This window comes from Megalobrama amblycephala, linkage group LG14, assembly GCF_018812025.1.
Source record: "Megalobrama amblycephala isolate DHTTF-2021 linkage group LG14, ASM1881202v1, whole genome shotgun sequence".
NCBI lineage: Eukaryota > Metazoa > Chordata > Actinopteri > Cypriniformes > Xenocyprididae > Megalobrama > Megalobrama amblycephala.
In genome coordinates this window covers 14,532,963-14,646,294 of record NC_063057.1, presented here as the reverse complement: position 1 = coordinate 14,646,294, position 113,332 = coordinate 14,532,963, and the positions used below count along the sequence as shown (strand labels likewise).

Sequence of the window (113,332 nt, the reverse complement as noted above, 5' to 3'; positions counted from 1 at the left end):
ATAAATAATAATTAAACAATAGACATTTATTAAATAGCTTATTAATAAATGTTCACCTATTTATTATTATTGTTGCCTCTAGCAATTATGTGTCTGATTTTTGGGTTCATTTTAAGCCATCCATATAGTAATTTTTAAACAATAGTTGGGTTAAATAAAACTGCCCAGCACGTTGGGCAAACATTTAACCCAATCGCTGGGTTTAAACATTTTCAACCCAACTTGGGTTGTTTTTAACCCAGCATTTTTTAGAGTGTATATTTAAACTATTTGATTAATTGCATCTTACACTATTGTAATTATTTATGTATCTATCTATATTCATTTATCCAAATCGGGAATGTAATAAAACACTCTCTGAGCAAATAAAAAATAGTTTTTCATAGATAATCTGATGTATAATAATAATATTCTGTTCGTTTTGAAAACGCATTTGATATATGAAAAATATTTATTTATTTTTGCTGATGAATCATAACATTTAAAAGGTAGCCTACGGCTTACATCACTGCACGTTCCCTCTCTTATGGTCAAACATTTGAAAGGACTCGATTGGCTGAGTGTGATCAGCTGAAGCGGTGCGTCAGTGCGAGCAGGAGTGCGCGCTCGTGAAAGCAGCTACAACTCAGAGACACACAGCAGCAAACGCTCTTCAAACCAAATTATCACCATAGACTGCTTTCCTAAGCTTACTCTAAGAAATCATAGTTATTAGTGTTTGTTACAACCGCGCTTTGGTTCATTTCATTTGCCCGGGGACGCTGGATATGGAGCTGGTTGGGTCTGAATAACAAACGCACACAAAGCGGATCAGCTCGAGCCGAGATGAGCGCGACTATGAGCGGCTCTGGGTCAGCGCCCTGTCGCTTTGCACATTACTTCATCATATGCGGAATAGACAACGAAACGGGTCTAGAGCCCGATGCTTTGGCAGGTAAGACTGAGTTATTGTGTTTTATACATTGTAGCGTGATGGTAAACACTACAGCAGCGGGAAGGCGATAATAAACACGAGCTGACGTGCACTGATTTCTTATGAGCCCTGCTTGAATCACATTATAGCCTCCTGATATTAGACCATTAAAATACATGTAATGTTTTAATATGCTTGGCTGGGAATAGCAGACTTAAATTTGTCATGGGACCCTAAGAAATTGAGACAAAATTTAGTATAGGTATCAGTAAATTGTTTTTAGTGTAGGTTTTCACCTATATTTGGGTTCAATTTTCTCACAAAATTTGTTTCATTGCACTACTCAAGTCTCCATACCAAGATATAAAAATAATGTGGCAGACATTTCTATTAAAAAAGGTCAAATCTAGCATTTATTCCAGTGTATTGAGACTACAATTGAAATTTCAGCACATTCAGTCAGATGGGAGATATGGAGACTTGAGTAATAACCATATTTTTGCATATCACACATTTATTAAATGTAGTAGCCATTTTATATTTCTACTATAAAATCTTTTTATAATGAGGAAAAGTACCTTAAAAACATTATCTTTATGGTTTGTGTTTATGGAGTTGACTTATGATGGTTGTGAGAGAAAATGTGAGCACAATTACTTATAAATATGAATTTAACACAGCCTGCGACAAAAGCCTGTGTATTGATATAGATGAAATTGAATGATCTTAGATAAGTCAATTTAATACCTAATTACCTAAATTAAGTGAAATCAGTTACAGTGTTCCCAATCATCCAATGTGCTCTGAAACAAGCTGGATATGTTGAGTGTTGCAGGAGGCATTAGATCAATTCAATAATGGAACGGTGTCAGCATTGCGCCTTTACGCATACAATAAAAACAATCATCATCCTCCTCATATATTGATAGTCTGAATATATTTAGATGTAAATATATGGTAACTGATTATATCTGTTGTTACTGGCTTAATTATTGCCTTGTTGGCATCCTGGCAGAGCATCTAAGAGTGGTTTAGATGGATTAATAGATATATCTAACAGTGGTATATGTATATATTTGATGGTACAAGTCTTATTAAAGCGATTTAAAGTGTTTTTTTAGAGGTTGGTTGGTTTGATTGAGCTTATTATATTGGTCTTATTACAAACATTCATATTATTGGATACTGAACTTGAAGGGTTTCAAAAGATATCAAAAATATTGCAGGTCAAAGTGCCACCCCTTGAACTTGCATTGAGCAACAAATGGTCACGTGGCTTTCACTTCTGATCATTTTGATTTCATTCGCTCATACTGTGACTGGTATCAGGGGACAAATCTCAGATGACTTGATCTTTGTCACTATATCTGATGTTATGTAGCTTGTGCTGTGGTGTTTTTGACACTGCAAGCTTTTGTTTGTACTAACTGTCTCATATGCTATATGCACATTTCTTGTAACTTATTTTGAAAGCTCAAAAGCTTTTGCCAAGAGTACAAGTGTAATTGTCAGAGAAAACATGGCTTCTAAAAGCAACTACTGCTTGTAATCCCAGTTAGCCAGCCGGTCTACTCTAACCCTGTTTTTCTCCAATCTTTGTCTGGCCTTGTTTTAACAGATGTGGTGATTGCTCTACCTTTTTAAGGCCTGGCACAGTTTAACAGACTGCCGGTGAATTATGTGAAGAGCTAAGCTGCATGTGCGTGATGCTCTCGTGGATTAGATGTGTTGCTTTTAACCGAGAGCATACAGAGCAGGTCTTGTGGGATCACAAAAAACTGACGAATCTGCTTAGAGCTTTTATTTTAGCTTTCAACAGAGGTATTTACAAGTTTAGCTCTATGCTTGTAAAAATCAATAAATTAAGCCTGTGTAATTGTCTTGGGAAATGCAAGTTGATGCAAGTTCACAAAAGATAAATAATTATCAAAATTTTGGCTAATGTCGGTTTGCAAAAACAAAAATTTGTTAGAAATTCACATAATTGTATTAAAACTGATAAATATTTTCATGTTATAGTTGATAGATTAATGGGCTTCATTAAATTTCTATACTATTTTGTGCAAATAAAAAAATTACACTTAAAAACTAAAATGAAATGATTTAAATACTAAAATTAAACGATTATGTATAGTATGAAAAATAGATATACTTTTCGAGATTTGTTAAACATTCCAAGATTTATTGCTTTAATTGACGGCATATTAAATTTAAAAAGTATGCGTAATTAAAGACCCAAAATCAACCATTACCAATAAATAAAAAGAAATTGCATAGACATCGGAACTTAGTTATTTTAGTATACTATTGTTTATTTACATTTTTGAATTAGCTTTTATTTTTATATTTTCAATTTTCATTTTAATTTAAGTATTTTTGTTAGGTGATTTATTCTTTTTTTTATTAGTTTTTTTTTAAATATATTTTATAATTAGCTCTTTTTATTTCAGTTTTAGTTTTGAGTAATTTTAGTACTTAAACTAACTGAAAAATTTTGAAAAACGTAAAAGTTTTTCATATAATACTTATTTTATTTTCATTTTATTTCAATTGACAAAAACAAATTTTAATAGCTTTAATTTCAGGTAACAATAACAACACATGAATTGAAACCTTTCTAGAGACTTGAGACTTGGCAATGCCTTGGAAATCAACCACAGCCCCTTAACATCATAGCAGCACAACTCTAGAAAATCAAAAAATCTGCTTTGTAATGTTTGTACAGAGAGAACAGCCTTTTCCCTTTCAGCAGGTCTGACTTTCCACTGTGAGATTGGTCTGGTTCCCCAGATAAAGTTCATCATGATTAAACATTTTGAGCTTGATTAATTTACCACTGTGTGTGTGTCCAGTGTCATGAGGGCTTGGATTTTATCAGCTCCACCGGGATGCTCAGATAAGCTTCACACTGTGTATAGCATTGTGAGATGCTTCATTTGAGATATCCATGTACAGCATAACCTTTGTTGAAGATTATCCTGCTGTTCTTGTTTGATCAATATCGAGTGTTTTGAAAAAGCCCCCTCGCCCCACCCAATTGCACCTGTATTCTCTGGTGGCCTAGTTTCTGAAGGTTAGCTTTGGTTGCACCTCCTGTGAGAAGATGAGAACGCTCATTTGTAATTCAAACCACTTGAAGATGGAAAGAGTGAGAGATGGTTTTCCTGATATATTTTTGGCCCTGCTTCCTCAGTTCCATTGTTCAAAATGCACATTTCCTGCTGGGTACCTCAGCGTGTTTCTGCATGACTGAATGTGCGGCCGTCCAATCCCAGAGGGGCCCTGCACTCATACGACCAATCTCCCCTCTTTCCAGGGCTTTTCAGCATAATCATCACTGCGGGTCACCCTTTCACTGCTCTGTCTGTATACAATCTGTTTCTTGTAATGGAGGATTTCTATTTAAGTGGCTGTTTTTACTGCGTCAAGGTTAATTGAAGTGATCATTCATTATATAAACACTGGCCCCTCGATTGATGTTATTTTAAGTTGTTGTGCCTCCTTTATTTGATGGTAGAGGCTGGTTAATTGGACTTTTGTCCTCGGCTCTGATTACTGCAGTTGCCGTATTTCGAGCTTGTCACCCTCTGCTAGGCCAAAGTATAGAAGACCATTTCCACCTCATAGAATAAAAAAAAAAGGTAATTGCAACTTTTTATATTGCAAGGTGGTTTTTCTCGTAATTGCGTCTATTTCTTGTAATTGCGACAATATATTGCAATGCAACTTCTTGTAACTACAACTTTTTATCTTGCAAGGTAGTTTTGTTTCTTGTAATTGAGACTTTATATATTGCAACGGAACTTTCTAGTAATTGTGACTTTATTTCTCACAATGTGACTTTATAGCTCACAATAACTTTATCACGTAAGGCAAATTTGTTTCTTGTAATTGCAGTTTTATATCTTGTAATTGCAACGCCACTTTGTTTCTCGTAACTGCAACTTTTTTGTAAGTTGACTTATATGTATATTGCAATGCAACTTTCTTGAAAATGCAACTTTTTATCTCACAAGGCAGTTTTATTCTTTACAAGTGTGACTATCATGCAAGATGACTGTTTCTTGTAATTGCAACTTTATATAGTTACAATTACAAGATATATCACAAGGCAATTTTATCTCTTATTGCAACTTTATATCTTGTAATTGCAACAATATATTGCAATACAACTTCTTGTAACTACAACTTATCTTGCAAGGTAATTTTGTTTCTTGTAATTGCAACTTTATATCTTGTAATTGTAACTATATATTGCAATGCAACTTCTTGTAACTACAACTTATCTTGCATGGTAATTTTGTTTTTGTAATTGCAACTTTATATCTTGTAATTGTAACTATATATCGCAAAATGGAACTTTTTCTCACAATGTGACTATAGCGCACATTTGCGACTTTATATCTCACAGTGCAGCTTTCTATTTCATAATTGCGACTTTATATCTTCCAATAATTATCACGTAAGGCGAATTTGTTTCTTGTAATTGCAGCTCTATATCTTGTAATTACAACTATATATTGCAATGCCACTTTGTTTCTTGTAACTGCAACTTTTTTCGCGCAAGGTAATTTTATTTCTTATAATTGCAACTTTAGTCTATAACTCACAATGTGACTCGTGTAAGGCAGCCGTTTCTAGTAATTGCGACTTTATATCTCACAATGTTAATTTATATCACATAAGTTGACTTATATGTATATTGCAATGCATCTTTCTTGAAAATGCAACTTTATATTTCACAATGTGACTATCATGCAAGATGACTGTTTCTTGTAATTGCGACTTTATATAGTTACAATTACAAGATATATCACAAGGCAATTTTATTTCTTATTGCAACTTTATATCTTGTAATTGCAACAATATATTGCAGTGCAACTTCTTGTAACTACAACTTATCTTGCAAGGTAATTTTGTTTCTTGTAATTGCAACTTTATATCTTGTAATTGTAACTATATATTGCAATGCAACTTCTTGTAACTACAACTTATCTTGCATGGTAATTTTGTTTTTTGTAATTGCAACTTTATATCTTGTAATTGTAACTATATATCGCAAAATGGAACTTTTTCTCACAATGTGATTATAGCGCACATTTGCGACTTTATATCTCACAGTGCAGCTTTCTATTTCATAATTGCGACTTTATATCTTCCAATAATTATCACGTAAGGCGAATTTGTTTCTTGTAATTGCAGCTATATATTGCAACGCCACTTTGTTTCTTGTAACTGCAACTTTTTTCTCGCAAGGTTATTTTATTTCTTATAATTGCAACTTTAGTCTATAACTCACAATGTGACTCGTGTAAGGCAGCGTTTCCTGTAATTGCGACTTTATATCTCACAATGTTAATTTATATCACGTAAGTTGACTTATGTATATTGCAATGCAACTTTCTTGAAACTAACTTTTTATCTCACAAGGCAATTTTGTTCTTTGCAAGTGCAACTTTATAATTCACAATGTGACTATCATGCAAGTTTCTTGTAATTGCAACTGTATTTTGTAATTGCAACTACATATCGCAATGCAACTTTGTTTCTTGTAACTTCAACTTTTTATCTCGCAACTTAAAGCAATTTTATTTCTTATAATTGCAACTTTATATCTTGTAATTGCAACAATATATTGCAATGCAACTTCTTGTAACTACAACTTTTAATCTGGCAATGGAACTTTGTTTTTTGTAACTGCAACTTTTTATCTTGAAATGTAATTTTGTTTAGTAATTCTGTGGCTTTATCTTGTAATTGTAATATATATTACAGTGTGACTATTTTTCATAGTTTGCGTTTTTATCTTGCAATGTGAATGTTTTTCATAATTGCAACCTTTTTATCTCACAATGCAATTTCATATCTCACAATGTCTTATAAACGTTCTCAAAATTACTTCCATAACAAAGTGATTTGGGGTAAACAAGCTGCACTATTAGCCATCTTATCGTCATGTCTTTTCTCTGTTTATCTGTTTGTTTATTCTTCAGGCTCATTCTCATTAGTCAGTCTCTTTAGCTACCTCTCATATTCAACTTTGGATGTTGGTAGTTTCTTAGAAGGCCTTGCTGTCAAACATATTCTAGGCCTAAGGGTGTAGTATACGTCCTCTGAGTAGGATAAAAATAAAGACTATAAATAGGCCTCTTGTGCTTGACTCTATAAGAAGAGGATTGCTACATGTCAGAAAGAAATTGCTTTGCAAGCAGTCCCTTGGTATTTGTTGTGTCGTGATTGTGAACAGTAGTAATTGAAAATGAAAACATGAAACACAAATTTGAATCAGTCATGCACATGCACACATTGTTATGCTCTGGTGGTCCGCACTTTCTGTGTTATTTCAGTTCCCTACAAAACGTGCCGCACCCACAATCCTTTATCTCATCTCGTGTCTTACGGATGTGCCTGCCATGCATCAATAAAATGGCTTTTCCTGCTTTGGCAGAGGAACAATCTTTGATGTAGTCTGTCTCCATCGTTCACACCTCCACCTAAAGAGGGGAGTTGTCTCTTGAAATACCTTCATTTACTGAGGATTTGACACCTTGAACGATCATTAACCGTGAATCTACAATGTCTGGTCCCCTTCAGCTACCTGTTGATATGGAGTGGTGCCTTTTGAAGCAATTTATCTTCTCCATTTAACTTTTTATAGTGGTCCCTAAGCAGCTTGTAACAAGTACTTGGGCAAACAAGATGCTGCTGAGGGCTACATTTTACTCAGCCAGTAGTGTGCCTGCCATTAGTGGTTTGCTGTCTAGGCAGTGATGTGAGTCATACAAAAACTAAATGCATGTATTCAGAGCAGAGCACAATACTTAGCTACTTGTATATCTGACTTCCCCCTTTATGTTCTGCAGTTCAGTTTGATTCCTTGACATTTTGTATGCATCCCAAAAGAGAAAAAAATCCGAATTATCCCAAAAAGGTGCAGGATCAAAATGAAAGATATGAAAATAAATTAGGAAAATCTGCACTCTGTTTAACTATTGCCTTTTAATCAAAGTTTTTCTTAATCCTGATGATTTTTGTGTAAACAAATTAAAAATAAAACACTAAAAGATGCACCAATATTACAATTCTATTTCAGTTATTTGCATGTTGTGACTGATATCCATTAAATGCTGATATTAAAAGTTGTCCAAATAAAGATAAAACGCCAAAACATATAAACATTATAATGTACTGGATGAAAAAATGCATATTCATTGTGAGATTTGCTAAATATCACATTTAGTTATTGAATTTTTATTTTATAATTATGTATTTATTTTTGTTATGTTTAAAGATTATCTGTAAGTGAACATTAGACTATCGCAAAGGTAATAAAAATGTAAAAATTGTCTAAATAAAAAATTTAAATATTCAATATTGACCAATACCAGTAAATTAAATCTCTAATATAGGCTGATAACTGATATGCATTGCTATATTGTGCGTCGCTATTCTTAATGGTGCTCATCTTCCGTTTACAGCTCTCTATTTATTGTCCATCACATAAACACTGGGATTTCACTTCATAGTGCTACTTCAGACATACCTGCTGAAGCAACTTCTAATACTTCAGGCCAGATGAGATTTACAAATCTTAGGCGTCAAATGGTGCATTGTTACATTGTGACTGCATGACGTGTCTCCGTTCATTGTTTCTTAATGACGCTGGCCAGCTCGTATTGTGACTGGAGGCAGAGACGCAAGGCAGTAGTGGATGGCCATAAAGAGAACTAGTTCCTGGACCATCTGTCTCTAAACACCAGCCTGGACATGGGGACAATGGCTATGCTAATGTTGTCACACCTCCCCGGCTTCCCATTGACTTTTCCCTCAAATGGACCTGAATTGGTGAAAAAACAGGTCAAACCCCAATGCTCTGTAGCTGAGCCATTTCTCTTCAGTTCCTGTTTCCATACGTTGTCCACCCTAGGGTATTTTAACTTTAACATTTAATGATTTTTATATTCCTACTTTTTCAGTGTTTAATGTTTTACCTCTACAACCTTTAATCCTGCATTCATTTGAAAAATGAAACAAAGGTACAGCAGTTCAAAGTTGTGCTTTTACTCAGTACTTTCTAGACTGTGCTTATGAAGATCAGAGATGGTGGGAGGGGGTCTGTAAGCCTGTTAGCATAATCTACTCAGATTTAGTACAACTGTAATCTGCCTTCCTCTTCATTTCAAGTGAAGTGCAATGCCGCACAGTACTGTATCGCAAACATGGGACTCACATTTTTACAGCATGTACCATAGCAGTAATTATTCATCTCGTTAACTTTCTTTGTATTTATGTCATTTACTTTTACTTACACTGTAAAAACTTTTAAGACATATTATTATACATTTTTATAAGTTAATTTTTAGATGAACTGACAATTTTTTTTGTTTGGTTAATTTTGTGGATGGATGGATGGATGGCAAGGTCCATAAAGAAATTATTTACTAAATATGGCATAGAATAAAACCCCATTGAACCCCCAACTATGAGCCAGAACCCATCACACAACATGGGCCATGGGAGCAAATCCCTGAAAGCTGTTATGGCAGCAAAAGGAGGGATTAATATTTTTTGCTATGCTTTTGACATATGAAATGTTCAGCAAAACGAAAGAATCAGTGAGGTCAGACAGGCACTAATGTTGGGTAATGGCCTGCTGTCAGTTCATTCCAAATGTGTTCAATAGTGGTTCAAGTCTATGCAAGTTTTGTGTAGTCAGTAGGCCAGTCTTCAACATCAGATTTGGTAAAAGACCATCAGTATTGGAAAATGTACAAGAACAAATCTGTGTTAAGAGCTTGGGTCCCGCTTTATATTGGATGTCTACGTGCCTCAAAAAATGAATATATGTATTGTGTTCATGTTGTATTGCAAAACAGTTTGGTGTTGAAGTGTTTTGGGTTTAGGGTGGGTTAAAGCAGTTTCCCAAGCCTGTTCCTGGAGGCACACCAACAGTGCACAATTTGGATGTCTCCCTTATCTGACCCATATATTTCTGGGCTGCATCCAAAATCGCATACTTATTCCCTACTTATAGTAGACGGAAAAAAGAGTATGTGACAAAAGAAGTGTGTATGAATTCACAGTACTCATAAAAGAGTAGGCAAAAAGTACCCGGATGCCCTACTGCTTTCGGCTAGATTCTGAAGTGCGCGTACTATCCCGTGAGGCCATGGCAGGGGATTTGTTAATGGCAGTGAAGTGACGTAACTGATGCTGGTAGGTCACATGATAATGACAAAATGGTGAAAGTAGCAAGTCCGGATTACATTCATACTACACACACACATACTATATAGAACATAGTTTTTTTTACTGGCTGTGAAGTAATTATGTATAGGGCTGTCAAACGATTAATCACGATTAATCGCATACAAAATAAAAGTTTGAGTTTGCCTAATATATGTGGGTGTACTGTGTAATTATTATGTATATATAAATACAAACACATCCATGTATATATTTGAGAAATATTTACAAGTATATGTATTTATTTATATTTTTATATAATTTATATTATATATAAATACATTTTTTGTACATAAATAACATATTTCTCTTAAATATATATATATATATATATATATATATATATATATATATATATATATATATATATATATATATATATATATATATATTAATTTATGTGTATTTATATATACATATTAATTACACACATTACTCACACATATATTATACAAACTCAAACTTTTGTATGCGATTAATCGTTAGACAGCCCTAATTATGTATTCAAAATAAGTACTTGAGAGTATACGATTTCTGGTCTTGGAGTCTGCTAACAAGCTGATAAGTTGAATCAGGTGTGTTTGAATATGAAGAGTTTGAAAATATGTAGTGCTGGGACAGTGTTAACACTGGGTTAAAGGGTCAACATTTTGATTATCGATGCAAGTACAAATTTCTTTGTAAAAAAATTCTATATAGAAAACCATTGACCCTTTTTTTCTAAGAGTGTGGTGTCCATATATTTTAGGCCATATAGTGTGTATATGAGATGGTTATGTCAGTCCCGTTTGAAAGGCATCTAGGGGGAAAGTGTCTGCTTTGGGTGAATATGTCATAAGTATCCTCACTCTAGATGAGAGCCGTTCAGTGCTGTCGGAAGCTGGTGGCTGCCAAACGGACAATATTTGTCATAACATGCCGAGTTATGTCACAAGCTCATAAATCCAGTTGCATAACATCTTTACTACTCTGTGTGGTTCTCATCTAATATTACAACTGGCCATTCAGAGGCCTTCATCATATAAATTAGGGCTGTAACGATATGCGATATGAAACCGAAATCGCGATACGCAGGTCCACGAACCTGTATCGCGATGTGAGAAGGCAGAATCGCGACACACCCCTTCCAACTCCCAGAGTTATCCTTCCTGTCCAGATCCAATGCTACCACATTTTTAAATTACTATAAGTATTAGGGGTGTAACGATTTATCGTAGATGGTGTGTCTCAATCAGCTCTCTAGTTCAGTAAGTGTTTCGGGCACACATTGAATCTTGCAAGCAGGTTTAAACGTTTCTCGTGTCAGTCTCTTGCATGGTCGCGTGAGAAAAGTCGTGGCTTTCTTTCACCGCAGTGCACAGCAACAGCTGTGCTCACAGAAAAGCAAAAGACGCTTGCGATGCTTTGCTTTAAGTTAGGGGCCGTTCACATATTGCGTCTTTCCCGCGTGCAAGTCAGTTATTATTTTCAAATGGGATCAACGCGGTCGCGACGCGCATGCAATTCTCAACTTCTCAGAATGCCGCAAGCGCACCGCAGGTCGTGTGACAAGAATCAACCGATCAGCTATGGCCTTTCCATAACAAAACATCAAAAGCTCAGCCGAACAGCTGATCATAGCTGATCATAGCTGTTCATGGTGGTTTTTATATCTTATCTCCATCAATATATCTCGTAGTAAAACTAATGCAAGGGCTAGAAATCATTTATCCTTTGCAGAAACATCCTGATCCTCTTGGAGAGCTCAGTTCATGGTTGCATAGCAACGACCGACGCCACAGGAGCACAAGCGCTTTGGAAAGAAGAAGCGGTGCGGCCGCGCCTTCCACGCGTTTTTAGACGCGATATGTGAACGGCCCCTATTCATAATTCTAAGTTCATGTTAAATTTAACATTTTTTTTTTTCAGTGACAGACAGCCCTATTCAACTGTTAATTTGAATACAGAAGGTTTTTATTAAAATTTTATATTTATTTATTTTATTGAAATGTGATCTTGTATGTACAACAAGGAAAATTATTGAAATTTGTTCATGTTTTTTTAATAAATCTTGTTTGAATTTCAGTTTCATTTTGTTCAAAATATCGTGATACGTATCGTATCGTGAACTCTGTATCGAGATACGTACCGTATCGTGACCTGAGCGTATCGTTACACCCCTAATATAAATGTATGTTTGTTTGTTTTTTTTCATGCAAAATGGATAACACGTAAAATACATTGTTGAAAGTAAAAGCTTTTTAAATGTTTTATTTAAATAACAGTCAGACAGTAGATTAATGCAGCTCTGTTTTATTGGTTGTATTGGGCTTCTCAACCACAAAAGTATGGTTGCAACCAGTAAATGGTCCAATATGCTTGTCAACAAGTCAAAAGGGTTGTGCCATTGGATCTGCTCAGCCTTCACTATATCTGTGTATGTGTAAGGCTGAATGAGACCATGAACTGGTCATGTTGACTTTGTTCATTGACAAGTTCCAACTCATCGGTAACCTGTGTCCTCAGATAAGACTTATCAAACACCACGTGACTGTTTGTTTTCAGTAAGTGTGATTTAGCTTCTTTAACTTCGATTTATACCCATGCTGTTAAATATAAAGGCTCATTTGGGAGTTTATTTTTTGTGTAAATTTGGAAATTGTACTACTTTTGAATCTGTTTTGCCATCCCCATACACTGTGATTTGGAGGTTTAGTATACCCGATTGTAAAGTTGTGTCCCAAATGACGCACTATACATGATTCACTTAGTAGTGAATGATGTTGAATGACAAAATAACCTAATAAAATTCAGAGTCTAATCGTCCCTCCCCCTTCACTACGTAATTAAAGCCGCGATAGTTGAATGCATGGTGGTGTTTGTTTTGTCGATTCATTATGTGCGTCATGCATGTACTTAAAATGCACTTTTTCTTTTTGGAATTTGTGTGAACGCACAATTTTGTTACAAAATGGCATAGAATAGTGCATATGTGCGCACACCTTAAGTATTAGCATTTTTTTGTCTGTTATTCTCACTTCACCAAAACCAGACTAATACGATTTTAGTCTTTTAATGACTTTTTAAATTGAATTCAAACTTTTAAAGGGGATGTAAACACAACTAGTGTTTCATTCTCTGTAAAATTTGACCTGAATGTCTGCAACAGGCTGACATGATGAGTTACACGAAAATTATCTTTACAATCTTATGTGATTTGTCATGCTCTGAAAAAGACTGTTGTTTTGAACGATTGAGCTGGTGCTTTGAGGTTAACCATATTCTCTATGCTACAAGACTCTTTTCTTAATAAAACACTGGGTCCGTCTTTAAATATCTTAAATAAAGATGAAAAACTCTTGCTACTTGCTCTATCCCTCTGTTGGCTTTCAAAGTAACTCGTATCAAGCAAATTAAAGCCATTTGCCCTGTGGAATTTCAATACCAAACCATGTAAGTGAAGGATTTTCTGGCTTATCTCTGTGGTGTAGCAAGATAAAACTTGGAAGTTTAGACGGGCTGGGACTTGTTGTGGATTACAGCTTCAGCAGATGTGTCATGAGGCTGACAGCGGAGCTGTGCTGACTGTCCAAACCCTGCGAGAAGGAAAAGGACCCCAATGTTTTGTGCTCACAATGTGCCCAATCAGCACTTGAAACACACACGCACACACACATACATAGCAAGAGCTGAGTTACGTAACGCTGTTGAGGATGGACAAAGGCTCTGCAGGAGACATTGTGTTCCGTCTCTTGCTCTTTCCCAGTCTTCCATCAGCACTTTTAAAATGAATGGAGCTCAGAGCGAGGCCAGTGATTTTTGGTCTTTGAAGCTCAATATCACAAATCCATTACTCTGCTCCACTGCTAGGCTTTTGGATAAAGTTCTTATGATTAATGATTGGAGTACTGCAAAGAGTATCATGGTACAAAAAGCATGGTATGGTCCTTATATTGAGACTTAATAGAGTAGCTGACTTGCATTTAACATTCATCAGCTTTGAATACGTGATATGGGTTAATTGAGTGAGGAAGACTATGACAGAGTTTTAACAGATTGCAGAGGTAGTTATGTTCCCAGGTGAGTTCAAAGAGTAGTTGATTCTCATTTAGTCAGCAGTGACGTTTGTTCGTAACGCACAGGCTGAGTCATCCTGTAAGTACCGTTCATAACACTGCAGACACAGCAGTCGCTTCCTGTGTGGGTGAATCTCAATAACAGCACATCTGTCTTGTTTTTATAATTTTTTAAGAAAGAAACAAGTTTCAGCGCCTCACTTCCTAATAAATGATATCTATTCTTGGTATTTTATTTTTTTGCATTTTAACATTGTGCACATGACATTAAGTATATTTCATTACCGATCTGATGTTTTGCAATTTAGATGTTCATTTCCGTTATTCTCATGATGATTCTCATTAGATTCTTATTACTGTGTTATGGGTGCAATTATATATTTTTAACAGCATGAATTGAATTAGTACAGCAAATTGTTAAAGAGGACCTGTAATGCCCCTTTTACAAGATGTAATATAAGTCTGTGGTATCCCCAGAATATGTCTGTGAAGTTTCAGCTCAACACAGATCATTTATTATAGCTTGTCAAATTTACCCCTATTTGGGTGTGAGCAAAAACACACCGTTTTGTGTGTGTCCCTTTAAATGCAAATGAGCCGCTGCTCCCGGCCCCCTTTCCAGAAGAGGGCGGAGCTTTGGTTGCTCAACTACAACAAAGCTGGAGAATCTCACGCAGCCAAAATGATGATTGTCGGTAATGGTGTTCAGCCTTACAAAACATGGCCTCGTCCCCTTCGTTGCTTGGGGGCAGGCTTATGTAAATTTTAGGTTTAGTGATGTCACTAACCTGGAAAGAAGCTCGTTATAGTCCCTACCAGCCATTTGTTGTAGTCCTTAAACAGAAAATTCTTTAAAAGAAAATATCTAAACATATATACACTCTAAAAAATGCAGCAATTGGGGTTGTTTTGGGGTTGTTTTAACCCAGCGGTTGGGTTAAATGTTTGCCCAACCTGCTGGGTAGTTTTATTTAACTCAACTGTTGTTTAAAAATTACTGTATTGCTTGATTAAAATTAACCCAAAGTATGTTGGAAATGAACATTTATTAATGTTCAATGAATAATTATTAAACAATAAACATTTATTAAATTGTTTATTAATAAATTTATATTAATAAACTATTAAACTATTACATTTATATTAATAAAATATTAAAGCTTATTAATAAACGTTCACCTTTTGTCTATTATTGTTGCCTCTAATTGCATCTGGTTTTTAATTTCCCAACTATTTTGGGTTCATTTTAATCTTAATTTTTAAACAGTAGTTGGTTTAAATAAAACTACCCAGCAGGTTGGGCAAACATTTAACCCAACCGCTGGGTTAAAACAACCCAATTGCTGAGTTTGTCCATTTTCAACCCAACTTGGGTTGTTTTTAACCCAGCATTTTTTAGAGTGTAAACTTTTTTTATTTTATGAGATGAGATTAGATTTGTATCTTTTGATTCGTAAGTGAAATATGATCCAAGCATGTTTTTGACAGGGTTTTTCCCCAGTGCACATTGAATGTCTTGGGTGATATTTAATAAATGGCACATAACCAATTTTGATGAACCAAACTATTTGAGGCCAAATTGAAGATGACTTGTCAGCCAGGCATTGAAGACTGTGATTGAATGTGTGTGGGTTGCACATGTAGATATTCCTTACCTACCTACATATCTTGTAGCGTTCCTTTAACACCCACCATTAAGATATTCTGCGAGTGCTTGCTGGTCATGCACGACGTGATGTCTCCGTCCCAGCAGAGAGTGCAGCCTACAGTCAAGCTGTGCTCGCCAAACACGTCTCACTTCACCTCCATCACTGCTCAGCCTGCAAAATAACACACACGCTGTCTGTCTGCAGAGCCATTGCACTTTGAATTTAGTAGTCACGCATCATTTTGTTTGCTTTTCCATTTCTGTGTTTGGTTTGACATTTTTGCTTTTTGTTTGTCTGTTTGTGTGTTTGCCATCTCAGCTTTGTACCAATGGCTAGAGGCCGATCGACAGGGCAAGGACCCAGAGGCCTTGGCAGCAGGTAAACATCATCATCATTAACCTTCTCACTGCTAAGCTTCCCTAAATTTCTCCATTCTTATTTCCCATTCTCCGTTCCTTTGGCCCTGATTACATTTGGTATTAAAGGGATAGTTCCCCCAAATATGAAAATTATCCTGTGATTTACTCACCCTCAAGCCATCCTAGGTCTATATGACTATCTTCTTTAAGACGTACACAATTGGAGGTATACTATAAAATATGCTGGCTCTTTATAATAGTAGTGAATGGGGCCAAAAAAGTGCAGTATATCCACACGGATCCAGGCGGTTAATAAAGGCCTTCTGAAGCGCTGGGTTTTTGTAAGAACAATAACCATATTTAAATCTTTATAAACTAAAATAACTAGCTTCCGGCAGACGACCTACGCAAATCCGACTTGCGCCAAAAGAGTAATCTCGGACCTGACACGTTGACGAATGTGGTAGCGTTAATATAACTCCAAATGTGTTAGTCTGAAAGAAGATAGTTATATACACCTAGGATGGATTGAGGGTGAGTAAATCATGGAATCATTTTCATTTTTGGGTGAACTAACCTTTTAAGATTCTTGGATGATCCGATCTCAAGTGGTCAGCTTCCAGAATGTATCTCCTGTGTCCACTTCTATTCAGACTTTAAAGGGAGGGTTTTTGATTTTGTGACTAAAAACATTTCTTATTACACTGCGTTATTGCATAATGGATAAAGCACAAAAAATGAAAACCACAAACCACCCAACATTTCTCTCAAATTTTAATCTAACCACAAAATTTTGAAATGAATAACAGTTTTTCATACAGTACATTATAATATTGATTAAATTCACCTGTAGTATTTAAAATTAGTTTAGTATTCTATCTTGAAAATGATTTAAACACGGTTTGCATTTTAATATTTGAATTTTTAAATGATAGAATTTTAATATTATAGAATATTTAATTTTGTTTTAATATTTATTGGTTAAATATATAAATACAATTATTTGTATTTTATATTTTAAATGATTTGGATAAAAAGAATACAATTTTAATATTGAAATATTTTAGACTATTGTATATTTAATATTTTAACTTATCAGATAATAATAATAATAATAATAATAATAATAAATAAAAAATAAATAATAATAATAATAATAATAATAATAATAATAATAATAATAATAATAATAATAGTGTTTTATTTTTTAACTTAAGCAAAATATTAAAGAATTCAATTTATGTTGATATTTATTTTATATTTGTATTTTAATATTAATATTATATCAGAATGGAGCAAGACTGATTGTGAGTTTACCTGAATAGCTAGGCAAAAATAGCAAGTTATTATATTTTGATTAAAGATTATGAAATCAGACAGGTATTATTTGAAATTAATAGTTTATTTTGATTTAAAGGTGCCATCGAATTGAAAATTGAATTTACCTCAGCATAGTTGAATAACAAGAGTTCAGTACATGGAAATGACATACAGTGAGTCTCAAACACCATTGTTTCCCCCTTCTTATATAAATCTCATTTGTTTAAAAGACCTCCGAAGAACAGGCAAATCTCAACATAACACCGACTGTTATGTAACAGTCGGGATCATTAATATGTACGACCCCAATATTTGCATATGCCAGCTCATGTTCAAGGCATTAGACAAGGGCAGCCAGTATTAACGTCTGGATCTGTGCACAGCCGAATCATCAGACTAGGTAAGCAAGCAAGAACAATAGCGAAAAATGGCAGATGGAGCAATAATAACTGACATGATCCATGATATCATGATATTTTTAGTGATATTTGTAAATTGTCTTTCTAAATGTTTCGTTAGCATGTTGCTAATGTACTGTTAAATGTGGTTAAAGTTACCATTGTTTCTTACTGTATTCATGGGGAGAAGAGCCGTCGCTATTTTCATTTTTAAACACTTGCAGTCTGTATAATGCACAAACACAACTTCATTCTTTATAAATCTCTCCAACAGTGTTTAATGTTAGCTTTAGCCACGGAGCACTATCAAACTCATTCAGAATCAAATGTAAACATCCAAATAAATACCATACTTGCGCTATTAGACATGCTGCATGACGAACACTTTGTAAAGATCCATTTTGAGGGTTATATTAGCTGTGTAAACTTTATGCAGTCATATAGTCGGGAGCTCTAGGGGGGCGGAGAGCGCGAGCAATTAAAGGGGCTGCACATCGGCGCATTTCTAATTATGCCCCAAAATAGGCAGTTAAAAAAATTATTTAAAAAAAATCTATGGGGTATTTTGAGCTGAAACTTCAGACACATTCAGGGGACACCTTAGACTTATATTACATCTTGTAAAAAAAGTTTGATGGCACCTTTAATAGTAATATACATTATGAAGAAAGAAAAAACTTGACGTTGCTTTGACCATGTTGAATGCCAAGTGTAAACGGGGTCATTGTTGTCATTTTAGCTTTCGGTCCTCACTACTTCCTCCCTCTTTTCCTCTTGTTCTTTCTCAGTTTGCGATATGCAGCCTCATCATAGTTAAATGTGGGTCATTTGCCTCTGCTTGTTATTTTAAATCAGTTCCTGTTCTCTTGCAACACTGACTATCTCTTGCTCCCTCCCTGCCTTGTTTTTCTGCTGTTCTCCTGCTGTTCCTGCTATCACTTCATGGGGAGTTTGCATCAGTCTGTCTGTCTCTCTTTCTTTCTCACGTGTATGCCTGCGGCCTCAGACTCTCTCTGTTATAAAGGGCTTTAGTAGGCTTTAGTCTCCTCCTCCCTGTCCTTTCCTGTTAGTTAATGCCTAGGGCTGTCACATAGTCTTTCCTACAAAATCACCGCTAGTTCACCCCACAGTGCACAGATTCAGGTTGTAAATGATCTTCATACATGTCAAAATGGATTTGGTTTGAACTACATTGTTAATTAGACTCCATTTTAATTACCTCAACACACTCCGAGTGTCTGGATGCTGTTTTCAGCTCATCAACATGTGCCATCATCAGTTAGTTGTCTTGTTTATCTATTCATGCTAACTGCAATCTCTATCTTGTTTGCTTCACATCCATTCGATTTAAATCTGTCCTTTTTAACTCTCATCAGATCCAAATCCTGCATGACACACTGTCTGCTCCTGTAATCTGCGCTGTTGTGGCAATCATGGCACTTTTCCAATCTCTGTTCCCGCTTGCGTTTTGCTGTCAAAGCTATGCCGTTTTCATCTAACACCACAGGCGGCATGTGTCGGCCTGTTTGAGACGCACTAACATGCACTGAGCGTCAGTGTTTCGTGAAACTCTTTTCTTTTCTTTTCTTTTCTTTTCTTTTCTTTTCTTTTCTTTTCTTTTCTTTTCTTTTCTTTTCTTTTCTTTTCTTTTCTTTTCTTTTACTGTAGCTATAGTCAAATACAAGTAAACATTTCCTAGAAAGGTTTAGCACTACTACTAACACCATGTCTATCATGCCGCAACAGCTAGAAGCTGTCTACACTGGACGCGACAAAGCGATCATTGCAAATCCTTTTGTCCTTCCTATGAGAAGTATCGCGAGTGCTTGAAATATGTCGTAAATGGTACGAGGCATCAGTTTACTCTTTGTAAACACATTGTCAACAAATCACAACAAATTGTATTTTGTCACGCTGCTCGCGTCTGGTGTAGATGCGGTGTAAGTAGATGTAAAGCATGTAATCCTGTGTAACTTGTTCACATGGATGTCTCTCAGAAGGCCTCAAGTTTGCATTTTGGTGGTGAATTCATGAAAATTTTATTAGTTTAATGCAGTGAAACTGAGACTACTTCTTTATGACTGTTTAAGAATTCAGACACACTCATGCCATAGTTGCTTTTGCATTTTAAAGATTATGAATAATGTAAAAGATGTTTCCAGGCATCTACTTATCCTTCTTCCTTACAATTTCCTCTCTGCAGGGGAAAACTTTGATCAGAGCCCCCTCAAAAGGACCTTTAAATCCAAAGTTCTGGCCCACTACCCAGAGAACATAGAGTGCAACCCATTTGACCAGGATGCTGTTAACATGGTAAGTGACTTCAGTACTTTAAACTTTTACCTGTTTGGCCTTTTTTTTTTTTTTTTTTTCAGCATTTGGTTTGAACATTTAGTTTTATTTATTCATTTTAAATAATTAAAATTTTATTTCATTTTTATATATTTATAGTATTTTTATATTTTATTTTATTTATTTATTTTTTATATATATTTTTTTATTTTATTTGTTTGTGTTTTTGTTTTGTTTGTTTTGTTTTTGTTTTTTTTGTTTCGTGTTTTGTTTTGTTTTGTTTGTCTGTATCTGCATTGATTTGGAGTGTCATAACGTGTACACGCAGACTCTCGCTCATTCTGTGGTTGCATGCACAGATCAGCCGAGGGGTTTTTGTTACTGTCCCAGAACACGCAGAGGTAACGAAACCCTCTGACCTATCGTTCCCATGCTGCAAGGTCATTTTTTCCATCAGCAAACGTAAACGGAAGCTTGGCAGTAGTGACACCAGCATCAATTATTCAACCCAAGCTCTCTGCTTACGTCGGCATGGAAACGGCTCATTGTACGTGTTCTCGCTCTGTAAAAAACACCTGAAGTATACAGCACTGCCAGTCGTGATGCCGTCACATCATTTGAGCAAAAAATGGAATGACATTCCTGTTGAGTCATTTTTCAAGGCCAGGCTTTTCTCTGAGGAGGTTCACACATACATTGAAAGTGCTTTGAAAGACAGCTTGCAATCGCAGAACTCCATTTCAGTTTTCAATCCTTCAAGGCCTGGATAAAATTCCCCCAGTGATTACTTTCGTTTTTCAATTCCACCCTTGGCTAATCTTCTTTTCACTCCCGCATTCTTTTGTTCTCTTGCTGTCCTCTCACTCTCTCCTTCCTATTCTCAATCTTTTCAGTGCTTGCCGGTTTCAGACGGCACTTGAATGACACTATTTCGGTGCTCATATTAACAGGTTACAGTATTCGCACTGCATGTGCGTGCAGCATGGTGCGGTGTAAATAGGAGCGGCAAAGAAGTGTAGGTGCAAAAGCTTCCTATTTTTGCCCTGTGTAGTGCAGAAAACGTGCTTAAAATGTACTTTAAAACATCTTTATCATCAGAATGTTTTGCAATTTTTATAAGCTTTTATAACAATTTCTATTTTGCCGTAAATCAGACGATCGATGCATTCAGACGTCTGTTGGAAGCTAGTTATTTTACTTTTTAAAGTTTTAAATATGGCTATTTTTCTTACACAAATGCATCACTTCACTTCAGAAGATGCACTGGATGGATGGATGCACTTTTTTGGGCTTCAAAATCTCATCCTTTATTTACTGCCATTATAAAGCTTGTAAGAGCGAGGACATTATTTAATATAACTCCAATTGTATTCGTCTGAAAGAATATAGTCACATACACGTAGGATGGCTTGAGGGTCAGTAAATCATTGGGTAATTTTCATTTTTGGGTGAACTAACCCTTTAGGCTCAGGTTCACTGCATTTTATCTTGTTGCTGGAAATGTAAACGGTAGAAGCCCTGTGTATCAAATATCACAATAAAAGCAACATTACAAAATATGTAGTTACTAAAGCAATATTTTCTCTTTCTCCACAGCTCTGCATGCCCAAAGGTCTGTCATTCCGAACACAGCGTGACAGTCGCACTCCACAGTTCCACTCGTTCCTCATCACAAGAGAAGACGGATCTCGCACTTATGGTTTTGTTCACACCTTCTACGAGGAGGTGACCAGCCCTCAGATCTGCTCCGCCATGCAGACGTTACACCAGATGCACCAAGCAGAGCATAATGCATCGGCGCATAACTGCCCTTCATCGTCCTCTTCCTCCTCATCCTCATCCTCCTCTAGTATGGACTCTTTAGCCAGCAGTCTGGATGAAGTCGAGTCTCCCTCCTCAACTTCATCCTCACAAGGGGGCCGCAGGAATTGTGGCTGCTCTGGGGAAGGCTACGACTCCGTTCGTGACACTCTGTACGTGTCCAAAGCTATTTGTCTAATCACGCCCATGCCCTTCATGCACGCCTGTAAACGCTTCCTGTCCCAGATCCACCGGGCCGTCATCTCCCATCAGCCACCCCCACTCCCTTTGGAAAGCTACATCTACAACATCCTCTATGAAGTACCTTTGCCACCTCCCGGACGCTCTTTAAAGTTCCATGGAGTGTATGAACCTATCCTGTGCCAGAGGCCTGGTGTCGGGGAGCTACCATTGGCTGATTTCCCACTGGGTGAGGCCTTCCGGTTGTTGGGTGTGGAAAATCTGGTGCAGCTTTTCACTTGTGTCCTGCTGGAGATGCAGATCCTCCTCTACTCACAGGGTAAGAAATGTAGGATTGTAACTGTGTGGGTTGTTTTGTTTTGTTTTGTTTTGTTTTGTTTTGTTTTGTTTTGTTTTGTTTTGTTTTGTTTTGTTTTGTTTTGTTTTTTGTTTTTGGTTTTGTTTTTGTTTTTGTTTTTGTTTTTGTGTTTTATGGTTTTGTTTTGTTTTGTTTTATGGTTTTGTTTTATGGTTTTGTTTTGTTTTGTTTCATGGTTTTGTTTTTGTTTTGTTTCATGGTTTTTTTGTTTTGTTTTGTTTTGTGGTTTTGTTTTGTTTTGTTTTATGGTTTTGTTTTATGGTTTTGTTTTGTTTTGTTTTGTTTCATGGTTTTGTTTTGTTTTGTTTCATGGTTTTGTTTCGTTTCATGGTTTTGTTTTGTTTTGTTTCATGGTTTTGTTTTGTTTTGTTTTGTTTCATGGTTTTGTTTTGTTTCATGGTTTTGTTTTGTTTTGTTTCATGGTTTTGTTTCATGGTTTTGTTTTGTTTCATGGTTTTGTTTTGTTTCATGGTTTTGTTTTATTTTTATAATGTATTCTTAATTTTATCACAATAATACAATAAAATAAACATTAAAATGCATAATTTATACAATAACACTACAAATTTATTCATTTTATTTATTATTTATTTCAGTGATGCAGCGTTTCGAAACAATATATTGACTTTTTGTACTTCTGATTTACTGATCTGCAACAATTATTTAAAGTTATAAATTCTGTTAATTTGGAGGCTTTTCTCTGTAAATATGCATTAAACAAATTAAAGAAAAAATGTAATTAAATGTTTAATCTGTTGACAGTCCTACTTTTTACATCAACTTTACAGACTGTGGCTTAAGTTTTGACTGTATGCAGATCAATTTATCTCTTATTTAAGCATTTAAATTTAATTTCTGATGCTGGCAAATGCATCTTTGCAGGGCCTTTGATGTGGAGACTGAATGAATGTAGAGGAGTCTAATGAATATTACATTACCCTGCTGCAGCACATATGCTTTTCAGCAAACACAAGCTGATACACATGCTAATGAATTCCTCTGACTGTTCTCCATATAAACTAATGATAAGATTTTGCGAGAAACATCTATTAATAATCACACTGCCCTCTTTTAGTAAGTCTACCATACAGGTGCCTTTCATCAAATTTCAGTCAGATCCCAGGATCTAAAATGAACCATCGTCAAGTGCCAAATGCAAGTAGAAATGACTTTGATGGTTAAATCAAACGGATTTACTAGCCAGTTTTAGGAATTTTAACTTAATTCAGGGTTATGATAATCGGACCTTAGCTGATATGTCGCAGACATTTCTCTTTATGACTGATATGTCATAAAGAGGCTATTTGTGATACAAATATAGTAGGCAAAAACATTTAGATAACTAAATTTTTATACTGCCAAAAACAATTTGTTTATTATTTATATTGTTTTTTATTTATATTGTTTTATTTCTCTGTTCTTTATTTATTTGTTGTTTTTTTCATTTTATTATTAATTAATAATTTACTTTGCATAATGCAATATACAGTTTTGTTGCTAGTAAGACATATTTAAGTGCGGTACATTTTATTTTTGACTCCCTTTCAACAAACTTTAATTACAACTTATTACATATTGATTTACTTTTTAGTGTATAATATGATTTCTTAAATTTCTTTTGTGACTTGAACACTTTTTTTCTTTTCCTTTTCCCATATACGTCTAGACTACCAGAGGCTCATGGTGGTTGCGGAGGGAATCACAACGTTGCTGTTCCCGTTCCAGTGGCAGCATGTGTACGTGCCCATCCTTCCCGCTTCTCTGCTGCACTTCTTGGATGCCCCTGTGCCCTATCTCATGGGCCTGCAGTCCAAAGAGGGCACGGACCGCTCCAAACTAGAGCTGCCTCAAGAGGTAACCCGCACACACTAAGACCATGTTCACATCCACCAACCTGCAATACTCACACTTTAAAACACAAGTACACTCCTTATCATGGCACTGCCACTTAGGGACCTAGGACGTGGATGCATCTGTCAAGTGGGCTGTTTTTCTAAGAGGCTTTATAAGTTTGGAGCCGGATTGGCTTGTGACGATGGGTGATTTGCATATATGAGAACGCCCTCAGTGCCTTTAAAAAGCACCGGGGGCCTTTGCTGAAAATAGCCTAACAGTATGAGGCTTTTCTCTTACAGTCTTTATTTCTTAGTGGGATGCTGGAATGCAGAGCTTCCATGTTGACATGTGGCATTATCTTCAGAGCCTTTGTTTCTTTGTCACACTGTATCAGAATTCTTAGCTGAAGTTAATTATTCATGATTTGTCTGTCTGGGTGCTGCGAGGCTTCCCCACATCCTCATCCCTAAATCCCATTTTCCGTAAAACTCCACATCCAGATTCCCTGCTATGCATTCTCTTTGAAGTCGCTCTGACCCAGAAAAAAGACTGATGACAACAAGAGAGAGACTAAAGGGGAATGAGAGAGGAGATTGCTCATTTTGGAACAACAGCATGGGTTTCCGTTTTACTGCATGACTTCTGTGTTACTTTTTGCTGTATTTTATTATTAGTCAGAATTTGGAACAGCATTCGGAACCTGTTTCTATACACTACAGTTCAAAAGTTAGGGGTCGGTAAGATTTAGAAATATTTTTGAAAGAAGTCACTCACCAAGGCTGCATTTATTTGAACAGTTAAAAATCTGAACAGTAATACTGTGAAATATTACAATTTAAAATATCTGTTTTCTATTTATATATTTTAAAATGTAATTTATTCCTGTGATTCCAGCCATTACTCCTGTCTTCAGTGTCACATGATCCATCAGATTTTATTCCGATAATCTGATTTGGTGCTCAAAAAACATTTCTTATTATTATCAATGTTGAAAACCATTTTTTCCAGCATTCATTGATGAATAGACAGTTCATTTATTTGAAAATAAATGCATTTTTACTCTCACTTTTGATCAGTGTAATGCGTCCTTGCTGAATTCAAGTATTAATTTCTTTTTTTTTTTTTTTTTTTAAATCTAAAATTTAAAACCATAGTCTAAAAACTCTAGAAACTGATCATGACACAAATTAGGGTAAAGTATTAGTTGTCATTCTGAACCTGTAAGGCTTTCGTTCATCTTCAGAACACAAATTAAGATCTTTTTAGTGAAATCTTTCTGTCCCTCAATTGACAGCCTACACAACTACTACTTTCAAGCCCCAAAAAGGTAGTAAAGACATCATTAAAAGTAATCCATGTGACTCCATTGGTTTAGCCTCAATTGTATGAAACGACGGGAGTGATTTGTTTGCACAAAAAAAAAAAAAAAAAACATAATTTACCACTGTATTTACAAAATATTAATCTCCAACGCACTGGAGTCACATGGATTACTTTAATGATGCTTTTACTACCTTTCTGGGGCTTGAAAGTGGTAGTTGCATAGGCTGTCAATAGAGGGACAGAAAGCTTTCAGATTTCACTAAAAAGATCTTCATTTGTTCTGAAGATAAACAAAAGAATTACGGGTTTAGAATGACATGAAGGTGAGTAATTAATGACAGAATTTTCATTTTGGGGTGAACAGGACAGCAAACTGTTCAAAACCTGTTCTTGGCTTGATTCAAATTGTGTTTGCTGTTAGCATGTTGCTAAGTTAACAGTAAAATACTCTAATAAAAGCTTGTTTGAATGAACAGCACACAAATATTGGGTAAAATTCTAAATACAATAAAAAAAAATAATACTATTATTTACATTTTGCCTTGTCCGCCATCTTGGATTTTTCCACTGACCTTGTTGCAGTGCATTCTAGTCTTGCCATTTCCATAAAGTCATCTCTTGAGGCTGGATTCTGATAAAATGCTGCTCTTCTCACAATCTTTTCCTTGTCCTTGCTTCAAAACCACTTGAGGCTGATGTGTCCTTGTGTAATAGAAAAATAGGATGGCTCACAGTGACATTTAGTTCAGTTATTATGCTCCATTGCCTTTGCTCATAATAGAACGGGATTATATTCTGATCAGGACCAGTGTTGGATGTGTGTACAACACAAACAAACCTACATGTGCACAGACACATCTGACACACGTTTCAAATGATATACATTGATTTGAAGTAAAGACAGTCAAATTAGTGACCCTAAAGATGAACTCAAATCATAACCTTAATCTAAAACACTTTTTAATAGCAAAAATAGTTTAAATATACACATACTGGCCTAAATGCTTCTTTCTGACAGGCTGTCAGGATTGTGGCCTGACAGAGCGGACCGTTCTGCTTGACTGATTTATTTTTACAGCAACAAGGTCACGCTCACACACACTGACTTGAGGGCATTGCATCTGCATGAGCTGCATTGCATGTGACTAAACAGCACGCACAGTGAGATTTCTAATGATCCACTGGATTGATTTAACCTAATTCCAGATATTGGCTTTGGTTATTCTGTCAGTACAACTGATGATGTGCTATTGCAGCTTTGGGTCAGTGTGTGTTTGAATACTGTAATTCCCCATCAGGCATTTGTGTTTGTTTTGGATGTTGCTCTGTTTGGCACATCAAAATGAAGTTGGCGTATAAAATAATTGTGTTAATGTAGTGCTACGGTTATTTTGAATTACATTTTCAAAAAGACATCCAAATTCTCTGCCCTTAAAATCAAAATGCGCACAATGCGACTCAATTTTTGGTCATATATTTATGTTTATATATGCAAGTGCTGGTCATATAATTAGAATATCATCAAAAAGTTTATTTATTTTACTAATTCCATTCAAAAAGTGAAACTTGTATATTATATTCATTCATTACACACAGACTGATATATTGCAAATGTTTATTTATTTTAATTTTGATGACAATTTAAGTTTTTGATGATATTCTAATTATATGACCAGCACCTGTGTGTGTGTGTGTATGTGTATGTGTATGTGTGTGTGTGTGTGTATATGTATGTATGTATGTGTGTATATATATATATATATATATATATATATATATATATATATATATATATATATATATATATATATATATATATATATATATAATGTAATGTAATGTAATGTATATGTGTGTATATATATATATATATATATATATATATATATATATATATATATATATATAGTACAGTCCAAAAGTTTGGAACCACTAAGATTTTTAATGTTTTTAAAAAAAGTTTCGTCTGCTTACCAAGGCTACATTTATTTAATTAAAAATACAGTAAAAAACAGTAATATTGTGAAATATAAAATAACTTTGTACTATTTAAATATATTTGACAAAGTAATTTATTCCTGTGATGCAAAGCTGAATTTTCAGCATCGTTACTCCAGTCTTCAGTGTCACATGATCCTTCAGAAATCATTCTAATCTGCTGATTTGCTGCATATATATATATATATATATATATATATATATATATATATATATATATATATATATATATATAATATAATATAATATAATGTGTGTATATATATATATATATATATATATATATATATATATATATATATATATATATATATATATATATATATATATATATATATATATATATATTTGTTTGTCACAACACAATGAAGCTGAATTTCATTCTTTTTAAATAATTTTTGAACCAAGTTTTTGTTTTTTTGTTTTTTTGCTTCCGATCTTGAGTATTAAATTATATAATAAATATATTGGTCCACTAAATATATACATTAAAAAAACCCAGTTCATACATATAATATGAATATTTTCAGAAATGTTGAAATGTAATTCCACAAAAATCAGCCTGTTGGCATTTAATAAAAAAAAAAAGTTGTACGGCAGAACTCAAAGCTAAAATTACAGAGACTTAAATATGAGACTTGAAGCATATGTTAATTTGCACGTCTCCTTGCTCTCCTCAGGCGAACCTGTGTTTTGTTGACGTCGACAACCACTGCATCGAGCTGCCTGAAGACTTTCCTCAGTTCCCCAATAAGACCGAGTTCATCCAGGAACTCAGCGAGGTGTTGCTAAGTTATGGCCTGTCTCCCGAGGGGGGCAACACCTCCCCTGAGCCTGCCGTCACCACGCAGACCTCCATGCTGGAGAAGGAGCTGAAGAGCACGTCCTTGAGCGAGTTAGTGGACGACAGGAGGAATGGCAACCTCGGCGGGGAGGCGCTGGACATGCTGGAACTTCTTCAAGGCAACCCGACCCTGGAGCGTCTGCAGGCTCTGGCTAAAAGGACTGGGGTGAAAGTGGCCCGTCTAGAGACATTGGCAGCGGGACAGAAGGCCGTAAGGGATGAGAGCGTTGGAGGAAGGTCTCCTGTCGAGGAAGAAGAGCTGAGGAACGCAAAACTAAACGTGCAGCTGAGGGAGGTGTTCGCCGCGCGCTTCGCGACAATGTTTGCGGACTACGAGTCGTTTGTGATTCAGAACTCGCCAGATTTAGAGTCCTGGCTGACGAACAGAGAGCAAATGCACAACTTTGACAAGGTGACTTGCATGTTTCACACCCAAAGATGCACATCAAACACATTCTCAATACTATTTTTTCAGTCTAATTTGGTCTTGTACCAAAATTTTGTCAAAAGTTTCAGATGGTACTAAGTTCTTTCATTTAATTTCTCCACAGGCCTCATTCCTTTCAGACCAGCCGGAACCATACTTGCCCTTCTTGTCCCATTTCATCGAAACGCAAATGTTTGCCACCTTCATCGACAACAAGATCATGTCTCAGTGGGAGGAGAAAGAGCCCCTCCTACGAGTGTTTGACGGACGCATTGAGAAGGCCCGCCTCTACAATGTCCGTGCCCCCAGCTTGCGCTCATCTGTTTACCAGAAATGCACTTTCCTGAAGGAATCGGGTAAGAAACATGCAGAGTTAGTGGTCTGACATGAGATTTACTTCTCTTAATTGATTAAATGTCAAATTGATTCGATGTTAGATCTCAGTTTAAAGGGATATTTCACCCAAAAATTAAAATTCTTTTATCATTTACTCCCCCTCAAGTTGTTTCAAATCTGTATAAATGTCTTTGTTCTGCTGAACACAAAGAAAGATATTTGGAAGAATGTTAGTAACCAAACGGATCTCGCTCCCCCATTGATTAGCATAGTAGAGAAAAAAAAATACTATGGCAGTCAATGGGGGTTGAGATCTGCTTAGTTACAAACATTCTTCCAAATATCTTTCTTTGTGTACAGCAGAACAAAGACATTTATACAGGTTTGAAACAACTTGAGGGGGAGTAAATGATGACAAAATATCAGCTCTAAGGTTTGAGATATGAATTTATTTGATAAGTACAATAAAAACTCATGAACCTTCAGAAATCACTGTAATATGTTGATTTGCTGCTCAAGAAACATTTCTCATCATTATCAATGTTGAAAACATTTGTGCTGCTCAATATTTTGTGGAAACCATGATATATTTTTATGAATAAAGTTCAAAAGAACAGCATTTATTTGAAATAAGACATCTTTTGTAACATTATGTCTTTACTGACACATTCAATGTATTAAATGTGCCATCGAATTGAAAATTGAATTTACCTAGGCATAGTTGAATAGCAAGAGTTCAGTACATGGAAATGACATACAGTGAGGCTCAAACACCATTTCCTCCGTTTCCTCCTTCTTATATAAATCTCATTTGTTTAAAAGACCTCCGAAGAACAGGCGAATCTCAACATAACACTGGCTGTTACGTAATAGTCGGGATCATTAATATGTATGACCCCAATATTTGCATATGCCAGCCCATGTTCAAGGCATTAGACAAGGGCAGCCAGTATTAACGTCTGGATCTGTGCACAGCTGAATCATCAGACTAGGCAAGCAAGCAAGGACAATAGCGAAAAATGACAGATGGAGCAATAATAACTGACATGATCCATGATAACATGATACTTTTAGTGATATTTGTAAATTGTCTTTCTAAATGTTTCGTTAGCATGTTGCTAATGTTCTGTTAAATGTGGTTAAAGTTACCATTGTTTCTTACTGTATTCATGGAGACAAGAGCCGTCGTTATTTTCATTTTTAAACACTTGCAGTCTGTATAATGCATAAACACAACTTCATTCTTTATAAATCTCTCCAACAGTGTGTAATGTTAGCTTTAGCCACGCAGCATAGCCTCAAACTCATTCAGAATCAATGTAAACATCCAAATAAATACTATACTTACGCGTTTAGACATGCTGCTTGACGAACACTTTGTAAAGATCCATTTTGAGGGTTATATTAGCTGTGTGATCTTTGTTTATGCAGTGATAGAGTCAAGAGCTCTGGGGGGGGTGGAGAGCGCGAGCAATTAAAGGGGCCGCAGCCTGAATCAGTGCATTTCTAATTATGCCTCAAAATAGGCAGTTAAAAAAATTAATTAAAAAAAATCTATGGGGTATTTTGAGCTGCAACTTCAGACACATTCAGGGGACACCTTAGACTTATATTACATCTTGTAAAAAAACGTTCGATGGCACCTTTAAATTATTAATTTCTTTTAAAAAAAGAAAAAAAAAAGAGCATAAAATAAGCTTTTTGTAGTCTGTCACATTACAGAAGTAAAAATAGGAGTATGAATGCCCTTTCAGGTTGATTCAAGTCTTTTAAATTATTTACTGTTAGGTGGTTTATTGTGTTTGGTGCTATCTTTTTTGTATCTATAAACAGATGCGGATATTAATTTATTCTACTGCATTAAAAATTGTCTTCTAATTTTATGCCTTACTGAGTTTTGTGCAATCACGTCCTCCTCAGCAGAGCACCTTTTATGATTCTTTTTCTGAACGATGGTAATTCCCCCAGTCATTGCTCTGTCACTACAAATTGTGTATTTCAATTTTAATGAAGCTGTAGAAAAAAAATTGCTGCTGCTTATGTGCCCAGATGATTATAGAGAGTGACAGTTCAAGAGGGCGGCTGAGGGGCCGAGGAGACAGGAGGGAGAAAGAGAGAGAGAGAGCAGAAGTGCTTGAAAAATGAGGAGAGGAGCACAGAATGAAAGAACTGAAGAGCATGTTCTCAAATGAGTCATATGAATGGATCGCTTTTGAAAGACTGCCAAATGCTGAAAAGAAAAAAGCGGGCGCCTGGCGCAGTATTGTGCCATCTTGGGAAGCCTGCGCGTGTGTGTATGTGCGCTGTATATTGTTGAGTGTGCATCTGCTCGCTAAGCCCTCAGTACCATTGTTAGGTCAATAACCTCTTGTCACACTAAAGGTCACTGTTGGAAGATGGATGCTGCTGTTCTGGCTTGAAAAATGTGCTTCTGAAATGGCACACTGCCCACAGATGCGCTATGAAAGATGCCCAACATTTTCAGTGTATCTCGGAATGCATTATGAAAGTGATAATATTATGTATTATTTGTTGCATGCTTAAAAAGTTAGCATGTTAGTATGAAAACAAGGTTTGAATTTATTCCAGTTTATGCAAAATCGATGAAAATCTTTCTGATGCACTGCACTGCTACTATAGCTACTTTATTTTCCTTGTCAGACCAATAGTAGTAGTAGTTGTAGTAGTAATAATAATAATAATAATAATAATAATTATTATTATTATTATTATTATTATTATTATTATTCTTATTATTATTATAATAAATAATACAAATAAGAATAAAATTAATATTAATTATTCTAAGTTTATTATTTATAATTATTAGTTGATTTGTATTAATATTTTAATGTTAATGTGCCAATATTTCATTGAAGCACCTTATTTGGAAAATTAATATTAAATAATTGTTGTAATAATAATAATAATAATAATAATAATAATAATAATAAAAATAATAATTGTATAAATAATAAAATTAATATATCATTATTGTTGTTGTTCATTTTATTAGTTCTAAAATCAGTGCAATAATAATAATATTGTTTTATAAAATGATAATTATTGTTGTTAATTTTATTAGTTATAAAAATATAAAAATGCTATAATAATAGTAATAATAATAATAATTTATAATATAATTTACACCAATTAATAACATTTATTTAAAATTAATAATGATAGTTTATTATTTATAATTTTTTTTTATCTTACTCTGGTCATTATTTATAATTATTTATATATTTTTATAAATAATTATAAAATTATTGCTCATATTTCATTTTTGAAGCACCTTGTAAATTATTATTAATAATTTAAGTTTGATTATTATTATAATTTATATAATAGCAATAATAGCATGTTTTATGAATAATAAAATTAATCTTATTTTTTTATTATTATTAAATACAATAATAAAATTAATATAAATTATTCTTAGTTTATTTTTATATATTTTTATTTATATTAATCTGCCAATATTTCACTATTGAAGCACCTTATGTGTAAAATTATTATATTAATTATATTTAATAAAACATTGTAGTAATTGTAGTAATAATAATAATAATCATTTTATAAATAAGAAAATGAATAATTATTATATTATTATTGTTATTCATTTTATTAGTTCTAAAATCAGTCAATATTTTTTATTTTAGTATTTCATGATTGAAGCTTATTATGTGTTAAGTTGTTTTCTAAAATAACCCATGCAAAGTGCATCTTATTAAGAGTAGATTTGTGAATAAATTACTTTTTATTTTCAACTACTTTTATTTTACTGTTGCTGAAGTCAAGCCTCGAGCTCACAGTCTGTTATTGGTGAACATTCTGAAGTCACATGCCACTTCAACACTTCAAGTCTCAAGCTGTCACAATGCAACAGTTAACCCTTCTCACTCAAGCTGTGTTTCTTGTCTCCAGCCCAGGCCATAGAGCAACGGCTGAGAAAGATCGACCACATGGCCATCCATCCACATCTACTGGATATGAAGATTGGCCAAGGAAAATACCAGCAGGGCTTCTTTCCCAAACTACAGGCTGATGTGCTCGCCTCAGGGCCCACCAACAACAAGTGAGTCCGCTTCATGACACCATTATGAGACGTTGACCATTCAGTGTGGGGCATGTGGCGCTTCAGTGTTAATATTAGCTGAGCAACTCTTTAAAGCTTGTATCAATATGTGTGTGTGGGACGACTAATTGAAACCCTCTGTGATCAGGTGGTCCAATCGCACATGCTCGACTCAGCGCAGAGTGGACCGACACAGACAGCAGAACGAACATCTTGTGCTGGACAATGACCTCAAAGAGGTGAGACTGCAGCGGTTCTTCCTATTCAGCCTCTTTCTCTTTTTCTTTTCATCCTGTTCTGTGTGCAGCCTTTGATTACCACAGACTCCTTTCATGTACTTCCTCCCATCTTAAGTCTTTTTACTTCATATCTTTTTGACTGATACTTTCACAGGGACTCATTTGCCAGATGGTAGATAAAACTGATGATAAATAAAAGAAATGATAATTCTGGCATCATTTACTCATCCTCATGTTGTTCCAGTCTCCTTAGGCTCACTTTCTTCCGTGGAACACAAAAGGAGAAATTTTGAAGGCTGTAACTGTCGCTCTTTTCCGTGTTGTTGAAATAAATAAGAACGTAAGCTTCGAAAAGAATGCAAAAGAACCTTAAAAGTGACCCATAAGACTTGTTGTGTTTTGTGACGTCTTAATTTTAGTTGACAATAACAACAATGGTATCCGTCTGTTCCTCAAACAATTAAAAATAGTTTTTGGTAATTGAAATAAAGCTGAAATAAAATAAAACATAAATATTAGATGAAATGAGAATTAGAAATGTTGGTAAACGAGGTTTAAGTAGAAGTACTAAAATAAAAATAATTTAAGCTTTAAATACAAAAAATGGCAAAAACACATAATAAAATAACTACAATACTGACCAATATTAAAGCCCTTTACTGATAATCATCCCTATTAATTGAAAGCAATTATCCATAAATCACATAATTCCTGACGTCTGAATCACGTAAATGGTCTTTAAGTGATTTACCTGAAATTTGACTTGTAAATAGTTTTTGATGAATCATGCTTAGCCTCTTGGGCTTTTTTGTGAATCTGCCTGTTCTCATTTCTTCATTTGTCTCCTTTTTTTTCTTACTTTTAAGCTTGTATTTTCTCTTTCAAGTGTCTTAGTGTTTTCTCACTTGTCTTTTCTTGTCTGACTGCGTGGCATGCTGCTTTTTCTTTCCTTTTCTTTTGTTTCTTCATCGTTTCTGTGTGCGTGTGTCGTTTGGATGCTGTGGGGTGTGGGTCGTACCACCTCGCAACAGGTGGAGGGGTGTTTGCTCCTGCAGAACTCTATGGCTTTCTGGGAGTGGGATAAGGCGCCACCCCTGCCTATTAAACCACCTAAAAAGTCCTTCTCAGCCTGCTGTCTGGTATGTGGAGGCCTGTCGTTATATGACCGACTTAAAACATTCCTAACATGCCCTTAACAAACTCCTCCCTGACGGACAAATTCCTTGAAGCCCCTCCCCTCAGACACACAGTGACCTTTGAACTCCGCTGCACTCAAATCTGCTCCTGGATTTTCCTACACGCTCTAATAAACCAGAGTTTCAGTAGTGAGCGCTTAGTGAATCACTCAGCAATCACAAACCCCACAGGACCCCACAAAAAAGAAAACTCCTCTGCTTTATAATCACCCCCTGTTGTACCCCAAGTTATCTTGTTTTTAATACAAAGCAAAAATTTTCAAACTTTTCAACAGTTACTTGTGTGAGTGTGTTTGAACCTTTGTAAATGCGTTTGGTTTCTTCAATATCGGTGTCCTGATCTCTTTGTGTAGAAGTACATGCAGGAGGCCCGTAACCTGGGGAAGAACCTGAGACAACCCAAATTATCAGACCTCTCCCCTGCAGTCATCGCTCAGACCAACTGGAAGTTTGTGGAGGGTTTACTGAAAGAATGCAAGATGAAGGTTAGGATGAGTTTAATATGCATATATGAAGGTATTTGTGTGCGTTTTAACTGGGAATCCCACAGTTATGGAAAACTTAGAATTTTTATATCAGTCTGTTATCAAGCAATTTTAAAGGTGTTTGTATTGATCAATACTATATATTTGTACATGCATATTTCCTTTGTTGAAAGACTACCTTTGTTGTCATTTAATGCTCACTTAAAGGATTAGTTCACTTTAGAATTAAAATTTCGCTCAAGATCATGTTGTTCTTTCTTTAGTTGAAAAGAAATTAAGGTTTTTGAGGAAAACATTCCAGGATTTTTCTCCATATAGTGTACTTCAGCAGCTACCAATGTGTTGAAGGTCCAAATTGCAGTTTAAATGCACAATCTCTACACGATCCCAGACGAGGAATAAGGGTCTTGTCTAGCAAAACGATCGGTCATTTTCATACTTTTTAACATTCATTATATACTTTTTAACCACAAATGCTCATCTTGCACTAGCTCTGCAATGTGCCATGCCTGACGTAATCACGTTGGAAAGGTCACGCATGGCGTAGGCAAAAGTACCGAGGTAGGGCGAAAAAATCGCCCGACATCGTTGTTTTATCTTTTTTGTAAAGGCCGTTTGACTTAGTCTTTGCACGTTCACTTTGTAAACACTTGCTCGGTACTTCCGCCTACGTCACCCGTGACCTTCCCAACATGAGATATATAAAATATTCCTTGGCTGGGTTCGGTTAGAGCATTGAAACTGCAATTTGGACCTTCAAACCCTTGGTAACCGGTGAAGTCCACTAAATGGAGAAAAATCCTGGAATGTTTTCCTCAAAAACCTTAATTTCTTTTCGACCGAAGAAAGAAAGACATGAACGTCTTGGATGATATCGGGGTGAGCAAATTATCAGGAAATTTTAATTCTGAAGTGAACTAATCCTTTAAAGTTAATTTTTAAAAACGGTAATGATTTAATACACTGATAAACGTAATATTTAGCAAATCTCAATGAATATCCATTTTCCTATTGTGCGTTATAATGCAACAATTCCTGAATTTATTTGTAGCATTTAAAACACCAGATTTTTTTTTTTGTTGTTGTTCATTTATATTTTATTTATTTATATAAAATAATATAGAATTTTATATCAGCCATTGGTTGGTTACTGGCCATTACATAAAAAAAAATTAGGTTTATAATACAGCTTATCATATTAACAAGAATTTTAATGTTGGTCCATTCCTAATGGAAATATCAGGGAACTTTAAAATTATAATTTTATTATGCTTAAAAAAAATCACAGATATTACTTTCTTATTTGAATTTTAAAAGTAATCATTATTAATAAAAAAATAAAGGTTATACTTTATTTTAAGGTGTCCTTGTTATGGAGTAATTATACATTTAAGTACTGAATAGGGTTAAGATTAGGTTTAGGGTTAGTTTCATGTAATTTACTGTTATTACTACATGTAACATATGTAACAATTACACTAAAATAAAGTGTTACCAAAATAAATATAATGGTATTGTTTACATAATCGTTTCACTGCTCTAAAATATTTCAGTGGCTAGATATTGTACATGGTAGTGCAAAAGTTGGCGTAGGTCACTGTGATAGGCATTTGTCTGTCTATTAGGAGTTTTGTTGGAGACAGTTAAGTAAACTATTAAGTATAATTGCTTACATTTATTAATTCAAATGCTTAATACTTAACATACAAATTGAAATCTGCCCCAACAATCTCTGTGTAATGATTTTTAATAATATCCTTATCCAGTAATCATGAACCACTGGACAGGTCTTGTAGAAGTCATAGAAATGCATTGATGAAATTAAATGCATTATACAAGCATAATTACTAGTCTGACCTGCTTATCTGCTGCATTAAAGTCTTTAGACTGAATCAAGACTGAAATGTCTGGTATGATGTTTTGGTAATGATGTTTTTCAATGGATGTTCAGACCAAGCGTATGTTGGTGGAGAAAATGGGCAGAGAGGCTGTTGAACTGGGACATGGAGAGGCAAACATCACCGGTCTGGAGGAGAACACGCTCATAGCCAGTCTGTGTGACCTGCTGGAGAGAATATGGAGCCACGGCCTACAGGTCAAACAGGTGAGACGCAAACAAATGGAAATGAATTTCACATTATATTATAACACAGGCAGCCTAATGCTCAGAATCATTTGTGTGCTGTCATCCTGGTTCACAGGGAAAGTCTGCACTGTGGTCTCATTTATTGCACTACCAGGCAAGAGAAGAGAAAAACGAAATGCTGTCAGAGTCTCCAGGTAAAAAAAACTTTCCTCATAAATGCATAAGAGATTGTAAGACCAGAAACAACTCTACTCAAGTCACTCTGCAAATTATAGAATGACTTTCAGGGGTGTCGATTTCTGTAGGGTCGCATTTAGATTCGTCTTGCACAAAATAGTGTAAATATATTTGTACGTAAAACACTATATGCGTTTTTTTTTTAGACCCCAAGCTTTTGTTTTGCTGCCTTCTGGAAGTTCGAGACTTAGCTAAACATGTTTACAAGCTAATTAGCTTTAAACTTTAAATTGCTCAGTTTTTCTCCTAGAAAACCTGAAAGGGAGATGTATACTTGTGAATTTTTGATGTTAACAACTGCTAGTGCTTGCAAAACGTACTTGTGTTAGGTTTTAAATTGCTTTTTTGACATCAAGCTTTTGTAGCTAGAAGTCTTCAACATGCTAAGTATGCTAACAGGCTAAAAGCTCTGCATGAAGGGATTTATAGTCTCAATGGAACAGAAGTAGCGACAGATCTTCTGTATTGTGACGCACATTCAAGTGAAGCTGATTATCTAAAATAAAAAAATGTAGGACGGCATTCAATTCATCGGTTGTTGATTGGATGGTGGATCTGAATGCAATTTTGCAGTCGATTTGTATGAAAGGGAGAAATATTGGAAAAGTCTACGTCACATCTACGTCTAAGTCAGTCTTTTCACTGAAAGATCGAGTTATGATACTTTGATTTAATAATTTCAAGGTCAAAAAAATTGCATGTATGAAATGTTTACACTAAGATCAATAACATGCATTTAGAAAATAGGTGAATTTCCATTTCATTCCAACATTGAAAATCTGCTTTAAAAAACTTTCTTGCTCAACAGTGTCTAATGCTCAGGAAAGACGAAAGCCAGAGTCCAGTGTTGGTCTTCCTGCATTACGTGTCTCAGTCATACAGGATATGAGGTGTGTGTTTATCGCCCGAGGACAATTGTCGTATACGGTAATCCGTATTACATTGGTTTGGTTGTCTAATAATTCAGCTGGGTAATTTTTAAGTGACGTGATGTTTTTTTGATTTACACCTACAATCTTCCGTTGCTTGTGGCCATTTCAACCCACATACAATCAATTACACCATTGCTTTTGTTTTTCTCTTTCTCCGTCATCCTTTCTCTCTTTCAACTCAGACACATCCAGAACATGGGAGAGATTAAGACCGATGTAGGTCGAGCACGCGCCTGGATCCGTCTGTCTCTGGAGAAAAAACTACTTTCCCAGCATCTCAAACAGCTGCTGTCTAACCAGGCCTTAACCAAGTGCGTACCATACTTAACACACATCCAAACTCCCATCTACACTACATTTTTCAAATCGATGTTTATACCCACTGCTGAATATGCCAATCCATGATGACACACGTTTATAGGAGAACATTTGTCACTTTTTGTCAAAATCCATGTTTTAGAGATTTTAAAAACCTGATATAGTTTACCATAAACTTTTCTCACCAAGAAAATAGCCACAGAAGCTGGCGTGCCGTTAAAAAACAAACTACGCTCACACACACCTGCAGGCTTTGAGATTCCCACATATACACCAAAAAACATGCTCCTCACAAGAACTTCTGAGTGACGCAAACAAGTACTCGCACGCTGACCCGTTTCAAGTAGCTGCACCTGTTATTAAGCATGCGATGTTCCCACAGGAAGCTGTACAAGCGGTACGCCTTCTTGCGCTGCGAAGAGGAAAAAGAACAGTTTCTCTTTCATCTCCTGAGCCTGAATGCAGTGGACTACTTCTGCTTTACCAGCGTCTTCACCACCATAAGTACGTCCCAGAGACTGAGACACACACACACAGATGTACAGATGTGCAAACCAGGACTGCAACTACCGTCATTCAATGTGGATTAAAATTTTACATTTGTTCTTCACAAATCTTGAATATTTGGTTGCATATTTGATGCAAACGCTCATATAAAATGGCATCCATCATGTCAGGACATTGATTTGATGCTGCATTACAGTTCGATTGATGGACCAATCATGAAAAATTTATATTTATGATTTGTCATTGTCAACTTTTCTGTCTTTTTGTATAATGTTGTGTTTAGTTGCAAGCTGATTTATGTTCTTTTTGTGTCCTCAGTGATTCCGTACCGTGCCGTTATCATCCCTATCAAGAAGCTTAGTAACACCATGACGACGTCCAACCCTTGGCTGTGTGTGTCCGGCGAGCTGGGCGACTCCGGCATCCTGCAGATCACAAAGAATGTTCTGGAAATGACGTTTGATGTGAGTGTCGTGATGTCGCGCTCCAGCTGTTCTGCTCTGAAACTGATACAGCAGTTTATTTTGAGTGTGTTTCACAGTTTGTTTTCCTGTGGGACTGAAACAATCATCCATCCTCTCATCCGCAGAATTGAGTGTGCTTGCAGGTCTTTCGAACATCTGCTACATTGAAACTGTTTATGGAAATGACTGAACAAAAGTTTAGCTGAACAAAATATCTAAGAAATAAAATTGAAAATTAACAGGGCGAACCTCTTGATAACAGTGTCACGTTTCATCTTAAAAAAAGAGAAATTATTTTTAGGCCTTTTATTAGTTTTAGTAATATTTTTGTTTCTCTTACCATAACTCATCCTTTTACTCTTTATTCTTCTCAATGGAAAAAAATTACAAAATTTGTTCTTTTGCTTTGGCCTTTGAAAAAATTTTTTCACCAAAAGATTTTCTTGATGGTCCAGATTGTTTCTTTTTTCCCCAAACTGAGATGGTGATTCATGTATTAGTGATCAAAACCCCTCTATATATGCTTGAATCTATAAATTTGAGGAAGGAGGTGTTTTTCTTACATCCCACCTCATACAACCAATCACTGCCATTTGTCTTGCTGTCAATCATCCATCATGTTCTAACTCATTCTGTGTCCTCTCACAGTCTGCCTTTAGGCCTCACACGCACATCTCCATCGCCTTCAAGGTTAGGTGCACATCCCTCCATTTTATTCCTCCCTCTCTCTTCATTCATCCATCTCTCCATTTTTCTTCTTCTCCCCTTAGAGAAATCGCCTCTTTCTCCTTTGGGTTCCTCTCTAACTTAATTTTCCCAAAATTTGTACAACAACCGTTTTCAATTGTAGTGCACATACGGGGAAAAAAATCTAAAATTAAAGGGATAGTTCACCCAAAAATGAAAATGTTTATCATTTACTCACCCTCAAGTTGTTCCAAACCTGTATGAATTTTGTTCTTCTGCTAAACACAAAAAGAAGATACTTTGAAGAATATTGGTAACCAAACAGTTGATGGATCCCATTGACTTCCATAGTATGGAGAAAAAAAATACTATGGAAATCAATGGGGGATGGCAACTGTTTGGTTACCCATATTCTTCAAAATATCTTGTTTTGTGCTCATACAGGTTTGGAGCAACTTGTGTGCGAATAAATGGCTGAATGTTCATTTTTGGGTGAACTATCCCCTTAAACATGAAATTTATACTAGACTAGAAAATTAGGCTAACTGTAGAAACCATAAATGTTTCTATTATTATTTATTACTTGTACACAGGATCCAAAATGAACTGTTAGACACACAGAAAATGCCATATTTATAATACAAAATGACCATAAGTATTTTTTTCAAGCCATAAAACTGTAATAACCCTAACCTCAATATATATCATTATTTTTTTCCTCATATTTTTGTTTTGATGGCTCAGGCCAGTAACTTTTATTTACTCACCAAAGCCAGTTTTTTTTTTTTTGCTCTCATTTGAAGCTTTCAGAGTGTTCATTTTGGACCCTGTTTGTACACTTGCGTTTAGTTAAAGGATTAGTTCACTTTCAAATTAAATTTTCCTGATAACTTACTCACGCCCATGTCATCCAAGATGTTCATGTCTTTCTTTCTTCAGTCGAAAAGAAATTAATGTTTTTGATGAAAACATTCCAGGATTTTTCTCCATATAGTGTACTTCAATGGAGCCCAAACGGTATCCACATGATCCCAGACGAGGAATAAGGGTCTTATCTAGAGAAAGCATTGCTCATTTTCTTAATTAAAATAATATATATATATATATATATATATATATATATATATATATATACATATATAAGTTTTAACAATAAATGCTCATCTTGAACTAGCTCTCTTCTTCTTCTCTATTTGAATTCCAGCAGTGTAACTAATTGTTATATACTTGCACTAGCATATTGTAAATGACAATTTAGTTCAAACTTTGACCTGTGGAGGGCAGTAATACACTTAGCCGTGTCTACACTGCTGGAATTCAAATAGAGAAGAAGAGAGCTAGTTCAAGATGAGCATTTATGGTTACATTTTTTTTAGAAAATGAGCGATGGTTTCTCTAGATAAGACCCTTATTTCTCGTCTGGGATCGCTGTAAACTGTAATTTTGACCTTCAACTGTCTGGAGGCCATTGAAGTCCACTATATGGAGAAAAATCCTGGAATGTTTTCATCAAAAACCTTCATTTCTTTTCGACTGAAGAGAGAAAGACATGAACGTCTTGGATGACATGGGGGTGAGTAAATTATCAGGAAATTTTAATTTGAAAGTGAACTAATCCTTTAATTCCCTAACTATTTATTTAGAGCCATAGAAAATATTTACTGTGGTCTAAACCAGCAATAGTAAATTGTACACTTTCACTATCTTGATGTCCTTCCGTTGCTCACACCCTCAAACAGGTCAGTTATTCTCAGACAGCTGCTTAATGCCTCTGACATTTTCCCATTATCTGTTTTGTATATGTGTCTAACAGCGTCAGAACCTCGGGAAGTTGACAACAGTGCAGCTGGGTCATGATAATTCTGGCTTGCTTGCCAAGTGGCTGGTGGATTGTGTCATGGTCCGCAATGAGATCACTGGCCACACATACAAGTACGGCCTACTCTGTTCTCTTAGCATTCCCTATGTCTTGTTCCTTTTATGGCTTTCTTGTTATTCACTTGTTATCCTTTCCAGGTTCCCGTGTGGCAGGTGGCTGGGGAAGGGCGTGGATGATGGCAGTCTTGAGCGAGTTCTGATTGGTGAATTTGTAGTTCCGTGCAACGATGAAGATGGAGGCCGAGGGGCTAAGACTCCGCCCCTTCAGCGATCACCTTCCCAGATCCGACGAATTAGCATCACGTCACTTACAGGACGTGGAAACAGTACGTTTAGCTTGTATTTCAAAGGTGCTCTCAGTAATGTTTGATTGGTCGTGGTCTTGGACTTACACTGACACCTAGTGGTTTGAATATAGCATCACAAAAATGAAAATGCTTTCATTGACAAATGATATTATAGAAATGCTCTTAAAGGTGCCCTAGATTTTGTTTTTAAAAGATGTAATATAAGTCTAAGGTGTCCCCTGAATGTGTCTGTGAAGTTTCAGCTCAAAATACCCCATAGATTTTTTTTTTAATAAATTTTTTTAACTGCCTATTTTGGGGCATCATTATAAATGCGGCGATTTTATGCTGCGGCCCCTTTAAATCCCGTGCTATCCGCCCACAGAGCTCGCGCTTGCCTTAAACAGTGCCGTAACAAAGTTTACACAGCTAATATAACCCTCAAAATGGATCTTTACAAAGTGTTCGGCATGCATGCGTCGGATTATGTGAGTATTGTATACTGTTATATTGTTTACATTGATTCTGAATGAGTTTGAGGCTATGCTGCATGGCTAAAACAAACATTACACACTGTTGGAGAGATTTATAAAGAATGAAGTTGTGTTTATGAATTATACAGACTGCAAGTGTTTAAAAATGAAAATAGCGACGGCTCTCTTGTCTCCGTGAATACATTTAACAGTACATTAGCAACATGCTAACGAAACATTTAGAAAGACAATTTATAAATATCACTAAAAATATCATGTAATCATGGATCATGTCAGTTATTATTGCTCCATCTGCCATTTTTCGCCATTGTTCTCGCTTGCTTACCTAGTCTGTTGATTCAGCCATGCACATCCAGACGTTTTGCCCTTGTCTAATGCCTTTTATAATGATAATGTTGGGACCGTGGGCTGGCAAATGCAAATATTGGGGGCGTACACCTCGACTGTTACGTAACAGTCGGTGTTATGTTGAGATTCGCCTGTTCTTCGGAGGTCTTTTAAACAAATGAGATTTATATAAGAAGGAGGAAACAATGGAGTTTGAGACTCACTGCATGTCATTTCCATGTACTGAACTCTTGTTATTTAACTATGGCAAGATAAATTCAATTTTTAATTCGAGGGCACCTTTAACACTTTCCCCTCCAGCGCTTTATAAATAAGTTGCCAGCATTTTTGATCATTTTCACAGAACTTATTTAAAAAAATGATTTTATTGTATGAATATCTGAACATGCAAGAAAGAACAGAGCCTCTGCTTTAAAACAAAAAAAAAAATATTTTAGCTTCATGCATTTTTTTTTTTAATCAACACTGGAATGTGGGTAAGTTTATTTTTAAAAAAAGCAACATTTTGAACAAAATCGCTTTTTGTTTTTTGAAGACTACGATGTACATAAGAAATGCTTTTATCACTAGTTTCTGTTCCTTTTTTGCCTGTGTTTTGATCCAGAGATTCTCTATTCTTTCAGAAGATGAGTAATAGCGCCCCCTACTGTATAACAGTGGGAAACAAAATGGAAAGCTGGAAAATTCCATCAGTGGCAGGGAAAGTTTTAATAGTCAGCCATAATTTATTTCATGCATTAAAGTGTCAAATCATAGGGATTAGGGAAATGAAGTGATTGGTATTCGTGTGATCTAAAAATGGCCGCCTCCATGAAGCGACCCTCTCCTTGTAAAATAAATAATCTTTTATTAGTCTACTGATATGATTGTCTTCATCTAATATGAATGCACATGATTCTTAACTATTTTTAAAATGATAATAATGTGAAGTACTGTTATCGTATTTAAGTGTTAAACCTTTTTGAGCATCTTGTTAAATGCAATCCTTCTTTTTTTCAGAACCAACAACTGTTCAGATACAGGAATCCATCGGTGAAGCAGTCAACAATATTATAAAGCATTTCCACAAACCGGAGAAAGAGGTATGACACGCCCACTTAAGAATATTGTCACTTTATGCTTGCCTTGTCCCCTTTTTTTTTTGTTTTTAACCTAAACGGTGTCTGTCTGTGCTTTCAGAGGGGCAGTCTTACGGTTCTGCTGTGTGGTGAGGGTGGTCTGGTCTGGGCACTGGAGCAGTTCTTCCATCATGGATTCCGCTCAGCTCGAATCTTTCAGAAAAATGTCTTTGTGTGGGATTTCTATGGTAAAGCTTATTAAATGTTTCCCTGTGAGAGTACATAGTTAATAACTGTTATTCTAAGATTTTTGAGCTCCAAAATATTCACTCAAACAGAATAAAAATTTTCAATTTTTGTCCTCCAAAAGTACTCAAATGGAGCCATTTAAGCATTTTAATATGTGATAGAAAATATTTTTTATTATCATTATGCTTGCTTAATATATATATACAGTACAGTCCAAAAGTTTGGAACCACTAAGATTTTTAATGTTTTTAAAAGAAGTTTCATCTGCTCACCAAGGCTACATTTATTTAATTAAAAATACAGTAAAAAACAGTAATATTGTGAAATATTATTACAATTTAAAATAACTGTGTACTATTTAAATATATTTGACAATGTAATTTATTCCTGTGATGCAAAGCTGAATTTTCAGCATCGTTACTCCAGTCTTCAGTGTCACATGATCCTTCAGAAATCATTCTAATATGCTGATTTGCTGCTCAATAAACATTTATGATTATTTTCAATGTTGAAAACAGTTGTGTACTTTTTTTTCAGGATTCCTTGATGAATAGAAAGTTCAAAAGAACAGCATTTATCTGAAATACAAAGCTTCTGTAGCATTATACACTACCGTTCAAAAGTTTGGGTTCAGTAAGAATTTTTTTTTATTTTTTTGAAAAGAAATTAAAGAAATTAATACTTTTATTCAGCAAGGATGCATTAAATCAATTAAAAGTGGCAGTAAAGACATTTATAATGTTACAAAAGATTAGATTTCAGATAAACACTGTTCTTTTGAACTTTCTATTCATCAAATAATCCTGAAAAAAAATATTGTACACAAATATTTTGTACAATTGTACACATTAAATGTTTCTTGAGCAGCAGATCAGCATATTAGAATGATTTCTGAAGGATCATGTGACACTGAAGACTGGAGTAACGATGCTGAAAATTCAGCTTTGCATCACAGGAATAAATTACTTTGTGAAATATATTCAAATAGAAAACAGTTATTTTAAATTGTAATAATATTTCACAATATTACTGTTTTTTACTGTATTTTTAATTAAATAAATGTAGCCTTGGTGAGCAGACGAAACTTCTTTTAAAAACATTAAAAATCTTAGTGGTTCCAAACTTTTGGACTGTACTGTATATATTTCATTATTTATTTCCTACATCAACATACACATTTGTAGGTTTATAATGAATGTATTACTGTGTCTGTGTGTTGTACAGAGAGAATAGTAGCGTTTATGGAGAATGCAGATCAGATTGGAGACCTCCAAGAAATACCAGAGCCTCTTGGTCCGAATTGTGAATCTTTCTGTCGATACGTCAACGCCATTAACAATATGCCACGCAACATTGGCAAGGATGGAAAGTTCCAGCTGCTAGTTTGCCTCGGGGCAAGGTAAGGAAAAATATGTGTATATATATAAAGCATCTGAAAGTCAGAGCAAAATATACTTAAGTTGTCTGCATGTGTATCCCACTCTCACAGAGACCGATTATTGCCGCAGTGGCTCCCTCTGCTGGCCGAATGCCCTGTCATCACACGTATGTACGAGGAGAATGCGTTACTTCGAGACAAACTCACCGTCAGCTCTCTCGTCGGTGTTCTGGAAACACTCAGTGACTTCCCCATCACGCTGGAGACCTCCTTTACGAAAAGCGTCGAGCTGTAACTCCTCATGCTGAGGTTAAATTCAGACTGCTCCCCCTCTCTGCTGCCACCCTCAGGGCCAAAGCGGCTCTACAAGTTACTCTGCCTTGTGCATTTGCTGACCAGGGAAAGACTGAGGACTTATCGAAGCTTCTCTCAACATGACTGTCTCCTCCACCCCCAAAGAAATGAACTTTGAACTTCAGAAATGTGTTTTGTAGCAGTATTTGGAGTTGTGTTCTTTCTAACTGAAAGACTTACTTTTTCCCTGTGGATTTTGCTTTCAAACCTGTGGTCATTTGTCTGCGAGCGACAGACGGAGTCGTATCTGCTAGCGTTTCTGCTTCAGATCATGTGCTGTCTCTCTGGAAAGCACTGTAGGAAGCATGTTTTTTGCAAAGTATGTCAAGATACTGAGCACTGCTGAGTTCTGGCAGATTATATGTCCGATACTCTCAATAACCGGCATCTGACAGGCAAAACTATTATACTTGAGGAATTCAGACATCAAGTGTTTATAATGACTTGAATTTTATCACTAAATCAATGTTAAACTGATGTGCTGATTGGCTGTCAGTTTGTAAGAAAGAGTCTTGACATTGGATAGTCCGAATTCGAGGGTGTCAGTTTGAAACATTCTCTTGGTTAAAAGCCTATCAAATGAATTTTCAGAGAAAAAGGACATTCCGACATGATGTGAATCGCTGTATGTTACAAGATGTGTGATAGTATCACGTGTATGTGTGTGTGTGGCTGGTTTATCAGATGAACACTTTGGAAAGATGTTTATTTTGCCAATGAGTATTAACTTCATTCTTAGATACTTCAGTATCATGTTTTAAATTTTTGTTTAAGAAAGAAACACTGGAAATCAAGACTGGAAAGCAATAACAAGCCTCTTTCAGACTCTTTGTTTGCCATTAACCTTTAAAATCGCAGTTAAAATCTCTCAAATCTTAAATATTACAGTTACTTATGGGGTGCTTTAAATTATAAAGTGTAAACCCTAGTATTTATCACTAATTGAAGGTCTAAATGCAACATATTACTTTGTAAATCCATGTTTGATTACTGCATTACTTGCACGTTGCTTAGAAATTAAGAAGTATTGTCCTTAAATAACCAGTTATGTTTATGTTCTTATGCATCAGTTTTAATCCGGAATCCATGCTGAGAGAAATCAAGTAAACGCATTTGTTACAGGATGAATTGCAACTTTGAATCACTTAATGTTACTTTAAGCATTTAATCTAAGAGATCTGTAGTACGTCAACCTGTGTATTTTATTTCTTTTTATAACTACTCGGATCATTTGTATGTATTTATTTTCGGACGAAACTTATGTCTGATTTTGGATTAACTCAATCTTGAGGTGACTTATGCAGTAAGCTGACACTGTATCACTTATTTATTTTAGTAAATCTACTTTATGATGTGTTCAGACTTTGTATAGAATGGAACGTCCATCTTGTGTAAAAGTCGACTTTGTTTTGGGCCCCAAAAGTTGCTGAAATCACAAAGAATCCTCTGGCTGGAGGCATGAGGAAACCGCAGGAACTGTCCCTTTGTTTGCGGTGCTGAAGCATGCGACGTTTTAGATCTTGGAGAAGTATTGTTGCTGTAAATTAATTTGTTCCTCTTCTAAATCCTTTCGGTTTCATTCCATACTGGTTAATGTTTTTTTTTTTTTCCCCACCTGTATATGAAAAGCTTCTAAACATCGATCATAAATGCTCCCTTTGTAAAATGAGTAGGTTCCACCATCATGTTTATATTTGTGAAGCAACCCATTAAAATTGCTCAGTAAGTCCATACTTGTGTCCTCTCTGAACTTTGAAAGGTGTGTGCAGACAGGACATTTAGACATGCATGGTATTCCAGGTCCCAGAGGACATTCCTCTATTATAGAAAGAGTCATTCTTCATGCAACATTATTTTTAGTTTAGGGACATGCTGATGGCATCTGTGAAACAAATGTTCAGCATTTGGCTCATAGGAATCAAATTAGTGTTTTTATAAGAACCCTGAGATTTTAGGGAGAGCAAGGAGTGTTGCAACCTGACAGTTTAATCCAATCCTGTTCCTTGAGGGCCACTGTCCTGCAAAGTTCAGCTCCAGCCCCAGTTAATCGCACCTGAACCAGCTAATCGAGGTCTTACTAGAATCTTCCAGGCAGGTGTGTTGAGGCAAGTTGGAGCTAAACTCTGCAGGACAGTGGCCCTCCAGGACTGAGTTTGGACACCCCTGATGGTTTAACCAATGTTTAACTGTAACGAATGTTAAATGACAGATATGGTACACTCTCAGAAAGGATGTGTTAATTAATAACACATTTTTTGTGACACGTTTTGTTTCATTTTGTGTACATAATTGACACAAATTGTGTAAATATAACACATTAGTGTGTAGAAAATGAGCAGGAACAACACAGTTAAAAGTAACACAAAATGTGTTGTCCTTAACTAGACACATGGGTGTGTTAAAGGATTAGTTCACTTTCAAATAAAAATTTCCTGATAATTTACTCACCCCCATGTTATTCAAGATGTTCATGTCTTTCTTTCTTCAGTCGAAAAGAAATTAAGGTTTTTGATTAAAACATTCCAGGCTTATTCTCCTTATAGTGACTTCAATGGACTCCAAACGGTTGAAGGTCAAAATTATAGTTTCAGTGCAGCTTCAAAGGACTTTAAACATTACCAGATGAGGAATAAGGGTCTTCTCTAGCGAAACGATCGGTCATTTTCGAAAAAAAATACATATACATGCACATACATGCATATGCATATACATATACAACTGTATATGCTTTACAAACACAAATGATCGCCTTGCACGTGCTTCCGCCAAAACCGCACTTTCGTATTCTACAAAAAGCTTAAAGTGCGGTTTTGGCGGAAGCACTTGCAAGGTGATAATTTGTGTTTATAAAGCATATACAGTTGTATTTTTTTCAAAAATGACCAATCGTTTCGCTAGATAAGACCCTTATTCCTCGTCTGGTATCGTTTAAAGCCCTTTGAAGCTGCACTGAAACTGTAATTTTGACCTTCAACCATTTGGGCTCCATTGAAGTCCACTATAAGGAGAAAAATCCTGGAATGTTTTCATCAAAAACCTTAATTTCTTTTTGACTGAAGAAAGACATGAACATCTTGGATGACATGGGGGTGAGTAAATTAACAGGAAAATTTTATTTGAAAGTGAACTAATCCTTTAAGATATAACAGGTTGTGTTGTGTTTAAACATCTGTTTTAAGAGTGTGTTGCTCCTCATGTAATTAGCCATTTTGAATGAAAATGTTCCCTATAAGTTTACCATTTTTACACATAATTGACAAGTAATTTTCTAAACGTATATATAGCAAGCAAATAAAGGAATTTTACGTCAAAGTTTGAGGGGGAAAAAACACTGAGTTACAAACGAAACAAAATGTACTTCTTCCACTCTGCTGTTTTAGGAAATTAACGTTTTTTTGGTCCCAAAACCATCAAAATTTTGGTTTAATGTCGTTTAGTTCCTTCAGTCTATTTAATTTACTCTGCAGCAGAACTATTTTCATGATGAAGTGTCGAAGACGAAGCTGCCGACATGTGCTCATGGCTGACGGACACGGAGCGAGAAAGATGTGCTGCGTTCGTTCCGACATCTGCTGTCCTCATAGTAGTAGAGCGTAACTCCGCCCACCGGGATCGCAGCGCACTGGCTGCTGCCCTGGCAACCTGACCCGCCCACGTTTCCCGCGTAATTTTCTTGTCCTTATATGGGCAATAGAATGCAGACGCAGTCAAACGTCAGAGGCGTATGCAAATGAGGTTGATTGAAGAAATTCAGAAAATGGTGGATGGACATCCGCGCATGCGTAAACATTTTACTACACTCAGACAGAAAGTGAGACAGTAACGAGTGGCGCATTGTTAAATGTGTAACGCCTATAACTCTTGGATTTCGCTGTGTGGTTTGACTTTAACTGCTCCAAGTCGAGGTAAGAATAAATGTTTTTTTGCGTAAAAGTTATTTAACAGTTTATATGTGTGCATTAGATGTCATAATTCGTCTTTCGTAAGGCCCCCTTAAGAAGTTGTGTGACAGTGCGATGCCCGGGTGAAAGCTGTCGCATTCGTCAGAAATGTAACAGTGAAGCCTGCTGGAAATGTTTCACGTTTTTGCTTAAGTATAAAAGCGTAAGTTTAGTGTTTACATGAGGAGGCTGCTGCCCATACAGCGCATCACATTTTAGGGCGCTCGCATCCTTTGCTGATGATCGCTGTTAAGTGCTTGAATTGATTCATTTGAAGCCGGAGTTCATTTTGTATTTTACAAGTCAGAACATACATAAACAAAAATGCGTTACATTTGAGTGTTTTGACACAAAATTGGCATCTTGCATTTTAAGAATAAACAATTTGCATTCGTAGTCTGGTTGGAAGCCTATATAAAACTATAGTAAACACGGGCTCTCAAATATGTGTATTGTATGTATACATTTAAAACAAGTTTTGCTGTTTCTACTCGTTTTTGAACTTGCGCTACTGAACTATCCGTGTGACTGCGTGTGGTCTCGCTCCGCTGTTGGTGGGTGTGCTTCAAAACAAACCCGCATTTTCACTAGCTCATCAACAACGTTTCCAAACTTCTGCTTTACTTACGAACTCCCTCAGCGTTAATATAACGATTAGAGCTCTGCTACTGTTAAACGTTCATTTCATGTGAGATGGAGGCGGTGTCACTGACGCATTTAAACGTGGAGCTTATAAAATCGATATTTTATTTTAGCATTCAGACTGACTGTTTAAAGTGTCTTAAGTTGTCCTGTTACGCAAATGCACATGCAAATGCGTGTTTTGTTTGCTCTCGATGCTCTTCGGCGAAGTTGTTGCGCGGACGGCATGTGTTTACAGTCTCGAGCGCGAAGCATGGAGTCGCACGAGCCACTGACGCAGAGTCGCGCGGAAAACAAAGAGCAGCGGACGAGCAGTTCGACTAAATTCAATAATGTTTCTTCTTTCAGCACCACTGGCATCAAAGAAAGCGTGCGAATTAGTTGCTCGTACAGAGCAGGAGTCGTTTAACAGTGAAACTGCGGTGAAAACATGCTGAATGTGTGTGTTTAAAGATGCCGTGTGGCGTGCCATGCTTCCGCGCGAGCTGGTGGGCGGTGAATACGGCGGGACACACGCACCATTTCACTGCAGTGTGCTAACGACTGCACGTTTAAACACCGCGAAACATGGATAATGTCCGTTCGGTGTTCTCTGGATAACTTTAGATGACACATTTAGGTAGGTTAATGGCACTTTTGATCGTGGTTTCCGCAACGGCATCGCATTACTTTCTTGCCCCCATTTTCTACCCCTCCTCTCCACTCAAACGCGTTGCCATGTTTGAATTGCGTCAGAGGCAGAATATAGAAGCGCCCGTTTAACTCTCGCACTCTGTACAGTGCTCTGGATAAATATTAGAAATTGCTCTCTCTCTCTCTCTCTCTCTCTCTCTCTCTCTCTCTCGGTAACCATATATTATTTATTTGTTTATTTATTAAAAATGAAAATTCAAAGGTTTGGACAGATGTTTCCTCTGTAATGACCCAGTTATAATGTAAACTGGATGCCTCGCGAAGGCACCGCTGCTGTCACCGATCTGTCGATGCGCGAGGCCACCGGTGTCCGGCTCCATCAGCACCCAAGTTATATAAGATGGATCACTCTGTCCATTGAGCTCTTATCCCACTGACGCGATAATGACTGATGATAACCCATATTTCATCTCTCTCTCTCTCTCTCTCTCTCTGTGTAATGGAATATTCTATATGTATAGGCCTATATATACACACACACACACACACACACACACACACACATATATATGAAGACTTCAGATGCAAAAGCCTCTAAGTGCCATCTGAAATGTTCTTCTAAAATGAGAATTTTTATCAATCTTGTATGTTTAGGTTCAGTAATTTCACTTTCATGGCAATTAATATGGCCTTTTCATTGCCATTAAAGTGAAATAACTGAACATAAACGTGCAAGCTTGATAAAAATTCTCATTTTAGGAGAAATGAGATCAAATGCCATCATTTTCAAATGGCACTTAGAGTCTTCATACATTTTATATATATATATATATATATATATATATATATATATATATATATATATATATATATATACACACACACACATACTTTATTCATGCACTTTATTTTATATGTAGGCCTACATAAAGTAACATGAACACACACACACACACATATATATATATATATATATATATATATATATATATATATATATATATATATATATATATATATATATGTATATGTGTGTGTATGTGTATGTACAGGAATTATGAAGATATGATTAAAAACAAGACAACAATAAGCAGTCATAAATATTTTAATATTAATTTGTATAATTTTATATATATACATATTTTAATATATACATTTACAAAGTATGTTTGTTATAATCATCAGTATTAGTATTATTATAGCAGCCATTATTCCAGTCTTCATGATCTTTGATAAATATGCTGATTTATTGAAACATTCTTATTATCAGTGTTGAAAATGATTGTGTTGCTCAATATTTGAGTGGAAACCATGATACACTACTATTCAAAAGTTTGGGATACGTTAGATAAAAAAGAAAAAAAAACTTTTATTCAGCAAGGATGCATTAAAATGATCGAAAGACATTTATAATGTGCCAAAAAAAATCTATTTCAATTAAATGCTGCTCTTTTGAACTTCAATTTTAAAACTTGAATTTATGATCAACAAAGAAACCTGAAAAAAAGTATCACAATTTCCCTAAACATATTAAGCAGCAAAAACTGTTGTCAGCATGGATAACAATGAGGACCTATAACAGTAACTATGGTAGTTACTATGGTGCATCCAATCAAATTCTAGCTGTGTTTAAACGTTAGTGTAAAAAATTGTGAATCAGCAGAAGTTTTTTCTTGCATCACAGATGTTTGGCTTTCATAAGCCGAAGATGTACCGCAGCCTTGATGGATGTTGCATCTGCAGGGCAAAATCCTCCAGCTCCCGTTTCACTGACAGCAAACGCTATGAGAGAGACTTTCAGAGCTGCTTTGGGTGAGTTGAGTATATATCTATTATGTGCTGGTAGTTCATTTGTATTATGGTATTAACATCTGCCTGGTGAAATTACTGTGAGTACAGCATTGGTATATTGTGTCTGTTGTCAAGCGGTATGTTATAAGGAATAATGTAGTAACGTGAGAACTTCAATGATTTCCATATGCATGCTGCAATAATGATATACAATGGGATACTTCTACAGTTTAGGAGAGACACGCTCTGGTGAAATCTGCAACGCTTGTGTCCTGCTGGTAAAACGCTGGAAGAAGCTTCCCGTCGGTTCCAAGAAGAACTGGAATCATGTAAGCTCCGCCAAATTCAGCCAGGCTGTGCACATGAACACTCACACAGCCTCTTGTTTATCACACTGAAGTCTTTTCAATTTTCAATACATATCGTTCTAAAGCAGCTTTTCACAGAATCCCCCCCCCCTTAGTGAACAACCAACTGCAGCTGCAGTGGCAACTCCCTTATTATAAAGTAGATGAGGAGGAAACCTTAGGGAAGAACTGAGAATTATTTAAGGAATCCCACATGCTTAGGATGATACATATTTAAACAATTTTATACATGCTGCTCAAATGTTTATTTGAACAGATTTAATAGTATTAATAATAAGCTACATTGTATCAAAGTATTCACTAATTTGTTATTCAGTAAGATTCTAATGATTACAAATGAAGTCTAATGCAGTTAATATGATATGAAAAATAAGTTAATGTAATTATGTTTGGTCCACTGATGAAACCGTTGTAGTTCATCTTATGATAAATATAGATTTATCTGTTTTGTTTATGTTGTAACTAATAATATCTAAATACATTAAATAATTGACCATGTATATAATATACATAAAATATAAATTGTTTTTAACCACTATAACAAATTGACAATTAGTAAATAAAACTGTTATGAATCTGGGGCCATATTCACAAAACATCTTAAGACTAAAAGTAGCTCCTAAGTTGCCGATTTAGGAGAAACTCTTAAATAATGGGCGTGTCAGTCCTAATTTTAGGACTCCTAAATTTTTGCTCAGAGTATTTCACAAAGCATTTTAGCGTTAAAACTAGCTCATAAATCTGTGAAGCATTAGTCGTCAAGAGTACTCAAGTCACTAAGACCTATGCTGTGTCCCAATTTGCCTACTTATACTACGTCCTAAAAGTATGTACTGTTTTTGTAAAGAAAAAGTACATACTTTTGAGTGTGTAGCAGAAGAGTATGCAAACTTTGGGACATACTACCTCGTCATAATTGCATCTTTAACGGATGCTCTATCGCTTAGTTACACAACCTGTAACTGTTTAAACTACCCCGTCAATCATCTTGTCAGTGTTAAAATCCTCCACATTCAATTAAATTTAATTTCCTTCCATTTCAGAGAGAAATGTAGTCACACGTTAATCTGCCAGTCATGGGTCATCTTTGCATAATGATGCATTTAAAAGTTAATGACAAAATGCATCGTTATAAAAGTTCACAATGCTATTGCAGATGAAATATGTGGATAACATTTAATAAATATCTTTTTGTCAGGTTATACTGATTATTAATCAAGCCCCTTTATCTTAACTGCTCTGCTTAACCGTCGGTCTCACACATCCGTCATTTTTTTTTTTTAAAACACTTTATTCATAGTTCTAATCGAATCCTCGTCCACAGCGTAGTGTGTTATGGGCAATATTAGCCGTAGAAGTGTGCATGGATCTGCACTTCGAAATCTAACCGGAAAAAGTAGACCATCCGGGGTATCTTTGGAAACTTATTTCAACATACTACGATTTGGGACATACTAATTATTATTTTGAATACTATTTAGAATGGATAGTATGCGAATTGGGACGCAGCACAAATCACAAACAATCCTAATGGCCATTGCTGCCAATCTGCTTTGCATTTCACCCAAAGACACTGTACACCAGGGATGGGCAACTCCGGTCCTGGAGGGCCAGTGTCCTGCAGAGTTTATCTCCATCCCTGATTAAAAACTCACTTGCCTATAGCTTTCTACTAATTCTGAAGACCTTGATTAGCTGGTTCAGGTGTGTTTGATTAGGGTTGAAGCTAAACTCTGCTGGGCAGTGGCCCTCCAGGACTGAAGTTGCCCATCCCTGCTGTACACCATTGAGGCAATAACGATAGAGCCTTTGGTGATGAACCTTTTCTTTATAAACGCAATACGCATTTTGATTTATAGATTTGAATCTACCATAAAAAAACGGCAAAAAATAAATATTTAATGTCCAATTACCTGTGGCAGTTTTCACTAGATCACACTTACAAACGATCGAATAGAATAAAAAGCATATTTGGCGTACTGTCCAAGAGGATCGAGGGCTCTGCGCTTGTAATTTAGCCCAAACAGTTCTCCTCATCCCCAGCTGAGAGTGAGTAATGGGGTAGTGGAGGGATGCAGGAAACTATAGGTGAGTTGAGCTGATTAGATAGACCGTTTGAATGTGCTCCTCCCAAACTTTGTTTATAATCATTTGTCACATAAATTATGCATTTGAGATGCAGACATGTAAGAGGCCGGAAGTTTGCTGAACATACACTAGTTAATGACTCATTACATTTTACACTCATTACACTACATTTTAAAACCTTTATTTTTATTTAAAAATGTGAATATGGCAACATTTCTTTGATTATAATCGCTGACAGAGACTCCACCATCAGCCAATCACTGTGTGCATAGTCCATAGCAACAAGGTCAACCCCACCCTTACTCTTGGCTTAAGACTTCTCTATTCCTTAGTAAAAGAGTCTCAGCAGCTTTGTGAATAGGTTAAGAGAACTTAGCTAAAAACTTAATGCCATTTAGGAGAACTCTTAGTGGCAAGATAAAATGTTTTGTGAATGCAGCCCCTGAGCAATAATAAAATGCCTAAAGTACAATTTATTGTACACTATACATGAGTAAAATTGTAACAATTTATATGAAAATACATTAACTATAAATCTGACAGTCATGGAATGGTGTGGCTGTATTGAAGCGCACGACTCAGATGTACAAAAATGGTCTTTTAATTGTAGACTCAAACTAGGTAACACATGGGAGATAACTTGGAGAAAACTGAACCACATTACCTCAAAATAACTATGCAAGACAAGGAACAGACAGAAACTAAGGGGTTATTTACAAAGGAAAACTGGAGTTAACAAGGCTAATTAAGACACCTGAATTGAAACTCAAATCAATCTGTAACTATGACAACTAAGGAGTGGCAGGAAAAACTGAAGAGGACATGACAAAAAATGAACAGTCCAAACATGTGATATTACCTCCCCTCCTGGAAGGTACATCCTTGTGCCTAATAAGAGTCCAACCAGAGAGGGGGGCAGGCACCCTGAAGTCCTGGAGGTGACGGGCAAGTGAGCAGGGTGGTGCTGGTAGGTTGGAGAGCCTCCAGGGTGGCTCGGAAGGCCAGGGCGAAGCCGGCAGGTCAAGGGACCATGATGGTGCGGCCTCCGTGGCCTTGGCCCAGACCCCAGGCTTGGCCACGGGCATTTTTCTTGGGAGGAGCTATGGGTTTCTGGGTTGGAATGGACCTGTCGCAGGCTCAGGGGCTGGAGCCATCACTGGACACTGGTCAGGAGCTAGAGCAATCACTGGACAGAGGCTGGAGCAGACATTGGAGCATATTCAGGGGCTGGAGCAGACACTGGAGGGGGCTCGTGGGCTGGAGCGGACTCAGGGGCTGGAGCCATCACTGGACTCGGGTCAGGGACTGGAGCCATCACTGGACACTGGTCATGGACTGGAGTGGGCATTGGAGCGTATTCAGGGGCTGGAGCGGACTCTGGAGGGGGCTCATGGGCTGGAGCCATCACTAGACTCTGGTCAGGGGCTGGAGCAGACATTGGAGCATATTCAGGGGCTGGAGCAGACGCTGGAGGGGGCTCATGGGCTGGAGCAGACACTGGAGGGAGCTCAGGGGCTGGAGCCATCACTAGATTCTGGTCAGGGGCTGGAGCAGACATTGGAGCATATTCAGGGGCTGGAGCAGACACTGGTGGGGGCTCATGGTCTGGAGTGGACTCTGCAGCAGGCTCAGGGGCTGGAGCCATCACTGGACACTGGTCAGAGACTGGAGCAGACACTGGAGGGGGCTCGTGGGCTGGAGTGGACTCTGCAGCGGGCTCAGGGGCTGGAGCCATCACTGGACACTGGTCAGAGACTGGAGCAGACACTGGAGGGGGCTCATGGTCTGGAGTGGACTCTGCAGCAGGCTCAGGGGCTGGAGCCATCACTGGACACTGGTCAGAGACTGGAGCAGACACTGGAGGGGGCTCGTGGGCTGGAGTGGACTCTGCAGCAGGCTCAGGGGCTGGAGCCATCACTGGACACTGGTCAGAGACTGGAGCAGACACTGGAGGGGGCTCGTGGGCTGGAGCGGACTCTGCAGCGGGCTCAGGGGCTGGAGCCATCACTGGACACTGGTCAGAGACTGGAGCAGACACTGGAGGGGGCTCGTGGGCTGGAGTGGACTCTGCAGCGGGCTCAGGGGCTGGAGCCATCACTGGACACTGGTCAGAGGCTGGAGTGGACATTGGAGCGTATTCAGGGGCTGGAGGGGACACTGGAGGGGGCTCGTCGGCTGGAGTGGACTCTGCAGCGGGCTCAGGGGCTGGAGCCATCACTGGACACTGGTCAGAGGCTGGAGCGGACATTGGAGCGTATTCAGGGGCTGGAGGGGACACTGGAGGGGGCTCGTGGGCTGGAGTGGACTCTGCAGCGGGCTCAGGGGCTGGAGCCATCACTGGACACTGGTCAGAGGCTGGAGCGGACATTGGAGCGTATTCAGGGGCTGGAGGGGACACTGGAGGGGGCTTGTCGGCTGGAGTTGACTCAGGGCTGGAGCAATAACTGGAGCAGTATGTGAAGGGCACTGGCGTGTAGTGAGCTGGCGAGGCCAAGTATGTTTCTGATGGGGCTGGATGAGGAAAACTTTAACTTCTACTTTAAAATTTGAACCATTTAAATAAAGAACAAGAAAACAAGCAGGTTTGCTATTACGAATGGTATCCTCATCCAGTCCCAGCCAAAAATACATTAAGGGAGGCGTCGGGCCAGCTCACCCGATGGGAAACTTCAAGAAACTCTTCCACATACCTCTCCAAAGGCCAACCATTCTGCCACAGGCGGTTCTTAGCCAGGATCATTGTTTTAAGGTCCAGTCCTCTGTTTCTGTTGGGGTCTTGCATTCTGTCACGAAAAGGTGTGGCTATAGTGATGAACAAAAACAGTCTTTTAATTGAAGACAAAAAGCTAGGAAAAACATAAGTGATAACTTGGAGAAAACTGAGCACACAACCACATTACCTCAAAACAACATCAATGCAAAAAAAGGAATAGGCAGAAACTTAGGGCTTATATACAAAGGAAAACAGAGGAGTTCGCGAGGATAATTAATAAGACACACCTGAACTGAAACTCAAATCAATCTGTAACTATGACAACTAAAGAGTGGCGGGAAAAACTGAACAAAGGACGACATGTGACAAAATGAACAAACCGAGAGTTCAAACATGTGACATTAATATAATATAATATAATATAATATAATATAATATAATATAATATAATATAATATAATATAATATAATACCTAAAACACAAATTAATATAAATGCATTTATTGTTTTGTTTATAAATACTATAATATAAATAGTATGACAATAAATGGTTGAAATTATAAAACATTATTAAATAAATAATTATGAACCTCTCCTATATTATATTATATTATATTATATTATATTATATTATATTATATTATATTATATTATATAAATGCATTTATTGTTTTGGTTATAAATTCTATAATATAAATATTATGACAATAAATGATTGAATTGATAAAACATGATTAAATAAATAATTATGAACCTATCCTATAATATAATATAATGCCTAAAAAACAAATTAATATAAATATATTTATTCTTTTGTTTCTAACTAATATAATTATATGAAAAATAAATAAATAAATAAATGTAGTCATTGTCTAAAGATTGTTATTGTTATCAATTGTTATCAGGTGGTTGATGCAAGAGGGGGACCCAGTCTGAAAACTACGGTGAAGTCAAAGAAAGTCAAATCCTTGTCCAGACGGATCAGACCGAACCAGATCAGCAGAGTTCAGAAGGAGCTGAAGAGACACAGTGAGTACTGAATCACATATTTCAGTAAAAATAACAAAAAAAACAACAAAAAAAACCCGCACATGAAATGGTTCTTTGCATGTTTCTGATAAATAATCTTGTTTTTGACATGTTCCTTATAAAAAAATGACTTTGTTAACAGATTCAGACGCTCACAGCACCACTTCCAGCACCAGTCCCGCCCAGTCACCCAGCTACAGTAACCAATCAGATGAAGGTTCTGACGCCGAGTTGACTCCTGGCTCCGCCCGCTCTCCAGTCTTTTCCTTCTTGGACCTGACATATTGGAAAAGGTATTTATTGTGCTGAATCAGTCTGATTTACTAGTTTGAACTTTCAATGTTCATCAGAACGAATACTTTTAAATGACATGAGCTAATTTTCAAATCTCTCTAGGCAGCGGGTATGTTGTGGCATCATCTATAAAGGTCGCTTTGGGGAGGTTCTGATTGACCCACATCTCTACAAGCCCTGCTGTCAGAAAAAACAGGAGCAAGAGCAGGAAGAAGAAGAAGAAGAGGAGGAGGAAGAGGAAGAGGAGGACGGAGACCTTGAAAAAGAGGAGGTGCAGAGCAGTCAAGAAATTCTCTCATCTATTCAAACGCACTCCTCTCCCCAAATAAAAATGGAGCAGGAAGTGGATGAGGAGTGGTGATGCCACATTCCCAGGGTACTGAATTGGCATTCTTAGGAAGCCTTCGAGAGTCAGAGGCGTAGATTTGCCCCTCAGACACTCTCAAAGATGTCCTCTCGGATTGCCTTCGATTCAAGAGCAGCTGGATCCTTGTTCGTCTTTTCCTGTTTCTTTCCTCCTTGTTGAGAATGCGTCTCTTTCATTTCCTTTGCAGTTGAATCAACCTTTATTTATCAACTTGAACTGGCGTCCTTGTTTTTTAGAGCCTGGTACCATGCTATTCCAGTTCACCCATTCTTCTTCTTCTTCTTGTTTTTGTTGACCAGGGAAAATTAGTTTTCTTTTTTGCTATCCCACTCAAACACAGAATGCTGGATCTACATATATCATGCATAGAAATGCAGAGAACAGACTTGGACAGTGACCACAGTCATACACTGTCACTTTTGTACCCTTGAGCACCATAATGCCCTTCCTCTGGGGTGACTGTCTCTGCATTTAGTGTACAGTATTTGTATACAGCAAGCAGCATCTGCTTAATTCTAGCTCAGAGAAGATGATATTCCACCATTCCAGCTGGTATATAGCCATTATTTAGGGAAGCCTTTGATCTTTGCCTTTTATATATTTATTTTACTGCTGTCAAACGATTAATTGTGATTAATTGCATCCAATATAAGTTTGTGTTACATAATATACGTGTGTGTACTGTGAATTTTTATAATGTATATATAAATACACACACATGCATTTCTTAAATACTTACATGTATATGTGTGTTTATATATACATAATAAATATACACAGCACACACACATATATTATGTAAACACAAACTTTTATTTTGGATGTGATTAATCACAATTAATTGTTTGACAGCCCCAATTTATATTGTTCTGTCTTTGTCTTTATTGTTAAGGCCTGCTCTGTTTTTTCCTCTTGGTTTGTATTTAAAGGGACAGGTCACCTAAAAATGTAAAAAAAAAAAAAAATGTAAAGGAAAAAAATGTCATTATTTTGTCATTCACCCTCATTTTGTTTCATACAGAGTCCCAGCCCTTAAGGGACATGGTGATGGAAAAAATATGAGATGGTAGGAAAACATTGCGTTCTCTTGCAAAGAACTCCAACGTTTTACGAGCAAATGCAAAGTTTCTCAGGGAACGCAAAACATTTGCGTTAACGCAAAAGCATTGACATAATTTTTCCTCCTATCTCATATTTTTTCCCATCATGTATCTTTAGGGGCTCTGTAGTTTCAATCTTTTTTTGAAGAACATCTGGTTTCTTTATTCTATATAATGGAAGTGAATGGGGACTGGGACTGTGAAGCTCCAAAATGACAAAAAGCACCATAAAAGTATCTTAAAAATCAACTTGTGTGCCTTTTGAAGCCATATGTTAGCAATAAATGTAGTCCATATGACTTTTTTATTTTATCATTTTGGAGATTTATGGCGCCAGTCCCCATTCACTTTCATTATATGGGAAAAAAAAAAAAATATTGTATGATATACTTCAAAAAAATGACATTTTTTTGTGTTTAATGTAAGAAAAATGAAGTAGAATGATGTGAAGGTGAGAAAATTATGGCAGAATTTTTTGTTTTAGGGTGAACTGTGACTTTTAAACCCTGATTTCAGTGCAGGTTGTCTGTATTCAGTCACTAAAGGGCAACAAACTCGATTCATAGTGTTTTACTGCAAACATTTCCCCAGACAGCATTTCTATGGGACTGGGTACGGCCAACCAAAAATGATGCCTGGTTATCAACACTCTTGTATTCAGTGTACTAATGTAAATATCCAAAAGTGTAGATTTAAGGTTTTTGGTAAAGATCAGTGTCGAGCATGAACGCTAAGGAAACTATTGTCTTGATGAAATTCTGCATGAATTTTGCATGGCCTTCTATGAAGATTTTTGTTTTATTTTGATTTGCAATCATGTTGCAACATTAATCATTTGGGCAAATTTTGAGACAGTCCCAAAATATATTTTTGTAGATAAATGAAAGAAAAGAACAAAAATGAAATCAGATTTTGACAACTGTCAGTGTTGTTTAATTATGACAGGGATTTAATTGTCTTCAAATATTTTTTAGAATTGGATATTTTCAATATTGCCTCATTCAAAGCCAAAAAGCCCAACATTTTTGCTATTTACTCTGTCATCTTATATACATGTGTTCATATACCTCTTTTCTCTCTCCCTTCTTCCTTTTGTAAATAGTGTTCTCGCAATGACAGATTCTATTCTTTTTTCTTTTCTTTTTTTAGTGTCATGAAAGATTTGAGCACATGGTTTGATCTTTTTGTTTATTTTATGTTTGATATGTTATTGTGTGTGTGTGCTTTTGCCTTTTTCTCCAGGGAAAACTTTCAAAATACTGAAATGCTAATCAATGTCAGCTTGTACATTTTCATTAATAATGACTTGTCTGTAATAAGCTTTCATATATAAGGAGTATTCATACTATATATCCTAAATTTTCCCTTATGGTCCAATAGGTCTGTCCTGTCAGGTTTTTTTTTAATGATTTTATTGTTTATGATGGCCTTGGCTGTCTTGGATTGTACAAATTACGTTGACGCACACATACTTCTGTTGAATTCCAGAGGGTGGCGCTAGAGAGTTCATTTGTTTCACACAAAACACTCAATTGCACATTAATTGTAATTCTCTCTCTCTGGGGAATTTATTTAATATCAGCTCAGTTTTGAAATGGGTATTTTGATGGTGGCAGCTCGTGGCTTAGTGTGAATATGCCATATCATGGAATGACATGAACAATGACTGTATTTGTGGTAACATCTGAAGCACTTGGGGGTTTCCTATCGTGTCATCTCTATGTCGGCATTATTTGTAAATATAAGATGTGTAAGACTGAACAACGGTTATTATGAATACTCTTTTGTCTTATTTATTTCATATTTATTTGTTTTGTGGTCTTTTTCTTCTTAAGTCTCATCAGATTTTGTTGTAGGACTGACCTGTCTGTCCTAACACTGCAATATGGACTGGAAATGCTTTTACACAGATGGTAGGCTGAGATTCACTAATGTTATGGAGAACTTCAGGACTGGACAGCTGTAAAAACAATTTTTTTTAATGTGTGTGTATGCTAAGTACAACTATTTTATTATTATTTTTATACTTTTGTTTGAGGGTGTCTAATGCCCACATACCTTTCCTTAGACTAGTCCTTTAGTTGTAGTGCTACAGGCATGTATGGTAGCTATGCACTTTGTATTCATATTATTAGAGATATATGAAGCAGGTTTTGTATTTTTTTACATATTGTACTTTTTACTTGTTCCTCAATAAATGTAACTTGTGATGGTTAAACTATGTGCATTGGTGTATGCATTTGGCAGACTCTTTAAAAGCAAATTTGACACTGCATTCAAGATAAACATTTTACTAATTTATGCATTCCCTGGGAATTGAACCCATGATAGTAGGCTACATATAGTTAGGTCATACCAATAAATAACATTAAATAAGCTAGATAGGGTCATAGATAGACAAGGGCTGGTGTTTCTGTAAGCCAAACAATAGAGCATGGCAACACTATAAGGTTGTGGGTTTAGTTCCTAGGGAATACATGAACTGATGAAATGCACTACCAAGAGGAAATTAATATTTTCATTATGCAAGGACACATTAAATTAATCATAAATGTATAATAATAATAAAACCTAATAATAAGAAATATTTCTGCGCACCAAATCATCATTAGAATGATTTCATAAGGATCATGTGACACTGAAGACTGGAGTAATGATGCTGAAAATTCAGCTTTGCATCACAGGAATAAATTGCATTGTAAAATATATTCAAATAGAAAACAGTTATTTTAAATTGTAATAATATTTCATTTTGTTTTTACTGTGTATGATCAAATGAATGCAGCCTTGGAGAGCATGAGACTTCTTTCAAAAGAATCTTACCAACCCCAAATGTAAAATTATTATTATTTTTTTAAACAACATATGTCTGCCCTTTAAATTATGATATTTGAAATGGTGACACACCAGAAATAACATCATCTGGACACGTTACAGAGCATGAAGGGAAGTCAAGTAAACAATCTCATTCAATTTTGTCAATTTTTACACAAATTTTAGTGTTAACTACATTTGTCAAACTCAATCATTCAACCCTGTTATATCCAAGAGTTACTGTTTCCATGTTACATATTTAGCATAATAACTACAAAGCAATATTTGGTCCCAAATTAGCTAGACTGACTTAGTTTGACAGACTATATTTTCAACCCTGTTATTTATTCAACCCTGTTACCTATTCTGTCATAGTTATTTCTACTTAGTTGCCATGTAAATTTGACAGCTAGCTAGCAAGCTAAATAGATGGATAGATGATAGATAGATAGATATAGATTAGAACAATTAGAAGAAAAATACTATAGTAATTTAAAGTAAATACTATAATGTTTTTGAACCTTACTATAGTAAATTGTAGTAAAATGTATATATTATAGTATTTACAACACTTTGTTAATGTATGCTACAACATACTGTAGTATTAACTATAGTGAACTGATCAACTGTAATAAATACTGTAGTTTAGTACAGTATTGTAATATAATATACCTTATAGTTGTAGAAAACTTAGTACAGTTGGATAAAGTAATTTGTTTATATTACTATAGTTACTACAGCAAATATAGAATTACCACAACAAATTAATTCAACTACTTTACACTATAGTATTTACTATAAATTACTATAGCATTTTTCCATGTGGGAGATTAGATAGATAGATAGATAGATAGATAGATAGATAGATAGATAGATAGATAGATAGATAGATAGATGCATGCATGCCGGGGGCGGGAGAGTGCTGAGGTTGCGCGTGAGGACTGTCCTGTGTTTGGCTGCGTGACGTCATGATTGCTGCTCCAGCTGATGGGTTTCCTCTGCTCTGAGGGCATAAAAAGGTGAGAGGCGGCTGCGGTCTGTCCTCTCTGTTTACCCATCGCTTTATGTCGTCTTTCCACCAGCTCACCGAAAGGCTATCTCATTTGTGTTGACTCTAAATGAGCAGCCTTCCCACCCAAGTCATCCTAACGATCTGAAGCGCCGCAAACAAACACACACACCGGCAGAGACGCATGAGGTCGGTGAGATATCTGCGGATGCTTTGCTCCTGGCACCTGTGATGTCACTTGCATTTGTGCTTTATTCGTCCTTTAGCAACTTATTTGCGTTCTCTGCGCGTGCATTTGGGTGGTGGCACCCCGTCGATGCCGTTCGGAGAGGATTATTCTGGAAAGCATCAAACTCGTGTCGGATAAATGCTTTAAAAGTTGCGTTTTACAGTATTGCAGTCGATCTTTTTGTAATTCAAGTTATTGTAGCTTGATTTGGTGGTATGTTTGATGCATAACCAATGCTTAGGAACGCCAGAATTGCATTTGACGTTCTATTGAATATTTGTAAATGGCCGACAGTAAATGACTATGGTTTTAATGTTACATAGTGATTTCCAGGGGTGATTCGTCTTTTATTGTTGTATTTGTCGTTCTAGCATGTAAACGCCATGTCATGGTGAGCATTGGCGAATGTCCAGACACATGGGCAGAGTTTGGCTTATGCAATTATCATACAGTATGTTCAGGGTTTGATTTTTGTGCCTAACTTCTCAATATATGTGAGATTTCCTTTGCAATATTAATTGTCATAAGGTTACTGAACTCCTTGCATGATAAACAAGGATGCATTCTATGGCATTATATGCATTCTTTTAAAGGCAAAACTAGTTTATGCAACACAGGCATGAAATGGAGTGATTGTGCATTAAAAGTACATTTTAAAATCATTTAAGAACATAAAAGTGAATAAGGAAATGAAAATGTAAAGAGAACTAATAAAAATTAAAGAGATGTTCACTAAAAATGAAGTGTCAAACTATAGTATCATCTCCGCTATACTAAAATAACACTGAGGAATTTACATAATCTGATTAGTACTTTTGATGATTAAAATGATACACAATTAGGGTGCATGAGACACCAGTCACATTGGTTGCTTTAAATTTAAGATTGGTCGCCCCATTATGGTTATATTCATTGTTGCCCCATATTAACACACTATTGGTTGCAGAATAAGAAAACAAATATGCCTGCAAATAAACTTTTTTTGAGTTTGTGTGATGCTGCATTCATACCAATAGGTGTCAGTATGAAGTTCATGAGCACTGTGTTATTGACATGCAATGCTGTTTGAAAAAAGAGGCAATAGAAAGGTGTATACTGCAGGTTATTCTGTAAGAAGTAATCTACTGTTCCATTCTGAACATGGCAATAAACAAAAGAGTCTCTTTTTTTTTCCACAATAACTAGTGTGACCTTTCTGTTAATTTCCCCCTGTCTTTTAGAGAGACTAAGATCATGGTTCAGCTGTCACCATCTCGGACTATAGAGACGTTGACCGTGGAGAAGGATGGCCAGGGCAGCCCTAAATCTGAATCCCCTCGAGTGCTTACGGCCCTCCAGCTCGCCCTTAGCCCGGCCACGACCATGTACTATGGCTACGAGAAGTACATCGAGGACGGCCTCATCTGCCTCAAGCACAAGATCCGTAACATTGAGAAAAAGAAGGTGCCTTATGTTATTGCATGAACGAATGAGTTTTATTGTATTCGGGTGGTTTTGTTCTACTCGTAGAGCGCCAGATGTCCTTCAGTTATGTCCGTGGGTGACTTTTGACATAAAACAAACTTTTTATTTTGCTTTACAGCTGAAACTGGAAGGCTACAGTGAGAGGCTGAAAAAGGGGGAGAAACTAAATCAAGACCAACTGGTAATCGTTCTTCATTATATGTGCTGTATTTTGGGAAATGGAGATTACTGATGTGTGGTAATGTTGTAGGAAGCTGTGGGGAAGTACGAGGAGGTTGTCCACAATCTTAAATTTGCCAAAGAGCTCCAGAAGACCATTGGTTCCCTCACACAAGATGTAAGGCTTTATGCATGCAAGTACAGGGCAGAATCGAACTGTGCTGAATGTTTCACTGGATCTTCTCATCTTCTCCGCCGTAGTTGTTGAAGGCTCAGCGGAAAGTTGTTCGCCAAGAGAAGATCATGAGGATCGAACAAGAGAGGAAACGTCTGAGCTTGGTTCTCCAGGTGCAATACGTCCTCCACAGTCTGAAGAGAGAGGACGTCCGGAGGAACTTCTGCAACACGAGACAACATTCCCGTTACCTGACCACACAGGACATGGAGAGTTTGCTGGATCTGGCATCATTATTGGGATGCAAACGAGACCATAGCATGAGGTTTGTGCTACACCTCATACTGCCTTCAGCTCTATAGTCAGTGTTTTTGTATTTTGTTTGTACATGTTTGATTTAAGTGCCAGTCAGTGTCATTTTACATGGCGCTCTGGAATTCTTGATTCTGGTTGGTCAAACGTGACATTTTGTGATCAAGTATATTTGTTGACTACTAAACTTCATAATTGGGGACTAATTTCCTACATTGCTTTGTCTGTTGTACCTTTTTTTTTTTTTTTTTTTTTTTTTTTTTTTTTTTAAATGTTCATTGGGAATTATTGATATGTGCTAGGTGCGTAATAGTGGGATAATGTACAGTCAGCCAGTCAATATCTCCCAAAAAAATAAAATAAAGTAATAAAATAAACTCCATCAGGATGAACAAGAACCCTCCTGATTTATTTTGCAATAACTTGCTGACTGTATGTTGTCCCTATAACATGTCTAGCTGTGGGTTTTGGATATATTTAATGCCATCACAGTATTGTATTTGGTGTCTCTTCATCCTATTGATGTGGCATTGTCTTCCTGTTGTTTCATGCTTTAGTTTAGAGGATCAGATGGAACAGGCTGCTATTGTTTACTGGGAGCTTCTGGAAGGGAATGAAAAACCAGTTGCTGGCTCGACATGTGAGTTTCTAGCTCAATCTCTGATAGTCAAATTAATTTGACAGCTGTCTGTTCTAATGAGCCAGAATGGGGTTTTTTTTCCTTTAATTATGTAGGGTAACATTGTTGACAAATGACAAAATATTGTTTATAATCATCAATAATAGTAAATGACTTTTTATTTTGTTGATGAAGGGGGTTTGATCCTAACTGATGGAGCTGTGAGGGTACAAAGTCAAAAACTTGTTTTGAATGTGACTACTGCTGTTTCCTCAGATAAGCACATGAAGGATAAGCTACTGCAGCTAGTGGACTGTGGCTTTTTTGATCACGTACCACTTCCTAAAGTTGACAGTCAAGAGAAGACTGAGGCTGTAAAGGCTGACTCTCCATCTAGGCCTTGTAGCCTCTCCAGTGAGATTTAAATTTAACCTCCATTCATAATTTAAGCAGCCATTCTTTTACTTTAATACATATCAGTTATTTTTGTGTTTTTAGCACTGGTGAAGCTGAGCTCGAAAGAAGTGCCTTCCAAAGAGGTAAAAACAAGTGACCATGATTTTTCAAGTCTTCAACGCTACAAACTGTGGAGAAACGCAAGCAGGTCAGTAACTTCTGAATGATGCCAGTTTCTTAACAGACGATACCTATCTGAAACGGACGTCGCTGAGTGTAGACAGGATGACAACGCGTCGCCCCGTAGCTGGAAGGATGAGTTTTTGGCCATGAAGGAAAGGGAGCCACCGGACTCATGGGAAATGGAGTTTTCTGATCCTCCTGTATCCTCTCAGTCCCCCATACAGAAGCCATGGAAAGGGGCAGCAGGATTGATTCCTAAGACTACAGACATTGTGAAAAGACCCATGGTTGACCCTAAGGAGGTGAAAAAAAAAAAAAATAAAATAAAATTGTCCATTTGAAATTGTATTTATTTTTATTAACTAGTATGGTGATGGTATGGTAGTACATACAGTCCAAAAGTTTGGAACCACTAAGATTTTTAATGTTTTTAAAAGAAATAAATAAATGCTGTTCTTTTGAACTTTCTATTCATCAAGGAATCCTGAAAAAAAAAAAAAAAAAAAAAGTACACAACTGTTTTCAACATTGAAAATAATCATAAATGTTTATTGAGCAGCAAATCCGCATATTAGAATGATTTCTGAAGGATCATGTGACACTGAAGACTGTAGTAATGATGCTGAAAATTCAGCTTTGCATCACCGGAATAAATTACTTTGTCAAATATATTTAAATAGTACACAGTTATTTTAAATTGTAGTAATATTTCACAATATTACTGTTTTTTTTACTGTATTTTTAATTAAATAAATGTAGCCTTGGTGAGCAGACGAAACTTTTAAAAACATTAAAAATCTTAGTGGTTCCAAACTTTTGGACTGTGCTGTATGGTGATTATTTTCATGTATACAGACCCATTTATACTAAGAGAAATGGAAATGCAGTTGAAAACAAATTATTAAAATATCTGGAAAATGTTTAAATCTCTCCAACCCCCCCAAACAAACACAAATTTTGTCCCTATACCAATATTAGCACTTTATTAGCAGTTTATTTTTGATGGACCCTCTTGTGGTCCCCTAGGACTCTGCAGACTGTAGTTTTAAAACCCTTTAAACATGTTGCTGCTTAAATGACTGATCTTGCATCTTGGCAATTAGCTCAGTTGGGCAAGCGTTTAATATGTAACAAAGTCTGGTTTTATCTCTTCACGTGTGTTTTCTAGAAGCGTCAAAGGAAGGCCAAAGGGGAGCAGGACTCCAAATCGGTGCGTTATTTACATCCATCATAAAATCATTTGTTTCAATGCAGTTAAAGCATTATTTTTATGCTTGTATACTTTCAGGTTCCTGTCGCAGTAGAAGTCTTTGGCTCTCCATCTCCATTACCAAAAGACCCTGTTCAGCGTAAACAGCAACTGGAGACTCTGATGGACCAGATCTCTGGCTCCTTCAGCTTCATGCAGGCATGCATTAAGAAAAGGATTTGTAACAATACTTGATTCAACTTTCCAGTTTTTGTTGAAAAAAAAAAAAAAAAAAAAAAAAAAAGTGTTCAGAGACTTTCCCTCAATCTTCTGTTTGCAGGAGTCTCTTCTGGATGGAGAAACTTCACCTGTAAACGGTCGAGCAAAGAGATGCCTTCCATCTCCAGGCTGCTCTACTCCTCTTGGTACATGAGTGCTCCGTATTAAGTTACACAATAACAATAGAATGGTGTTAAACTGATACTGATAGTCTGTTTCTTTTAACATGCAGCACAGAGGGAGCTGACAAAAAGCCCATCAGATATTCTGCCTCCATCCCAGCGGGTGCGCATGTTTGACTTTAATATGAGAGCTTATTTTGTGTATAACAATAAAAACATGAGGTCAGCATTTTCTGTGACCACCTAATATGACATGTTGTGGTCATAGAGCACTCCTTTACGGATCCTGCTGTCTGGAGAGGGTAAAGGCTGTCTGTCAAATGGAGATCGTTCTATAACTGGCTCTGACCTTGATCTCCACCATGAAGATAAAACGCATGTAGGATTTTTTTTTTTTTTTTTTTTTTTTTTTTTTTTTGTGATGGTACAGTTATTGAATGCAAGATGCTAAATAGTAGGCTTGTAATCTTAAATATGTTATAATGCTATCTGTTGTGTTTGTTAGAAGCAAAGTGAGGGCTTCACCTCTCCTCCATTGTACCGCAGGGGATCCTCAATCTCAATCCCTTTAGAAAACCAAAGTACTGTACAGGTAAGAACTTGACAGACAAATAATTGTCTCGTTCATGCTATATATTGTTTAATCTCTGTAAGGTTTAGGAGTGCTGAGGATTTATTTGGTTAAATGAGATTTGAAGGTTTAAATATATAAATATAAATGTATATTATTCTAATTTCCAGTTTTTATGTTTAGATTACTTTTGCCATCTAATGGTCACTTAAAGTTAATCTTTAAAATACTAATAGTCTAATAATGAAAGATTCAGTTTGAGATTTGCTACTCTATGCTTTTACCCCCAGTTTCACAGTCAAGGCTTAAGCTAGTCCTAGACTAAAATGCATGTTTGAGCTGCTTTAACTGAAAGTAACTTGCACTGACATATCTTAAATGTCAAGAGCCGTTGTTTTGTCTCAAGATGCACACCAGTAATGTTTTTTTTTTTTTTTTTTTTTTTTCTTGGGTATGTTTATAAAAGCTACTTAAATACCTTAATTGAAATAAAGCCTAATCCTGGCTTAGCCTAAACCCTGTCTGTGAAACCGGGCCTTAATGTTGTGGTGCCTAAATTCATTTGTAGTTTTTAAAAGGATTTATTTGGCTAAATATAAGGTCTGCACAAGTCTTTATCGGCCAGAGTTTTAAGTTTAAATTCTTATTTGCAGCCTTGCAAGAAAGTGATTTTAAAAGTTTATAACCTTGAGTTCTTGAGATTTAGAAGATGTTGTGGCTGAGCATTTACAAGTGGAAATTTAAATTACTGGAGATGGCGTGTGGTGCCATGGAAATGATTTTTTTTCTTTTAAACCGTATGTTTGGGATTGATTTATTTTTTGTATGTGTTAGGTAGGAAAGCAGCCGTTATGCAATGGAGTATCAACCTCTGTGTCTGAGCAGACATTTTCAACCCCACCTAGTCACCGATCCATCAGTGCAGAAAACACCTTCCACAACATCCACTCTGTGAGCATAATGTTTGTCTCCATATGCCTTGGGTGTCCCTAACATTAATTCCAGTTATTTAAATAATTTAAAACATCCTATCTGAAGCTGAGCTGGTTTGCATTAAGCTCAAACCTCCCTCTCCTTATCAGGTGTTTAATGTAGCATCTTTGCCAATCAGTGAGAGCTCAGGAATGAAGTCAGATGAGAGTGGATTCTCTGAGTCCATGCATCTGAGTTACACGTCGGCCAAAACCCAGAGTTATTCCACCGCAAGCACCCAGACGCCACCTGAACTCAACCTACCTGAAGATGACCTACAGATTGGTAAAACATGACCTACAGATTTGTGACTCTCTCTCTCTCTCTCTCTCTCTCTCTCTCCCCCACTCCTTCAGACTCACTCCCACTCCCCCACTCCTTCAGACTCACTCCCACTCCCTCACTCCTTCAGACTCACTCCCACTCCCTTCAGACTCACTCCCACTCCCTTCAGACTCCCACTCCCTTCAGACTCCCCACTCCCTTCAGACTCACTCCCACTCCCTTCAGACTCACTCCCACTCCTTCACTCCTTCAGACTCACTCCCACTCCTTCACTCCTTCAGACTCACTTCCACTCCTTCAGACTCACTTCCACTCCTTCAGACTCACTTCCACTCCTTCACTCCTTCAGACTCACTCCCACTCCTTCAGACTCCCTCCCTCACTCCTTCACTCCTTCAGACTCACTCTGACTCACTCCCACTCCCTCACGCCTTCACTCCTTCAGACTCTCTGACTCCCTCCCTCACTCCTTCACTCCTTCAGACTCCCTCCCTCACTCCTTCACTCCTTCAGACTCCCTCCCTCACTCCTTCACTCCTTCAGACTCACTCTGACTCACTCCCACTCCCTCACGCCTTCACTCCTTCAGACTCTCTGACTCCCTCCCTCACTCCTTCACGCCTTCAGACTCACTCCCACTCCCTCACTCCGACTCCCTCCCTCACTCCTTCACTCCTTCAGACTCACTCCCACTCCCTCACGCCTTCACTCCTTCAGACTCTCTGACTCCCTCCCTCACTCCTTCACGCCTTCAGACTCACTCCCACTCCCTCACTCCTTCACGCCTTCAGACTCACTCCCACTCCCTCACTCCTTCACTCCTTCAGACTCACTCCCACTCCTTCACGCCTTCAGACTCACTCCCACTCCTTCACGCCTTCAGACTCACTCCCACTCCTTCAGACTCACTCCCACTCCTTCACGCCTTCAGACTCACTCTCACTCCCACTCCTTCACGCCTTCAGACTCACTCTCACTCCCACTCCTTCACTCCTTCAGACTCACTGACTCCCTCCCTCACTCCTTCACGCCTTCAGACTCACTCTCACTCCCACTCCTTCACGCCTTCAGACTCACTCTCACTCCCACTCCTTCACGCCTTCAGACTCACTCTCACTCCCACTCCTTCACTCCTTCAGACTCACTGACTCCCTCCCTCACTCCTTCACTCCTTCAGACTCCCTCCCTCACTCCTTCACTCCTTCAGACTCACTCTGACTCACTCCCACTCCCTCACGCCTTCACTCCTTCAGACTCTCTGACTCACTCCTTCACTCCTTCAGACTCACTCTGACTCACTCCCACTCCCTCACGCCTTCACTCCTTCAGACTCTCTGACTCCCTCCCTCACTCCTTCACGCCTTCAGACTCACTCCCTCACTCCTTCACTCCTTCAGACTCACTCTGACTCACTCCCACTCCCTCACGCCTTCACTCCTTCAGACTCTCTGACTCCCTCCCTCACTCCTTCACGCCTTCAGACTCACTCCCACTCCTTCATGCCTTCAGACTCACTCCGACTCCCTCCCTCACTCCTTCACGCCTTCAGACTCACTCCCACTCCCTCACTCCTTCAGACTCACTCCCACTCCTTCATGCCTTCAGACTCACTCCGACTCCCTCCCTCACTCCTTCACGCCTTCAGACTCACTCCCACTCCTTCACGCCTTCAGACTCACTCCCACTCCTTCACGCCTTCAGACTCACTCCCACTCCTTCACGCCTTCAGACTCACTCCCACTCCTTCACGCCTTCAGACTCCCTCCCTCCTTCACGCCTTCAGACTCACTCTGACTCCCTCCCTCACTCCTTAACTCCTTCAGACTCACTCCCACTCCTTCATGCCTTCAGACTCACTCCGACTCCCTCCCTCACTCCTTCACTCCTTCAGACTCACTCCCACTCCTTCACGCCTTCAGACTCACTCCCACTCCTTCATGCCTTCAGACTCCCTCCCTCACTCCTTCAGACTCACTCTGACTCCCCTCACTCCCACTCCTTCATGCCTTCAGACTCACTCTGACTCCCTCCCTCACTCCTTCACGCCTTCAGACTCACTCCCACTCCTTCACGCCTTCAGACTCACTCTGACTCCCTCCCTCACTCCTTCACTCCTTCAGACTCACTCTGACTCCCTCCCTCACTCCTTCACGCCTTCAGACTCACTCCCACTCCTTCACGCCTTCAGACTCACTCTGACTCCCTCCCTCACTCCTTTACTCCTTCAGACTCACTCCCACTCCCTCACTCCTTCAGACTCACTCTGACTCCCTCCTTCACTCCTTCAGACTCACTCCCACTCCTTCACTCCTTCAGACTCACTCCCACTCCTTCACTCCTTCAGACTCACTCCCACTCCTTCACTCCTTCAGACTCACTCCCACTCCCTCACTCTTTCAGACTCACTCTCTTGACAGTTAGATGTATGCTATATGACTTTCAGATTTTAAATATTCTCATTGTAGGAGACATTTGGCCCCTAAAATGTATGCAAAACTTGACCCCTCACACTCCCAACTAATCTTACAAGGTTGGGATGGTGCTATAAAGTTTAACAGCCATAATTTTGCATAATTCTTGCGAAGAATCACATTCGTTCTCCTTGCTCACTAATCATGCATGTTTTTGCAGAAGGCAATTACCAGCTGGAGTGTCCAGTCAGTACAGGTGGTCACGCGTTCTCTACCCCTCAGCCACAGTCTCGTCTGAGTCAGTCCTGCTACACCCGCGGTACAGCGAGAGGTATGACGCGTGCAGGCAGGGGTTTGGGTCACTCATACAGATCACCTGGTGGCTACAGAGGTACTTTCCTCTGCCTCCTGTCTCCTTCACTCTCTGTTAGGCTTTCATCTTTACCTTCATATTTCATGCCGATCACGTAAAGTTGGTGTGTTTCTGTTCTAATCTTTAACAAAGAGCCAATGCACTGAGTACTGTTGTTCTTGCACAAACTTTCAATAGTTAATCTATACTATTTGTTATCTTTGCAATTTGGAGAATACCTGGATTAATAGTGTTTTTTTTTTTTTTTTTTTTTTTTTTTTCCCCTTCTGACTGATTTACAGGTGGTTATGAGGCCTACAGGGTGAATGTGCGTTCTCCAGGAGGGGGCTTCATTTCCCAGACCCACACGACACACAGAGACCCTGGATCTGCCTTTTATGTGTCCAGAGTGAGTTTGTTTTTAACAATTTACTTAATTTACCTACTTTATTTTCATATTTGGTGTCACAATTCATTATTAGTCAACAAATCAATTTGTGTTTTAGGCATTATAAGTAAGGTTTACAATTTATTTGTTAAATTAATATTGGTAATGTATAAAACCAAAACGTATATTTGCTGTTGTAGGCATTTATATTTAAATATGAATGTATTATTATATAGGTTATTTATTTATTTAATTAATTAATTAATTTATCTTTTATTATATAAACAACCCAGTAAATGTTAGTTATTTTGTGTGGTAGGCATTTATATATTATGATTTATTTTTTTAGTTTCTATGTCACATTAGTTATAATGGTGTATATAAACAACAAAAATTTTGTAGGGATTATGTATGTGTGGTAAGTATAAGTCAGGTTTACTAATTTGTCATTAGTTATATAAACAATAAATTTAATTTTAAATTCATTTTGTGTTTTTAGGCAATATATTTGAATATATTATATTGGGTCAGTGTTGTCAATCTACTTCAGCCAGTCAGTTCTGTGCTTTTTTTTTTTTTTTTTTTTTTTAAAAAACAGGAAAACGGGTATCAACAGAGCTTCAAACGAGGTGGAGGCACTGCAACTCAAAGGAGCAGTGGTATGAACAATCACTCATAGCTACTGATACATTGATAATTTTATAGAAGTAAATTTAATACTGATATTACTACTTAATGTTCCCAGTTCAAAAGTTAAGATGTGGCTCCTAATAGATCAAAGTGATGGTCTGCCTTTGTCCCCCTTTTAAGCTGGTTGGAGTGACTCTTCTCAGGTGAGCAGCCCAGACCGAGAGGGTGCGTATCCGCTCGACTCAGGAATCAGTGACACTCTCTCCATCCCTCCAATGGAAGTGCCCATCACACCCCAGGGCCCGCACACTCTGATGCCTGTGCACTTGTATCCGCTCACCCAACTCCGCGTGGCTTTCTCCGCCGCCCGCACGGCCAACTTCGCCCCTGGCACTCTGGATCAGCCGATCGCCTTCGACCTGCTGCACACTAATCTCGGAGAAATGTTCGACACGACCACAGGCCGTTTCACCTGTCCCGCTCCCGGTGCTTACGTCTTTATCTTCCACATCCTGAAGCTGGCCATAAGTGTGCCCCTGTACATCAACCTCATGCGCAATGAAGAGGTGATGGTGTCTGCGTATGCCAACGACGGCGCTCCGGACCACGAGACCGCCAGCAATCACGCTGTCCTCCAGCTGTTCCAGGGCGACCAGGTGTGGCTGCGGCTTCACCGCGGCGCCATCTATGGCAGCAGCTGGAAGTACAGCACCTTTTCTGGTTTCCTGCTGTACCAGGACTGAACATTTCTCTCAAAATAGGCACAAAAAGGGAGGATGTGGCATTGTGGATGTTCTTTGAAAGCTATTCAGCACTTTATTGCGCTTTCGGTTACGCATGGTGCAACAGCATGTCTGAAAGATCATGTTCAATAGTACAAAAGTCAGTATATAAAGCTAATATAAGATGTTTGCTGGTGAAAGTTTACATGGGTTTACCTGGGTTCTTTTTAATATGCTTTTTATTTATTTTTTTCAGTTGTTTGAAAGTTTACAGTGTACTTGGGTGCACAAACCCATAACCCAAAGTAGCTGCATTTAGTGTGCGCTAAACTGAAATCTTAACATTCAGAAGCGTGTACTGGTGTTTGTTAAATGACCCTGTATTCTCACTTGCTAATTTTAGATGGAGGGAGAGAGAGGTTTTTCAGCCATACAAAAATCTGCAACATGGTGCCTTTATTTTTTTTTGGGGGGGGGGGTTGTTGAACACATGCATCGCTTTGCAAGAATGGAGGGTTTTTTTTTTTTTCTGGTAATACTTGACATGTTAAGCACTTTAAAAAAAGGATTTTGTGGCCTTGTTGGGGTTATGGGTGTATGTGTGTTAATCCATGTGTTTGTCTGTGACATGTACTGTGAGTGAATCACTTGAATACTGACTCTGCCGAGAAGGTGTTTAGGCCAAAATTGCTCCCTCTTGTGCCTGAAATAAAAAATGTGCAGTTCACTTTTGTGATGGCTTCATTTGTGCATCAAGTAAAGTTGTGAAAATGCTGTTTAAGTTGGTATCAATAGTATGGTTTGTTTACCTCGATTTAAACCAGTGTTAGCAGAAATTATGCTTCAGTTAATTAGGACTAATTTTGATCACCTGAAGTTGCTTATTGCACTCACTTTTCCAATAGTCACAAAGCTAAACTAAAACCCAACAGGTTTTCAGTTAATGTGAAAAATATTGGAGGAAAGTAAGCTTGCGTCCTGCATCAGATGGAGTAAGACAGGTTTGACATGTTCTGATTTTAATTTTTATTATCTTTAGTTCAAACATTTACTTTTTTTGTAATGTCCTTTTATAGCTGATCTCAGTATAAGTGGTATATTATACTTGCATAAGTTTAGCTTATGGGTGTTTCTTCAACTAGTCCCTTTAAAACATTTACACACTATACCTCCAGTTCAGATTTATATAGATTTAATTTAATGTCATTTATATTATAGCTTAAAAACATGTCATTTCCACATTAAATCATGTGTTAAGTGCATCTTGTGATGGAAACTGTTTTAAAATGATTTGTTCAAAACAGTTTATGTATCCTAAATGCAAAATATCTTCATGTTCTGCATAATTTGATACAAATACAACTTGATTGAAGATACAATATTTTGTTTTCTCTGACGTAAGAAATTTGAGAACCCCTGATATATGTCATGCAATTCCGAGGTTATTGCATTGTCTCTTTGAACATTGTTTTGAGATGAGCACAAGAGGTCGCTGTTGCCCTACTCATTGATCACGTCTGTACTGTGCGTAATGGAAAAACAAAAACATTCGTTCAGTAGGACTTCACGCGTCTCCCGCGAGAGCTTCTACTCCGATAACTGCCATGGGCAATAAATGTCACAATGCACAAATGTTTACCTTCCACTTCTCAACTTTAACAGCCTAATGTGCTCGTTCATTTTGGTTTCATTGAATGCCTTTTTAAGTGAATGTTTTCAAGTTAGGCCTACTACTAAAGGCTTTTAAGATTACGGTTCATATAAATTGTCATGAGATCATTGTTTGTGCCATGCTGACTGACTTTTTACTATGGTAATGTTTATCTTTGTGGTCATAACACCTGTACATTGCTTATTGGTACATTGTACGTTTCTCGTTTGTCAGCTCAATTGAGATGATCTTGAAAGACTCAATCTGTCTATTCCTAAATGATGGAAGTGAATCAAAATTCTGAGAGTGTCAGTTATGTTATAATCCCTAAACTGAAATTTAACCTCCTGTTGGTCTTTAGGGCAAGTCTGTCTGCGGTCAACCTGCCCAGACTTGTTCATATAATACCCCTCCCCTTCTTAAACCTAGTTTTACACCCCTGTATTAGGACATGTCCCATGTAATCTAGAATGGCTGGAATGGTCAGCTGTCTTATTGCATGCCGTGGTCAAGAGAGATCCTTTGCTAGACTTTGGATAAAGGGACTGTACTGTTCATTGTTCCTTTAAAACAAACTGTTCTTTATAGGCTAATGTGTTGTTGTTTTGCTTTTGGGTTTTTGGGGGAATGCAGTCGTGGAGTATAAATACTAAATATAAAATTCCCACTTCTCTTTTTTTAGTTTCAGCCTGAGGCTTTTCTGATTTTCAGTTCAAAACAATGTTGCGATCATGAGTCATATTCTGAGAAAGTGTAAGTTTGGGAAGACACCATATTCTGTGGATATATCCCTGAGATTACTGTCATAACCAAAAGACGACAAAGAACCTACTAACAGTGTACAGGCAAACAGACAGAGGAAAAAAACAATTTAAACACGTTTGATTCATTTGTTTTGTGTTTTTCAACAGTACCCCCAAAAATAAAACTTGGAAGCCATTTATGAGTGGGAAAAAAACTGCAGCTAAATGGTTTATTCACAAGCCACTAAACGCATGAGACTAAACAGTCGTTTCTTCCTGTTTCTTGCCTTTAAACTTAACGCTGGTGATTTGTCATCTGCCATAATGTCATTCCTGAGAGAAACTAGGTGTAGTTTGTGAACAAAAGGTTCACAGGTGACACTGACAGTGTCATTAGAAGAGATTTTTAAAATGTATTTAGTCAGTGTTTTCACTTATCTTGTACAACAACTTCATGAAAATGGGTCATTGTTGTAATGCCTGTCCTAGCAAGTTGAACATGTGACACTCTTGTTATTGTTTCATGCATTTATATTGACAATTGTGTGCAATTTGATAGCTTTGCCTGAAAGCCTAGCTTGCCTTGCCTGTTTTGTTGTTTTTAATTACACCTGAAATTAATAGTACTTTTGAAAAATGTTTAAAGTCATGTACATTTGAGCAGTGTTGGGGTGATGCACTACAAGTAATGCGAGTTATGTAATCAGATTACTTTTTTCAAGTAACTAGTAAAGTAACTACTTTTAAAAAGTAACGCTAATGTAACACATTACTTTCCAAAGAAAGTAAATCAATTAGTTACTTTTTTAGGGAGTAACGCAATATTGTAATGATTACTTTTAAAAGTAACTTTCTCCAATCGAGTCTTACTAATCCGGTCACTAGCCTAAAAAAGATTATTTTATATGCAGTGGGTCCCCTCATGGGGGCAGCCATTTTGAGATCACGTGACCAGCCAAATACTACTCACTTTATCTTGCTAACTCTTACTCCCCTGTTATTGGATATTTTTTAGGGCTGTCAAACGATTAATCGCTTACAAAATAAAAGTTTGAGTTTGCCTAATATATGTGGGTGTACTGTGTGTAATTATTATGTATATATAAATACAAACACATTCATGTATATATTAGAGAAATATTTACAAGTATATGTATTTATTTATATTTTTATATAATTTATATTATATATAAATAAAAATATTTTGTACATAAATAACATATTTCTCTTAAATATATACATAATAATTACATACAGTACACCCACATATATTATGCAAACTCAAACTTTTATTTTGTGTACGATTAATCACGATTAATCGTTTGACAGCACTAATATTTTTGCTCATAGAATAAATTATTCATGACTGCATTTCTTTTCAACTGAAAACTTTTGTATGATGCTACATTTACACTGTGTTACCTAGAAGTTGTACAAAGCTTCCATATCGACTACTACAACATAAATTACTCGGTGTACCTTTAAGGTGTGAATCACAATGGTATTCACTATCGTTTTTGACAGAAAAAAATAATATTGTTAACATTATGCTATTTAGCTAATATATGCATAGTATTTGAGTTGCAAAAACTGTTTGTGTCTGCAAAACAGGAAAATGAACATTTGTGTATTTGCACATTGATCTGAGTTTGGTGTCACATTTTTGCATGTAAGCCCTAACACCATTCCTGCTGTCTTGCCAATGTTTTTCATATGTTTCCATATAAGATTACTTGGATCTCCTATTGTCAGCATTTAGATTTTGTTCATGTTGGTTTTTATCATTGTGTCATTGTGTGTTTACTTCTCTTTTTTTCATTACTTTTAGCACTGACATTGTAAAAAAAAAATTCCTTAGCAGGGAAAGGCTGTGCGCAAAATAGTTCAGCATAAATTCCCAGCATAACATAGCAGGAAATCCCCTTTCAGAAGTCCAATCCAACACATTTGCTGGGTGTCTTGCATTGTTGAAATGTGCAGTGCATGATGGGGTGGGATAAATATCCTATTTTCCACCCAGGAAATAAACTCTGTAAGCTGCGATGGGGTTGCGATAAGATTTGCGTCTGATTCTGCCAGTCCTGCACTGTTGTTTTAATCTCTCTGATAACCATCTTCTCATAACAGCTAGTAAATTGAAATCAAGTGCTAGTTTACAGGGAACTGCAGAAATGTGTTTCCGAGGCGCATGTAGAGTGTAAGAGGCCCAAACACCCAGTGGAGTGAATGTTTTCTCACGGCCGTGACAGAATTCAGACATTTCGCACAAAAGAGCGGTTGTGAGACTTGTGCTTACACCTCTATGAGGAGGTCCAGGTGTGTGATTCTAACCTGAAGCTGCACCCCGTCATTTCTTCTCGTCCATGCGATCTCGCTCCTTCATGTTGGACGTATATTTTTCCTAAACCTCCTGCCATCGTTTAACTCCCCCACTCAGTGTCAACATGTGGCCTGCAGTTAGTTCAGTGTCGTGCTATGTTTGGAATAGCATACTATTCCTATTTATAATGTTTTCTGTTGTAAAAGTTTTCTGTATGCAGTGTGGGTGAGCCGTATTCACATTCAAGTTGCACATTTAATTTATGTGAAAAGTCATGAATATTGCAAAAAATAATTAGCAAAGAAAGCTGTGTTTGCATCCTCCGAGTTCAAGTGAACAAAATCATCACTTCCAGTAAAAATTGGTGCAAATTTGAAATGAAAGTCATTGTAGATGCCAGCGTGGCTCCTTTATAAATTTAATTACTTGCACAAACAAAATGCTCTGACGCACTTCATGTTTGCTGTATTTCTGTAAGTGACATGTCAGACGTTTTGGGAGGCAAAAGTAGGCAATCATCTTGGCAAATTATTCATGTTTATTTATTTATTTATTTTATTAATGTATCCATCTAGGATTTTTTTTGTTAAATGTGGTTCCATTGTAGTTCATGTACATGCCTTCTTACATAATATATTATATGGACATTTAATCCACATCCATCCCTCATTTTTTTTATGCAATATCTCAATTTACACAAAAATATGTGAATGGAAACCTGACTAATGCTATTTTTACTACTCCTTCAGCGTATAGTATGTATTGTGTGTGTGTGTGTGTGCAGTATGAACATTTTATGTATACCCAGATAATCACATTTGTTCAAATATGTAGTATGCAGCAGATCGCACTGTACTAAACTTAGACAACTGAGTTTATGAGGGATGACAACAATAGTAGACATTATCCAGTATAAACTGCATGGTGTCTTTGAGTAGTAAATTAGTATCACATTTCAAACATAAAAACACTCTCTTTCACACATTCGTGTGCTTTATAACTTTAAACACAGAGCATAACTCTTATTTTTTTTTTTACATCTCTAAAGACTTAATAAATCTCTTCCGTTATAACGTTTCTCCCTTGATTTAGTGTGTTGTAATTTGGAGGCACTGCGTTATGGTTTAAATCTGATTTATGTTTATGTTAATGGCTGCCATCTTTCTCTTGTTTGAAGGCAAATGAGTTTGATGCTCGGTATGGGGGGCCGCAGGCTCCTGTTTGCAGACCCAGACTGAAGATAATATTGGGGAAGGTTGGAAAGTGCTGTGGTGCGGTTTGTCTTGGTGGCTGGCGAGACCATTTAATCGTTTCCACATGGAAAAAGAAATGAGTCTTTATCAGAACATAAGTTCTGTAAACCTACAATCTACTATTAGACACGGTTAGTGTAACGGACGTAGGCTGGTAGCTGTATGTGCAAAACTCACTCCCCTGATCTCAAGAGGCGCTCTAGTGAATGATGTTAGAGACTGCGGTCTAGCTTCCTTGTTAGAGCACCCGACTCCCATGCCTGCGTACCCGAGTTCGAGTCCCGCTTAGAGCGGGTGGTTCAAACAGGAGGGGTTGCGTTGGTGCCGTGACCCGGATGGGAGTGAGGTTTAGGGTGAGTGGGTGAGTGTAACAGACGTAGGCAGGTAAGAGCTGTGCGTGCCCCTTTGATTGTGAAAGTAAAAGTGCCCTTTGCGGTTGCATCACAGGTTCCCAATTTTCCTGCCCCCCACAATGCGATATTTTTCTACCAAGGGGACCCTCCCTAACCCCCAGAACGTGATCTCGTGCCTGCCCCCACGGAGGTTTGTGCATGGCACGCCACTGTCTCGTAATGCACTATGAACCATGAAGCTATAACCAGTCCCATGATGTTTTCACATGTTAAAAAGGAACTAATCATCTATGTGTTTACACAGAACTATACAAATAAAGATGAATCCTGTACTGGCTAACACTCACACATGATTTGTTTGTCATTGCAGGCCTCTGTTTCTTATTCTTTGTTGAAGTATCGCTCTGTCTCTTTCTCGTTCTTGTTCTCTTTCATCGTTATTTGCTGCAGTAGAAGGATAATTATAGCTTTCGGGAAATGATGCCTCCGTAAAGGCTCCTTTGGGAAAGAATCAGGCTGTAAAGCGATTCTTCGCCTGCTGTGTATAACACACTGTGCAGTATGGAGAAAATGTGAGGTAAACAAGTTCTTTCAGCTTTCTCTGCATATCACAGAATGCCTCAGTGTTCCCTATTCATCTCTCCAATACGTTCAGTGTGGAATAGACTCCAAACTCACTGGCATGTAAACAGAAGGCTGTTTTACCCATAATGCTCTAATATTTCCAGTTCATCTTAGCCTCGCAGCGTAATGCAATTTGAAATTTCCTTATTTTGGTTCATCCAAGGGTTGAGGCGTTGCCTGAGTCCTTTTGGGATTTACGTGGCCCCGCTGATGTGTATGGAGATGCATGCGTGAGAGCTTCAGAACCACAGCTCTGGGCCTGACTGTTTCACATTAGAGTTGTTTATCACATGTAAATTATGCAGAACTGATGTTCATCAACAAACGCACATGCACACAAAACCTCTGAGCTCATCTCTTACTCAGGGGTCTGGCAAAAAACACACCGCATCACGCAGATATTTACAGGAATAGTTTGACGCTGTTGAAACCACCTACCTCTTCATTCCGTCTGTGCTCATATTAGACTGACACGGCTGCTGTACTGCAAGTTGTTTTAGCTGTTGAAGCCTCTCTTTACACTTTTCACCTGAATTTTTAGTAATCAGAATGCAAGGAATGTAGATACACCCACTTTCAGCAGAGTTACCTTTTTGACTAAATAATTAATAGTAAATATGTGTAATAATAATGTCATGGAAATTCATAAAGTGAGTTATACTCTGCTCTAAAGTATTTTATTGGCTAAAAATTGCCCTTTATGAGTGCAATCTCAACAAAATATGTAAGTAATATCACAAGTATTGTTGTATTGTATTGTGGCCAATAAACAAGAAATAAGTATTTAGTATGCCTACCTTTCTGGATATAGAGTATTTTATACAATGGTGGACTGTTGTATAAAAGTAATTATAAAGTAAATATTTAGTAACTTATTTTAAACACAATATTTCCAGGTATTGTGCTGTTTTATTGCTTAATTCAAGTTTTTGAAAGAATCTTTTGAACGAACGATTCAATGACTCACTCATATGACGTCACTTGTTTCGTTCCTGAAAGAATCAGTGTGTTTGGACGAATCGGTTTAGTGAATGATTCAATGACTCACGTGTTTAATTCCTGAATGAATCGGTGGTTCTAAATAAATCGTTCAATGATTCACTTAACGTTACATTCCCGAATAAATGAATAGTTCAAAACGAATCATTAGAGAAAATGGCTCACTCATAAAGACCATTTGTCGCCACCTACTGGCGTGACAGATGTATCAGCAGAGGAACACTGACAAATGGAGTGATACAAATGGTGAAAGACCTAGCCGCTTAGCCAATCAAAATCGAGGACCGGAACTAACTGTTGTTGCTGTTTGTGTGTTCTGTTTTCAAATTCTTACCAAGAAAACACGACCGACTGAAAGTCATGGATATTCATGCAGAAGTATGGCAACCTTGTCCTTCCATGTCACTTTTCGAAGGTTTATTGTAATGTTTACATTACATTCTACATTTGTTTTTGTTGTACAGGAGAGAGAGAGAGTCAGCATAGCTTCTCCTGGTTGACATAAGATAGTCTCATTTGTAATGCTACTAACGTCCCAGTTTAGTTCATCAGCTTGTTTTTTTTGTTTTTTTGTTTTGGTGGCAATTACAGACAGTCTGCAGGTGTTAATGGACTTCTTCACTCGTCCATCTCAGAGGGATAGAGACCTTGTTATTCATACCCACCATGGGATTGCAGCAAAGGCACGTATGAAGATGTATTTCCAGTTTTGAGCAAAATACCCTATGGACACCTTGAAATCTGAGAAAGGAGAAAAAGAGGTATGTACTGCAAACAATAGAATGGAAAGAGGCGTGAGTGTGTCCTCATGTGGCCCGGGACTGTATCTTGTCAGCGTCATTTTATTTTTATCAGCTGATTAAGTGCTATCAGTCAAGGCTAGACTAAACTGGAGAAAAACTATAAGTGTGTGAGCAAGCTATGTAACCAACCTATTTAGGATTTGTGGGAGCAAAATCATGGAAAAATCCATATCGGTCGACTTATCAGAATTTTCAGGTTTCTCAATGTCTGTGATGATTATGGCCCTGCTGAAAATAGGTTAACAGCTGTTATGTGACTATCTTTTGTTGTTATCTTTAATTGTATCATATATATATATATATATATATATATATATATATATATATATATATATATAACATTTATTTGTTTGTTTGTTTGAATGCACAAAATGATTTATTAGCATTTCTTGTACTGCAGAATGCCTTCATATGCAGTGCTTAAAGGGTTAGTTCACCCAAAAATGAAAATAATGTCATTTATTACTCACCCTCATGCCGTTCCACATCCGTAAGACCTTCGTTAATCTTCGGAGCACAAATTAAGATATTTTTGTTGAAATACTCAGTGAGGCCTCCACAGCCAGCAATGATATTTCCTCTCTTAAGATCCATTAATGTACTAAAAGTCAAAAATTACCACTTAAGTCAAAAATTACCAGAGATAAACTTTTTAGTCAATTTTTTATTTGTATATTTTGCATATGTTACATTTGGCGGCATGGCTCTGTTCTAAATTCCCCGTGAAAGCTAAGACCGGGAACAGCAGCAGCTTCTGGGGACAACCTCCCATTTTTTAACTGGGAGAGCAGCACAAAATCCCCCTATTGAGAAAAGAGCATGCATCAATGACAACAGAATGACACTGATTAAGTTAAACACAAGTTTAAGGAGGAGCTGGGGAGGAGGTAGGTTGCAAGCATCGTGCAGTGGAAGCAGCCAAGCAAGCAGAGAGACGGAAGCTGCGTTTAAGTAATGCACCTTATTTGAGTTGCCAATAGAGTGCCCCAGGGATGACGTGTTTTTGTAGGCCAACCCGGAAGTTAGCGGCGCACGGGTTCCCTCGATCGAAAGCCTATTCATTTTTCCCATTGACTTTTGGAAAATTGCAAAAAATAAGCTCTGTGTTTAACAAAGGGTTATGACACTTACACGTTTTGTCTATCAAGATAATCTTTACAAGTGAACACAACATTTATAGATTTTGAAGCCTAAATAAAGTTGTCAGATATAAAAGGCTAACAGTAGGCTATAAACGGACTACAGCACACCATGGTCGCGGATCAACATCACCACCACCAAGCTTCCTCAAACTGTATTTAAAAACATGCTCGCTGATTATGATCTGCGCTGTGTATGAATACTTATCCACTTTTTCATGAGAAATGCTGTCCAAATGTCCTGTTTGTCATGAAGACGTCTAAAGTCCCCGCCAAAGGAAGTAGTCCCTTTTAGCTCTTTGTTAGCAACCGCCGTTTTGAAGACACAGTAAAGGTTTAAAAAAAATCACAAGTGGGTTATAACTGGTGTGTTTTATGTCATAGATTAAAACGTGAAAATATTTAGAGGCTTTGTTAACCACAGACCTTATTTCAGGCTATTTAGCAAAAACCCATTCAAAAAACCCATAGACTTTAGGGCGATGGAACCGGAAGTCCTAAAATGCTAACTCGCTTCCGGGTTTTGCCTACAAAAACACGTCATCCCTGAGGCACTCTATACAGTCCATAGAAATCGGATCAGCTGATATGGGTGGGGTTGGAATTTGCGAATAAGCTGATAGTGAAGCTTGACTATGAGACCTGCCTGAACTAACGCAGAATGCTTGATTTAAATCAGTTCATGTGAGTACAGTGGCTCAATATTAATATTATAAAGCGATGAGAATATTTTTGGTGCAGCAAAAAAAACTGAAATAACGACTTATATAGTGATGGCCGATTTCAAAACACTGCTTCAGGAAGCTTCGGAACGCTATGAATCTTTTTTGTGGTATCATGATTCGGATTGCGTGTCAAATCGCCAAACGGCTGAAATCATGTGACTTTGGCGCTCCGAACAGCAGATTCGACACACTGATTCATAATGGTCCGAAGCTTCCTGAACCATTGTTTTGAAATCGGCCATCACTATATAAGTCGTTATTTTGTTTTTTTGGCGCACCAAAAATATTCTCGTCGCTTTATAATATTATTGAACCACTGTACTCACATGAACTGATTTAAATATGTTTTTAGTACCTTTATGGATCTTGAGAGAGGAAGTGTCATTGCTCCATATGGAGGCCTCACGGAGCCATCGGATTTAAACAAAAATATCTTAATTTGCGTTCCGAAGATTAACGAAGGTCTTACGGATGTGGAACGGCATGAGGGTGAGTAATAAATAACCCTTTACATTACATTTTCCTCCATATAATCATTATTTGAAATACTTAAAGGTGCCCAAGAATGCTTTTTCACAAGATGTAATACAAGTCTAAGGTGTCTCCTGAATGTGTCTGTGAAGTTTCGGCTCAAAATAACCCATACATTTTTTTAAATACATTTTTTTATCTGCCTATTTTGGGGCATCATTAACAATGCACTGATTTACACTCGGCGCCGCCCCCTTAAATCGCGTGCTCCCTGCAACATGAGCTGTCGATTATATTACAGCACATTTACAAAGTTCACACAGCTAATATAACCCTCAAATGGATCTTTACAAGATGTTCGTCATGCACGCTGTATGCATGCTTCGAATTATGTGAGTAAAGTATTTATTTGGATGTTAAAGTTTTATTCTGAGTGAATTTGAGGCTGTCCTCTGTGGCTAACGGCTAATGCTACACTGTTGGAGAGATTTATAAAGAATGAAGTTGTGTTTATGCATTATACAGACTGCAAGTGTTTAAAAAATGAAAATAGCGACGGCTCTCTTGTCTCCGTGAATACAGTAATAACCGATGGTAACTTTAACCACATTAAACAGTACATTAGCAACATGCTAACGGAACATTTAGAAAGACAGTTTACAAATATCACTAAAAATATCATGTAATCATGTATTATGTCAGTTATTATTGCTCCATCTGCCATTTTTCGCTGTTGTTCTTGCTTACCTAGTCTGATGATTCGGCTGTGTGCAGCTCCAGACGTTAACTGGCTGCCCTTGTGTAATCCCTTTCATAATGTTGGGAACATGGGCTGGCATTATGCAAATATTGGGGCGTACACCTTGACTGTTACGTAACAGTCGGTGTTATGTTGAGATTCGCCTGTTCTTTGGAGGTCTTTTAAACAAATGAGATTTATATAAGAAGGAGGAAACAATGGGGTTTGAGACTCACTGTATGTCTTTTCCATGTACTGAACTCTTGTTATTTAACTATGCCAAGGTAAATTCAATTTTTGAATCTAGGGCACCTTTAATCATATTAAACACCCAAAAATTAAATTTCTGTCATTAATTACTCACCCTCATGTCGTTCCACACCAGTAAGACCGTTCATCTTTGGAACACAAATTAAGATATATTTGATGAAATCCATGTTTTTTCGTCCCCCATAGAAAACAACATAATTACCACATTCAAGGTCCATAAAAGTAGTAAAGACATTGTTAAAATAGTCAACGTGACTACATTAAATTATTTTCAGTTGTGATGTTAATAGAAGACAGACACATGATTTGAAGGATGAATGGGAATAGTTTAGACCTCTTTGATGATTTGATCATCATAACAAAATTTGTTCATCACTTTGTGACTCATGTCTTGCCGTTTGAGGGCCAATATGAACCATCACTCCATCCAGAGATTTTCTTTCCCATTTTGGACAGAGCGTGTGACCTGTTGGAACTGGCAGTGAATTTGTCTGTTTCATCCAGTTGGCCGTGCAGAGAGAAATACGAGCTCTTGCTAAGAAGTCAAGCAACCTTGTTTAATTTGTGTTGACCTGGAAAACAGAGAATGACTGTTTTTTATTTTGATTTTATTATCCAATCAGCCATTGTTGGAGGCTTTTTTATAGTATCAGATGCTGATTGTGACTTTCGTGTCCCATGTCACCGGCACAGCAGCATTATATTAGGCACACCAGGTGCAGGAAGATAGACAAAGAAAGGAAGAATAAAAAGGACATGTATATCAGTTTGAGATGTTTGTATAGACTTTTGTGACTGATGTAAACCATTCCCCGGTTATTAACTGTACCACCCATCTCCACCCTTACTGCAGCCATTCATTTTTTCTGCAGTTCACACAAGGATTGTACATCACTATGGTGACTGAAGCATTAAATCTGTTGTGTAAGAGCTATTTACTGGACTACAGTTGATTTTACAGATGGGTTTTGTTGTATGTATGGTGGTGTATGCCATCAAGCGTTGATCTGTCTCTATCTATTTAAAAAATTTGGTCATAGCTATATTTTGCTTTTAAAAAATCAATTTACTTAATATTAAGGATGTGTGTGTGAGTATATATTCGGCTTTGCCATCACAGGAATAAATTACATTTTAAAATATAAAACAGTTATATAAAACTGTTTAATATTTCACAATATTATAATATATTTTTGATATGTTTTTGACATATAAACACACAAATATATATATTTTTAATATATTTCTTTTTTATACCCCCCCCCCCCCCCCCCCCCACACACACACACACAAATATATATAGTAACATCTGCCATATGTCATTGTGTACATTTTATGTCCTCACTCTGCTGGTTCTTTATGATGCATCCATGTATGACTGATGATTATTGGCTCCTGCACGAATCTCTTATCTCTGATCTTATCGCATTACGCCTTGGAGTACAAAACAGACAGATTGTTTGTGTGCATGACGTGTTTGTGCAAGGAGCTTGTATGAAGTATGTATGTTACTCAAGTACATAAGTAAATTTAAGTATTGTTAATATTTTAGTTCTCTCTATCTATCTATCTATCTATCTATCTATCTATCTATCTATCTATCTATCTATCTATCTATCTATCTATCTATCTATCTATCTATCTATCTATCTATCTATCTATCTATCTATCTATCTATCTATATTTGCAAAAAGTTATAAATAAATAAATTTACCCTGTAGATGGAGCTGCACAATTAATCGTTAAAAGATCACAATCTCGATTCAAACACACCATGTGAACTTATTCCTAAATGACAGTGATTTGTTTATTAAACCTTTGAAAAGTAGCCTATTATATATGAAACAGCTTCACAAATCACAATTATTTCATTATATCACAGAAGTACTGGGATAAAAGTTAATAGTTCAAAAATAAGCCCTGATCAAAATAGAGTAAATCACCTTTTGAAAGCAACTTAATGCTTCAAATACACCAGTAGGTGGCGACAAGTTAAAACTGCAAAAAAAAGCGCAATTTAAAGGTCCCGTTTTTCGTGGTTTTTTGAAGCTTTGATTGTGTTTATAGCGTGCAATATAACGTGTTCATGTTTCGCGTGCAAAAAAACACAGTATTTTTCACATAATTTACTTATCTGTATACCGCTGTTTCCACTGTCATAAAAACGGGCTGATGACTTCCTTGTTCTATGAAGTCCCTCCTTCAGAAATACGTAACGAGTTCTGATTGTGCCAGCGGTTCCTGTGTTGTGATTCGACAGCAGCTTAGCGAACCTTGCCCGGAAAGGTCACGCCTCTTACCATAACGTGGAGATGCATGCGCTCAGTGTTATTGTAAACATGTCTTTAATTTTACCCTATCAATTTGAGCCGGAATCAGACCCGGTGATTGGACTGCGGGATGAAAATAACAGCGTTTCGACGACATGGCGACAAACACACTCTACAAACGCAACTCTTGTGTATTCCTGTGGGCGGAGGTTAGTCAAAAAACTGTTTTAGTGACGTCATTAAAGAAGGAAGTAGAGGGATGTAGTCCAAACTGGCCGTTCGATGTAGGCGACTTCTGTTAAATAAAATATCTCGCTTGGCATTGAACTTTGAGCTTTAAAATTTTACAGATTTTATTTATACTCTAACAACAACATTACACACTAACTAAAGTTTGAAACATGGGATCATGAAGAACGGGACCTTTAAAGACTGTTAAAAATGTGTCATTGAATCATTTAAGAGATTCATTCTAAAACGCTGATTCACCCAGTAATGAAACAAGTGAAGTGTTTGAGTGAGACAATGAATCATTTAAAAAAAAAAAAAACGAATTTAAATTCATAAAATATTTTTTAAGTAGACTGTAGCATTTAACATTTTATCATAACCTAGTAAATTAGAGGCCATTTTGTTTAGTTGTCTATTTAGAATTGTGAAAAAAAAATTGTCATTCTCAATTTATCCAGAATTGTGCAGCTCTACTTGTAGACCAGTATGTGCGTGCATGTCTGTGTTTGAGGTAATTGTTTTGGGGCCTGTTCAGGGAGAGGCTTTAGACCATCTAAGTGTTGTAGCAACAAAGCCTGGAAGTGCTGTTTTCCTGGAAGTGTCTGGCGGTAAGTGGGCATGTCGATGTTCCAACAGCTCTGCTTGCTTGCATGTGAGGATGTGTTTATGCTTTTTCACCTTAGTGCTGAATCACTTATATTCTTTTTCACTGTGTTTTTGGAGCAATCATGACAGGTGTGTTCATGGCATGTCTGAATGCTGACACACAGAAAAGGGTGTCGAGTTTGATTTGGATCCAGCAATTTGGAAAAGCAGTTCTCTCTTGCAGCTCTGGCTTAAATGGAAAGTTGAAAGCTTGGGAGGTGTCTCTTGTTGTTTCATAATTATAACTGTCAAAAATAAGTTGTTTGTTTGTGAAGGTGAGTGTAAAAGTGCAATACTTAACCAGTCCTCACCATACTCTTATAAACTACTCACACCCTCAGAAACGCACATGAACAGCTATAATTTATTACCAATGTGCAGTGATGCTCGGTTGCCTCATTGCATGTTGTAAAGTGTGATATAAAAACCAAAAATTCTCTAGGCCTGAATATTTGTGCTGCCGAGTTGAACAATTACGAATGTGCCTGCCAGAAGTATTTATAAGGATATTTTTACTGGTTTCTTGCTAAATGTGTTTTCCACATAAATTACACTTTTTAATTGCCCTGCTTGTAGAAAGAATTTCTTTTATGTGCTGTGAAATGGTAATAAACCAGATACCCAATTCATTGCGGGATTGAGTCTCTGCATTATTAGCATTGCAGAAGGTCAAATGTCATCTTACAGGGTGCTGTGAGCCTTACAGGCCTTAATAGGACTCTCTGTTCAGTTGAGACACTGACACTCTTGGACCAATGACCTCAAACTTTTTTAAAGTCAGAGAAATGCATTCAAAAAAAAAAAAGAGCTGTGGTTCAAAAACCAAGAGAGGGCAGAAAGAAAGGAAAGAGCTTTGATTCCACATGCAAGTGTTTGCATATAGACAGTATATGTGAGATACATATACGAACTGAAGTAATGTAAAGCTTTCTGAGAATTAATTTAGCCAAAAGAAAGAGTTTTAGGGGTCGTTCACACAGAGCTCATTTTTGCTTTGAATAATGTGAGACACTGGCAGTGGATTGGGGAATAAACACAAGATCTTAAAGTATTAGTTCACTTTAAAATGAAAATTACCCCAAGATTTACTCAACCTCAAGCCATCCTAGGTAGGGCTGCACGATATATCGCATGAGATTGTCACGCGCATTTCGTCAGTAAAGCCGGTTCCCTGATTACCGCTAAATCGCCATCACCTGCTTTCAAATGGAGCGGCATTTAATAGACAGAGCCGTAGATCACTGAAAAGCCACGCAATATCGCGTTCATATCGCAGATGAATCGCCTCCGATAATGAACGCGATATTGCTTTACTGACGAAATGTGCGTGACAATCTCATGCGATATATCATGCAGCCATAATCCTAGGTGTATATTACTTTCCATCCTGACACGTCCAAGATTAAAATGGCAGTGAATGGGGAAACGAGTTTGAAGCTCAAGAAAGTGCATCCATCCACCATAAACGTACTCCACACGGCTCCGGGGGTTATAGGACATACAGCGAAAGCTTTTTAAAGAATACGAAAGTGCGGTTTTGGCGGAAGAACGTGCAAGGCAATCATTTGTGTTTATAAAGCATATACAGTTGTATTTTTTTTTTTTAGAAAATGACCGATCATTTCGCTAGATAAGACCCTTATTCCTTTTCTGGTATCGTTTAAAGCCCTTTGAAGCTGCACTGAAACTGTAATTTTGATCTTCAACCTTTTGGAGGCCATTGAAGTCAACTATAAGGTGAAAAATCCTGGAATGTTTTCATCAAAAACCTTAATTTCTTTTCGACTGAAGAAAGAAAGACATCTTGGATGACATGGGGGTGCGTAAATTATCAGGAAAATTTTATTTAAAAGTGAACTAATCCTTTAAAAAAGGCCTTCTGAAGCAAAGCGTTGAGTTTGTGTAAGAAAAAATCCATATTTAACAAGTTATAAAGTAAAATATCTAGCCACTTTTTTTTTTTAGAATGCTGTGTCATGCGCGAGATGCTGCATAAGATGCGAAGTGCAAATTATGTGAAAAAAAAAAAAATGAATAAAATTGAAAAGCAGTACAGTGGAATTCAAAAATGCATTCTGTGTGAAAAGTCCCTTAGAAGTCTATAAGGCAGCATCATGTATCCTTTGCAGAAGGAGAAGTGCCCCTCTAAAATATTATTTTTTTTGTATATTTTGTGTTAAGGCTACTTCCATGTTATGTTTCCGACGTCTATGCAAGACATGTTGTAATAATGATTGTCCAGCTCAAGAGGTATGAATTTCCCAGACTGCATAGCACCCCAATGTAACAGAGCTATTGTGTGTGTGTGTGTGTGTGTGTGTGTATGAGCAGCCACATGAGTGGGTTAGCATAACTCTCGGAAGAACAGCTGCTTATTCCAGCTGTCTGTCACACATGTGAAATGACTCACATACTCATGGGTGGATGTTTTCATCTTCAAAATACCTTTACAGTCTTCCCACATACACATCGCCACCACTTCAAACGACAACCAGCCCACAATGGAGGAAAGCTGGTGTGTTCAACATTCCTCTGAAACTGTATTTTCCACTGAAAGCGAAGAGCCGTCAGGGCTATTATGGCAACAAATAAATATCCCTGATTCAGCAGCTCTCAAACCCCGAAAATACCCATACAGAAAAACGCACATCTTCCTGTTTTTTTTTTTTTCCCATTCAGTGTTTATAGTATGCAGAACTCTGTTTGGGCTACGCAAACGCATTATCGTCCCCCTCGGGTTGTGATATACAAGCACGGACAGGGCCGCCACACCCCATGGTATTCATCTTGCACAAGAGACGTAGGCCACTCGGCTAGCAATTATCTGATAACGTTGTTAGGCAGCTTTTTGTATGACAAAAAAAAATTGAAAATGTGTCACAACAGATGTGCAGTCCTCGTCTAGTGGTGTTTGCCCTTGGGGGCTTGTTTTTGCAAAAGATCTGTTGTCCTGATACGTGTATGTGCCTGTTCCTGAGAAATAAAGAAAAACTAGAACCCAGAAAAACAACCCTGCTGAAATAAATTAATCCTAAACCAGGCAAAGCATGTTTGCTGGTCTTATTTGGTCTGCTAACTGGTTTGGTGGCTGGCTTTTAAGATATTTAGACCAGCTTAGGCCATCTTGAACCAAACGAGACCAGAAAACTGGTTTAAGCAGGGTAGGGCCTTTGCTCAGTAGCCATATGTGACTTAAATACATCAAACAAACTATCTTATCTGCCTGTTGTGCTTTGTGATAGGCCTGATTTACCTTTACTGCTTTCTGACTCTAATGGAGATGTTAGTGGTATCTTGTTTATTCTGTATAGTCGTATGAAGCCGCACAAGTACGTGGGTGTGTTTGGAACGGCATTGTGGTTGATGCCCTCAGGCTGTTTTTCAGCTCTGTTTTACAGGTCTTGGCCTACAGTAAATTCAAACAGAGATGATAATATCAGCCATAAAAAACAAACTTTGCATTAGCTCTAATCAGCTAACAGACGGGTTTGAGGAAAGATAACAAATGTCATGTGCATTTGTCTCTTGTCACTCCCCTAGATCTCAGGTTTCCAAGTTTGTTGTTATGCTAAAGCTAAGGTTCGTGTTTCTACACGTGCATGTGAGTAAAATAGACGAACAAGGAACTGAAAGTGTCTGCGCTACGTCTTAGTTCCTCTTACAAATGTGCTTGACATTTTCCATACGCTTTGTACATTTTTGTCGAAGTCTCCAGAATTTCTTCAAGTGAAAGAAGAACTAGCATGATTAGCCATTAGCTTTCAGTCTCTACATTTCTCTAATAATTCCTGATCTCTAGCATGTTGATAGTAGATTTGCTTTTGAGTCCCAGCATGATTTTGGTGGGAAGCATCTCCCATGCCCACATATTTTTCATAGTACCAGCTGTGCCTGGTTATCAGACGGCTGTTTGTGTGTTTGAATGTACTATTAGGAGGTGGGTATTTGGCTGGTGGTATAACCAGGCTATTGAGAGACAGAAGGCCTGTGGGGGCCGTAAGCAAAGGCGGCCATTGTTACTACAGATGTGTGTGCGCGCGACCGTCTGTGTGTGTGTATGTGTGCTGGGGGCGGTGGACTACGCAAATGTGGTGACCGTAAAGGAAAGGGGAGGGTGTTTTGGAGTCACAGACAGTCATTGTTGTTGTCTGCTGTGCTGGTCAATGAAGACCTCTGGAAGGTCCTGCAGCTCTGAACTGTAACCCTGTTCTTTTGAGAGGGTCTTTTCATGTCTCTTGGCTCAAGTCTTGTGAGAGTTAAGAGCTGGCTTTTGGACAGGGAAGAATGATGTGACACAGCCATGGTTTCTCCTGCCACTGGCTGAAGAAAGGGTGCTTTCAGATGGCAGGGCACGAGATCTCTTTCGGGGACGGTGACAAAGACCGTCAGCCGCCTCTCTTGAAAATGTTTATAGCTCAGACAGAATCCACCCTGCTGAAAAAAACATCTTGGTGTAAGCTGGTTTGTTAGTCTTAGCTGATGTGCACTTTTAAATAATACGCTTTTATATTGGTCATATTTATGAGTGTATTTTTCATGTTTATTAGCATTTCATTTTGGTAGCGTAGTAACATGCTAACATCAAACTATTGATTTGGAGTTTCATGCAATCCACTCTGCTGAAAAAACATTTTAAACCAGTCTAAGCTGGTTTGATGGTCCTAGTTGGTCTCCCAGGTAGGTCAGTCTGGTCTAGTTTGCTGGTTTTAGAGGGGTTTTGGGCATTTATTTGACTAGCCAAGCTGTCAGCTTAAAGGTGCTAAAGAGGATGTTTTGTTTTATACATTATTGTAATATTACTTGAAACTGTCTTTACTAACTGATAAAAGACTATTTATTAGGTGCACTGAAAGGAATAATATTAATATACATCATCTGTGCACGAGGTAGGGCCTTAAAAACATCAGCCAATCGTTTACGCGATCATCGCGTAAACGATTGGCCCTCTGGCTTGTCAATCACTGCCATGACGTTCCTTGTGAGAGGCGAGCGCGGCTGCACGCTCCAGTAACTTTCCACACTCCACAGGCGCCGCATGCGATGTTTTTGTCCGGAGACAGGAGTAACAACTGCAGATTATGAGTTACCTGCGGTGAGTCCGACATAATGAATCCACTAACACGACACAGCGAATGCCGGTGGTAAACACTCGTGTTCCAATACTCGTGCACGAATTTTGGGAGGCGTTCCCTTGAAAGGAAGGGGGGTTGTTCTTACGCATGCGCTCATTTCAAAAACTCACTAACAGTCTTTGGATTCTCAGTCGACAAAAAGATCCTCTTTATCACCTTTAAGCCCTGCACACTTTTAATGGTGCATTCAAAAAGTGTCGTATTCATGAGTTGAATGTAATTACGAGTAGAAAACCTTCCGAATTGGGGTGTATCAGTGAGAAAACATGGTGGATACAGTGAATGCAGAGTGTATTCTGATGGTATGTTTGTTGAAATAGAATTTTTTTTTTTAATCTACAATAAAACTAGGCAAGTTACATATACAAAATACGATAGTATTGTACAAGAATATATAACAATTTAGTTTAAAGCACCTTCATAAATTTTATAAAAAAACTAATAAACCAGTGATACACATTCTTTATTCATAATTTTGTAGAAGTGTTATTTTTTTTGTTGTAGAAATGTTACAATATTCAAAGTGATTTGAATGCACCTTACATAGTAACTATGCTTTCCCAACTCATAAATACAAACTTCCCAGGAGAACTTGATCTCACCATAATTATTATTATTTTTTTGTAACTGGTGCAGCTTGTGTGGAAAACAACAGCTTTCTTATTGCTGCCTGACAGCGTGAAGGTCATTTCCAGTTATCCCCTCTCCCCTCCACCTACGGGTTTCCTCTAATGTAAATGGCATGAGAAAGCGTATTATACATTCTGTTCAACTGGAACGGAGCAGTCAGGAAAGCAGAGGCTGTGAAAGAGAAACGGCAATAATCTTTTAATGCCTAAAGCAAGAATACATGCTGCATTTTTTATTCATTTAACGCCTACTCCGTACATAAACAGTTGGTTTGTTTCAAAACCTTATAAGCTACCTACATAGCCAGCATCAAAAACATGCTGCTGAAATGAAGGCTCTTCCTAATAGTAGGCAGTAACACTATAATACAGACTATAATATTTAAAGGCAGCATCCTACATGATCTTATGAGAAAAGTATTGTAAGGGGTGGTGATTTCGTATGAATTCTTATGATGTGATTTGTATGTAAACATATGATTTTTAGGGAAAAAAGTAAGCATGATTGTGCCTGTTACCTAAACTTAACAGTCAGTGGGACTGATTGTACAGAAACATAAAAATGAGATTGTACAAAACAAATTCAGATGAATTAGCCACCAATTCCCCAAAACGTAACATAGTTATGAATGAGTGTGTTGACAACATTACAAATATCCTTCCTGAAAAAAGCAGTCTAGAATGCATTAGCTTAGCAACTAGCTTAGTGAAAAAAATTGATCCAAGATGGTGGACAAGTTAACCAGAATGCAGGTTCAATTTTTGTCATTAAATACTGAAAAATATTAATTAAAATAGTTTAAATGTCATTTAAAGTGGGAGATATGCCCAATATTTGAGTGTGTGGTGTAGTTTGTATGCTTATTAGCGCATCACTTTGTTTGCAGCATACTGCATCAATCTCTACTGGAGTCGTGTCAGACTTGAACAGCACTATTTGTATGTAATCGATGCCCATGAATGTTACCCATGTAGTCTTTTATGAGGTTTTATGATAGTTAGGACACCATAAGCAGGTAGACACTGATAGCTTGTTAGCTTTCATGAGCTAATATGTCTTGTTTTTAGCTTTGTGTTGAAACAAAGCCAAGACAGAAACTGTCTGATCAGCAAACAGACTCTCTTTCAGATGTTCACACTCTCTTTTTGTTTACTTAGACACATACTTAGACATTTACACACATTTACTTAGACTCATTCTCTTTCACAGATGTACACTGGCTGGCTAGCATGACAAACTATAAATATTTGAAATGGGTGATGTAATGATGAGTAAGAGAGGATGATTGAGCAAGAGAGGGATGACAGAAACCATTTGTCTTTTATGATGACGGTAGAACAAAGTGCTTTGATCACATGCAATTTTTAATACACTGGCGAATTAAAATGCTAAACCCACATGCTAATACGCGCACCCACACTTCAGTGGGGGATCTCTTATTGAAGATCTTGGAGGTTAGATTATCGAACAATCAGAGAACTGCACTCAGACACATGACCCCCGACCAGCTTCTCTATTATTCAGAAACATGAGCACATTTGGCTAAGTGTGTGTGTGGACACGTGAGACAGTCTGTTAGAGTGTGTGTGTGTGTGTAAATAATGGGAAAGCTGCAGCTGCAGCTGCAGTCAAATACGCCCTTCAGTGCTGTGCGTACCATTCTAGCTGAATTACATTAAGACCTTCATCATATCGATCCACAGCATGACATCACTGTCTCTTTAATGCATTTCCAATTCAGGACATTTGGGGAATGGGACAACGTGAGTGTGTATGTTTAAAGGGTTAGTTCAACCAAAAATGAAATTAATGCCAATTATTACTTGCCCTAATGCCGTTCCTCACCCGTAAGACCTTTGTTTATCTTCAGAACACAAATTAAGATACCCTTTGTTGAAATCCGATGGCTCCATGAGGCCTGCATAAGGAACACTTCCTCTCTCAAGATCCATAAAGGTGCTAAAAACATACCTAAATCAGTTCATGTGAGTACAGTGGTTCAATATTAATATTATAAAGCAACAAGAATATTTTTGGTGTGCCAAAAAAACAAAATAACGACTTATATAGTGATGGCCGATTTCAAAACACTGCTTCATGAAGCTTCGGATCATAATGAATCAGTGGAGGCCTCACTGAGTCATTGGATTTGTGTTCTGAAGATGAACGAAGGTCTTATGGGTGTGGAATGGCATGAGGGCAAGTAATAAATGACAGAATTTTCATTTTTGGGTGAACTAACACTTTAATATGACCTATTTAGTAGGCCTATCTCTTTTATATTGACTGTTTAGTTTGTCCATAAATGAAAATGCTCATAATTTACTCATCCTCATGTTTTTCCAAACCTGTATGACTTTATTTCTTCTGTGGAACACAAAAGAAGATTCTCTGAAGAATGCTCATTCTGGAAAAGATTGATTTTTAAAGGGTTAGTTCACCCAAAAATGAAAATTCTGTCATTTATTACTCACCCTCATGCCGTTCCACACCCGTAAGACCTTCGTCCATCTTCGGACCACAAATTAAGATATTTTAGTTGAAATCCGATGGCTCCGTGAGGCCTCCATAGGGAGCAATGACATTTCCTCTCTCAAGATCCATTAATGTACTAAAAACATATTTAAATCAGTTCATGTGAGTATAGTGGCTCAATATTAATATTATAAAGCGACGAGAATATTTTTGGTGCGCCAAAAAAACAAAATAACGACTTATTTAGTGATGGCCGATTTCAAAACAATGCTTCAGGAAGCATCGGAGCATTATGATTCAGCGTGTCGAATCAGCGGTTCGGAGCGCCAAAGTCACGTGATTTCAGCCGTTGGCCGTTTGACACGCGATCCGAATCATGATTCGACACAATGATTCATTTATGCTCTGATGCTTCATGAAGCAGTGTTTTGAAATCGTCCATCCCTAAATAAGTCGTTATTTTGTTTTTTTGGCGCACCAAAAATATTCTCGTCGCTTTATAATATTAATATTGAACCACGAAAATTCAGTTCCTAATGCATTTTGAAGCAACATTTGGCTTGATTAGGTTTGTAATATGGTGCACATGCATATTCAGGGCATGTTTTTAAACATGTCAGTCACTGTGTTGTTTGCCTGTGTCAGTGGATGCATGTTCCAGAGGAATTTGTGTATCTTCATGATACACAATATATATAAGTGATAAATATACAGTATTATTGTTTATTCTGGTCATCCTTATGCATGTGTTTTGGATCTAGTACTAATAACATATGCTTTTTGTTTCTGTTATATAACTCAAGCATAATGGAGAGTGGATCACAATTCCTCCATGAGATGCTTGTGTTTGAAACAAACAAAGATTAGCAATTCATTAGTTGATGATGTCTGGTAAGTTGGCAATGTTCCTAGAACAGAGAAAGAGAAATGGTCCAATATAAAGAGGTGAAAGTGAAAGAAAATGATGTTGGAGCTATAGAGAACAGATGACAGATTTATTTTTTAATGTCTATCTTTCTTTATACTATAGCCGTGGCTCATTCACTCACTGAATTAGACTTCACATTTGAATTAGGTCATGTAGTCTGTGTTCATAAAGCTGCTGTCCATAATCCATACTTAAAAAGAGCCGTGCTTTCTGTGACTGTTATCACTGAAGCTCACACACTCATACAGCCTACTTTCTTCAAGCTGAAAAACTCTGCCTCACTGTATATTGCATGTGTGTTAATACCATGCTGAAAAAGCCAGGTTCAAATCAGCTAGCCTCTGCACTGGTCTTTTAATGCAGGAAATGGGGATTTGAGGTATACAACACAAGCCATTATCACATGGTGCTGTGCTGGAATGTGTTGTATGGACAGTGACCTCACTGTATTAGTTATTCCCATAGTGAGACCACAGTTTCATGGGTTGGCAGTGTTCACTTCTATTCAGTTGTACGCTTTCATTATCTAAAGTAACTTTAATTGCACTGGCAATGAATGTGTTAGCATAATGGGTGTTACCAATTAGATACTGTGAATGAATGTGTTAGCGTACGTGCTAGTGGCTGTTACCAATTAGATACTGTGAATGAATGTGTTCGCGTACGTGCTAGTGGCTATGTAAGCAATAAGGTACGAGACACTGTGCTGTATCGTGAATAAGTCACGGCTGAAGGTGTTGTTAGGCATGACACAAAGCGGAGTGCCTGCAACCCCTTCAGCCGTGACTTATTCACGATACAACACTAGCCTCGAGTACCTTATTTCTTTTATAAAATAGTTACCACACAATACAAATATTAAAACCAAAAAATACATATCAATGCAACTTTCATGAATAAAATCACTAAAAGCCTTCCTTCCGCTGGAAAAAATAGTCCCTGACCGTGAACAACAACAGAAGTTACATTATTACACCATTAGATGGCGGCAAAGACTGTCTTTATGAGTGAATCACTTAGTAGAGAAGACTTTTATATTGAAAAGACTGAATTGCTGTGAACACGGAACAAGATGCAACTGACAAATGCTTTGACTAGAGCTGTCAGTCACGGGAAAACCCCTTAACTGTTAAAAGGACAAGATATTGCAGCGGACATTTAAACAGATTTTTTATTATGAACATAGGACTGACCTGAAGGAAAATGCTCATTCTAAATGCAGGTAATAAACTCGATCACTCGATCTTTTTCTCACAATACTCTTCTACATAATACAGTAAGCTTCAATGAACAATATTAATTGAGAGCAAACAGTTTATGCTGCTAAGAGTGCTTGCTAAGGGTGTTGTGTAGTGATACACTGAACCGTTGGGTGAAGCGGTCATAGCCGTGTTTTATTGTGAATAAAACAGCTATTGACCAATCAGAATCAAGGACAGGAACTAACCGTTTGATAATCCCAATTAGATACTGCACATGAATGTGTTAGCGTATGTGCTAATTCCTGTTACCAATGAGATACTTGGCAAAATCAAAACAGAACATATCATATTTTGTTAAAAATCATAAGCATAATGGTTTTTGACTCTCATTTCAGATAAGATCAGGTTTAAAATAGATATAAAGAAATGCGCAGCTTCAGAAACACTCATAAAGATTCCAAAATATGCACACAGCCGCTTATATCCTCTTTGCACCTCCATCTGGATGTAAAATTTCAAAACAACAATCACACAAGGGCTTGATTTTTCCTTTTATTGATTTGAAGAAAAATGAAAATTGCACTTTAGAGGGAAAGTGGATAATCCAACCTTCCATTTAATTATTGTGAACAAAAGGAAAACCGTTCGAGCTGTTGCTATGGAAATCCTGATGTCACAATGGCATATTTAGTGCCGTGTCTCTGGGTTGTATTGATAGGACTGTGAATCTGTGAGAGAAAATACAGGTTTCCAATTGAATTATCATCACAAGTGCGCCCCCTTATTAATTTCCATGAGAGATCGAATTCATTCATTCAGAAGATGAAATTCAACACCTTTGTCTGAAAAAAAAAGGAAAAAAATTAGATTCTAAAGGAAATACTTTGGCCTTTTAGAAACTGACAAAAGCCCTTTAGCTGACACAATCAATATCAGAGCTGAATACGACATTTTAATGAGTTATAATTATGACTGGTCTTGAATAGCTGAATGATTGAGTTCTTTGAATTATGTTGCTCAGATTGGTGCCACAGATAGACTTGAGGCATTTGGAAATCATGGCGTGGAAGATTTTCCCCCCACATAATCTCATCAAGTGCTGCTTTACATTTCATCCTCCTACAAGAATCCTAAATAATTCCATCCTTTGAATCTTTCAGCAAAGACGATTTCACAGAATCACAGTTTTTCCCACTTTCCCTCGCTCTCTTTTGCTGTAATTTTACCAGGAATGCCAATACTTGTTTGAAACTTATTTTTGAATTCTTGATAAGCCATATGCCCACATATCTTCAAAGGAGCCATGCTCCTCCTGTTTTAGCAGACCATGAGAGCTTTATCAAACCCAAAGCAAAACTAAAAAGTGCAATCTAACCGTAAACGGCTTTTAATCTTCAAAGCGCTCTACAGTTAGCATGTTAAAAGAAGTTGTTTTCACAGACCATCTAGCAGGGGTTCTGTTTAGCCCACATTAGTCACATGGGACTCTGAAGTGAAGCCATGAATTAAACAACTGCAAAGTGCTGGTATGAACAAGAAGCTTTGCAGGCTTTAAATCAAGGTGAATGATATAAATGCTCTTGATAAAGAAAAAGGAAAAATGTAATTTTTAATTTAATGTAACAAGATATGTAACCAGGTAAAATGTAATATATATGTATTTATTGAATAAATTATTACATCTAGACTAAAAATGAGCATCATTGTCATTTGACAATGCTCTCTTAGTTTAAACCATACTTAAACTGTTCCCAGAAGTAATAAACATTTCATTAATAGACAATATGGCTCTCTTTGATAGATATGACACTTATAGTTTACTGGCAAAAAATGTATTTGAAGTCCATTCTCTCCAAGCCTCTGCCAGGCTTGACCTCTCTTTAACACTGACCTGAGGTGACGCGTCCTTCCCGGTTTCCAGGAAAATTTTTCTCGCAAACCACTCGAACAAAATCACATATTACCAAAATGCATGACCTTTAACCTCTCTGGTGTATTTAAGGTTTCGTGTGGGCACCTCTGGGCTGGGGGTGGAGAGAAGAACAATGTGTGTGAGAGAGAAAGAAAAAGAAAAAGAGAAGGCTGCAGCAGTTACATGAAATGAAAGACTAAAAGTGCTGGAGGCAGTGGGTCCTAAATCATTCTTGAGTTTTTTTTTTTTCCTGCCAGGCCATCTGATTTGTTTTCTTGGTCTCAAATTCTTCAGTTAAATTAGGTTTTCGTTGACATGAGAGATCGCTGTCTGAAGGGTGGAAGCAAAACTACAAAAGTCTCTTTGTGCCTTGGAGAAAAAAGTTAAAAATGTAATTGAGAGGTAGCTTGAAATATAAAAAAAATACTGTTGTTGAGATATAAATTTGTAAGGCAGATTGTGAGATATAAACCATAATTAACAATTACAATTTTGTTTTTTTTATTTTTTTGCACTGAGGCTGAAATAGGATTTCACACAAAAGTCATCTGCTAAAAAGAGAAGATGGCCATCCTCTCTTTTAAAATGTTGGATCACATATCCTTTAAGGGGTCTTGTGATGATGAAACCAGTTTCTTGATATTTTGAGGAAAGAACTTGATGTTTTATGACAGAATCCACCTGTCCAACTCAGGAAACCTACACATTAACAAATGGTCACAACCATTTTTACGTCAACAATTTGGTCGATGCAGTCACGGTGAAGCTGTAAAGCCCTGAACACACACACACCGTTGGCTGAAATTGGTCCTTGTCTGCTTTTTTTCAACCGATTTGACATGTTGAATCGGCCTCGGAGCTCGTCGGGCCATCTGATCATTCTGATTGGCTGTTCAGCTGCTGCCACCTTCTGGTACGGAAAGGCATTTCTTCTTACACAGGCGCAGAACGGACGTGCTTCTTGGCCGTCGGGTGTCAAGCATCGGTTTGGTGCGTCAGGGCAACTTTGGACCCAGACGCTGCCGACGTGAGCCAACCCCGCAGTCTGCTTTTGTCGCCACTAGTTCATCTGCGTTGGCTTGAACCAATGCAAAGTCCTCATTTCTGCACCATGCTTTAATGATCTGCAGAAACCACCAAACCGCAGATTCCCGAGGGGTAATACCCACATTTCATCAGTGCAAACCTTCAACCTCTCTTTGAGACGGTCAGTCTGTTCTCTTAATCAAAATCCCTACTTTTCAGCACTCAGAGGAGTTAACAGGAAAGCTTGCGGTGAGTTGATCTTACCTGTACGTACAGGAGCGCGTAGAGCGGCAGACGAAGATCCCCAAATCCAGAGAGGGCTGGAGCCGATGTGCAGCGAGGCAGGCCGAGGGCTGATCACTGTGTGGACGCCTGCAGCCAAGATCAGGCAGGTGTGCTCTGTCACGGGGGGAGGGGATGGAGAGAAGGACAGAGAGGGAGAGAGAGAGGACGAGTGAAGGGAGGGAGGGAAGAAAAGGAGAGAGGGAGGGGTTGATTTCTTCGTCCCTTTCAAATGAGACAATTGTAGAGTAAATACTGTTATTCCTAGACAACAGAACAACTAAAACTAACATTAAAATGTTGGAAAGTCTGGCAAACCCTGTGCTTTTCTTGGCTATGTGTAGCACCTACAGCTCTGCACATGATTCTGAAGGATCCCAAAATTAGAACCGGGAAAAGTTTATTTTGAAAAGATCTGTGATCATTTCAGTTTAATTTTCATGTAATAATAAGAAACAATGTATGAGATGACCCTTTTAAAGCAAAGAACACAGACAAATTAAACTCTCATTATGGGGCATTTAAACAAAACAGATGGTTAACTTTGTTGCGCAGACTGAGAACAGTGCCTGAGCAAAGAACAATTTTCCAGCCGAAATTTAATTTGAGTCAAACACACCTCTACCCTTCAGCTGGGTGAAGATCCAATCTGAAATATGATGAGCAGCACAATGTTCAAGATTAAATTACATTAGTGCTTCCTTCTCTATTTCAATCCCTTTCCTTCCTCTTATCTTTCCCCCATCCCCCGTTTGTTTTCTCTCTGTCCTTCTGATGGTCTTTCACGATAGTGCTCATTTGTCTGTGATTGTGTATGCAGGTAGATATGAGTCTTTCAGATGTCTGATTATGTATGTAGCAGGCACTCTGTGTTCCTGCTGGTTTCTTTATCTCAGAAATCAGCTGGAATTCCCACACTTGTTTTCCCAGTCTCCCTCTTGGGACTCCTTGGTATAACGCTGTCTCATTTTTAATGTTTAGAAACAGAATATGATTTGACAAGCTGTCATTTAAGAATGCTGGGTTTGAGGGCTTTATCTTATATTCTACACACATGCAGGAGTCTGTGGGTTGTAAGTGCTGCTGTTAAAGATTGAACTGAATGTGTTTCTGATATTGTGGGGGCAGGTATTTGACTGACTATTAGAATTGCATCTACAGGTAAACAGAGGTATAAAATGTATTGAGAAATTGTACTGAGAGTTAAAGGTGCCATCGAACGCTTTTTTTACAAGATGTAATATAAGTCTAAGGTGTCCCCTGAATGTGTCTGTGAAGTTGCAGCTCAAAATACCCCATAGATTTTTTTTTTAATTCATTTTTTTAACTGCCTATTTTGAGGCATAAATAGAAATGCGCCGATTCAGGCTGCTGCCACTTTAATTGCTTGCGCTCTCCACCCCCTCCCGAGCTCTCGACTCTATCATTGCATAAACTAAGTTCACACAGCTAATATAACCCTCAAAATGGATCTTTACAAAGTGTTCGTCATGCAGCATGTCTAATCGCGTAAGTATAGTATTTATTTGGATGTTTACATTTGATTCTGAATGAGTTTGAGGCGATATGCTCCGTGGCTAACGGGTAATGCTACACTGTTGGAGAGATTTATAAAGAATGAAGTTGTGTTTATGCATTATACAGACTGCAATTGTTTAAAAATGAAAATAGCAACGGCTATTGTCTCCGTGAATACAGTAAGAAACGATGGTAACTTTAACCACATTTAACAGTACATTAGCAACATGCTAACGAAACATTTAGAAAAACAATTTACAAATATCACTAAAAATATGTAAACATGGATCATGTCAGTTATTATTGCTCCATCTGCCATTTTTCGCTGTTGTCTTTGCTTGCTTACCTAGTCTGATGATTCAGCTGTGCTGCTCCAGATGTTAATACTGGCTGCCCTTGTGTAATGCCTTGAACATGAGCTGGCATTTGCAAATATTGGGGGCGTACATATTAATGATCCCGACTGTTACGTAACAGTCGGTGTTATGTTGAGAGTCGCCTGTTCTTCAGAGGTCTTTTAAACAAATGAGATTTATATAAGAAGGAGGAAACAATGGTGTTTGAGACTCACTGTATGTCATTTCCATGTACTGAACTCTTGTTATTCAACTGTACTGAGGTAAATTCAATTTTCAATTCGATGGCACCTTTAAAATTAAAATTCAAAGTATGTAGACATTTAATTGAGTAAAACTCCAAGTATTCATTTTCAATAGTATTCATTTTCAATGTGCAAAATGCTAATTGACCAAATGAATGCTAGTAATTTACACCTCTGCAGATGAAGAATGTTCTTTAATTGAAGACTTTGAACAATAGCACCAAAACACAAGACCTGAAAACACTGGGGATGATCTTTAGAATGTAAAATAACTGAGGCGCTCGTTAGATTAATGATCAGATGAATAATGGTTTTATTGTCATTCACAATTACTGTCAGATTCAGGAAATCACTGTTGTCTTGTCAAGCATTAAGTAAGCAGGTATGTTCTCAAGAACTGCTGGTCCTTAGTCATTGAGGTTGTTTCTTCACAAACTGTTTTTATGAAACCATGGCAATCAGTGATCTGGTATTGTTTATTGACTTTTTAATGATTCAGTTCAGGATCTCTGCAGCCCATAGTTAACAGGACCACAGTAAATAACAAGCACCAGCATGAGTAAACAGTGCATTTATTTGGACATTAATAATTATTTGGACAAGGCTTTGATGGATAAAAAAAAAAAAAGTTTTGAAAAAATCTGCTCAATAGTACTTTTGCATGTCTCACTCCCTAGTAAAACCTGTGAAAAAGCAAATGAGATGCTCCGACACAGCTGGACTGAAGTCGCAGGGCTGGTAATTAATTAGAGATGGTGACAAAGACTGTTAGGAAAGGTCAGACTGATCCATACTATAGCATTGATTAATGGTTTCACTATATTATTCAACATGTGACTTTAGATTAATTCACAGAAACCATTTAAGTGCTGTGAGATCGAATAGAGGAGCATCCATATAAGCTGCTGCTGGCAGACTCTTCACTATAGTGGACTACATATTCAAAGTGATTCTTCCCATGTGTTTACATGTTTCACCAGAACATTAAAGGGTTAGTTCACCCAAAAATGAAAATTCTGTCATTAATTACTCACCCTCATGCCGTTCCACACCCGTAAGACCTTCGTTCATCTTTCATCAGAACACAAATTAAGATATTTGGACCTTGAAAGTTTTGATTAAATTGCTGTCTATGGATGAGTCATATACCTCACAGATTTCATCAAAAATATCTTAATTTGTGTGAGTAATTAATGACAGAATTTTCATTTTTGGGTGAACTAACCCTTTAATGCAACAAGAAAGAGAAGCGAAGGACAGGCAGTAGTTGTTTAAAATGTTTCTTAGGTCGCATGACCTAATATTCAGGAAAAGGGCTGAAATGTTGTGAGATTGTGTGTAATTGACAAATCAGAGATAACACAACAGGAAACAGAGTTTCAGGGTGAGGTGACCAGTCAGCGGATGTGTCTGAGCACACACCTTGTTTTGCAGCCGTGAGGGTTTGCCTCAGCAGACCTCCGCTGTGCACACCTGTCTTTTTCTGTCGCTGCACGTCTCATCAAAGAATTAGTCAGCAGAGACTGAAGCCCTGCCCCCCTATGAACAGACAAGAGGAGAGAGTGAGGGATGAGAATGAAAGCTGGTTTTTCTAAACACAAAAATAGCAAAAAAAAAAAAAGAGCTCCCCTTCATCTAACATGTTCCTCAACACAGCCAAAAATTCCAGGTTCTCCGTCAGAACACCGACTCATTATTGGCCGGCTCCTGCGTCAGCATCATGCGCATGTGTCGTACTGCACTCAAAAAAATAACTCTTTGAACGAAAAGAAAAAAAAAAAAATCATGGAAAGGATTTCCACATGATTAAGTTGCTTTATTTCAGCATTATACAATTCTGTTATTCCAATTTAATGTACTTACGTTGGGTCAACTTAATTTATTAAGGTTTATTCAACTTATTTACTATGGTTGGGCACAGCTTAATTTAATAGTGTCAGCCCAACTAATTTGCAATGTTTTGGAAAATAAATAAAAAGCAATAAATAAATAAATAATAAATTGTTTTCATATACATTGAATTTTACAATTAATTCTTCTTGTTTAATTTTGTGATTTATATAACTTTTGTGATGTTCTGTGTTAGAAATCTAGATGTGATATTGGATTCATCCTAAATTGCCTTAACCCAAAACATTGTAAAGCCTAAATTGATCATAAGTCCATTGGTGGCAATGGTTTTAAAATCAACATAGGCTTACAATGCTTTTGGTAAATGCAACCCAGAGCACTACCAAAGTGATTAAGTTTTTTAGCAGGTCCTCAACCCAAGCACAAGTGCAACAATTCCCCACAATGGTAACACTAAAACTATTAATTAACAAACTTTTAAATAGCAACATAATAGAACAGTAAACATTAAAAAGTCTTTCCATTTTCTCATCTTCCTAAAAACTGCTTAAAATAACACTTAATTTCAACATTCACACTCCTAGTTCAGCCCCTTTGCAAAGCATGATGGGAAGTGAAAATCCTGTTTGATTGAGTCCTGGTTGGGTTTACTTGATTGAAACATGTTATTTCAATATGAAAACATCAAGTTAAGTCAAAGAGTAATCGTTTCAAGTCAGTTTAACATGAATCAATCACATTTAAACCAGAAACCTGATACAATGGTGTTAAATCACAATAAATTGTTAAAATAAAGTGAACAGCATCAAAAAATCTTTTTTTTGAGTGTGCTCATGTAAACCGCGTCGGCCAAAACTGAGCCGGCGTTCTGATGTAGAACCTGGAAACAGCGCAAGAGAATGACACAGAAGAGAAGATATTGTTGAATAAAGTTATTTTTGTTTTTGCTCACGCCGCTTCATAACATTTAAGGTTGAACCACTGCAGTCACGTTGACTATTTTAACAATGTCTTTAGTACCTTTCTGGACCTTGAAAGTGGTAGTTATATTGCTGTCTATGGACGTGTCAGATACCTCTTGGATTTCATCAAAAATATCTTAATTTGTGTTTTGAAGATTAACGAAGGTCTTATGGGTGTGAAATGGCATGAGTGTGAGTAATTAATGACAGAATTTTCATTTTTGTGCGAACTAATCCTTTAAGACATATTAAAGTGCCCCTATTATTCTTTTTTGGATATTACCTTTCAACATCTACTTTGACCCACCCTCTAACACTGCAGTTGTAGCTGAGGCCTGGAAGAGTTCCAAAGGATGAGGACTGATCAGGTAAAACTGACACCGTCGTTACTGTTCGCATCACTGCGTACAAACAGTACTGAGGAAGCCTCCAGAACTGAAATTCAGATATGGTTTTCAACATGCGCTGTAAGTGGTAGACCAATCACAATAGACTGAGTCATCTGATCAATTAGAGCAGAGCAGGCTCTCAGAAAGGAGGGGTTCAGAGAGACTGAATACTTTTGTATGTTATGAGAAAATTAAAGTGTTTTTTGACCTTGGATGCATGTAAATCTACTGTAGGAAACCTCCAAAAGAAAATAAGGAACCACATAATAAATAAATAGCATAATAGGGCCACTTTAAGAAAGTAAGATCATCTCTTACAGTATTCATTTGATACATTTGTCTATCCTCATGACTGAAGAGAAGGTTCTGTCCAAGGTGACTACATTTCTTTCCACAACTACATCACAGGTTTAGAGGCAAACGGAGTAATTGCATCCGGTCCTTCAGAACACTGTGATTGTCTCTCTTGGACAACAAAACGCTCAAACCGTTACTCTTACGGCTTTATTCGTGCATATAACATTGATGTGTTTATTTTTTTTCTAAAGAAGTAGAACATTATAGATAAATAAACATTTTCTATCTATTTATTTAATTGCAAACTAACCTTAGCGACATTGTGTACGTCTTTAAGATTATAATTTTTCTCTTCAACATGCCCAATTTATTCATTGCTTTCGGTAAATGAGGAGCACTCGCCCTGACAAGATCATTTCAGAGATTGCCATAGCAACAAGCACTCCACGCTCAAGCGTTTTGTTTTCTGCTTTAGTTTCTGAGGACTCAGGCAAAAGGCAGCATTCCCCGTACACACAAAAATTTTTGGTGTAGGATTTACTTTGAAACAATTGTCACAAATAATTACAAAGAAACGGCAAGTAACACACTGAAGTACGTAAAAGAGTAAAAAAGATTGAAATGGTATGTTCAAGTACTCTAGTAATCTTTGTTTTATTTAGAACTTGTCTTTGTCTTGTCTTTAGCGTTATGTATCATGTTCCTCAGGCTCCAGGGCCTCCTGAGCATCTGTTGACTTTTGGTGATGATGATTAAGTGAAAACTGACAAACCGTATGAGAGCAGAAGCCACTTTGTCTTGAGTTGCTGCTCTGTTTGGCTGTTGTTGTCATTGAGTTGTCTCCACTGTTATCTTACACACTCACAGCCATTTTTCTCATTCGTGCCCCTCCTCCCATCCTGTGCTGGATCCTGTTTTACTGCTGATAGGTACATGTCCCAACAAACACCCAAGTCTGAGTGATAGTTGAATACTGGCCTGTTTGTATGGGACTAGTTTTCCTTGAGGGACTAGTTTTCACCTGAGTTTTTTTAACCCCAATTTTTTGTCTTGTCCAAATAATAACATATCTGTGTTTTTCTCACACAACGATGGTTAAATATACAGTACTTTTCAGGAGGGGGATATGTACAGTGGGTACGGAAAGAATTCAGACCCCCTTAAATTTTTCACTCTTTGTTATATTGCAGCCATTTGCTAAAATCATTTAAGTTCATTTTTTTCTCATTAATGTTCACACAGCACCCCATATTGACAGAAAAACACAGAATTGTTGACATTTTTGCAGATTGTGTCTGGGCTTTCATGTGTCTTGCACTGAGGAGAGGCTTCCGTCGGGCCACTCTGCCCTAAAGCCCCGACTGGTGGAGGGCTACAGTGATGGTTGACTTTCTACAACTTTCTCCCATCTCCCGACTGCATCTCCGGAGCTCAGCCACAGTGATCTTTGGGTTCTTCTTTACCTCTCTCACCAAGGCTCTTCTCCCCCGATAGCTCAGTTAGGCCAGACGGCCGGCTCTAGGAAGTGTTCTGGTCGTCCCAAACGTCTTCCATTTAAGGATTATGGAGGCCACTGTGCTCTTAGGAACCTTAAGTGCAGCAGAAATGTTTTTGTAACCTTGACCAGATCTGTGCCTTGCCACAATTCTGTCTCTGAGCTCTTCAGGCAGTTCCTTTGACCTCATGATTCTCATTTGCTCTGACATGCACTGTAAGCTGTAAGGTCTTATATAGACAGGTGTGTGGCTTTCCTAATCAAGTCCAATCAGTATAATCAAACACAGCTGGACTCAAATGAAGGTGTAGAACCATCTCAAGGATGATCAGAAGAAATGGACAGCACCTGAGTTAAATATATGAGTGTCACAGCAAAGGGTCTGAATACTTAGGACCATGTGATTCTTTTTTAATAAATCTGCAAAAATGTCAACAATTCTGTGTTTTTCTGTCAATATGGGGTGCTGTGTGTACATTAATGAGGAAAAAATGAACTTAAATGATTTTAGCAAATGGC

General features: G+C 37.3%; 3 protein-coding genes and 2 long non-coding RNA genes across 12 annotated transcripts; 4 read left to right on the top strand and 1 right to left on the bottom strand.

The window, feature by feature from the left end:
* The first annotated feature begins 527 nt into the window (after nt 1-527).
* On the top strand, nt 528-48,361 carry dennd5b (DENN/MADD domain containing 5B). Of its 4 annotated transcripts, XM_048154675.1 has the most exons (23): nt 529-934; nt 16,182-16,241; nt 20,144-20,253; nt 21,829-22,552; nt 24,258-24,445; nt 28,429-29,004; nt 29,144-29,375; nt 33,283-33,433; nt 33,582-33,672; nt 35,222-35,353; nt 37,305-37,457; nt 37,555-37,633; nt 38,485-38,566; nt 38,791-38,919; nt 39,309-39,430; nt 39,752-39,897; nt 40,546-40,587; nt 42,398-42,516; nt 42,601-42,788; nt 44,591-44,673; nt 44,771-44,897; nt 46,123-46,297; nt 46,388-48,361. In XM_048154675.1, the coding sequence occupies exons 1-23, from the start codon at nt 826-828 to the stop codon at nt 46,569-46,571; spliced, it is 4,002 nt and encodes a 1,333-aa protein (XP_048010632.1). In that variant the 5' UTR covers nt 529-825; the 3' UTR covers nt 46,572-48,361. The 4 variants fall into 4 exon arrangements, with proteins under 4 accessions (XP_048010635.1, XP_048010636.1, XP_048010632.1 ...); XM_048154678.1 differs by lacking the exon at nt 16,182-16,241 and having other exon boundaries at nt 528-934; XM_048154676.1 differs by lacking the exon at nt 40,546-40,587.
* Nucleotides 48,362-50,376: 2,015 nt separating this feature from the next.
* On the top strand, nt 50,377-63,819 carry sinhcaf (SIN3-HDAC complex associated factor). Of its 2 annotated transcripts, none has more exons than XM_048155753.1 (6): nt 50,377-50,535; nt 53,531-53,658; nt 53,867-53,966; nt 59,712-59,835; nt 59,978-60,128; nt 60,232-63,819. In XM_048155753.1, the coding sequence occupies exons 2-6, from the start codon at nt 53,531-53,533 to the stop codon at nt 60,488-60,490; spliced, it is 762 nt and encodes a 253-aa protein (XP_048011710.1). In that variant the 5' UTR covers nt 50,377-50,535; the 3' UTR covers nt 60,491-63,819. The 2 variants fall into 2 exon arrangements, with proteins under 2 accessions (XP_048011710.1, XP_048011711.1); XM_048155754.1 differs by lacking the exon at nt 50,377-50,535 and adding an exon at nt 50,674-51,832.
* Nucleotides 63,820-65,295: 1,476 nt separating this feature from the next.
* caprin2 (caprin family member 2) lies at nt 65,296-77,604 on the top strand. 4 transcript variants are annotated; one of them, XM_048156776.1, is made up of 21 exons: nt 65,296-65,429; nt 66,869-67,091; nt 67,231-67,293; nt 67,363-67,449; nt 67,533-67,771; nt 68,316-68,398; nt 68,654-68,791; nt 68,876-68,916; nt 69,007-69,258; nt 70,125-70,166; nt 70,245-70,364; nt 70,486-70,570; nt 70,657-70,709; nt 70,815-70,925; nt 71,055-71,138; nt 71,952-72,068; nt 72,200-72,374; nt 75,006-75,176; nt 75,440-75,546; nt 76,124-76,184; nt 76,336-77,604. In XM_048156776.1, the coding sequence occupies exons 1-21, from the start codon at nt 65,398-65,400 to the stop codon at nt 76,896-76,898; spliced, it is 2,847 nt and encodes a 948-aa protein (XP_048012733.1). In that variant the 5' UTR covers nt 65,296-65,397; the 3' UTR covers nt 76,899-77,604. The 4 variants fall into 4 exon arrangements, with proteins under 4 accessions (XP_048012733.1, XP_048012735.1, XP_048012732.1 ...); XM_048156778.1 differs by having other exon boundaries at nt 71,052-71,138; nt 75,006-75,116; XM_048156775.1 differs by having other exon boundaries at nt 71,052-71,138.
* A 7,464-nt stretch (nt 77,605-85,068) lies between these two features.
* LOC125246401 lies at nt 85,069-89,904 on the top strand. The gene is made up of 3 exons (XR_007179846.1): nt 85,069-85,198; nt 85,412-85,581; nt 89,424-89,904. It is a non-coding gene; the product is annotated as an uncharacterized LOC125246401 (long non-coding RNA).
* Nucleotides 89,905-102,925: 13,021 nt separating this feature from the next.
* Nucleotides 102,926-106,621, bottom strand: LOC125246400. The gene is made up of 2 exons (XR_007179845.1): nt 105,683-106,621; nt 102,926-104,504 (listed from the first exon to the last, which is right to left on the bottom strand). It is a non-coding gene; the product is annotated as an uncharacterized LOC125246400 (long non-coding RNA).
* Between the last annotated feature and the right edge of the window lie 6,711 nt (nt 106,622-113,332).

Coding starts and splice junctions, on each gene's coding strand:
- dennd5b (XM_048154675.1), top strand. CDS start 826: ATGAGCGCGACTATGAGCGGCTCTGGGTCAGCGCCCTGTCGCTTTGCA. Junction 33,673..35,221: donor TGGACAATGACCTCAAAGAG/GTGAGACTGCAG, acceptor CTCTTTGTGTAG/AAGTACATGCAGGAGGCCCG. Junction 37,634..38,484: donor AATGCTGTCAGAGTCTCCAG/GTAAAAAAAACT, acceptor CTTGCTCAACAG/TGTCTAATGCTCAGGAAAGA.
- sinhcaf (XM_048155753.1), top strand. CDS start 53,531: ATGTTTGGCTTTCATAAGCCGAAGATGTACCGCAGCCTTGATGGATGT. Junction 53,967..59,711: donor CCAAGAAGAACTGGAATCAT/GTAAGCTCCGCC, acceptor AATTGTTATCAG/GTGGTTGATGCAAGAGGGGG. Junction 60,129..60,231: donor GACCTGACATATTGGAAAAG/GTATTTATTGTG, acceptor AAATCTCTCTAG/GCAGCGGGTATGTTGTGGCA.
- caprin2 (XM_048156775.1), top strand. CDS start 65,398: ATGGGTTTCCTCTGCTCTGAGGGCATAAAAAG. Junction 67,294..67,362: donor AACTAAATCAAGACCAACTG/GTAATCGTTCTT, acceptor GTAATGTTGTAG/GAAGCTGTGGGGAAGTACGA. Junction 70,365..70,485: donor GCTCCTTCAGCTTCATGCAG/GCATGCATTAAG, acceptor TTCTGTTTGCAG/GAGTCTCTTCTGGATGGAGA.